Below are 130712 nucleotides of genomic sequence, written 5' to 3'. Positions count from 1 at the left end.
GAGGCAGGGGACTTTTTCTTTCATTATGATAAGCGTATCTAGGAATGGCCGTCTCAGATTTTCTCCAGTGTCCAGGCTCACCGCAGCCGGCCCTCTGTCAGTGACCACCCAGCTCTGCGAGAGGAGACTCCAGCCAGAGACCAGCGCTACTGGAACGCGAACGCCTTAATCCCCTGCAAAAGTGCCTCAGCCACTGTTTCACGGCGAAACGTTTCCACAGCCGTGTCTCAGTGCAGAGCGCGACCACCTACACGTTGCGTACATGTCTGAGTGCCACACGAAATATTCGCCACACTGAGTACGTTTACTCACACCTGATTAATAAAGGCATAAGTTATAAACAACAGTTTGCTTCTGTCCCATTACCGTAACGACGGTTCTTACACGTGGCAAGAAAGTGTGTCTGACGAAGGAATGTCCGGCTCCGGTGTGAGCAAAGCTCCAACAGATGAGGAGCGGACAGCCTGTCCAGAGACACCCGAGGCGGCAGGTGGCGGCCCAGTCACGACTACACAACACAGCCTCGCAGAAGCCATCAAAGAAGAGGCCAACTACTGGGGAGAGATACACGAAATTAAATCCCATGTAAAATCAGTAATAGTGTTCCGCAATTCGAAACCCCGTTCTACTAAATTAAGAATTTAGTCGCAGCTTGCAGTTGTAAATTTATGTCACAATATTACGAAAGTACTTCGTTCCGCTCTCTCAGTAATAAGGAAATTCTATCACAGGACGAAACGTCTGTCTTACGTCACCCTACTGTGTGCTGATCACAAAAATTATTTCGATAACAACCTCTGTTACAATTAGTCCACTAAATTATTTTATCCAGCGTGGCAGGTTCGGTGTAATACTCTTGCTGCAAATCTCAGCGTCAGCAATAGGAGCATTAATAGGCTTTCAGGCTCTTGTTAACACCGACCCAGGAAACAACTGCTGGACGGTTGTGCTCTCAAGGGACAGCTTTAAAGTAAAATATGTCCAAGAAAGCGCATTTCTTGCTGCACTTTTTTTTATGTCCTCCAGACATGTTTTGCTTTTTTCCACTTTAAGGCATCTTCAGTGGGATATAGAGTGATACAGTTTTGTTTTAATAAGTCTTAATTGTTGATTATAAAAGCAAAACGCGTCTGGTAGAAATAAAATACAATGCAGCAAGAAAGGATGTTTTTTATTTTCCATACAAATATTCCGCTGTCCGGAACTGGCGTTACACATGCACGATCGGACTTTCTTAATCAGGATGTTCCAAGTCCTGCGGCATGTGTTAATTGTAACCTAATATTGGGTACGGATTTTCATTGCGTGCTAGATGCCGCAGACGAAATTACAACACATAATAAAATGTGCAGAACATCAACAGAAATGAATTGTTTTCACTTAAATGATGTAAACCGCATTCTTCATGAAGATCAAAATGATTTCACACATTTTTATCCGAGTGTGGCCAGCAGAACATACCTAGTTTATGTTTCGCGTAGTCTAACCGATCATTTGGTTTACGTTGAAATTTTTCCTGCTTATTTTACGGAGTATTTTGGTTTCTAATACGGTCTAAAATTAACGAATATCTTCACGAATAGACCTCTGTTCTCCTAACAAATTGAGTACTTGCTACCGTCCTTTTCAAGACCTTCGTTCCAAAATCATTGACAGCCGGAAAGTGTGTCAACACAAACTCGTACACTAAGCCTACTATACGAAAGGCCCTTATCCGCGACTGTCCTAAGGCAGTTTTTTGAAAAAAAAAATTAAGTCCAAGTTCACAATCAGTGTCTCAAAACCGCATTCGGTCTTTCCGCGAGTCATAATGGGAACTCACGCTTTCAGCTAAAACAGATCAAATTAATGCGCACTAAAGAACAGCAGGAAGGAAGGTCAGTCATTCGGGGAAGGCCTGGAGGGAATTTTTCATATGAAAACCTCTGACTGAACAGCTTTCAACATGAAAAAACATAGCCCGCAGAAGAAATTTCTTTCATTTATTCAGCAGAAGAAAGGCCATCGTTCAACAACACAAACCGTCATAACTGCACGTGGCCACTCATTCTGCGTCGATCTTTTCTATCACAGGCCGACTGGCCGTTCTGAACGTCGTCTCTGCTACGGCAGGTTCAGAGCTCACTCACCTCGGTACACAGAGAGGCCCCAAAAGTCCCACCCGACAGCGATGGCGTCAGACAAACTTCCAAACAATGGCCCAAAAATAAATCGCGAACCACGACGGCAGCCCCCATCGCATTTTACCTGACGTATTGGAGTTTTATTGGAACCACTTCTCCAGAGACTCAGAATGAAGTTACGCCTTCCACCGAAATCGCTGCAAAATTTCTCAAACGGATGATTATACTCCTACCAAAACACACTTGTAAGCACTGAGTAAGAGATATTTTCGCAGTAACTCAGCTATACACACGTTGCAAAATGCGTAGCATCAAAATTAAAACCTGCTACGTGTAAATGAATTAGTCATCACGGTAGATGCGGAACTCGACAAAGGACTATTTTTCATGTCGTTGTGCGACTTCCATAAGGCATTTGATTGCCTTTGCCACGAATACCTATGGCAACTTATACACAATCTGGGTTTGGCGTACATTTTACAAACTCACTGCGAAAGCTGTTAAGCAGTACATATTCTTTGACATCTATGAATGACTCAAAAAGAGATCCTGTGACAATGTGTGGGTCTCTCAGGCAACGCTCTCCGCTTTCAGTGCGCCTGTATGAGCTAGCCCCGCATCCTTATCTTAGGATGGTCCACAGAACAGGAAGCGGAACCTCAACAGAAACAGCAAAAGTCCCTCGTCCTAAAGAGTCGGATCTGTCCTAATCTAGTAGGCCCTTTAGCGTCCCTACTAAACCGGGACAGGAAGTTCCTACCGCCCACTGGGTCCTGTACTCCGTACCGCCAGTGGGCTCGGTGCTGCCCGCCAACATATTTAGTGCTCGGTGTGCAGACAACATCTCGCCCCCAAGAAGACAGCAGTGTTAGGTTGCGTAAAATATTCCATAGTGTCAGGACTCTAATGTAGAGACACGAAAAACGCAAGCCGAGCCTCATCACGAAAAGCCGTGCTAGTCGCCACGTTTCTGCTGTCAAAGACCCGGTACGTGGCCCAGGTTACCAACGTTCCAGAACCAATAGACAGGGCGATTAACCAGGCTCTTAACTGGCTTTTGTGGCGGGTAGATATTCGGTGCTATTCTCCAAGTTATTTCAATCGGTTCACATCCACCTCCACCTCCCCCCCCCCCCCCTCTCCCTCCAAAGAGCTGCACAAGAGCCGCTGCGCGACTTTCTTACAATGTCGTAAGACGCAGAAAGTGATCCACCATTTTAATACCAGAAATCCTACCAGCCGCACGTGTATTTAAAACAAAGGTTTACTTCGCTAACGTCCCTAATGATACTAAACACAAAATTTTTACAAATCAACACTGCCACTTAAATAAATATGTTCAAATTTTGCACATAGTCATTTGTAATAAAATAAAGTGCTAAGAAAATCATCATATGTGGAGGACCTTTCTGGTGCGACACCTTTACATAATAAAATACTTAAAACGACTCACTATACGGGAACTGGAGAATGTACTGTGATTTTACATATCGCCTTAACAACTACAGTGCTGCGCTGTTATCCAAAGCATATGGTCCACCATTCCACCGTGATTGTCTATATTGCTTTTAAATGTTTGTTGGAAAGTTATTAGTTTTGAGGTAGTTTCCATTTTCTCCATTTTTATTGTTACATTTGTGGTCGGCATTTTATTAGATGCATGGAAATTCGGTCACGCACTCTAGAGGAAGCGATTCGTTGGAGGCCTCCAGCTGTTCCAGGACAATTCGTCTCCAGAACTGTGTCTCAATGCAGTGCTGCACGACTAACATACAACATGAGGAAAGGATTACAAAATATTATGACCCCTGAGTGTGTTTACTTACAGCTACACATTACAGCTGATATAAAAATATTTTCTCTCCCATTGCCAGTTACAGAACTGTTCTTATAGGTGGCGAAAATGTCTTAGAGACAACAGAACTATCTGGTGAAGGAAAGTTCAACCGTAACGTCAAAAAATAGTAACGTAATTGAAATGACGCAACAGGTATCTAATTGTACAAAAAATGTCTGAGAGGTGAAGTGCCAAAGTAATCGGTGTCGAGCGCACTGCTTTCGAAAAAATGAAAAAATCTACACATTAACAACGCTAAAGGACTCTGCGATTACTCCAGACCTTTGTTTTAGGCCTCTCTCCTTTGTCAGAGTTAAAATACGATGTTGTGTGCGTCTCTGTTTTGACCACTGCAGCTGAATGTAGCGCCGTCAAACGGTTGTTGTCCAGTAACTAAACTGCGGAAAATCTTTTCTCAGCGCTTCTATAATTATCTGTTTTGTGCTGCTAAATCCAGATATTGTGTTTGCTGCCGTTTAGGAGGTCGGCATTGGAACGCAAGACCCACAAATCCTCAAAATTTTTGCACTTTTCTAAGATGTAACTACAGCATCATCCGCGAAAAGCCGCACGGAACTTCAGGCACTATCTACTAGGTCATTTACATATATTGTGAAAAGCAATGGTCCCATAACACTCCCCTGTGGCACGCCAGAGGTTACTTTAACGCCTGTAGACGTCTCTCCATTGAGAACAACATGCTGTGTTCTGTTTGCTAAAGACTCGTCAATCCAGACACACAGCTGGTCTGATATTCCGTAGGCTCTTACTTTGTTTATCAGGCGATAGTGCGGAACTGTATTGAACGCCTTCAGGAAGTCAAGGAAAATAGCATCTACTTGGGAGCCTGTATCTAATATTTTCTGGGTCTCATGAAGAAATAAAGCGAATTGGGTCTCACACGATCGCTGTTTCCGGAATCCGTCTTAATTCCTACAGAGTAAATTCTGGGTTTCCAGAAACGACATGATACGCGAGCAAAAAACATGTTCTAAAATTCTACAACAGATCGACGTCAGAGATATAGGTCTATAGTTTTGCGCATTTGCTCGACGGCCCTTCGTGAATACTGGGACTATCTGTGCTCTTTTCCAATCATTTGGAACCTTCTGTTCCTCTAGAGAATTGCGGTACACAGCTGTTAGAAGGAGGGCAAGTTCTTTCGCGTACTCTCTGTAGAATCGAATTGGTATCCCGTCAGGTCCAGTGGACTTGCCTCTGTTGAGTGATTGCAGTTGCTTTTCTATTCCTTGGACACTGATTTCGATGTCAGCCATTTTTTCGTATGAGCGAAGATTTAGAGAAGGAACTGCAGTGCAGTCTTCCTCTGTGAAACAGCTTTGGAAAAAGGTGTTTAGTATTTCAGCTTTACGCGTGTCATCCTCTATTTCAATGCCATCATCATCCCAGAGTGTCTGGATATGCTGTTTCGAGCCACTTACTGATTTAATGTAAGACCAGAACTACCTAATATTTTTGTCAAGTCGGTACTTAGAATTTTACTTTCGAATTCACTGAACGCTTCACCCATGATGACCAGCAAAACAGAAGTGGGATTACGCGTGACAAAGCTAGATGAGTTGTTACAGTGGGTTGTGTTTAAAATTACATTAACATGCATAAATATAGAGATGAAGCACACCAGTATCATATCAAATTGTTGGAAATACCATATCAATAACTAAAAAAAAAAGTTAACTGTCTCCTTGGGCTAACCATCCAAGTGTAATAACATTCATCTTTTGAGAAGACGTTTCTCGTAACTCAATATATTTTCTGAACACCATAAAGTGAGAATGACAAAGAAAATTGACACCAGTTTGGTGCAGGTGGGACATAGATTGTGTCGTAGGATGTCAACGCTGTTGCTAACGAAAGGAGAGATACAACACTCGACGAGAATCTAGAGATTTCCACAGTGAACACAGAAAGCGTAAGGAATTGAATTAGAAAAGACTAAGTTGGGCATAATTTCTGAAGGACTTTTCCTTTAAGTAGATATAGTGCACGGCGCATCGTTGACACGACGGTGTCGCCTACTTAACTGTGTAAATGACAATTCTGCGACTCCAAGATAGTTCCTACTTACTTCTTCCTCAAACTCTACATCTCTTACATAAAAAAAAAAACTTTACTGTGCTACAAAATTCACCGTCTTCATCCTCTCAACATCTTGCGACTAACTTTACTTTGCGACCAAATTCGCCGTCTTTATCCTCTCAACATCTTGCGACTATACTCGCCGTCTCTATAACTCCATGGTGCTGGCCTCCTCGGGCCCAGCTGGTTGCTTAAAACTCTGTCTATCCTTGGTTATATCGCAGTGTCCTGGGACACGTCATACAGTTAAATGGTACTACTTCAATAGTCGGTATTGGGGAGCCAATTTTGTCCGTGATTGAAGCGAGCTGGAAACCTGAGTGAAATGATCCGCATGTCGAAATGCTTGTGTAAAAACTCCAATAGTCCAGACCTCAATCCATGTGACTCTTTTCTTTGGGGGTTCCTAAAGGAAAAAATTTCCCCGAAACGTCCACAAGATTTAATGGAGCTCAGAAGACTTATTCTTCAAGCTTGCAGTGAAATTACGGACTACATGTGCCGTAGGGTAATCACTAACTTCAGTATTCGTTTGAAGGAAGGTCGGAAACGAAATGGTGGCCATATTGAGTATGCACTGAGTTGGAACAAATCTCCATGGGCGGCTCTTCATTGTAGTACATGTTCCTGTCAGATCGTATTGACAGTAAAGTTCATATTCAAAAACAAGATGGTAACACATTTCGTGCGCCACCCTGTATGTTGCCAGTGAACATGGGCATTCGTTTTAGTAGATTAAAGAATTCCCTATGATCACAATCAGTCACATCCCCCATGCTCCTGTTCTAGCCTCCTGGCAACCAGCCTTTCCCGCTCACTCTTTCCTGTTCTCCTTCTATCCCACTTAACCTGTTTCCTGCCCCTCCAAGTGCCGCCAGGTTTGAGGCGCCGTGTCACGGATTGCGCGGCCCCACCCACCGGAGGTTCGAGTCCCCCCACGGGCATGCGTGTGTGTGTGTTGTTCTTAGCATAAGTTAGTTTACATTAGTTTAAGTAGTGTTTAAGTCTAGAGACTGATGACCTTAGTAGTTTGGTCTCTTACGAATCACACACACACACACACACACACGCCTCTTCAAATTTCGCCGTAACTTCAACAGCGATATCGTCCTTGATTTTGATTGCTAAGTTCTGAGCTCAGTGATTCTACTGTAGTCGTTAAGGTGCCATATTCGGCAACTAAATCTCAGTTCAGCTGCTCCTTTGACGCCAGCAAGTCTGCAGTCTGCCTTTAGCTCTTCGCTGTGTGCTCATTCTTTTTACCAGCGTGGCCAAATTGGCCAATCATGTTCTGCTCAGAGCTACATGCACTGCTGCCCTCTGTTCACGTCTCGTTGCTTCAGCCTCGCCCGCACTCACACTTAGTAAATTGTGCACTCGACCCGAAACACTGCTAGCTGTGAGTGGAACAGGCTGTGCATGTCCTAAATCTAAGCATCTCCGCTGCACCACTGAAGTCTGGCTCACTCATTTGTCTCGCATCGGAGGAACCTACTGTTTCATTTTGCACATTTTCGTGGCTAAAAGTGGGGAGAATCTATCTCCTACACGTCTCTGTACCTTCGAAGTCTCTTTTTTGGGCATTTCGTCTACTGACTCCTCACCTCGTACTGCTTTTGGAGCGACTACACGTAAACTATTTTCGAATAACGCAAATGAAAATCTTATACAGAAAAAACACTAACTGAAACACACTTAAATAAAATGCTAAATTTTTATTAAGTTCATCACACTGGCTAAACAAGAGTATTCATCACAAGCAACCTAATAGAACGAAAATGAGCTTCACACGCAATTCCCGACGCAAAATCATTGTCACACGAGGATTAATTACATTTAAACTCCCCAATCCAAAGGGTTACAACGAAAAGCTCCCAAAGTACCATAAACACACTTCACACAAAATTCAAAACAGACAACAAAGACGACACTTTCATAAAGCAAGCAACAACGCTGATCAACCGCAATGAAGAAATTGTGTGAGATCTGTAGAAAATAAAATTTACATGTTAGTATACCCTAACAATGTCACAGCATCAACATAAGATCCCTGGGGTGACCGAAATCCAGTGCAAAAGGATCTCGCCATTATGAAGGCAACCTGTTCTCCGCAAAATTCAGATTTAATGGCAAAGTCGGTGTTCCGAATGAAACATGTTCCTGACTTCAAATACCAACAGCCACCAGGCAAATAGAGGTTATTTTCGTTTTCGTTTCATTGAGCACGCACCAGACACACAAACTTAGATTGTGGCTGAAATTCGTTCAAGTACTGGAAAAATAGCCGAGAAAACCACCACCTGTCAGCCGGCCGAAGTGGCCGTGCGGTTAAAGGCGCTGCAGTCTGGAACCGCAAGGCCGCTACGGTCGCTGGTTCGAATCCTGCCTCGGGCATGGATGTTTGTGATGTCCTTAGGTTAGTTCGGTTTAACTAGTTCTAAGTTCTAGGGGACTAATGACCTCAGCAGTTGCGTCCCATAGTGCTCAAAGCCATTTGAACCATTTGAACCACCACCTGTCAGGCTGTTGTATGAGCTAAGGAATGAAATATCCTCGTACTGGATACACAAGACAACATATTACAATTTTGTTGATTGATCGCTATTAAGGGAAGATAAGAACTGAATGATTTGAGGGAGCTTGACTAGGAAGCAGAGTGGCTCTATGAGGTGGTATGTAAAGAGCCACTCGAAATTTATGTCTGAATTAAAACACACGAAAATATTAAATGGTGCTTAAACTTCGACATATGGTACGTCTCTGTCGAATGCAGCCTCCAAATGCGGAACCCAATCTGCTAAATATGGGGTAGGATTTACTTGATGCAGACACTGACCATCCATACATTATATAGTTTTGAGGAATGCTTGCTTATTCTGCTTTTAAGTACACTGGGACAGAGAGCAAAATACTTTCGACAGTCAAGTTCTGAGGACAAAGGCCCGTAGCAAGAATTCACTATAAATCCAATAATTAGACAGTACAGTTACCGAATAAGAGCACCTCTACTCTGTAGTTGTCAAAGAATTTTATTTTCGGTTTTGGCCTCTAATATGAGGCACACAACACCTGTGGGGAATGAAGTGGTTCTAGCACTACACATTCCACCCTCCAAAGGGACTTCACAGTTGAAAATATTCTTTCCACAACAATATTTGTGTATAGTACAGCAGGAGCATAACTCACAAGCGTATCTATATTTTTACATGAAGTACCTGTACTTTTAAGTGTGTGGAATATATCACACAGTCTCTTAACTGTTTCCAAATTAGCTTTTTCCTATTCCTCAAGTTTCTGGGATACAATGTTGTTCACGCATCCTATCTCGTCTGAAATGTTGCACATGAGTCTACTGCCTTAAGAATTATCAGAAAATTTAAAAGTTCAGCCCAAGAAACAGTATTTTTTTTTTGTGTTCTTCAATGAAATGATATCAGAGGTTGAAGTGGAGAACTCTACTTTTAAAATACAAACAAGTCACAAAAGTGTGGAAGTGTCTTAGAATTGGTAAAAGGCTCGTATTTTGACAGAGTGAAAGTACCTTCCTTTTCAAAGTTAATTAAAATGGTATTGATTATTTCTTAAAGCAAGCTGAAACCGTGGTTATTTCCAACTTTTGGATTGAATTTAAAAACATTTTCAATGGGCATTGTGTGAAATGAAGCCAAAGAAGTGACTGTTGGTTTTCGAAAATTTGTTTCAGCAACGTGGGACACCTATTCTGAGATAGAAAACAAGATTTCAAAGGTTCAGTAACTTTCGTAACTCCTGGCAATAATGAGAACCATCTAGTTTTAATACTACCTAGAAATTTCCCGTATCCAGTATCAACGAAATCACAGAATGATTTCAGTTGGTCCACACGTTGAGGGTAAATGTGTGTCGTGCTCAGTGTAACTTATTTTAAGTTAGAGTAAGTAGTACATGAGCCCAGGCACCGATGATCTCAGCATTGATATCCCTGTAACCTTCTTTAACAAAAACTTGTCACACTCGTCCGTCATTTCTGGAGTAGCAAATGATCGATACGAATCGCGAAGCTCGCGCATAAGTCACTGGCACTCAGCACGATGGCGGAAGATGTTGTGTTCACACCTCTCCTCATCCCGTGACCAAAATACAGCGTCTTTGTTCCATCTTTGCGTTGACCAAAAGCGGTGCTGGGAAATCGGTTGACGAAATCCGGTTTTTGGGGCGCCAGGCGAAGGGGGTGTGTGTTGCCAGCTGTATAGCGGGGTTCGAGGTAACTGACTGTGGCGTGGATGGGACGCAGGCGGTCCGGCAGTGCCGACACCGACGTAGACGCCCTGCTGCAGCAGTTCCCTCGCCTGCCGCGCGAGCTGGCAACGCCGCCCGGTGACGTCAGCGCTGGGTGGGGCAGCCGGCTGTCTGTGCGGCCCAGTTGTGACGCAGCAGCCTAGAGGAAAGCCAGACAGAGTTTGTGTATCTTCTGTCTACACGGGAATACCTCAGAAAGGTAAGGCAGGAATTTATGGGAGCGGCGGATGTTCTGCACGCTTTTGTGTGGTTTTTGTCGCGTAACTCACTTACTGCTCTTGTCTAATACTTTGTCTTACTTTGAAAAATTACGACCGTTACGAACAAAGGGGGTGGCTAACAGTGTGTTAAATTACCGTTTTGAGTGTTCAGTGATTTATTGGTCGTTACTTATGGCCTTGCTCCAGTCCATGAAAACTTGAGCGAGAATAACGTGGAACGAATGGAAAATAACGCTACATTCAGTCGGCTAGTGTTCCGGTCTGCCACTGTCGATTTCCCCAGAATTCACGTAGCATAGGTATTTAAAATGGAAAACCTCGCGTTCTCAAGTTCGTAGGACGCAATTTTACGAAAACCGTCAAACGCAGAACTTTGGAGTAAGCGAGTTTTAGTGCGACAAGGCGTGTAGCGGCTTGCAGGCGTGGCAGAAATTTATTTTTTAATGTTTCGCGTAATGTGGCCGAATTCAGACATCTAAAATGTTGTCGTGATGTACTCATTCAGAAGTATAATCTCAAATTACGGCTTTCACACAGTAAGAGAAGTACCGAAGTTGGAAACATTGCGCGTCGCGAGGTAACGTGACTAACGGCGCTGAAATACGCGGACGTTATTCAGACAGTATTTCAGAATGAGGGCAGTTACCGACTTCCAAGAAACTGCACGCAAGACTACGAGAACTGGAGAGATTTTTCCGCTACCCCCCTACTCCGGCCACGTTGTCGCTCTTCATGGAGTCAACTTAGGCATCAGACGTATCGTTGTAGTTTATCAGTAGCTAGCTATTCGCGACGCAGTTTGCAGACAGTATCCCCACACCCCGTAGGGTGTCCGCCCCAGTAGCTGAGTGGTCAGCGTGACGGATTGCCGTCCTCCGGGCCTGGGTTCGATTCCCGGCTGGGTCGGAGATTTTCTCCGCTCAGGGACTGGGTGTTGTGTTGTGTTCATCATCATTTCATCCCCATCCGGCGTGCAGGTCGCCCAATGTGGCGCCGAATGTAATAAGACCTGCGCCAAGGCGGCCGGACCTGCCCCGCGAGGGGCCTCCCGGCCAATGACGCCAAACGCTCATTTCCATTTCCACCCCGTAGGGTATCTGCAAAAATTACATCGTCGTACGGCCCACACATCAGTAGACATGACGTGTCAAAAATTTAGACGCGCGATAAACGGGATTTTCTTTAAAAAGCAGCGCAAATTAAGCAGACTGTGTTTACCCAGTATTTCAGAATGAGCACTTGCTTTCGAACACACATTAAGAACAATTTCAAACCGTTTGTAAACTTTATCTCGCTTACATGCTTAACTTCAGATGTTACACACGTACTCGTCTGCAAAGTAATGAGACATCGGAAACTGTTTCGTGCGTGGGCGTTGCGGATTCTGAAATCCATTCGCGAATCACAACTCGTGGCGTCACGCCGACACGCTTGTGGCGATGAGACGCAGCACTCGCGTTCATTTGCGTATTTTCACAATTTTCTGGAATTAAGGTGTAAGTAGGCTGTTTGTTTTCTTATTGGCAACGTTACGTACCGCTCTGTATGAAAATCACTGGCTGTGCTGTGTGCAGTCTGTGGCGCTCGCTGTATTGCAGTAGTTCGAGTAATGAAGATTTTTGTGAGGTAAGTGATTTGTGAAAGGTATAGGTTAATGTTAGTCAGAGCCATTCTTTTGTAGGGATTTTTGAAAGTCAGATTGCGTTGCGCTAAAAATATTGTCAGTTTAAGCACAGTCGTATATAATAGTTCCAAGGGGACGTTTCAAAGGTTATGGTGAACGAGCAATCTGTAGCTTTCCCCAACACCCTCATTACAAACAGGCGACCATTTGCGTAGTAGTTGGCGAATTCTTGAGAATTTATCGTGATGTTCGTGCTTCACGAAATAAACATTTCGTATTTTTTATCGCTCTGTCACGTCTCCTCGTTTGTGATTTGCTGATGCAATTTTTTTTTTAGCACTCTACAACGCTGCATCGCATTGTTTGGCTGTTCTCGTGTTACTATTTGTCTGATTATGATGAGAGAGCCCGGTGTGTCGACAAAGCAACGCGTCAGCGATCTTTGAGACGCGCCGTGTTCTGTGCGGCCTGCGCTTCAGTCGTATATTATGTGAGGGAGGAATGAATGTCGGTGATTCTGACGTCGTCACTTACCAGCTTCTTCATTTCACGTTCAAATTACACTATTAAAGTGCAGTGTAGATTTCTATGTGCAGCCTGTAACGGCGGCAGAATCTAGATTTAATTTGTGCCATTTCCAGTGCAACAATTGCGAGAATCGAGGTAGATTTGTTGTTAGTTTCCGTCAGAGGTCTGAATCACGTCAAAATTATGACATTTGTGGGGGCATTTGCTAATTATGTTTGACAGAAAACTACAGTAAACATTATTTCGTTTAGCCAGATACTGTTACAGAAGCCTTACCCGTTATTGATGGTAAGTCACAGTTTCGGAATAGTGGGTGGCCACTGACGTCGCATTTACAGACACTTTGGCATGACAAAGTACTGAAGACGACCCGTCTTGAAGAGTTCAAAAATGCCATGTGTCAGTTAGACTGCACATCGTCGTAAAAAGCAAATTTGAATACCAAAACCATAAAATTGACAAATTTATCTTCGGTAACAGGTAGATCAACACGACGACTGTTCAGTGTGATCCCCTTATCCAATGGCAGCACAGAACGCGTGACGTCACGGAAAAGTGACTGTCGTCACACGTGAGGGACCGGATGATTTGATAGAAGTTGCGCGAATTTTATGTATAAAAAGAACCCGGAATCAGTGCTATAAATGCCCTTCACTTCTGTGACATGGAACTATGTGTGGTGTTTTTCGTATTTATACTCGCCTATCACAAAATGTACAACGCAATTGATGCACGCCGTATTAAAAACCTGTTCAAAACGTGTCGTGTGTAGCGAGATAAGATTTGCTGATTTGTAGAAAACTGTGGCGTTCACGGATGAACAGTAGCGGCAGCCAAAACAGTTTCCTGAGAAGGCCGCCATTTAATAGCGATTGTGTGGAATCAGCTCTTTAGGTCACACACAGATATCCAGTAATAAGGGAGTAAGGTCTCTCGTGACTTGGGAATGTGTACAGTGTTTCCGGGTGCTTTCAATTCATTAGGTGTTCTGTCCACCAGTAAAATGTTATAGTTGCATAAAATTTGACACTGTGGTGTCTCTCATGATACTTGGGTTGGCAGTAAACGTGACTGAACGTGGAGACGGTGGCGAGGTATCGCCCTGACACGTGGCTGAGGGTGACCTGCGTGTGGGAGGAACCGTGCCCTACCACTGGGTGCTTGCAGTCTCAAGTTGAGCCACTCACAGAGCTCCATCGTGGGCTGTGACTGCTGTATGGCAGCGGAACTTGGTATGCTAATGCGCCCTTGCGGAACCGATTTACACTGGAAAGAAATGTTCCCATATCTAATGCATTGGCAACGGAATGTGGACAGGAAGGGACAAACAAGTGAGAAAGGCAGAATGTGGATATTGTTAACCGCCACTTGCAGAACTTGTTCAGTATGAGCACCGGAGACTCCCGCGAGGTGTTGCACAGTGACAGATTCGCACCTGGTAACCAACATTGGAATTGATTTCCTCCGGCGCCAACTGGTTTCGCGTTAGCATGTCTACAGTGTTTCGCTGCCTTACCATAGTCACAGACCACAGTGGAGTTCGGTCAGTAGCTGCATTTTACTTATGAGCACCCGGTACTTCAGTGTCTCAGATGAAGAAAAAAAAGACGGTTCGTGAAAATTTCGCTGTCGCCTTGGTGGTCCATTTGGTGATACAGCATTCAGTAGTTAATCAGTTAAAAAAATCTGCAGTTTTCTCAGACTTCCGTCGTGTGTTTCACTTTTCTCAAAGCATCAAGGCTCTGCAAGTACCCGTATTTCCAGTACAGGCGGCTGCCTAAACTGGAGCAGCTCGCAGCTGCTGATAGCGGCCGTCGGCATTGACCCGTGGCGTAATGGTGTGCTGCGTGACGTCACACACACACTCACGGATACAACAGAACGCGTGGCTGCTATATTATTTTCTGTAAAGTGTTGTGGTGGGAAAGTGATCCGTAGCTTAGCCAGAGTTCTGGTACAGGTTGTCAGGTTACAGTATGGTTGTCATTCAGCGGAGCTATAGAAATGGAATGTTACAGTAACAATTTTTGTGTGGCACGTATTTCACGCATGTTAGCTTTGGAAGAGCGTCGTATGTCCGTTTTGGTGACGCACAGTTGGAATCAGCGGGTTCAGTGCTGGGCGCCGCTTGTCCCTGGTGTGGAGGCAGGTCAGGCCCACACCTGTGCAGCCGCGCACGCCCCTTGACACGTGAGCACGGCGGCCCGCGGCAGCCCCCGCTCTCCGGACGAGCGCAGACCGCGCTCTCCCGTCCGCGGTTTTTTTTGTCTGTTTTTTGTACTGCGTCTCACTGTTGCGTTCCTGTGTTTCGCGCCCTTTCAAATTTTCGCAAGCCCATTGGCCGAGTGGTCTAAACAGAAACAAAATGGCTCTGAAGATCATACCTGTGACGCGAGTTCTCGGTAACATCCATTATGGCCTCTATTTTGTGTAGTCAGTGATCGAGTGGCCTTCTGCTAATATTTCAAGTTCATTTGAGTCAGCCACAGTGCAATGAAACCCTATTTTAATCGCTAGATTTTCGAAAATAAACATTAAGAGAAACAGGGCTGTAGTAGAATTATAAACATTATGACTTGAATATAGCAGACAACCGCAATTACGACACACACAGCTTAATTACACAAACCCGTGACCAGTTTCAGATTTTCAAACATCCATTGTTACGTGCTTTTGCAAGCTGATCAGTACTTGCGTTAACCGCCTACGGCCAATCCAGCGATGCGAAATTTCGTCGTTTAGGTAGCAACAAACATCGATGCTCCCTCGAGGGTAGGCTTGTATTGCTGGAAGATGAAATTTCTGGAATCCGGAATGAGTAGTCCAAACAACTACAACTCCAACATATCGAGATAAGATGTATCCGCCACAGTTGTCTCACAGTATTAAAACGGCATTTTGGCAAGTCGCTGAATTCGTAACGGCATGCAATCATATTCGTCCACTTAATACTTCGGAAAAATTCGAATTCTGCAAACTAGTGAATCGTTGACGGTAGCCCTCTGTTCCACCTTTTACCCGTCGTCTTTAGTTTCTGCACCAGTACGGTACTGAGCAGCCCAACTCATGATCTCGATCCCCTTGCTCATGTACACAAGGCCAAGAAGTCTTTAAATTCTAATTCAGTCTGGTTGACAATATTGCATTTACGAATTATTTCAATAACGTACATAATATCTGTACACATAATGTGCTTCCAGGAACACCCGCGAAATGTTAACCATCAAAGTACTTCTGTGTCCTTACAATTAATCACTGCTGCGGCTAATATTTAATTCACAGAATCTGGTACTTTCTGAACACGCTTGGTTACACTTCACGTGCTGACTTTAATCCCAGTACATACACTCTGTACCTTAGTGTCGGGAATCTTTCCGTAAGCAATGAAAGATAATGTACGTAAGTGATCAGTATACGCCTACTTCTATTGAACCCATATTACTCCTCTGTGGTACACAAGTTAATTATGTACGTACATGTAACCGATGCAGTTTCGCGTGTAACTGACGTATACAAAGACGCAGGTATCGTTAATAGGTCGAGTGTAAGTGTTTGAATTCTAAAATTGGATGTAGAAGTTCGTTATGTGGAGAGCCAAGTACGAAAAACCACTGCATCAATGGCTTTATTCTTCTTTCAAAATAATGCTGAGAAATTTATACACGAGTGCTTTCTAACGCGTAAATACCTAGTGTATGGTGAGCTGTCAGTGTTGCTGTTCATTAACTTGTAATTCACGCCCTACCCACCCTTAGTTCACTTACAGTATCACTGAAGCGTCGTTCCTTTCCGTACGTAAAATTGCGATTACAAGTTACGAAATGGCACAGTAGGTGAAGTAACGTCCTCTATAAAGCACTGCAGAACCTTTGCTTGTCTCAGAGTTGCACAGCAGATCAAATGAATTTTCGTTACCACTCACGAATAATTCCGTCTCTCGTTTATTTACGATTAAAATGCTTAATACTTGGGCAAAGCTGCTCATAGCAAATATCGTTCTCCTTACTGTTTATCTAAATATGTCCCCGACGTTCCATGCCTTCTTTCTTTTGTCGTGTAAATTTTGCCAACTCCAAGGAAACAAGACGACCGGCAAGTCAGGAATTTTTGTCTCCTTATCTATGAATTTCAAACAGCTGTTTCTCTTTCTTTTTCTCTTACAGAAATTAATATTGCGTATTTCTTTATACTTACCGCGGGTACGAATTATTTCCTCTTTTTTACTTATTTACTTAAAAATATGCGAATAATCGTTACCACCTAGATGGACATAAAACATGAAAATTATATCTATGGACGGTTAGTCTCTAAATTGGCTAAAAGAGAATTACTACCATCTTTGTAGCCTCTTTTATGTAGATGCTTTAAAAATATATTCATTACATGATGAACGGTGCTGTTTTTTATAAACTCACGCAAAGATTTATTAACGTGACTTCTCTCGACCGAAATATTTCAGACAGGACTAAAGAAAACGATGGCGTCAACTCTTGACAGTTTTTGTGTGGTGATCCACAGTGCGGACCTTACTGTAGTTAGTTTCTTACTGTGCTTAGTTTGAAGCGTCAGAAATTAAACTTGGTATTTGAATCTAAAGTAAGTGCAGCTTGCGGGGATGACGTCATACAGCGATATTCTGCGCGGTTATATTGTAAGAATTCGTACCTGTAGCTACGAGATTTAGAGGGATTTTTTCCTTGCTCTTTGTTCAATACAAAGCCACAAATTGTGGCACCAGTGCTCCGGTAGTATAAAACCGAATACGGCGACCGGTCAAGTCTCTCCTGCATCAACGAATCAGAGCGCAGACAACAGCCACTTACTGGGAACCGCTGAAAGTGACCAGCCCTAATATATAAGGGTTACTGCAGAAAAACAGCCGCCACAAAATAAGTTCCGGCCATCGCATCGTACTCGGCGCAGCACGAGGGAACAGACAGGAAAAATTTAGGTTCCTCTTCCGCCCACGAATGGCGCGTGGGTAGGGTGATCCTCCGTAAGGCGTCTTCATTGGCCGCAGTTTCTCGATTGTTGTCGTCGTAATTTCGCTGCAAACCTGGAAGCTTCGAGGAGACGCGCTGGCTCTGCGGAACAGCGGCTTGTGGGCGGGAAGCGGGCGTCCGCGCAGTGCAGATAACTGCGAGCGCCAGTCCAGGGTCATCGCGTGACGTCACGCGGCGAGGCTGGTGGAAACCGGCTGCTGCGAGCACACTGCTGGGGGGGGGGGGGAGGGGGGCGACGGCGGCAGCAGCAACACTGACGTCACGGCGCAGCGAAGAACGGCTTCGGTGAACAAAGTACCCACCACCACATTCCGCAAAGTCGTCTCAGGTTTGGATCTGTAGGTGGTTACTTAGTTTTACTGCAAGCCCCATCACGATATTAATTTTGTGGTGCTTTAGGTTTAGATTTGATTGATACACGAGAAGTGTGTTGAAAAGGAGCTCTATAACGTATTCCGATAATACACATGACAGTATACAGTTACATTCATGACGGTGCATTTTGTGTGCTTCATATCGTTTGATAGGGATGTTTCACGCTGAGCCGGAAAACATTGGCGCGTAAAAAATGTGTACGCCACAGGAAGTTTTCAGGCAGAAGAACGTTTCCGTCAACTTGGCCGATCTGCTCGGCGGTGGAGATGACCCGAAGTTACGGGGGCGGCGCAAACACCCAGACCCCGAGAGAAGGTAATTAGCGACTCGGCCGGGAATCGAACCTGGGACGCTAACCACGGACTGCGGACACTGTTGCACGGACCGTGAACACGAGTGGGTCTGGGATACGCTGTGTGGGGCTCACCACATCTCTTTCCTGCTAGAAGTAGTCAGTGTTTCGAAATTCTTCCGTTCATTACCGCCTTAGCAACGTCGCGTTTTATCTCTGTGTGTGGGGTGGGGGCGGGGGCGCCAAGGGGGGGATGTGAAGATTTTCTACAAAACAAAAACTACTCGCATTTTGACCTAGAACATGCGAATTTCTTCTCAGATGGGTCTCTGATAAGAGCCGTGCTGTCCGTTCAACGGAAAGAAAGATTGTTTTTTGCGGCATGGAATATCCGCTGACAAACTTCTGGGTCACGTTATTCTGTTTACACTTGTTAATAAATGAAATGGCCATGATAGTACTTGCAATTATGTAGGAAAATTATATTACAAATCACCTATTTTCAAAAAGAAATTCTTAGCTCATATCCTCAATAACAGAATTGTGGTTGTGGAATTGCATACAAAGAAAGATTAATTAAACGAGAAAGCTTATTTGTTGTATCTTGAAATATTGATGCACTATTCGAAGTCTTCCAATTATCAAATAGATGATTTTTGGGCACAGGCCACTGATGTCATCGCCAAACAGAAAGAAGAAATCGCTGCAAGGCATGCGAAAAAACTGTCAAATTTGTCCAAGGGTGTTATCAGAGGTAACCAACAAGGATGTTCCAATAACACAGTTCTAAACCCACGTTCTGTGAACGTGTTACTAATAAAACTTCTATAATGTTTTCAACAGCTAAGACGCAGTTACTGTCCAAAGCGCTGAAATTCAATATCGCACCTGTGATTAAAGAACCACACGTGGTAGACAATTTCATAGCAGGCCTTAAATTAGGTTTGGAGTGTACCAAAACGCCAAAGAATGTTCAAACGCGGTTTGGCTAATAATCCTGTAAAATCTTAGAAAATGAATGATCCGTCGCTCAATCAAAGCATTACGTTATAGAACCGTGAAAAGTGTTAATCGTAAACTGGAGAATAATGGCGCCCTAATTACGAAAGCCGATAACGGGAACTCGTTAATTATAGCTTCCAAAGCGGAATACATAGAAGAAACAGGCATTTTTCGATCAAAATGGCATTACTTTCATCGAATCAGATCCTACTCAAGCGTTACATAAAGAGATAAAACAGGTTTGCAGAACACTAATAAATTAATAGGAGTGTTTCAAAAGTAATGGCTCCTGAATATCAAACCTAAGCCGCCCATACTAACGAGTCAGTTCAAAGTTCACAAAAACTTCCATCCGATACGTCCTATCGTGGACAGTACAAATAGTACGTACCACAAGCTGGCTGTCTGTTTACATTACAAAATTAAGGACAACTTCGCTTTCCAGAAAAATTACTTTCAGAAACTCTGTCGAATGGTAAATAAACTGAATAATGTAATCTGCCATGCCACATCCGAGCTGGCCCCCTTTGATGTTTCCAGCCTCCGTACCAACCTACCTGTAGATCGAATTTAACACTTCCGTAAGAAATTGTCAGATATTGAAATTGATGTGCTCATGAATTTCCTGCGCATTGTTTTGAAATAGTTATTTTTGTTTTAATGACAAAATTTACTCACAACCGTACGGGTTAGCATTGGGTAGCCCTCTAGCAGGGATTCTTTCAGATATATTCATGGATACGATAGAATCTCAATTTTTTGTTAGTAGTATATAGATGGCGGAGAAAATAAAGTTGTATGCCGAGATACGTGGATGATATTCTCTTGGTGATTGACTCGTCCCAAGAAGACGTAGATCAGATACTTGTACTGTTTAACGATCTCCACGAGAAAATTATTTTTAGTCTTGAAAACGAGTCACCCAGTAGGACGTTGAACTACTTATATCTTAGGTTATCTATAGTAGATGATCACATTGAATACGACATCTTCATCTCCAGGAAGCATAGGTTGAAAAAATGTCATATCTGCCGATTCTGCACACCCACTGGCACATAAAATGGCACTTTTTCATTCTAGTATGCATAGAGCGATATCCATTCGCCTATCCGCAGAAGCCTTGGAACACGAACTGGCAACCCTTGAAACAACAGCCCGAAATAACGGTTACGAGCTTGAAATGAAGAGACGGCTCTATGACAGGAAAGTAAGTAATTATAAAAGTAAAAGTTCCATGTTAGGTTATCGTGCTGGAAGTTAGTGCATTCATAGGTAAAGTTTCATATTAAATAGGGCGTCTTCTATAGAACCAGGGGTTCAAGACAATTTGGCCTACTAATAGTAGGCTGCAGAAGAACCTGATTCACACTTTTAAAAAGCCTAAATTGTCGTTATCTGAAGTTTACAAGATTGCATGTGGTAATTGTCCGAAATTTTACATCGGCCAAACAGGAAGAGCCTTACTAACGAGATACAAGGAGCCTATCCCTACTAAAGTTACAGATGACAAGCGTGGTTCGACATTCGCTGAACACTTGGTGCAAACGGCTCACGCACCCAACCCTCCGAATAATACTCAGCTCATGCATTGCGAAGTTCCCGTACTACATGACAAAAAATAACCTTCTTAACGACCAGCTGCAGCTGCGAAGCAAAAACTTTTTTGAAGGTGTTCAACCGTTATTCCATCCGCCATAATCGTAGGGAGTAATCAACATGTTTAGCACTCCCGTTTTGCCGAATAGCTGGGATCATCCGGTATTTCAAACCCGTAGTTATCCACCATGCGGTCAAGTTCGATGTTTAGCTCAAATATGCTAGGTTGGCTTAAAATAGTAAACGCATTGGTCCCTTCACTTTTGACGTCCAACAAATTATTACAAATGTTAAGACAGTCGCTATATCTGTGCTCCTTACAGGACAACGTGTACGTCAATTTCGTTAGCCGCACCTGGTTGTTCATAAAATTTTAAGTTCAGGAGTACTCGTTGGTACGAGTGTCAACACACGCTGTCGCGCATGCGCTCTCGAGGCTGTGGACAGTACCAGCACAACGTCCGTTGCTGACGTACAGCGGTCGCGGAGTGGGGCCGTGGCTGTTTCCCAGATAAGTTATTACAATGTGGCGACGTATTTCTGTACTATAGTTTTTAGTTTCTGACGTTGCCCAGTATGGACAAATCGTAGTTCCTTTTATTCTGAAGAAGGTTGGGTTATCCCAACTGAAACCTAGGTAAACATTGCAACTGAGGCTGTTGTTAATTAAAATTAATATTTATACAGTTGCTGACAGGGCCGCGAAATGTTGAAAATGTTATAATAACCTCATCTCCTCTTCATTACTGGTCACACATAAGCAGCTTATTTTCTGGAGTTGGGCTTTAAGAGCGTCGTTGGTGGCTGCTCCACACGCCGTGCAGGGCGGCGTGAGGCGCACACAGATTGTCCCTGCAGCTGAAAGCAGCGTCGTGCCGTATTCGCGGTGCGCACTAAAGGCTGCCGACACAGACTGCCGCATATCGGCGGCGGCCATATTTGTCTGCACGACATGCAGCCCGTCTTGTTCTCTAGAGTGCGTTAGCTTTTTTCACAAAAACATAACTGGTTTTGGTAGTTATATGCGGACATCAGTTTGAAGAGGTACGGACACAGACAAATTTCCAAATTACCGATATCGGCTGTGTTTTACACATAAGGACGACGTCGTTTTGAGATCTCGTGATACCAGAAGACAGGAATGTGCTGCAGGAAACTCTCGTGCCGACGTCACTCGCTATTGCAGTTCGCTGCTGAGCTCGGAATAGAAGTGAAAGAAAACTACAGGTTCCCTTAGAAACGTCCTTTCGTGCAAGAAATACAACTGCGTCTTTGCAAAACAAAACGGAAGCTAAACCTACCACTGATGAAGAGAGCATAATTTTAAAGTGGGCCAAGCCATAGATCCGGTCTCGTATTTACGCCGTGACAACAGTATTGTGGGAAATCGTAACCGATTAGTCTCCGTCAATGCACGATAATTCCAATTGCGTATTCCAGTGTACTCAACGAGATTCTAAATCGAAATACAGTGATACGTAGTTCTGCAATAAATTCAACCCCATGTTTGCAATGTACGCGTTAATTCCATCTCCGGATCACACTTCTGTGCCCTTGAGAGGTGCAGACACTCTCTTCTCACGATTGCAGCTGTGGTAAACATTACCAAATGGATTCGCATTCTACGAACCCGGATTGACGTGAGCTGTGGAAGTTCGTGCGGCATTCGGGTTAGAGTTCAGAACCGGCCCAAATTTTCGTGTTTCGCAAACAGCGGCGGTCAGTCCGGATTCGCGAAATTCGAATACAGTGCCCAATAAATGTAAAACTGTTTCCCATCTACACGAACCTACCGTTATATATAGGGATATGTTTGTCAAGCCCTAACAACTTGTGTATCGGAAAAAAATCAGAATAAATGGCGATTTCGTAAGTTTTTCATTACTGTATCAGATGTTACGCTTGCACATGTTCTGTATAAAGGAGATAACTTAAAGTGAATCGTTACCACTGCCTGGTTGCTTATACTATTGCGAAACTTGCTGACACTTTAGTTTTGTGAAGCACGATGGATGAAGCTTGCGTATCTAGTAGACATGTTGAAATTTGTCATAAGGCGTGGGCGGATACCGCAGCTGGCAAGAGTGAAGCTTCCACGTTGGCAACCTCATGTGGGGCGTAAACGTCTCGACAGCCAGAATACGCGGGTGTGGTTGACGCTTTGCTGATAGGCGCGGAGGCAAATACTCTGCCTGCGAGGCTGAAACACTGAGGAGACACACAGCCACTGAGAGAGAGAGAGAGAGAGAGAGAGAGAGAGAGAGAGAGAGCGGCCTGCCACCGGGGAGCGGCCAGCCCAGGCTCCACAGAGGCCGGGACTTCCCCGGGCAGCTGGCGCAGTGCGGCCACACCCGCGGGAAAAAAGTACCTGTTGCTGTGGGGGAGAGGAGTGTGCGGCAGCGAGGCTGACGCGGCGACGGAGCGCAGAATGGCCTTCCTGCCCCAAGTACCCTCCGCCACACACCGTAGAGTGGCCGGAAGTAGCTGTTCTTTTTAGTTTTGGATCGCACTCCAGCCCAGGACTCATTTTGTACTGCTAGATGTAGAATGTCGTATCAGAATCAAAGTTCCTCGACGAAGCATGTTCGTCATAAACGATAGTGAAATTTGGATATAGCTGTGTCATTGCTTAAAAGAGCTATTTTTGTTTCAATTAAATCTTAACGTAGCTTTAGTAGCTTGCTAACTGTTGACTTTGCTTTAAAGTGACTTCACATTTTTTCAGTAATTACAAAAATGGTTCAAATGGCTCTGAGCACCATGTGACTTAGCTTCTGAGGTCATCAGTCCCCTAGAACTTAGAACTACTTAAACCTTACCAACCTAAGGACATCACACACATCCATGCCCGGGGCAGGATTCGAACTTGCGCGGTTCCAGACTGTAGCGCCTAGAACCCCTCCACCACTCCGGCCGGCTTCAGTAATTACAGTTTTTAGGTAATTACAATAATTACGTAACCCAAAACCTGAAAGACGGTAGCCATTGTGCTGCACATTACTTTCTATCCATCTGGTCATTTTACACTTTGCCCATAATTCCTTCACGCCCATCATATCGAAAATAAATGATGCACATTGCCTTAAGATACTAACACCTGCTTAGCTACTCTTTACATCGTAAATATTCTCCTAGACTTGGTGAAGGATGTATTGGCTTCAGTAACCATCGCGTTGATATCGTGATCATTAATCCCTGTGTCTGTAGTCTAGTCAATTCCCATTCTGTGTGGGTTCTCGAATTAGCGGTTCGAGACAGTTGTCGGAAAATGCGCAGTAGCGTTCTCTCCTGTGTGATTCCAGTTGCTTTTCTATCACATGGTCGCATCTTTCGATATCCGCCATTCTGATATTCCTCCGATGGTTAAAGCGGAACTAGGGCTAACACCGTCAGTGAAACAGTTTTCGGAGAAGACGTTGGGGCCTCTCTCTGTAATCGCCGTTTTTATGCCATTATGCTAGAGTGTAATAACTGAGATTCCAAACAAAGTAGGTGCTGACAGGTGTGAATATTACCAAAATGGTATCAGTTTAATAAGTCATGGTGGCAAAATACTGATACGTAATATCTGCAGAAGCTTGGAAAAACTGGAAGTCGTTGACCTCGGAAAAGATGAGTTTGTGCTGCAGAAAATTGTAGGGACGTGACAGTAGTGACCCTATGACTGCTCTTAGAAGATAAAATTAAGCAAAGACAAACCTGTTTTTATAACGTTTTTAGACTTAAGAACACTTGGCAATGACTGGAATATTCTTCGTGAAGGCGATTTCACTATCTCGCGCCCACGGGAATGAAATATTTAGAACGTGCCTCATATCTCTTAAACCGCTACAGACATGGAAACGAAGTATTGGCGAATTATGGCACACAAGGAGGAGATTACTTTACCTTTACCGGTTTGTAAACACATCGAACTTTCTTATCTGTGGCGATTTATCTGAAGTTGTGCTTTCTATTTTAGTTTATAGATTCCAACGACTGTAAATCTGTAAGAGTTATCGCAGCTAGCGAAACAAGACTTTCCTAGTATGAAAATAAACAGGAAATTTCTCCTCTTATGCTAAAAAAAGTGCGCGTCATTTACGATGGCGGCCGAGTTTAGGTTCGATCTGCGCATCTGACGTCATAAAACAGTCAGCCAATGAACAGAGAACGACGTTGCCAGAGCTCGACTGCAGTTCAGAGTACGGACGAGTGTCTTCAGTCTTAGAAACGTTCACTCATAAATAAAGTAATTGAACAAAAGCAATGTCTTGATAGCAGACTTTCTTTTATAGAAAGTTTGGAAAAAGAATTCTTTATACCAATTGCTTGATATTCTATTAATTAAACCAAGCAGTAAGCCTCCTAATTCAGGCAATAGCAAGGAAATTCTCACTAACCGCTTTTCGCAATAAAGAACAGCGATAATTGTTTATTACCTATTGTTCAAAATGGTTCAAATGGCTCTGAGCACTATGGGTCTTAACTTCTGAGGCCATCAGTCCCCTAGAACTTAGAACTACTTAAACCTAACTAACCTAAGGACATCACACACATCCATGCCTGAGGCAGGATTCGAACCTGCGACCGTAGCGGTCGCGCGGTTCCAGGCTGTAGTGCCTATAACCGCTCGGCAACCAGGGCCGGCTATTTCCTATTGTACTTCGACGAAAGGTGAATAATTCATAGTCATACCAACAGTGTTTGTCGCTATTTTACGTGATACTTTAAAGTCCTCCAGGAATTATGTCGAATGACGAGCTGCGTTAGCGTAATGGTGAAGGTCCTTGGCTGCTAAGCAACAGGTTCTGAGTTCAAACCTTGTGCGGTGTCTAATGTTTTCTTTATTTAAAAACAATATCGAAGTGTCCTCATGAATTTCATTCGTTTGAATGTAATTATCTGAAATTTCTAGTGGCAACTAAAATCGACCATATGGAAAGTATACGCTATGGACTTTTATCTCTGCAAACTCTTCAAAATTTCGTGCAATGGTTTACTACACTTAATGCTGTACAATAACTGCGTTGAACATCGAAACAAAATTAAGTCATTTATGGGGGGAAATTATCAGTGAATATGGGTTAAAATCAAATTTTTGGGCCAGATAGTTTATGTGAAATCGAATAAGTGTGTCAAAGCAGTCGGAACAACATGTATCTGCACAGGCGAGCAGTGCAGTGATGACAAAATCGCGCACAGCACGGAATGCGGGGAGCACGCCTCTGTAGCAGCCTTGGTGGCTTTACTTCGTGAACTGCGCGCTCCCCCCTAAACGTAAGTTTGCGAACTATACTATAATATGGCGCTGCTTCTCTTGGTGCGTGCAACTGGCAACGCAGCACTCCGCCGCGTCTGGGCAGGCGTGCACGAGCCGCCAAGATAAATGAATTGAACTACACCACAAATCGACAAAATGAGGTTCTTCGTAAGCTATTGAGCTCTCTGGTCGCCAATTACTTGTTTAATGAGACACTCTGTTTCAGAATTCTGTCACATTAGCTGTTCCAGAAATGAATGTTAGAATTATAGTGTGTTTTGGCAAGAAGTACAATTAAACCGGTCAACAAGAGAAATGTGGCCGTTACTCACAAATAGTGACGCTTCATCGAATGACAAAAGGTTAACAATTCACACAAAAATAAAGCGCCAATGCTGTTGGAATTGTGATTGGATCCCATGACCCATCGTATTTTTAACACTGAGCGACTGGAATGGAAACTTAACAAAGGCTTTTATTCCTTTTCTTCATCTGAGGAGTACTAAAACAGTGACGAGCGTAGCCGTCGGGCAATGCGAGACGCACACGCCATATACTGGTTACTGACTTACGGCTTGCAAACTGACAAAATTTGATTCGCGAATACAACGGTTGTTACTGAGAAAAGTAAACAGTTGACAGGTGACACAACACATTGCTCAGTGAGCTGAGAATAACGCGCGACAGGAATACGGCAGCTGGCCGTGTGTGCCTTGTGAGAGGAAGAGATCACGTCGTTCGAAAGACATCGCCATGTAATTAGATCTGCCTTCATTGGCAATACAGTTCAACAAGTTAAATACATCAAATCACCACAGACTTTCACGATACTCTTACTTTCGAAATAATATCGACCACTACTTCATTTGTGTAGACTGTTGTATAATTAGTTTATTAATGCTGAGAGAGAGAGAGAGAGAGAGAGAGAGAGAGAGAGAGAGAGAGAGAGAGAGAGAGATTGCAGAAGCTATCGTAAGCTATCGTTAAAAGAAATATGTCGTATGTCATAGTCCCGCTTTCCTGTTTTACGATGACAATTACCTTTTGTTTTTCTTAGTTCTTACGCTTGGAATTGTCGTAATGCATGCGATCTAATGCGTAGGATTTGGGTCTAAGAATTTAGTCGCTGTCATGTTGACGCCAGGTACACTCAGCTGTGTAATGTCCCTGAGCTGTCGAAGTTATTCCTAAAGCTGAAGACAGCGTCGTGTTTTATTTCGAGGCTCGTCTAAATGCGCTCGGACCTGCAGGCACAGAACATCGCGTATCCAGTGACACACGTACTGTTCTGTGAAGTGAGTGAGCTTTATTTTGCACTTGTTGCCGGTAGTAATACCTTGAATTCAGTATAAAGAGCGGCAAAGTAGAGACTACTATTGCAATTAAATAGCCGCCCAGAACAAGGTTGTAACAGACAAAACTAATTTCCTTTTTCAGGAAGAAGGAAACATTCTGTTGCACACAGGTTTATACTGCGAAAGACAAAGTTACAATGAAACAAGTGTACTGACCTCGTTATTTGACTAACAAGCACTTGTAAGGGTCACATGTAGATTAAAAAACAGGTACTTGAAAAATAACCTTGCTCTTCATACCTCATCTGGTGATTTTGCCACTATTAACACCCCTTCTTGGATATCTCTGTACACTACTGGCCATTAAAATTGCTACACCACGAAGATGACGTGCTACAGACGCGAAATTTAACAGACAGGAAGAAGATGCTGTAATATGCAAATGATAAGCTTTCCAGAGCATTCACACAAGGTTGGCGCCGGTGGCGACACCTACAACGTGCTGACATGAGGAAAGTTTCCAACCGATTTCTCATACACAAACAGCAGTAGACTGGCGTTGCCTTGTGAAATGTTGTTGTGATGCCTCATGTAACGAGGAGAAATGCGTACCATCACGTTTCCGACTTTGATAAAGGTCGGATTGTAGCCTATCACGATTGCGGTTTATCGTATCGCGACATTGCTGCTCGCTTTCGTCGAGATCCAATGACTGTTAGCAGAATATGGAATCGGTGGGTTCAGGAGGGTAATACGGAACGCCGTGCTGGATCTCAACGGCCTCGTATCACTAGCAGTCGAGATGACAGGCATCTTATCCGCATGGCTGTAACGGGTCGTGCAGCCACGTCTCGATCCCTGAGTCAACAGATGGGGACGTTTGCAAGACAACAATCTGCACGAACAGTTCGACGACGTTTGCAGCAGCACGAACTATCAGCTCGAAGACCATGGCTGCGGTTACCCTTGACGCTGCATCACAGACAGGAGCGCCGGCGATGGTGTACTCGAGCACGAACCTGGATGGACGAATGGCAAAACGTCATTTTTTCGGATGAATCCAGGTTCTGTTTACAGCATCACGATGGTCGCATCCATGTTTGGCGACATCGCGGTAAACGCACATTGGAAGCGTGTATTGGTCACCGCCGTACTGTCGTATCACCCGGCGTGATGGTATGGGGTGCCATTTGTCACACGTCTCGGTCACCTCTTGTTCGCATTGACGGCACTTTGAACAGTGGACGTCACATTTCAGATGTGTTACGACCTGTGGCTCTTCCCTTCATTCGATCCATGTGAAACCCTACATTTCAGCAGGATACTGCACGACCCCATGTTCCAGGTCCTGTCCGGGCCTTTCTAGATACATAAAATGTTCACTGCTGCTATGGCCAGCACATTCTCCAGATCTGTCACCAATTGAAAACGTCTGGTCATTGGTGGCCGAGCAACCGGCCTGTTACAATACGCCAGTCACTACTCTCGATGAACTGTGGTATCGTGTTGAAGCTGCATGGGCAGCTGTACCTGTACACGCCATCCAAGCTCTGTTTGACTCAATGCGCAAGCGTATCAAGGCCCTTATTACGGCCACAGGTGGTTGTTCTGGGTACTGATTCCTCAGGATCTATGCACTCAAATTGCGTGAAAACATAATCTCATGTCAGTTCTAGTACAATATATTTGTCCAATGAATACCCGTTTATCATCTGCATTTCTTCTTTGTGTAGCAATTTTAATGGCCAGTAGTGTATTGTTTTCCAGCAGCCGTGAGTCGTTTACGCTTCACGTAACGCCACCCACTCACACGTTGTTTACACAGTTTACCTCTGTTCGTGTGTTCCTGACAGTGATCTTTGTAATTTCTCGATGTTGAACTTTCTGCTGTTAGATTGTGCCAGCCGTAAGTGCTCGTATTTCGTTTCTTGCCAAACTGCAACATGACTGCTAGGAAATGTCACTAGAACACGAAAAGAAAATACTTCCGGAGCCGGCTTCCTCATCAGGCTATTACATCACATGTTGACATCAAGTTCAAAACAAGAAATGGGTCTGCAATTCTTTATCACGTACGGACCGATGGAAATATGTTTGCCAAACTACAACATGGCGGACGATGCAAAGCACATGAATCGGCAGACACGCTACAGTTCCATACTCAAGAGACCAGACCACTACAGTCATGTTGTATAGAGGTGACCGGTTTTTGAGCACTGACTGTAAGAAGTGTACCGGTACTTATTGTGTCCGCAATCTTGCGTGTGGATACACCCTCGTTCTGTGCAACGCAAACTTGGCAATCTGACGCCAACAAAAGAATTGGTAGACAGTTGCAGTATCCCTACCTTGCGCCAATTATTGTTAACAACCTTTTTCCATGTAAAACCCAACTTCTGTAAAAATGAGGGTTGCAACCTTGTTCTGGGCGACTATTCTATGTGCTCAGTTTAATCTCAGAACGAACGATTTTTCTCGTTTTGGTGATACCACAAGGCAGTGACATGCAGCTTTGACCTTTATACAGGTCATGTAGGTAGGATAGATTCAGCTTGCTATTAAGTGGCAGAACAGAAACGAGAGAGAATTACGGGTTCCCTCAGAAATGGTTTTTTACGAAACAGATGTTATTGTACGTTAAGAAGTCGAACTATGACAGTGTTGACGATGAAATAGGTAACATAGTTTGGAGTACGTGCTGACTGAGTAAAATACCCTCGTATTTCTGGTCCTGCCCTAGAATGCAGCCGATGTAATACTGCAATAATTACCAACGGAGAGGGGACCCTGTCGGTTTCGGATAGTATCACAGCGGGCATTAGTGCCAACTAAAATACTGATCTCGACAAGATTTCTCTTGATATTATCTTTTCAGTCCTGTTGCGCTCGCGAGTGGCGCGTGGGTAGGATGATCCTCGGTAAGGCGTCTTTATTGGCCGCAGTTTCTCGATTTTTCTCGTCGTAATTTCGCTGCAAGCCTGGAAGCTTCGAGGAGACGCGCTGGCGCTGCGGAACAGCGGTTTGTGGGCAGGAAGCGGGCGTCCGCGCGGTGCAGGTAACTGAGTCAAGGGTCAGCGGGTGACGTCACGCGGCGAGGCTGGTGGACACCGGCTGCAGTGAGAAGCACGTTGGTAGGAGGTGGGCGGGGGGGGGGCAGCAGCGAGACTGACGTCACGGCGCAGCGAAGAACGGCTTCGGTGAACAAAGTACCCACCACCACATTCCGCAAAGTCGTCTCAGGTTTGGATCTGTAGGTGGTTACTTAGTTTCACTACATGCCCCATCACGATATTAATTTTGTGGTGCTTTAGGTTTAGATTTGATTGATACACACGAGAAGTGTGTTGGAAAAGAGCACCGCAACGTATTACGGTTATGCACATGACTGTATACAGTTACATTCATGACGCTGCATTTTGTGTGCTTCATATCGTTTGAAAGCGATGTTTCACACTGAGCCGGAAAACATTGGGGGCGTAAAAAATGTGTACACCACAGGACGTTTTCAGGCAGAAGAACGTTTCCTTCAGCCTGTTAAAATGATACAGATGTTTACATGTTGGCGTAATTTGACAACAGTAATTGTACAAATTTTGCGTTCCGGTATAGATATCGTAAAAGTTGATTGTCGATTGGCGCGGACACACACACACACACACACACATATTAGAGTGGTCCTACAAGGGTTTAGTTTTTACCGACTGAGCTGCAGAACCATGGAAACAGACTGAGGTGGCGATGTTGGCCGGGAGATTTGCACCCGGGGTTGCTCTGTCGGTAGGAGAAAGCCGTCCCGTTTCACGCGACTCGGCCTTAGGTTAGTTAGGTTTAAGTAGTTCTAAGCTCTAGGGGACTGATGACCTCAGATGTTAACTCCCATAGTGCTCAGAGCCATTTGAACCACTTTTTTCTTAACATAGGACCAGAATCTCTATGGATTTTTCGCCACATTTCTAGAGTTTCGTTGTGGAAACTATTAAATGAATCTCGCATTGAAATCCACACCAAATTTCGAGCCACAGTAAAAATTCGCCAATCTTGGAGATTTTGCGCTCGTCTGAATTATACGTGCGTTTTCGGTGCTCCTGCAGCAGCTTTTCCGTGTTTTTTGTACCTTGGAGGATCAGTTCCGTCTGTCATTATTTTATTTGTTATGAATCTCGTGAGTGCTGTTGATACTATTTCTTTGAACTCAAGCCACATATGGTCTACACTTTCCTAGTTTGGAAGGATTGGAGACTGTCTCTTAGAAAGACGTCAACCGAATTTTTAGTTGATTTTATAAATATATGTGTTTCGTGTTTAGTTCTGGTGAATTTCTTTGTTACGGAATTGGGCCTCGCTACGACTGTGTGTTCACTAATTCCTGTATCCGTCGTGATGCTCAGGATTATTTATGGCTAAGAGGTCAAGTGTGTTTTAGTAACCATTAACAATTTGAATGGCCTCGTAAACTAACTGCTGAAAATAATTTTATAAAAAGCATTTAGAACAATTATGGAAGTTGTTTTCTATCTACAGAAGGGTCTGAAAATATATTTTTGTCAACATACGGGAAGTAGATTGAAGTCACTGCCAACTATAATTGTATGATTAGGGTATCTATTTGCGATGATACTCCAGTTTTGTTTGAAATGTTCAGCAACTGTTTCATCTGAGACCGTGGGATGGTGAAATGAGCCAGTTATTAATGTATTCCGGTTGGCGAATATAACCTCTGCCCATACTAAGTCACAGGAACTATCTGCTTCAATGTCGCTTGTGAGCTGGAACACACATTACATTTTTCCTTAAGTTGTGCTTCTTGTTTCTGTAGTAGTGGAGATCATTACAATTACTGCTTCTTCCTCCAAAACCTAAGATGCTTTCTCTTTAACCCTGTAAATACCAGAGCTAAGCAATGTAGGACAACATACGTTACAAGCATAGCATTCTGTATTACTAAATTTCCTTATTTCTAACACTTTAAAATTGTACGTAAACTTTAGATGACGTGTCAATCACAAACTTTCTTATCTCTGTTTCTCAACATTGAACATTGTCCCGCTACACTTTATTAACTAATAGTTCGCCGCAAGGGATATCGGATTTTAGAGAGTAAATTAATATGGAGTATGTCGTTCTTCTTTTCAAAGATTCACATACCCATTCCTTCTTTCCTTATTGTCTTTTGGGCATCCAGCTGTAGTAATTAAAGTAGGCACAAATGCAGCGATCAAAAAGAAATGATTAGCGTACATTCACATTCTCTTTACATCGTTCCTTTCTTGTTGCTCCCATGCCGATGGACTGTTTCTATCGCGATCAGTAAGCGTGAAAAGGAAGCTACCGTACAGACAGAGGGATCTGTATTTATACTAGGCACAACTAATTACATACTGACATAATCGCCGGAATTGCTTTCGTTTCCCAAAAGATATAAATATTTCGATTTCGGAAAAGAAGCTCTGTATTTGGCCAAGATGTCGAAGGAGGAGGTCCCTTATGTACTGGTTGAATCGAGTAAGATGTGGAGACGGCGGTTTGAAAGCGGACAGAAGTAGTACGAGGAAGGGCGTCCCTTACCTGAGGGACCGCTACCTAGCGAAGGGGCAAGTGTGGCAAATGTCCGGCATTCCAGTCGTTTTTCCCTCGTGCTATCCGCGAGTGGAACAGAGGACTCATCTGGTCTAGTTATTGCTTAACTCATTCCCTCCGTTTATTCCTATTTACAGGGTGGCCCATTTTAATCCATAATGTGGAAAAACTCGGGATGTTGTTGTAGTCTTCAGTCCTGAGACTGGTTTGATGCAGCTCTCCACGCTACTCTATTCTGTGCAAGCTTCTTCATTTCCCAGTACCTACTGCAGCCTACATCTTTCTGAATCTGCTTAGTGTATTCATTTCTTGGTCTCCCTCACCGATTTTTACCCTCCACGCTGCCCTCCAGTACTAAACTGGTGATCCCTTGATGCCTCAGAACATGTCCTACCAACCGATCCCTTCTTCTAGTCAAGTTGTGCCATAAACTCTTCTTCTCCACAATTCGATTCAATACCTCCTGATTAGTTACGTGATCTACCCATCTGGCCGAGCGGTTAAAGGCGCTACAGTCTGGAACCCCGCACGACCGCTACGGTCGCAGGTTCGAATCCTGCCTCGGGCATGGATGTGTGTGATGTCCTTAGGTTAGTTAGGTTTAAGTAGTTCTAAGTTCTAGGGCACTTATGACCACAGCAGTTGAGTCCCATAGTACTCAGAGCCATTTGAACCATTTGAATCTACCCATCTAATCTTCAGCATTCTTCTGTAGCACCACATTTCGACAGCTTCTATTCTCTTCTTGTTTAAACTAGTTATCGTCCATGTTTCACTTCCATCTAAATTTCACACGGAGGAACATTTCATACGCACCAAACATGAAATTATAGCGAGCCCCATTTTTCATTGCAAACTTTTCGATTTTTGCGTAGCGTCTTACGAAAACGTGCTCCAGTGTCCTTTATTATTGGTAATGGTAATGGTAATGAGAGGCCAGACAAACGTGCGGTTCCTCAAGAGGGGCAGCAGCCTTTTCAGTAGTTGCAAGGGCAACAGTCTGGATGATTGACTGATCTGGCCTTGTAACAATAACCAAAACGGCATTGCTGTGCTGGTACTGCGAAAGGCTGAAAGCAAGGGGAAACTACGGCCGTAATTTTTCCCGAGGGCATGCAGCTTTACTGTATGATTAAATGATGGCGTTCTCTTGGGTAAAGTATTCCGGAGGTAAAATAGTCCCCCATTCGGATCTCGGGGCGGGGACTACTCAAGAGGATGTCGTTATCAGGAGAAAGAAAACTGGCGTCCTACGGATCGGAGCGTGGAATGTCAGATCCCTTAATCGGGCAGGTAGGTTAGAAAATTTAAAAAGGGAAATGGATAAGTTAAAGTTAGATATAGTGGGAATTAGTGAAGTTCAGTGGCAGGAGGAACAAGACTTTTGGTCAGGCGAATACAGGGTTATAAATACAAAGTCAAACAGGGGTAATGCAGGAGTAGGTTTAATAATGAATAGGAAAATAGGAATGCGGGTAAGCTACTACAAACAGCATAGTGAACGCATTATTGTGGCCAAGATAGACACGAAGCCAACGCCTACTACAGTAGTACAAGTTTATATGCCAACTAGCTCTGCAGATGACGAAGAAATTGAAGAAATGTCTGATGATATAAAAGAAATTATTCAGATAGTGAAGGGAGACGAAAATTTAATAGTCTTGGGTGACTGGAAGTCGAGTGTAGGAAAAGGGAGAGAAGGAAACGTAGTAGGTGAATATGGATTGGGGCTAAGAAATGAAAGAGGAAGCCGCCTGGTAGAATTTTGCACAGAGCACAACTTAATTATAGTTATCACTTGGTTTAAGAATCATGATAGAAGGTTGTATACATGGAAGAATTCTGGGGATACTAAAAGGTATCAGATAGATTATATAATGGTAAGACAGAGATTTAGGAACCAGTTTTAAATTGTAGGAAATTTCTAGTGGCAGATGTGGACTCTGACCACAATCTATTGGTTATGAACTGTAGATTAAAACTGAAGAAACTGCAAAAAGGTGGGAATTTAAGGAGTAGGGACCTGGATAAACTGAAAGAACCAGAGGTTGAACAGAGTTTTAGGGAGAGCGTAAGGGAACAATTGACAGGAATGGGGGAAAGAAATACAGTAGTAGAAGAAAGGGTAGCTTTGAGGGATGAAGTAGTGAATGCAGCAGAGGATCAAGTAGGTAAAAAGACCAGGGCTCTTGGAAATCCTTGGGTAACAGAAGAAATATTGAATTTAATTGACGAAAGGAGAAAATATAAAATGCAGTTAATGAAGCAGGCAAAAAGGAATACAAACGCCTCAAAAATGAGATCGACAGGAAGTGCAAAATGGCTAAGCAAGGATTGATAGAGGAAAAATGTAAGATGTAGAGGCTTATTTCACTAGGGGTAAGATAGATACTGCCTACAGGAAAATTAGAGAGACCTTTGGAGATAAGAGAACCACTTGTATAAACATCAAGAGCTCAGATGGAAACCCAGTTCTAAGCAAAGAAGGGAAAGCAGAAAGGTGGAAGGAGTATATAGAGGGTCTATACAAGGGCGATGTACTTGAGGACAATATTATGGAAATGGAAGAGGATGTAGATGAAGATGAAATGGGAGATACGATACTGCGTGAAGAGTTTGACAGAGCACTGAAAGACCTGAGTCGAAACAAGGCCCCCGGAGTAGACAACATTCCATTGGAACTACTGACGACCTTGGGAGAGCCAGTCCTGACAAAACTCTACCATCTGGTGAGCAAGATGTATGAAACAGGCGAAATACCCTCAGACTTCAAGAAGAATATAATAATTCCAATCCCAAAGAAAGAAGGTGTTGACAGATCTGAAAATTACCGAACAATCAATTTAATAAGCCACAGCTGCAAAATACTAACACGAATTCTTTACAGACGAATGGAGAAACTAGTAGAAGCCGACCTCGGGGAAGATCAGTTTGGATTCCGTAGAAACACTGGAACACGTGAGGCAATACTGACCTTACGACTTACCTTAGAAGCTAGATTAAGGAAAGGCAAACCTACGTTTCTAGCATTTGTAGACTTAGAGAAAGCTTTTGACAATGTTGACTGGAATACTCTCTTTCAAATTCTAAAGGTGGCAGGGGTAAAATACAGGGAGCGAAAGGCTGTTTACAATTTGTACAGAAACCAGATGGCAGTTATAAGAGTCGAGGGACATGAAAGGGAAGCAGTGGTTGGGAAGGGAGTAAGACAGGGTTGTAGCCTCTCCCCGATGTTATTCAATCTGTATATTGAGCAAGCAGTAAAGGAAACAAAAGAAAAATTCGGAGTAGGTGTTAAAATCCATGGAGAAGAAATAAAAACGTTGAGGTTCATCGATGACATTGTAATTCTGTCAGAGACAGCAAAGGACCTGGAAGAGGAGTAGAACGGAATGGACAGTGTCTTGAAAGGAGGATATAAGATGAACATCAACAAAAGCAAAACGAGGATAATGGAATGTAGTCGAATTAAGTCGGGTGATGCTGAGGGTATTAGATTAGGAAATGAGACACTTAAAGAAGGAAAGTTTTGCTATTTGGGGAGCAAAATAACTGATGATGGTCGAAGTAGAGATGATATAAAATGTAGACTGTCAATGGCAAGGAAAGCGTTTCTGAAGAAGAGAAATTTCTTAACATCGAGTATAGATTTAAGTGTCAGGAAGTCATTTCTGAAAGTATTTGTATGGAGTGTAGCCATGTATGGAAGTGAAACATGGACGGTAAATAGTTTGGACAAGAAGAGAATAGAAGCTTTCGAAATGTGGTGCTACAGAAGAATGCTGAAGATTAGATGGGTAGATCACATAACTAATGAGGAAGTATTGAATAGGATTGGGGAGAAGAGAAGTTTGTGGCACAACTTGACCAGAAGAAGGGATCGGTTGGTAGGACATGTTCTGAGGCATCAAGGGATCACCAATTTAGTATTGGAGGGCAGCGTGGAGGGTAAAAATCGTAGGGGGAGACCAAGAGATGAATACACTAAGCAGATTCAGAAGGATGTAGGTTGCAGTAGGTACTGGGAGATGAAGAAGCTTGCACAGGATAGAGTAGCATGGAGAGCTGCATGAAACCAGTCTCAGGACTGAAGACAACAACAACAACAACAACAACAACGATACGTGATCCTTTATGCGCCTTCCAGTTTGTATATAACATTGAATTTTGCTGCATCTTCCGTATTGTGAATTAATCCATACTAGAACGAAAAACATGATTATTTTATCTTCATTGAACCTAGCCACGACCTTGAATTATGTGCCATTTTATTCCTGGAATTTGCTGCTCCTTTAAATTTTGAATGAAAAACTTGGTTTCCCATTCTAAACATCACTTTGACCTCCAAATCACCTTGAAAATCACGTTTAAGGTTGTGTCAATTAGTAGCAATGATAGACCCGTTTTGGCACTTACAACTTTCATCTAAAACACCTTGCTATATCTCATCTCTATCCCGATCCGTTCCCCATAATGAATTAAACATGGATCTGCACAAGGTGAGCACGGAAAGATGTTTTATCGATGCTTCAGCAGTAGTGGTGCTCCTCTTCGCGAGTATCGAAGCATTAACGGAATAAGGAGACGTCTTCTCTCCGCACCGTTGTTGGCCAAAGTGGTTCGAGTAATGGCGACTTGGGAACTGCCCCTGAGAAAGGCAGACAGCCGATTGCCCTCCAGACTGTTGAAGAAGTTGCTGCTGCCGTGGCTGAGAATGCTGGCCGCGATGTGCGACTCGCACGCAGTGCGCGAGCTGTGTCGCGGCAGCCCGACATCCCACGGCCCGCCGTTCGCGAAGCGCCGTGAACAGCCGTGGAATGGTACCTCTAGGGCGGTTCCAGGCTGTCGTGGATGCAGGTGGTCTTCACACTGACGGAAGTTCGTAACGTCGAATGTAAACACTGAACGCAATTACCCTCTCATGTGGAAATTAAAATGCGATTTTTAATGGTTTGTTTACTGTTACTCTTCCCCATCTCCTCACAACCTCACAAATGTTTCAACATTGTTTCATTGCCCTACCATGACTCACTTTTCATGGGAGCCCTCTCGTGCAGTGAGTGTAACTACAAAGACCCTGACAAACACACACACACACACACACACACACACACACACACACACACACACCAAAAGTTTGGCATCAGCCTGGTTCCCAGAACTCCTAAAGATAGACGATGACTGTCGATATTCTATCACAGACACAGACCCTTTGACTGTTCAGAGATCAAGAAACCCACCCAAAAATGTTAACCAACGATGGGCAGCCACTATTAGACAGAGTGGGTCCGACAGCCAATCAGTTCCAGCCATTCCACCTGGAAGGGGGTACATGGCTCGTGTTCTATGTAGTTCAGCCATGCCTAGACGGTAAATACCGCGATTCGATCGCGTCCGCATTGTCCCTTTGTGCCAGGAGGGGCTCTCAACAAGGGAAGTGTCCAGGCATCTCGGAGTGAACCAAAGCGATGTTGTTCGGACATAGACGAGATGCAGAGAGACAGGAACTGTCGATGACGTGCCTCGCTCAGGCCGCAGTGGGTGACCGCTGCCTACGGATTATGCGTCGCAATAGCTCGGACAGCAACGCCACTATGTTGAACAATGCAATTTCGTGCAGCCACAGAACGTCGTGTTAAGACTCACTGTGCGCAATAGACTGCATGATGCGCAACTTCACTCCCGACGTCCATCTTCGCAACCACGACACCGTGCAGCGCGGAACAGATGGGCCCAACAACATGCCGAATGGACCGCTCAGTATTGGCATCACGTTCTCTTCACTGTGAGTGTCGCATATGCCTTTAACCAGACTATTGCCCGAGACGTGTTTGGAGACAACCCGGTCAGTCTGAACGACGTACGCCGCTGGTGGTCACGGAAGGCGCCGTAACTGCTGTAAGATACGTGAATGCCATCCTCCGACCGATAGTGCAACCATATCGGTAGCATATTGGCGAGGCATTCGTCTTGATGGACGACAATTCGCGCCCCCATCGTGCAGATATTGTGAATGATTTCCATCAGGATAATGACATTGCTCGACTAGTGGCGAACACATTCTCCCGACATGAACCCTACAAAACATGCCTGGGACAGACTGAAAAGGGCTCTTTACGGACGACATAACCCACCAACCACTCTGACGGATCTACGCCGAATCGCCATTGAGGGGTGGGACAATCTGGACCAACAGTGCCTTGATCAACTTGTGGATAGTATGCCACGACGAATACAGGCATGCATCAATGCAAGAGGACGTGCTACTGGGTATTAGAGGTATTACAATCTGGACAACCACCTCTGAAGGTCTCGCTGTGTGGTGGTACATCATGCAATGTGTGGCTTTCGTGAGCAATAAAAAGGGCGGAAATGATGTTCATGTTGCTGTCTACTCCATTTTTCTGTACAGATTCCGGAACTCGCGGAACCCAGGTGAGGAAAGACTACTTTTGATTCTTAGTTTGTGAGATTAACAATTCTTCAGTTCGACTTTTATTGAAGTTAGAATTTTGCCTTGTGTAGGTTTTTCAGATGGATTTATTATACAAGCTTACGACCAAGAACTCAGTGGCAAAAAAAGTCAGTAGAAAGGGAAACAAGTCGGAGTAGATAATTTTTACTTTTCATTCATTCGATGACTAATTTCGGGCCGAGACCCATTTTCAAATCATCATAAGTCAAAAACAGCATCCGATTATGTTATGACGTTTTCAAAATGGGTCTCGGCTCGAAACTGGTCATCGATTGAATAAGAAGTAAAAATTTGCAACTTGGGCTGTTTTTTTATGTACTGATGAATAGTAGTTGTTGCCCTAAGGTACTGCAGCATGCTGGAAGTTCGCAAAAGAAAATGTGTTTGTAAGGTGCAGTAGCTGCTGTTAATTTTTTCCAGAGGAAATCTGTTTCTCACATGTATAACACTCCAGAATGATTGCAGCTTGCCATACTTCAGACATTTGGTAGGTGATTTGATAAATATAATCGATACCTCTTGACTAGCTTTTTCCACTCAACTGATTAGTCATTCGACGGCTCTTCACTGATAAGGGATATGACTTTGAGCCACGAACAGGTTTTAAGCAGTCCTTTAAGGACTGCATGGTTTTCGGAGGTTGGTGGTTAGAGTGGGGAAGCAGAGCCACTTTGCCGGAGGACAGGAGAATCTCGCGTGTGTCTTTTTCAGCAGGAAGGGCGTCCTGGTTTTTAGCCGGGTGAAGTGTCTCATATGTTACTTACAATGCAATAGTGTTGCACAATCGCAGTTCCCCGACTAAGTGCATAAAGAAACTCATCGTATGTGTCAGTATGGGCACTGACTCTGTTGTGAGTAAGTCTGCCCATTGATCACTTCACGATGTCTGCATGCAGCGAAAAAAAAACCGATTGACAGCCGACCATTTATGTAGCCTCACAGTTGCATTTGTGTGCGCTGATGACGTGATGACGTTCAGAGGGAGCACATGGTCGTAATAAGGACTGAAAAAGCCACACACTATGGGTTTCTTTCAGTAACGACCGTTAAGTTCTAAATGTTCCTTTCAGCTCTGCAGGAAGTTTCAGTACAGTAATGCAAAGTCTATAGTTACCGCAGATGGATGATGTATTGCTCATTATTACGGACTCGTTATGTATTACCCGAGTTGTCTACGTGTGAGAGCAGCAAGGCCCTTACATTTACTGGAGGAACCAATCAGTTACAGTCCCTTAAAAGATAGTGTGATTCTTCCTCCTCCCAAACTGAGTCTCACTTATCTACACCCTTGTAACGACTGTGAAGTGCATGGCAGTGGGTACATCCATCGTATCACTTACTAAGAGTTACTCATGGTCCATTCACGTTCAGGGGTGTGTAAAGAATCATTAAAGTGCCTCTGTGTGTGCAGTAATCAGTCTAAACTTGTCTTCGTGATCTGTGCGAGAGCCATACGAATGTAGTTGTGATGTATTCGCAGAGTCAGGATTTGACGTTGGCTCTACAGACTTTTTAAATGTGGTTTTATGGAATATTGTCTCCTCCAGAAATCACCTGCACTCAGTGCAGTCCTTAGCTCCTCGAAAAGCATGCAGAATGGCAAAATTCTGGGCTGATTTAACAATTGCGGCATTCCAATAAAATTTGAAAACAAAAGTCAGTGAAATCACTCACCCAGACTCAGTATAGAAACATTACTATAATGCATATAATGTCTCGTAATCAGCACGAAACACGCCGCGCAGTGTTTGTGTACGAAATAAAATGTTCATATTCGAATATCTCCTAAAATAAATCACTCACAAATCTCAAGCTCTCACAAAATATTCAGTACTGTAGTCGCTCTTTGTCAACGGTAAAAGAAGCAATAAAACGCACAAATTTCGTTATTTTGGAATAAATTTGATCAGCGCGATTTAACATAGGCGTTTACCAGAAGATGGCTCCCGAACGACTTCATCAGCTCCTAGATCGGAGGCACAAAGCCATACTGATACGCACGGGATATGCTTCATTCCTATTGGCTAATATATTAAACAGCCAATCAGATCATTTCGAGCACTTGTATACTGAAGGTATTTTTAATGACAATCAGATTACTGCAGGTAATTTAGACTGGAAATCACGTAATTCCAAAACTAAATAAAATTTAATGAAGACAAAATTAGATTCCATTCCGCAACATAAATTACTTACAGATTTAATACTCAACGACCCTTCTGGCTGCCTTTTGCAAAACCAAAGTAAGTCGGGCATACGTCACAAATTCCACTATTGTACAAGAAACGTTCTCACACATAGATTTACTTAATTTCCATATAATTTCAACGTATGTCCTCAGACCCAGCAAAACACTTACATAACCATAACACAATGAAATAATAATTTTCCAAAGTACTTTCTATTTAGTCAGAAATCTGTGGTAATGAAAAGAAAGAAAATTCCAGACAATTAGATTTTATGGACCTGTACTTCTGGTTGTAGTTTCAATTGATACTATAGATGAATCCATCACAGTCGTCCTTTAGGTAAAAATTTATATCTCCGAAAGTACTGAAGTTATTCACTTGAAATCAGCTGTGCCAGCGTGAGAACCAAAATTCTGCTCTCCTCCCAGCTCCGTGGTAAGCTACGCTTTCGATGTAAGATGACAATTCGTAATAATTAGCTACATTGCAAACCCAGAGAGTGGTTGAAAAAGTGTTCATATAGCTGACATGGCCAGTTTCATCTGGTTGTTTCATAAACTGATAAAACTGACAGAGTGAATAAACAGTTGATTAGCCACTCACGTCTTGCGGCATCAGTGACCTGCCCATCATCCGTGTACTGCTTGCCGTGGAGTACATCCTTCGTTGGACCAAACAGACGGAAGTCGGAAGGTGCGAGATGCGGGTTGTTCAGCTCTGAGTGATCCACCGGTCACCTTGAAGGAGAGCACGTGCCCACATCGCAGAAGTCACAGCCGTCTTGCAGCTGACCGACACGCGGGGGTCGGCCAGATATGCACAACCTTGCTGCGACGATGGCGCTGCTAGGCCAGGCGTTGATCACCAGTAAGCTCTTCTGACGCTGACAGACACCTCGCACTACGACTCGCAGTGCTTCTGTTCACTGCCAAATCTCCTCAGACATTCTGCAAGCGGGTATGAACATCTTCGACGCTCTGGTTTTCATCCTAAAGAAACTCAGTGACAGCTCTCTGCTTGGGTCGCACCTCCTTTACGGACGCCACTTTGGAGGCTACATACGGTGCTGTCAGCTGTTGGGCTGAAGGGGCTGAAGTGGAATATTCCACGATGTCTCACAAATTCCGCATTTTCCCTACAGAAATTGGCCGAGAAAAAAGTGTAGCGTTGCAGATCGAATGCCCCCGTTGGACGATGATTATGCTTATGTATTTTAATCTGGGTCCTCGATCTTGGTGTGGCTAGATTCTTCACAATGCCTGTCTTCGTCTCAGCATCTGGTAGCAAGAAATGCGTGTGTTTGAGAATAACTCCTCCCTAGATTTCTCCCTGACGTCACTGGAAATTTGTTTAATATCGTTCTCGGCCGAAAACACTAACATCTTATTGATGTCTGAGCTGGACAGAGAAGTCGTTACCACAGCCAGGACAGACACACAGCCAAACCAGTTGCAGAAGTACTGGCTTGCACGCGAACTGGTTCCGAAAATGACGAAGAGATTAAGGAAATGCTTTTTGAGAGAGAAGAAATTGGTCAGATCGTTAAGCGAGATGAAAACTTGTGATGGCGCACTCGAAATCGATAGGCAGAATACGAAGCGGAAAAAAAGTTGGAGGAGAAAAGAAGTGAAGTAAGGGAATGAAAGGGGAAGCTGCCTGGCAAAATTTCGCACAGAGCACAATTTAACCACTAACAGTTGGTTTGAATCATGAAAGACAATTGTGTACATGGTAGGAGTCAGAATGCACCTCACTATTTGAGACATAGTACATAGTCCAAATATTTACTATTACTTAACAAATAAAAATGTGCTCGGATGGAACCCTGCTTCTCTCATAATGACTCTAGAAATTGCTAATGTCCATTCCAATCAGCTGGGAATTTATTTCCTGAACCAGAGATTACGAGTTGCAATTTTAATTTTAATCAACGACGGGAAAGAAGTCCCCTCTTAATGAAACGAAGAAAGACATTGTTATCTAACAATCTATTCAGAGTACGATATATTGTCTTAGAAATATTGGATCATGGTTGGCTGTCTATTCAGAAAATACTGTCTGAAAAACTAGTTTCGTCGATTATTTGACTATTTCTGGACCAGTTGGTTGATAAAGACCAGATGCCATCAGACATGTGGAATTACAGTGGAAGGCCCCATCACATCGAAAACGCCTCTGAGGGGTGGAAGAAAGTGATCTATTAATATCAAAAGCTCTGCCAAATGTTTACTCATTAATAAAAAACCTTAGAGGGCGTAGAGTGCTTTTGCTGATTAATTTCGAATTTGGATGGAAAAAGAATAAAGAAGTTTGCAATTCATACTGATGAGACGACTGTAATGATTCCAAATTGATGGCACCGTGAAATCGTTTCTGACTTGTGTGACCCACACACGGAAATTGCACTGCAGAAGAAAACATCACCACCATTGGAAATTATATAAATATTGAAAAGTAGTTTAATGCACGTCGTACTCATTGAAAAGCTTGTAAACAACTTTAATGATGGACGAAATGAGACCACTTCCTCATGGTTTTCCTGGGAAATGAGACACAGACAGCTAAATACCTGTTGCAATTTGTGGAACATTCGGTAATGAAGACCGGTAGGGCTACCTTAAAGGTCATGCCTCTCCTAGGGCACCATCACGGCACTCCTATTGAGAGACACTCTATGAAGAAAAACCTGTGTGGGAGGGCAGCAAACAGAAAACCGGTCCAGAAGACACAAATGACAAGCAGCCACATCCATTCATTCGCCCTTCGTCTGCAGACCACTGCACGGTGTGTGGTCGAACCACTGTCCTCCCGAATGAGAGCCCAGAGTGTCTCACCGCCACGCCCTGCATATCCAGGCCACTACTTGCATTTCACACACGTTTCTCTGCCGGTTACACGGCGCAGACACGCACGAAGATAGTGTCTCCAAAATATGCTGAAGGTGATCGGGACCATGGCTCTCTGTCTACTAATAATTCAGACACGATCCCGCTCAGTATCTTGGCAAATTTGTGATTACCTAAAAAACCGTTTGAGTGAAAGAATCTGCGAAAGCTCAGTGTAAACTACAGTCGCATTGTGAGTGTCACAATAAAGTAGAATACTACACCACTGATCTCAGGATACGTTAAACATTTATAAGACAATGACGTCTGATTCTTAGACGAGGAACATATCGATGCTCGAAGACTGTATGGAAATGTAAACGGCTTTACAGCTTTTACCGCTTCGTTTATTTACATGCAGCACCACTTGGATGTAGGAAAATACGGTAACAATACCTGTAAACAACAGTAAAAAGTCGTTCACTATGCGATTACAACGCCAGTGTCCAAAGTTTTGAGCCTATAACATTGAGTGCATACTTGGAATGGGGAGGCGAAAAAACCACAAAGCGATGTAAAACGGAAGCAAATGTACAACTAACGAGGGATGGGAAAGGAAGACTCGGGTTGGTCGGGTGGCTTCCAGAAGTCTGCAGTGCATGTGTTGGCCTGCGACCCTGAGGTGACCTCCGGCGCTACACTCCGTACAGCACTGCCTCGGCGCCTCGATCCACGTCGAGTGGGCGCGACAGAAGCCTTGGGACGAATTCTTAGGCGCACTGCTGGCACCGTAACGGTCCGGCAGACGTCTTACGCTGGTGGAATGGAGATAAGTCGGCACGTTTCGAAAAAAGTGGACGCCGTGCTCGCGAAACCCACTTGTCTCAATTTCGGAAACCAGTTTACACTGTAGGGTGTGGAACTATTTCACTGACTCCGTCGTTTGCCCCCAAATACGACCAGGAGAGTCAAGAGTGATGTCGGAGCTGTGATAGAGCTTACTTTGGTTTAGCCATGACGTATCTGTCATCTAATAAGTATCCGAACGTTCTGTGGGGCAAAGATGCTATACAAACACGTCCACGCCAAAAGGAGGTACAAATAAATATTTGTGCGAATGTTCCACAACACACGTTCTGGAAATGGAGGCAACGAGTTTAATTCCTAAACTGCTCAACCTAGAAATACCTGGGTACACCATAGCTTGCAACATTCGGATAAAATGGCGACATGATTTATGATTGTATTATGCAGCATTGTTTACGATGGAGGTGGGCGCTGAATCTTTTTCTTAAGAAAGAAGACACAGATATCAGTCTGTTAAAAGGAGAGTTAAACATACTAATGAATTTAGACTCTTACAGTGGTTCAGAACGGTTCAAATGGCTCTGAGCACTATGGGACTTAACATCGGAGGTCATCAGTCCAATAGAACCTAGAACTACGAAAACCTAACTAACCTAAGGACATCACACACATCCATACCCGAGGCAGGATTCGAACCTGCGACCGTAGCAGGCGCGCGGTTCCGGATTGAAGCGCCTAGAACCGCTCGGTCAAGGGGGCCGGTAAAGTTTAATCGTGCCTACCCTGAGACATTCACCGAGGAAAATGATTTCTGCATTACATGTACATTGCTTCTGATGTGTGACTGATATGTGGAACCTGAGATAAGGAGGAAGAAAATTTTTCTCAGAGGTGCCACGAGCTTGGATTTAAATATAAGTCCTGTAACTTTAGTGCTGAAAGAAGTTTGTTGCTTTGCCATTTTTTTGCTATGTCATATATAAACCATCTTTTGACTGAGAACGATAACATTTTTAGAAGGTGAAAGCAGTTTATCATAGTACGACGCTGGTAGTTACAAACCTTAGGTGATCACGAAGCAGTACGGACCCTTGTCATTTGAAGGAAACTGGTGACGTTGCAATTGATTTAGGGTGGACAACACTCACCAGCTGTTGTTTCATTTCATACAGGTCTGCATGCGCCTCGTACAAGTGTCGAGGGTGCAGTGTGAGGGCTGCTCAGTGGCACTGTGTTTCAGGACCACCCACCATGTCGGCAGTTACGGAGGTTCAGAACACCACAACCGAGGCCCTGGCCGCCCTGCTAGACGGGGGTGAAGGCGCCCTGGTGACGCTGGTGGCGGGCGAGACGAGGGTGGCGGCTCACAGGGCCGTGTTGGCAGCCGCGAGCCCCGTGTTCGAAGCGATGTTCGCGCACGACATGCTGGAGGCCAGCTGCGGCCAGGTGAGCATCGACGACGTGGAGGGCCCGGTGCTGAGGCTCCTGGTGGCCTACGCGTATACCCTGCGGGCCCCCCAGCTGCCCGACACGGCCCCCCAGCTGTTGGCGGCGGCCGACAAGTACGGCTTGTCGGCCCTGAAGGCTGCCTGCGAGCGGCAGCTGATCTCGCAGTTGGCCGTCGAGACCGCAGCGGCGACGGCCGTCACGGCAGTGAGGCACTCGTGCCCGGACGCCACCAGGGCTGCCGTCGCCTTCATAAAGGACCACCTGCAGGTGATGGCCACGCAGGGCTGGGCGGACGCTGTGCTCGAGCACCCGCAAGAAGTCATTGAAGTCAGCAGAATGCTCGGTGAGCCACCAGCAGAAGCCAGGTAAGCACGATTCCCTTTTTCCCAGTGCTAGCGTGAATTTGACGTCGCCCTTGCTTTGTTCGTCATCTACTTACTGATCGTCAGTCACGATGCTAAGTCTCTCGCTGTTTTCACTTCTTCTGCTTCTTATCAATTTCGCCTTTCTCTGATTTACTCCGATTCCATATTCTGTACGTATTAGACTGTTCATTCCATTCAGCAAACCCTGTAATTCTTCTTCACTGTCACCGAGAGAATCAGTCATCAGCAAAACTTATGATATCATTTCACCCTGAATTTTAATTCCACTCTTCAATCTTTCCATTATTTCCGTCATCGCTTCTTCGGTATATAGATTGAACAGTAGAGCGAAAGATTACATCTCTGTCTGACACCCTTCCTAACCCGAGTGCTTCGGTCTGGTCTTCCACTCTTATTTTACCTTCTTGCCTCTCGTACATATTGCAAATTACACGACTTCTCCTATGGGTTACCCGTATTTTCTCAGAATTTCAAACATCTTGCAACATTTGATATTGCCGAACGCTTTCTCCAGGACCACAAATCCTATGAACGTCATGGAACTTCAATTTTCTTTTCCATTTTCCTGTGTATTATCCTTGTCAGAAACGTGGATGCGTCAGCTGTTAACCTGATTGTGCGATAATTCTCACACTTCTCTGCTCTTGCAGTCTTCCAAATCGTGATGATTGAGAGAAATATAGTCAGATTGTATATTGCCAGACTCATACATTCTACACACCAGTGAGAATAGACCTTTTGCCACCTCCCCCAATGATTTTAGAACTTCTGATTGAATGTTGTCTATACCTTATGCCTTCTTTGATTTTAAATTTTTCAAAGCGGTTTTAAATTCTGATTCTAATCACCAATATTTTCCGTACCGACTCCTGTCTGTTCTTCTGTCACGCCATCGGACAAGTTGTTCCAATCAGAGAGGCCTTCAGTGTACTCTTTCCAACTATCCGATCTCGCCTCTGTATTTAACACTGGAATTCCCATTGTGCTCTCAATGTTACCACGCTTGCTTTTAATTCCGTGGAAGATTGCTTTGACTTTCCTATATGCTGCATCAGTCGTCCCAAGAATCATTTCTTCTTTGATTTCTTCACATTTTTCGTGCAGCCATTTCACCTTAGCTTCTCTGCACTTCCTATTCATTTCATCCTTAAGTGACATATTTTTCTATTACTGAATTTTCCTGAATATTTTTGAACTTCTTTCTTTGATTGATCAACTGAAGGATTTCTTATATTTTCCATGGTTTCTTCGCAGTTAGCTTCTTTGTACCTACGTTTTTCTTTCCAACTTCTGCTACTGTCGTTGTTAGATACCCATTCCTCTTCGACTGAACTACCTATTGAGCTGCTTATTATCGCAGTATCTGTAGCCTCAGAGAACATAAATCTGATCTCTTGTTTCCTTAGCACTACTGCATTCCACTTCTTTGTACATCGATTGCTCCTGACGAGTCTCGTAAAATTCAGCCTACTCTTCATCACTGCTAAATTGTTATGAGTCTATATGTACTCCTGGGTATGCTTTACAGTCCAGTATCTGATTTCAAAATGTTTGCCTGACAATAATATAGTGTGACTTTAAACCTCCCATATTTCGGTCCTTTTCCAAGTATACCCATTGTCTCAAGATTCTTGACTAGACTATACCAGCTATTACTAGGATAAATTTACTGTAGAACTTAACTAGCCTTTCTTCTCTCCTATTCCTATTATCAAGTACATATTTTCGTGTAACCCTCTCTTCTACTCCTTCCCGTACGGTTGCGTTTCAATACCTCCATGACTATTACATATGTACCGAATTACCTGTTCAATATCCTCATACTTTCTCTCTCTCTCTCCACCTTCAACTTGTGACGTCATCATGTATACCTGAACTATGGATGTTGTTGGTTTGCTGTCGATTCTCACGAGAACATCTATACTCATCCGGTCACAGTATCTCACTTTCTGCCCTGCCTTTCTATTGATACTGAATCCTACTCCTGTTATCTGCTGCTATTGCTACTACCGTATTCTCATGTGGCCAGAAATCTTTTCCCCTTTCCCATTTCCACATCACTATAGCAACATATGTCCTCAGAATTTCCCGTTTCTTATTTTCTGGCTTCTCAACCACATTCGAACTCCTCACTTTCCAGCTCCCGAATCATACAATGTTGGTTACTCAACCTTTTTCTCGTGGTCACCTCCCCCTTGGGCCTCCTCGCCTGGAGGTTTGAATGTGGGACTAGTCTTTTGCCAATGGAGAGACCGTTATGGCTCTTATTGAATCACATGACACATGTCATGTTGATGCACGTTACGTATCTTTATGCAGTGGTTTACTTGACCTTCTGTATGCTCATGTTGTTGGTCATTGCCAATTTGTCCTCATTTAGGAGCAGTTTCCAGCCTCAAGGGAAAGAGTGCCCTGAACCTCTGTGGGCCCCTCCGCCCTCTTTGGAAAGGCTGTTGGCCGTAAGAGGGTGACACCTTATGCTGCAAGTCTTCAGACACCAATGCTGATTATTCTTATTCAAAATTTAAGCGACTGAGAGGTTCGAACCCGGGACTGAGGACTTTCCTGATTACTAAAAAAGACGCTACCCCTGGGTGACTAGCCCCAAAGAGCAGGGTATGACTCCCTGAGATATCCAGTAAAGCAGGAGCTATGAGCACTGGGGCTAGTCATGCACACTGGAGGCAAACAAGAAGAGAATACTCCAGCGAGCACAATAACATCGTCACACTCAATGCTGTGCCTTACAATCACATTTCCTTCTCGTCTCTGTTCAGCTATCGCCCTGAATATTTTCTGTGCATTCCCTTTCACTAAACAAACAAACAATCTCTGCCCTCCTGCCTTGTTTGAAGTTCTCCGTGGCGTTACCAGAGGTCGTCCAGGGATGCCTATCAGATTTCCTGCTACTGGAATACAGCAGGTGTACGACATATCACCCACAACGTCAGTATTGATGTGACGTTTTCATCCAGCTATCATTTGGTGCCTCTGTCTCTTGGATACATTTACTCCATACAAGTCTATTTCGTTTCCTTTTCAACTTTTTTAAAATCCATATTCAATAGACTACAGGTTACTTCACAAGTTGGAACCATTGTCCATCAGATAAAATTGCATACACGGCCTAACCCATTTTTTTTCTTTTAATGGTGGTCTGTACTGCAAACTGCTCACCAAGAAAATTGTTTAAGAAACACATCACCACTGCTGTCTTTTCCAGGAATCGAATTATGAATACGTTGGACATTTAGTCCTATTTGCTTTATTGAAATGCAAATTTTGAATATACTCTCCATAAATTTTATAGCATAGCTCTTGTAATTCTTGTCCATCTTCTTCATTCCCTCAGGCTCCACATCAAACAACCCCTGCATATCCATGACCATATAGTTTCAACAGTAAGTTGATAACCCCAACTTATCAGTTTGTTTCCCTATCACTGGCTCTCTCTCTCTCTCTCTCTCTCTCTCTCTCTCTCTCTCTCTCTCTCTTCCTCCAGTGATATAATTCAGCATCCATATATCAGTTTTCAGATTACCTCACAACCAAAAGTAGCAGCCAGTTGACTTTAACTGCTTCTAAATTCTCTCTGATAGTTGTTCTGTCAGGGCAGCAATATTGTGGCCCTGCCCTTATGTTTGGGATTTGGTTTATGCTTCATTGTGAACAATTTGTTGTTTTGCATCTTAAGCTACGCCAGTGGGGAATATAGCAGAAGTAGTGCAGAAAAAGACCAGTCAGTTGGTGGTAAAGTCACGTTAAGTGACGGGCTGGTGTTGTTGGCACTGAGTGTTCTGTTGCCCCGGTGGACAATCCCTCAGCTGTACCGCCTGCAGTGAACATCCCCCTGGCCCCTGTGTGAACACGCCCACCCACACAGTGTTTCTCTGTGCAGCTCGGCGACCGCCACAGGGGGCGGGTCCACCCCCAACTCTGACCGTCAACCCCGCAGCGGCCACAGCCGGACTCCTGCTGCAGCTGCGCCTCCCACGTCTGCCCGACACACCCCTCCACCTGATGACGCAGCCGCCTCGTGCTTCCGGTGAGTTGTGTTGCCACACGTGCCCAAGTCTTACCCTCACAGTACTGCTTATTTTGGCATTAACCAGCCGATATAGTAAATAAAATAAGATACAAATTCCTTCAGTTTTTGGCTAGAGGTTACAGTTGCCATTAAACATTACTCCTTATTATGTTTTTATGGCTATGATATTTTGAAGATTGAGCACATATGCTGAAGATTTGTTGTTTTCTGTATCTGCCGTGAGAATTACGTTCAATTCAGTCACTCAACTGTAGTTACGTAGGAAGTGTCGCATACAAATCATACCCGTTCCCAAAGACTCTTTATATATTGTGTTAAATCTAGATTTTGTTTTTAGTGATGATTGTGTATCTTACAAATTGATTCTGAATGAAATAGGTGTGGAAATGGGACTTTTCAGACAATTCCCCTCAACAAAATCTATGTGAATATTTGGAGGTATAAGTTACTGAAGACACTGAGGAAGAAATGGCGAAAATAAGGTAAACAGAAATAGAAGTAATAATGACAAAAAGTTAATATTTAGTACAGTAATGAAGCTACAGCTTGTTTTGCATATGTCTTAAAATGTAATTCGAATATTCCTTAAATGGTTCTCTGGTCAGTTACATCTGTAGTGACTATTGGAAATCTGTGCCGCACTGTAACAGGAACCCAGATTTGCTGCTTATTGCAGGCAGTCTCCTTGAACAGTAGGCTGCCTGAGCACACCGCCACTTCTGACTCAGTGTCTCATCGACACTTCTACTAGAGTTTATCCCGGGGGACATGTGGGAAGAGCAGCAAAAGGGAAATCGAATGGGTGGATGTTATCCTACTGCAGAGGATGTACATGAGAATCTCTGGTGGTAGTGTTTGCAAACCATGGGTAATAAACATCATCCACAATGGAAATTCCAGTTAAGCCAGCAAATGCACTCAGCTGGTCTAATGGTTGAGGTACCTGCTCTGGAGAAGTGGGAAATCCAGTGGATGTGGCTGAGTGGAGATGCGTACAGCACTGTATGGATCGTCAGTTGTAAACAAATTCCTGCAACTGATGGATGATGGAGGTCACCAGGTGTGATGAGTAGTGGTTTTAGTTCACCGAGGAGAAGTTTTGCATAATTCCATGGCATAGTGAACTTTTATTTTTAGAAATGAGCAACCGACGTGGGCAAAGATAGTTGGTCCTACTGAAAAAAAAAAAATAAAAAAATATATATATATATATATATATATATATATATATATATATATATATATATATATATATATATAACCAACAGCAGAGTTTCCACAGTGATTATGGTGCCACTAAACCGGAGTTACTAAATACAGCTGTCCTTAATTCCTTCACGAAAAAAGATGAGGTAACTATTCAAGAATTCGAAACCAGAACAGGGGTTAGCATGAGTGACATAAAACTATATATCTGAGGTGTTGTGAAACAACTCAAATCACTTAAGAAAGGCAAGTCTTCTGGTCCAGATGGAATACGAATCAGTTTCCTTTCAGAGTATGCAGACACTATAGTGCATTTCTTAGCAGTCATATACAACTGTTCACTTGGCGAAAGGTCTGTTCCTAAAGAATGGAAAGTAGCACAGGTCACACCAATACTCAAGAAAGGAAATAGGAGTAATCTATTGAATTACAGATGCATATTACTGACATCAATTTGCAGTAGGATTTTGGAGAATATACTGTACTCTAACATGACTCACCTTGAAGAATGACTTATCGATACATAACCAACACGGATTCAGAAAATATCGTTCTTGAGCAACACAGCTAGCTATTTATTCGTATGAAGCAATAAGTGCTGTCGACAAGGGATCTAAGATCGATTCCATATTCTTAGTTTTCCAGAAGGGTTTTGATACCATTCCTCACAAGAAACTATTTCATCGTGTATACGGCCCGGAAGATCCGAGAAAGACCCAGCAATTTTTCATCCGCGAGAAAACCGAGAAAAACGGGATTTTTCTAGAATCCCGGGAGTTTTTCATTGATTTAGTTTTCAGTTAATTTTTTGTCATTTTGACTGGTAATAACAGATATTCTAACAAAGTACATTACTGTATCCCGCTACTGCAGAATAATACTGCAGCAACAAAATATCAAAATATGAACGAGAGAATGAAATGTAAATTGCAAAGGAAATATATATATATATATATATATATATATAGGGAAACATTCCATGTGGGAAAAATATATCTAAAAACAAAGATGATGTGACTTACCGAACGAAAGTGCTGGCAGGTCGACAGACACACAAACATACACACGAAATTCATGCTTTTGCAACAAACTGTTGCTTCATCGGGGAAGAGGAAAGGAGAGGGAAAGACGAAAGGATGTGGGTTTTAATGGAGAGGGTAAGGAGTCATTCCCCTTACCCTCTCCCTTAAAACCCACATCCTTTCGTCTTTCCCTCTCCTTTCCTCTTCCCCGATGAAGCAACAGTTTGTTGCGAAAGCTTGAATTTCGTGTTTATGTTTGTGTTTGTGTGTCTGTCGACCTGCCAGCACTTTCGTTCGGTAAGTCACATCATCTTTGTTTTATATACACTCCTGGAAATGGAAAAAAGAACACATTGACACCGGTGTGTCAGACCCACCATACTTGCTCCGGACACTACGAGAGGGCTGTACAAGCAATGATCACACGCACGGCACAGCGGACACACCAGGAACCGCGGTGTTGGCCGTCGAATGGCGCTAGCTGCGCAGCATTTGTGCACCGCCGCCGTCAGTGTCAGCCAGTTTGCCGTGGCATACGGAGCTCCATCGCAGTCTTTAACACTGGTAGCATGCCGCGACACCGTGGACGTGAACCGTATGTGCAGTTGACGGACTTTGAGCGAGGGCGTATAGTGGGCATGGGGAGGCCGGGTGGACGTACCGCCGAATTGCTCAACACGTGGGGCGTGAGGTCTCCACAGTACATCGATGTTGTCGCCAGTGGTCGGCGGAAGGTGCACGTGCCCGTCGACCTGGGACCGGACCGCAGCGATGCACGGATGCACGCCAAGACCGTAGGATCCTACGCAGTGCCGTAGGGGACCGCACCGCCACTTCCCAGCAAATTAGGGACACTGTTGCTCCTGGGGTATCGGCGAGGACCATTCGCAACCGTCTCCATGAAGCTGGGCTACGGTCCCGCACACCGTTAGGCCGTCTTCCGCTCACGCCCCAACATCGTGCAGCCCGCCTCCAGTGGTGTCGCGACAGGCGTGAATGGAGGGACGAATGGAGACATGTCGTCTTCAGCGATGAGAGTCGCTTCTGCCTTGGTGCCAATGATGGTCGTTTGCGTGTTTGGCGCCGTGCAGGTGAGCGCCACAATCAGGACTGCATACGTCCGAGGCACACAGGGCCAACACCCGGCATCATGGTGTGGGGAGCGATCTCCTACACTGGCCGTACACCACTGGTGATCGTCGAGGGGACACTGAATAGTGCACGGTACATCCAAACCGTCATCGAACCCATCGTTCTACCATTCCTAGACCGGCAGGGGAACTTGCTGTTCCAACAGGACAATGCATGTCCGCATGTATCCCGTGCCACCCAACGTGGTCTAGAAGGTGTAAGTCAACTACCCTGGCCAGCAAGATCTCTGGATCTGTCCCCCATTGAGCATGTTTGGGACTGGATGAAGCGTCGTCTCACGCGGTCTGCACGTCCAGCACCAACGCTGGTCCAACTGAGGCGCCAGGTGGAAATGGCATGGCAAGCCGTTCCACAGGACTACATCCAGCATCTCTACGATCGTCTCCCTGGGAGAATAGCAGCCTGCATTGCTGCGAAAGGTGGATATACACTGTACTAGTGCCGACGTTGTGCGTGCTCTGTTGCCTGTGTCTATGTGCCTGTGGTTCTGTCAGTGTGATCGTGTGATGTATCTGACCCCAGGAATGTGTCAATAAAGTTTCCCCTTCCTGGGACAATGAATTCACGGTGTTCTTATTTCAATTTCCAGGAGTATATATATATATATATATATATATATATATATATATATATATATATATATATATATATATATAAAAAATAAGTGCTCATACAAGCGTCTGCCAACAGCAAAATGTGTGAAAGGCTTTAGGAAGACTATGAAATGCTTCGTAACAACAAATTACCTCCGATGAGCGTGATGTCACAACTGTTTACATTAGATTCATTTAAGCAGTTACGAGCGGAATCACGCGCATGCGCAGTTGAGTCGCGTCTGAGTAGTACCTTCTTCCACTTCTGGAAACAGAAATGTCGCTGTTGGTTGTGTACACAGCAAACCGGAGTATGTCAACCGGGCGGCAATTTCGGTGGCGAGGGGGCAAATTTGTATTCTTGAGGGAAAAGAACGTTGTTTCACAAAGCACCTAGCATCTAGAGCATGTTGGTCTATCGATTATTCAAATGATTTTGAAGCTAATCCCTGTTGCATTTTGAACATTTTTGATCACATTTTAAGTTGATTTCTAAATGAATCATAATTTGATTTTTGAATGCGTGTATAGTGTACGTGATGTCCTTGCCAGGGGAAGCCTCGTCGCATCTAGAAATAAACTTTCCTGCAGACAATAGGACACGGGGTTACATGAGCTGAGCGGAGTAAAGCCACCATGTAACCGTCTAGTATTGCCCTGGTATGAAATATCATAGATCCGGGGCTGATGTGCAGAGCAGTTTGACTTATAGTGGTTTGGGGGGAGGGGGGCAGCTCCACGTGATATGTATTTACATTTAGTGATTTTGCTGTTTCCTCTTCGTTTACTGTTCTCACGCCAATGGAAAGAAAAGGATTTCTGTCGTTGGGAACTATCAAGTGAATTAAAATACATTCACATAATTACGGAAGGCTAAAATATGTTACTAGTTCCAGATTTTAATATAATATTCACCTTTCTGACAGTCAAGCATTAATCGCCTTGCAGAACAACGAAGTTATTTTTGTCGCTTTGCTAAAGAAATTCGGCTTTTATTTACGATGAATTTCTTAGATCGCACAGCGTTTGACGCTAATTGAAAGACCAACTCTTTGATGACAAGCCATTTAGAAAAATTTTCGAACCCAGAAGATCAGAGATTGATGTTAGCGTTAAACGTTTTACTGACACATTGTGTGATGTATCTTAAAAGTGCAAACACGCAAGAAAGATGAACATTATATGTGAAAGCTCAGCTTCTCTTGTAGCTTATTAATCTTCGCAGCAAATATTATATATGAAAGCTTTGCTTTTCCTGTACCAACACTATGCAATTAGTTTAAACCATTAAGTTTTCCTGTTTGTGTTTTTGCCCTAATTGAGTGATGTTGCTATTCACTGACTATATCATGTGTCCTATGGTCTGAACACCCGCTGTCAACGGCGGGCGAGATCATGTGACATGAGCTGTGACTGGCTTACAGCAGCGCATCGCAATGTCCATTTCAATGCATCGGAAAGTAACATACGATGTTTGGTGACATTCGGATTTGTACTTTCGTAATACTAAAATATGTAGCGTATATGTTGCTGCACATCAAAGAACTTTCCAAAACGTGTTTGCTTTCCCTGAGTTTCCTTTTCTAAAGTGCCGGGAAATTCTAAGCCGCTGTATGAAACCGTAACCATTGAAATGACATCAATTTTACAGTTCCTAGGGAAAGTATACTGCCACTTAACATGGAAAAAATGTATTTTCGCCCGGGGGAGAGTGTCTTTTTAACCGGGAGATCCGAGAAAAATCAGGAATTTTTTTCCTTGTCCATGTATATACCCTGTATTAATGAAATTGCGTGGGTATGAAGTATCATCTCAGTTGTGTGACAGGATTCGTGATTTCCTCTGAGACGTCACAGTTCGTAGTGATATACGGCAAAACATCGACTAAAACTGAAGTGATATCAGGCGTTCCACCAGGTAGTGTCAAAGGCCCTCTGCTGTTGCTGATTTAAATAAATGATCTAAGAGATACTCTGAGCAGCCCTCTTAGATTGTTTGCAGATGACACTGTAATTTACCATCTACTAAAATTATCGGATGATCAATTCCAATTAAAAAATGATCTAGAGAGATTTCTGTGTGGTGTGACAAGTGGCAATTGGCACTAAGCAAAGTAAAGTGCAGGGTCATCCACATGGGTACTAAAAGAAATCAGATACATTTTGGGTATACGATGAATCGCACAAATCTGAGGGCTGTCAATTCGACTAAATACCTAGGAATTACAATTACGAGCAACTTAAATAGGAATGACCACACAGATACTGTGGCGAAGGTGAAACAGACTGCACTTTGTTGGCAGAGCTCTTAGAAAATGCCACAACGGCATTTTATTAAATTTCAATACATTGGAAACTACATTTTAAAAATATGAACAGTCGTAAACAAGTTCCATCATTCCGCAATCGAAGTCTGTTAATTTCCGTCGTGCCGCTATCAAGACGTCAGAAACCCTTTGCCAGGAGTCACCTCAGAACAGGTGACAGCGGCGCCAACACGCTGCCCTTTTATACCTTGCGTACACGATACTGCTGCCATCTGTATGTGTAGATATCGGTATCTCATGACCTGTCAGCTCAGCCTGTCTCTGCCTGGAAGCATCCGGGTGGTTCTACAACGCAAAAGACCTGCTGTCAGTTAGAAATTAGAAACTACTCGAAATTGTACGTAGATGGAGTAGATTTTAAATAAGCTAAACATTTATTCAAAACTAGCTGACCCGACAGACTTCGTCCTGTCAAAAAGATTTGTAATATGGCAGTTTTTTTGCCTACATATTTAAAAAAATTCTCCTGAACAGAACCGTCGCCCTGGTGATAGGGCGTTGTGAATAAAAAATAATTAAATAAAACATATATAAGGATTTAAAAGTAAGTAATCGCTTTATTGTTAATCATGTGAATCATAATTATTATTATTATCATTGTAGTGCTTTGTGGTATACGATGTTTTTTGTTTGATTACCTGGCGCATAGATAAACAAATCTGATGGTTTTCCAACACGGGAACAGGCAACATACAATTGACCATGTGAGAAACATGGGTTTTCTAGATTAATACCACAAACACTTAATGATTGCCCCTGGGACTTGTTTATAGTCATAGCAAAAGCAAGCCGCACTGGAAACTGTAGTCGTTTAAACTCAAATGGCACATCAGTCGGAATCATTGGGATGCGCGGTATGAGAACATCTTCTCCTTTATACTTTCCTTTGAGTATAGTTGCTTCTATCACATTGTTTAGTAATTTTTTTATCGCTAACCGTGTACCGTTGCAAAGACGCGGTTGGTTGATATTTCGCAACATTATAACCACCGATCCAACCTTTAATTGAAGATTGTGAGGTGGCAATCCTGGCAAATCCAGCGAGTTTAAAAATTCCGGTGGATACTTGACTACATCATCTTGATTAGTAGCCGAATCAACTGATTTATATATCCTCAATTCGCCTGTAATTTGTTCTTGAATTTTGAAATTTAATTCATTTACATCTATGTTTTTTGCAGCCAGTATAGCTCGTTCGCTCAACCAATCATGGTTTCTGTAATTTTGAGAAGCATCTGGAAACACCTTCTGAATAAGTTCATCTTTTGATCGAGTTAACTGACAAAAACTTTGAGGAAAGTTAATGCAGCCAGTCAACATGTCTATAGGAAATTTGCCATTACCAATGTCAATGAGTTGTTTAGAGAATATGTTTCCAGATTGGTCATTTTGCAACTCGACACGCATATTCTTGCTTAAATGAAGTACTTTGACATGTTTCCACAAATTGGAGGACTTTACACATGCATTGAGTTCATCAGCTGGCGTTGATCGTGGAATCACTGGCAATGTTTGACGAAAATCTCCTGCTAATAAAATCATTGCACCACCAAATCGGTTATTATTGCTCCGTAGATCTTTTAAGGTTCTGTCTAAAGCCTCCAAAGATCTTTTATGTGCCATCGTGCATTCATCCCAAACAATCAATTTACATTGCTGCAAAACCTTTGCCATTGCAGAGTTCTTCGAAACGTTGCAGGTTGGAGTTTCATTGCTTTGCATATTTAATGGCAATTTTAGTGCTGAATGGGCTGTTCGACCACCTTCAAGCAAAGTTGCTGCGATTCCCGACGAAGCGAGTGCAAGTGCAATTTTATTTTGTGAGCGAATTGTTGCTAATATTAATGAAATCAAAAAAGTTTTTCCTGTACCACCAGGTGCATCTAAGAAGTAAATCCCTCCAGTTTCATCATTTGTTACTTTCATAAGAGTTTCAAATACATACTTCTGTTGTTCATTTAACAGTGGAAGATTTGTTTGAATTAATTCTTTCAAAGCGTTGAGATCATACAGTTTTTCTCGATGCAGCTCTTGGTTAAAAGCGTCATGCATTGGACGATTGGGCGCGGTCAGGCCTAATTGAATTAATAGTTTGTTTGACATTATCAAGCACATGTCCTCAATTGAAATCAATGCTTCATTGTAAATTTCTTCACTGATTTGTATATTTGGATTTCCCATTCTATTCCGTATTTGATACAAAATATCATCACACATATAATCTTTGTACTTGATCCACAAATCAATTGGGTTTGATGGGAAGCATGTAGATATGATTATAGAAAACAATGTTCGTATTTGATGAGCGTGTGATGATATTACAGCATCATTGAGAGTTTGCTCCCAATGAGCATCATTTTCAAGCAATTGCAAACGTTGACAGGCTTCTCTGTAGGATCCACACAATTCACCATGAACAGTTCGTAACTGTTGGAATGATGTTGGGCCACGTACATTGACTAATAGCAGTCGTAAATAAAAACATTCATCATTGCTTGGATGTACTGAATAAATCCGGCCAATCGCATCGGTGGAATATACATCTGTATATCCTGGAACTAGTTTTCCTTGTTTCCGTCGTATAAATCTCCTTGAGGATTGATTCCAGGTATAATATTTTGGCATTTCAGAATATAGCAATGTTTGTGCGAAATGATCGTTTTGGCATGTCTCAAAAAAACTGGTTAATGTAGTAGATGGTGGCTGAGCAGCTCTTTGTACTGCGTTCTGTGCTGTAAAATACACTCTTTGTCCATTTTCTAAATGCACAGCTAAGTGAACAACAGAAGGGTGTCTCTCATGAATAGGAAAAGAAAATATTCGCCAAACTGCTTCATTACTACTGACATAGCGGCCCATTTGGTATTGGGTAACTTCATCATTGGAATTCTCTGCACCAATTCCAATCACAGCCATATCACTCCCTTTGGTTACATATTTGCAAATGTATTTAATAGATTTCACTGAATGGCAAGATTCAGCGTTGATGTGTGCTTTGAATGTCTTTGATAAAATGGGTGAATATGGAACAATCCAACGATTATCTATTTCAATATCTTGTTGATTTAATTTGACAATTGTTGATTTTCCATTGTCTGCTGTCGATCTGCGACGATACAATGGATAACCGTCATTACCAGTAATTGTTTCCGATATTAATGTCCGTGGATATCGTTTTGAACATTTACCATCCATCATACACGGTGAATTTTGATTAAGAGTTCCACAGGGACCATGTATCATGTTTTTGATAACTACCTCATGCAATCCAGGATCTACTTGTACATTAGGGATTTCAGCTGATATCACTGCATCAACTTCATTTGGCCTTATCTTTTCAACCAACCAAATCAAAATGTGTGCATGTGGCAATCCTCGTTTCTGCCACTCCACAGAATACATCCAGCAGCGTGTCTCACCAAACACATTATGTTTTACGATGAAATCCATTAAAGATTTCAACTTTTGTCTAAAGACTCTGGCTGTAATATCATGACGATCAATGGGTGATTGCCCAGGGAATAACTCCTGCTTGATTTCTATCCATTGCGGATTGCATGTAAATGTGATGAACAAATCTGCTGTACCATAATGACGAACATACGACATGGCATCTTGAGCATATTCGTGCATATGCCGAGGGCTTCCGATGTATGTTGCTGGAAGAATAGTCATCCGACCGACATTCTGTGCATTTCCATCAGTATTAATCGCATCTCGAAGGTGAATATACTCTTCAGATCGGAGTTTGGTTTGATTCAACCTGATGAATGTTAATCTCTCCGTTTCAATTTTTACATACATGTCAACAACATATTTGTGATATAATCGCCGACATTTCAATATGTGATTTTCTTCATTTCCCCGAATCATTAGGCGGTATGAATAATAGTTCATTGAACTGACTTTTTTGTTGGTTTCAGAACCTGTAAATAGATTTTCTTTTAATAACATTCAAATATAAAATTAAAATACATAATATAATGACTGAGATATTATCGCCATAGCTAAATTAATATTTTAGTTACCTGTAATGGGATTTATCATTTTTATTGAGAAATCGTAGCCATCTTCACCTTGCCAAAATATAATGGGATATTGCAGTGCATCATATGAGCGGTGTGTTTCCTTTATACGTTGTAATTGATCATTCCGACGATGTAAAACAATACCACGGGATTCCAAGTTTTCTCCAACTACAACGATAGCAACTTCATCAATAGTTGGTGCATTAAAACGTCTTGTATGTTGACCTGCAGGTGTTTTATCAGCTCTGATTACAATTTTGTGATTATCGGATGGCATCAGATCCAGGGCAGTTTTAAACAATATAATCAATTGATTGTGTTGATGAAATAAAGTTTGTAATTGTTCTACAATAGACCTCTTTACTAAATTGTTATGTGCACAACGCAGATCAATTTCTTGTGGTGAATTGCCCATAAAATAAATTTGCAGGAATTTGTTGTCGCTATCTGACACTGGTAACAGTGAACCTGCTCTGTGATATATTTGCCCTTGTATCTGTAAATAAAATAAAATATTATGGTGTGGTATAAATTAATGGATTGTAAGTGATCAAACTTAAATAATATTTGATCTTAAAAAGTATATATTTAGTTTGAACTAATATCTATCAAATATAAAATATAATAAAAGTGTCACTGAAACTGAATCACCATATAATATGATGACTAAGTGATATATAAGTGATTAAGAAATTGAAGATTAGTGACACATCTTAACTTTTGTGACAGAAAATTTTGTTCGCTAAAATAATTATGAGTAACTGCTATAATACATACCTTGAAAGTTGGCATAAAATTTTCCCGAACTACATTTGTTGCCCCAAATGAAGTCATTTGAAAGCAATTGTTATATTGTTGGATATGTGTCAAAAAGTGTATAGAATCTGTTCCTATTCCTGAAACCAATGAGTACAATGGTTCTGGTGGTGGGTCCAATGGTATCAATTTCACTTTACCATTTGCGCAACACAATCCATTGGCTTCGTTTTTGTATTTTAATGCCTTACAGTGTGAGCAAACCGAGTTCATAGAACCAATAACAACACATTGGTAGTTACTGTAGTCAATTGACACATCGTAACTGAAAGCAGCTCGATTCAAACTTGCGCGATTATTAGTTGAATGTCGCGCTCGCGCTTCACGCGTTTGTGATATCCGAATTCTTTCACGTTCATTTCCGTCGTCACGTTCTTGTGCCGTACGATTAGATCGGTAATTAGCTTGGTTTGTAGCATTTCTGGTTCTTCTACCTAAATTGCTTCGTCTTATAGGAGGCATATCAAATATAAATTAGTTTTTCACTAATCACGAACTAAACAAACACTAACTAAGTAAACACTCTGCACAAAACACGAATTTGTTTCGTGTATCAGTTGACAAAAGCAAACTCAGTAGATTAGGTCACAGACAACTTTTTTTTTTTTTAAATTTTATATGACTTGAAGTCAAATCCTTTTAAGCCGTACGAATTGTAATTTGGATATTATAAAAATAATAAAACACTGTTGGTAACGCGATTTTTGTTTGACTGATGTAATGACGTGGAAACTGATGCATTTTATCTCGCGTGCCGAAACTAATACAAAAGAAACGCGAGTTTCGGAACGCGACATTAAACTTCTCCAACTATGTATTCTGTGCTCCAACGCACACACGCACATTGTTTTGATAGATATGATCTTTGACGTTAGGAACACACCTACATTGCTTAGACAACAGTGAGTGCTTGTAATTTAATATGAACTTTATACCATAGCAATAAAGCTCAAATTGACTACGTTTTAGTTACAAATCATTTGTATAGGAAAAAGAAAAGGGCTATTTTTAGGGTTTTTCCAGCAATAATTCTAATTTTTCTCGCCGTAAAAACCATCCTTGAACTTCAACGAACATTTTAAAAAAAGATTTGGCCAAATTGGTCGAGGCGTTGTTGAGTTATGCGCTTACCAACACATTTTGCGATTCATTTTTATATTATAGATAACTGATGCCTTGTCATCCACAAACTAAATACTTTCCTTAGTGAAGTGTGTTCTCACATTTTAATGAACAATATGGTCAAATTGCACACCATCGACTGCTAGACACATTTGGAATGGCTGTTTGAGAGAGAGAGAGAGAGAGAGAGAGAGATATGAACTGGACAAGCTACATTGGATGATACGTCGTTGTGTGGTCTGGCGCGCATCATCTGACACACCTGGGGTTCATGTCAGACTGCATCTTTCAGTGCTCCCCGTAGAAAGAAATCCATTTGAGTCAGATCAGGGTACCTGGCTGGCCTTGGTACTGCAGCAATCCGTCCCATACAACGGCCGGGAAACTTTCCATTCATTGGTCGCATTGGAGCAGGGGAGGGTCTGGACAGCGGCCGTGTTCGATCCACATACACTGTCGCTTGCCCACGGAACTACGAGAACAGGCTGAATGTTAGTAAGAATATGTGCATATGTATTTCCATTTAATCACCCCGTGGATGAAGTGAGGTCCCACAGTGTAATTTCGTATCGTGCCAATTGATGCATTCATAATAAGAGCCTGGTACTTATGATGATTTTTCAGTATCGTCTGCCTGCTCTGCAGCGCAGAAAGACAATATTTTAAGCCACGTTCGGAATCACGTCCTCAAGAGTTCCCTGTGGAGTGTCAGATGGTAAGGGTGGCATTAATGTAAATGCGAGGTGGGAGTGACTCTGGTCTGCTGACCCCTCATTCCTCGGCTGCACGTCTGTTGCCACTGTGCCAACTGATAGGCGTCGCAGCCAGAGCAGCTTCCTCAAGTGCCCTGTCGGCTGCAGCCTTCTCCCTCGTCCTCTGTGAGACGTCGAAGCTGCCTCTTCGCACTACTGACCTAATAAAGCATGCAAGGGTCCGGCGCGATGAACAACGGGAAGGACAGACATTCCAGTTTCGACAGAATTTGACATTCGCCATATAAAAGTAGTAGTCTAACTTCGCCTCATTAGTGTACACGTCTGCATGCAACGTAAATTGTACCAGAAATGACCTGCATATAGACGACACGGTTGCTTGGTAGTTCTGCAGTGCAGACAAGTAAACAGTGGAGGGGTCTGGTACAGTGGCGTAGCCTAGCCTGGCCGTGTTTTGTTTACAGCGGAGTACCGTGTGTCTGAAATCTCGTGAGCGAGCGAGCTAGAGAGTGCCCACCCTTCCTACCCAGCTACGTCACGAGCTGCTTCTACGCGATATTCCAGAACAGGGGGAGGGGGGGGGTCACGGGAGGCACTCAAGCGAAAACGCTTGCTATTGGGTGGAGCGCCGTGACGTCACGATGAGGACCCTGGCGCGGCGCAGCCGTGTGCTTACACGGCAAATGCGCCGCACCACAGACTCGGTGCCATGTTACTCGTTCACTTTACTTTTGCTTTCGTTCGATACGCATCTATACAAGTCAAAACAAGGGGCACGACAGGTTTTGTACACATTAAGAGCAAATATATGATAATTAAGTTGAAAAATAACTCTCGTTTGATGAAGAAGTAGATATGAATGTAGTCTGTTTCTACTGCCGTTTATCAGACAACGATGCAATCCATAACTGCTTCGTCTTCGCGGCACATTTCTTCATTGCTTCCAACTTTGCTTCTTGATTGAGATGCCTAATCCTGACAAATATTCTCGTTTTTATGTAATGAGTAATAAGTGCTTCATGAACTTCAGGGAACTTTTGTTTTGTAATAGACCACAGAGACTTCACGACATTTTTTTGTTTACACAGTCCATTTCCGTGAAAAGCAGCAAATTCTTCTTCAAACTGCAACACACTTGTTTTCCATGCTGGCGTTGGAGTGTAAAGACAACCACGAGATGTAATTGATATCCAGTCTGCAGCATGATCTCCTTCACTTTTCGCTGCTGGAAAGCCTAGTGATTTATCAATGTTGTGGCACTTAAATGCAATATAGCCTTCAATGTATTTTACCGCATCTGGAAGAACATTTGAGGTTACAGAGTCGTCCCCCATTGTTACTACATGTCACTAAATTTTCTTCCACATTCACAGTTTCTGGGATTTCTCATAGTGGCGCTTCGTCAACATTTACACAGAGCTCACTGCTAATGAAACTTAGGGATGCAGGATCCGGGTCGATGTCACACTGGGAAGACTCTGTGTTTAATTCTTTAGTAACTGGCGTGTTCCCAGAGAGAGAGAGAGATATATCACTTGCATTACCTGTCAGTATAAGGAGACTTACCCTGTTCCTTACTTAAATAGCTGTAGGATTGTTAAAAAATATACCTAATTCTCGTGTTCTAGAGAAAAAGTTTTCCAGGCAATCTTGATTCAGTCTACAAGTTAATATATAGCTAACTTACACACTTTTCATACTTTCGAAAAGACCAAAGAGAGAGATTTCATTGAAGTTATAAAACCTTTTTGGAAAGGCAATATTCTTTCTTTGTCACCAACGCGCATTGCTGGACAGATGTCTAAGAATCTGTTCAAAGTATTTTCTCAAATTGAGAGATTGATTCCAAACCCACTACGCAGGGATGAGCATTCCTATTTTGGAACTCTAGAGTTCAAGACATCAAAGACGTCGTTAACGAGTTCAATAAAATTACTTTCAACGTCTTTATGGAGAATATACTTCAAAGCCTGAGCTGTTTGTCGTGAAAATAGTCGCGCTGCCGTCTGTACATTCTGCCTTGCTTGTCGAGTTACGTTTAAGAGCGCTTCAGTAATGTGGTGTGTTATCGTTAAGTCACTCTTCTGATGCTTTAAAAGTTCCTGTAGAGCTGCCCGAGATATTTTGGACCCATCAGGTAGCGTAATGCCTGTATCCAAGAAACGGTTCCGTAATAACTTTAACTGATGTGGTACATCGAAGAAAACCTATACACTCGTGGTGTCGTCTGCTTGATTTACGAAATAAGTTCTGTGTATCGACTCAGTTCCTTCCAAACTTTTATATTTTTTCCGCCCATGTCACACGTCACAGCAACAACACCGATTCCTGATTCCTCAACTGCCTTAATGATGCTCTGAAGCAAATTACTGGTCATCACAGTGTCAAAATCATAGTAAACTGGTTGTTTCCACTGCTTACACAAGCCACGTATCGTGCAAACTTGTACATTGGAATGTGGTCCGACTACTACGTCTTCAGACGAATCGTAACATATGCGGCCATCAACATTGATTCCGTGAAATGTCAGAACAGCTAGTCTCTCTCGAGTAGTAAAAGTGTGTGACTTGGCTTTCAATAAACACAGGATATCTTCAAGAATACCAAGTCTGCATTTAAATTCCTTTGTCCATTTCTGAAGGGTTGCCCTGCACGGCAAACGAATTTTTCGCTTTCGCAAATAAGTGTATGCTTTAGGTGACAGAGCTCTTAAAATTAATGCATGGGCAATGTCCTCTGAATTCCACTTTACCCTTTTATTTTCGTTTAATATGCATCTTATTTGCGCCGGTGTAAAACAATTTGACAATACACTTTTTACACTTTTGTGCAATTTGACTTTTTCTTTCACGTCAGATGACTTTTCTGCCCGCTTCAACGAAAGAACACGTCGGAGATCTTTTGTTTTACTTCGTAAGGCTGCATCACATTTTTTAGTGCCGCTTCTTTCTGTGCATTCAGTTTTTTTAAAAGTTCAATCTCGGCCCTTAGTTCCTTAATTTCAAAATCATTATTCACTACTTCAGTGGGTTCATGAACGCAGTCTGTACATGTGGTTCCGTCAACTATCTTTTATTTCGGTGACACAGTTTCTAAAGGCGTCAAAGCTCGCTTTTGCAAACATGTTGCTCCAGAGCGTTGTGCACGACTTCCGGATCTCTAAGGAATGAATTTAATTTTAGTTTTATTATTCCTAAAATTATTTACCGAGTATGCCTACTACTCGTAAAATTTTTTCCTAAGTACTACTCAACTGCATTAATTTCTCACTAAAAATCAGATCAATTGACAAAAGCGATGAAATATCAGTGGCATAAGCGGCTACAATAGCTTAGTTTGATAAAATATAAAAATAAAAATGTAATAGAAAATACAAGTATATGAACGCTTAACCTCCAAGATGGGAGTCAGAAACCATATCACTACGCTACGAAGTCATCTGATCAGCGTCAGCTATCCTTACAGAAGTAAATCTAAACAAATTACGGGAAATACGCTGATTATTTATTGCCTGTACAACCTAACGAGTCATTCACTCCGGTAAAGCAATATAGTAATGCGTCAAAAAGCGTTGCATTTATGTGAATTCGTTTTTATTATGGTAATTTTTCAGTTTCAATTATTGTAAGTGTTATGTATGTGAAGACGTTTTACCCTTTCGTTTGCATCACCGCTTTCCACAATTTCTTGTCCACGCCAGTTCGGAATGTTTATGCAGAGGATTGCTGCTGGTAATGACGTCTTTCTTGAAGGTAACCCTAGAAGCTCATTTCTCAAATCCCGTTCATAATCTTCTGGCCGGTAATGAGCTGACCACACACGTGCAGGTTTCACATTCACTGTGTCCTTGCGTTTGCATCGAACTGTCCACTCACGTCGCTAGTGCTCATCCTTGGGAAAAACGTGATACGTAACGTCCGTCGTCGTTCGAGCACTATTGATGCAATGTTGCCACGGCGCAGTTACAGCGAGCCTTGCTCGTGGCTGTCTCGAAACTGAATGCTCGGCGCTGCAGCCTCCTCTCCGTGACGTCAAGGCGCGCGAGGGCGTCTGCGAGTTTTTTTACCCGCTTGGGGCCGGAATGGCCTGCCTGCTTTTCCTATGCGCCTCGGTTCCGAAATGCCGTGCCGGCGTTTCCGCGGCGCGCGCCTTGAATCGGTGGCGACGCACTGTGCAGGCCCATCCGGGCAGCGTTCATTTTTGGGTAAAAGAGTTGGCACCACTGCGAGACAGCAGACGATAGCCATCTCCCGAAGCACAACATTGTGGAGTAAATTACATCAACACAGGAACAGAAATCAAAAGCCAGGATTGCTACATCTATTACAAATATATGTCAGAACCGAATGCCTGTTCATCTAAATGCATCTTCGTCTACAATTTCCTCCAAAATGGATGGATATATTCCGAAGCGATTATAAACGAAATGTGGTGTAATTATACTGGAAAATTGAAGACTTGCTCTTCCATTGTGTTTGCTCTAAGAGGTCAAAGTTCCCCTTGATTGGGTGGATTGAAACGCAACCATTCTTGTGATACGGGAAACTTGTCATTTCACGCGTTTTATTACTCAGATTCCTACTTCCTTTTTGTCATTGTGTGTACAACGTTATGCGTATCGGTTATTTAGTGTGTTGTCAGGTGTTAGAAAGGTTACTGGTATTTTAAGAGTATCAGCGATTATTTGTTTACTGTAAAAACGGATTAGCGCATTTGTATTAAAATTTGCTATGAGAACGGATTAAAATGCATCGTGGTTTTTGAAATATTATATACTGCTTTTGGTGAGTATACTAAGAGTGAAATAGGTGTTTACGACTGGTATAAACCTTTCGAAGAAGATGAGAATGACGAGACGGTCATAATAGAATACGAGCTGAGAGTTAAACCAAACGATGCGTAAACCAACACTCGATCGTCTCGGTGACAGATGGCCAAGACCACTGAAATGTGAATGTTACGTTTCTGACAGTAATCTTCGGTTTTAACAGTACAGTGCACCACGACTCCATGTCCCAAGATGAAACAGCCAGCATGCAGTACTTCTCACCAGCTCAACCCCGATGGTATGAAGCAACGCGGAAAGAAGTCCGGCTTTGTGGCGGAACAGTTCACTGTTTCTGCACTGCGATAACGCACCTGCTCACAGTTCGTTGCGTGCTTGTGCATGTTTGGCTAGAAACAATACTGTAGTGATGTCCTTGGCCCCACGTTCGCTCCATGTGTGACATTTTGTTCTCAAAAATAAAGACAAACCTTAAAGAGCTGTCTTTCACATAAGAGATGAGATTCAAACTGCACCTCTGACAGAACTAAATGCTACTGTAAGGATTGTTCCAGAATAGTTTTAAGCATTGGAAGAAGCACTGGAATAAATGTATAATATGTAATGGGAAATATCTTGGTGAAGACGACATTGATGTAGACCAATAAATAAACCAAGTATTGGATTCAACATTCACCGCTGTTGCTTGCACTATCATATTGTCCATTTTGGTGCCAACGTCACGACCCTGTCATCGTCTTCTAAGAGGAATGTCGTTGGTTCACCACCCAAGTTTCGTCGACATAAAAGAGTTCTGTTAATTTCCTGACTTGTATCAAGTATTTGCATCGCCAGTCAGTAATGACTTCTCTCTAGAGACCTTTTCTTTACTTAGAGGTCTGTTGCAAGTAAATCGCATTTCATGCAGTGTCTTACACTAAACAGCTTTCTTCGAAGGAAAATAATTTTTTCTGTTTTTACGGCAACAACTAATTTGTGTAATGTCAGCCATACAAAAGTCCCTATGGTTGATCAAATTACCTATTTTGAGAAGCTGCTTGCAATGATGGATTTATTCCCCAAATTTCTTAGTGCACTTTCTGGGCGATTCTGGCAAACCGTGTGGTTTATTTTCGGGTGCCTTTCTGATGCGTCCAATAGCGTCAAGGCTGTCTTTTGTGTAAACTACAATCCTTTTATTGTGATAGGCAACATTAGAACCCAGTTCTTTCTCTTCCGACTGTTTAATACAATCCGTGATTGCAATAGAGGTGACTGAGCAATTTTTACCCCAAAGATCGCAATTCTTTGCATTGTGCAGATTTTCCTGTGATGTGGTGCGCTAATCGATCACCTCTGAATAACATATTCGTACATGTCCACAGAACAGGATATAGAAACATGTGGAATAGGTTCCCATGTATGTGAGTGGACCTCAGCTCTTACGTGACAGAACCCAGTATGTTGTCCTCAGTGGCGAGCGTTCGCGAGAGGCAGGAGTTCTCCAGAAAAAGGTGGTGGGGCCGCTGTTACTGTCCGTATACATAAATGGTCTTGTGGACAGGTATCTGCAGCTGTTTGCTGATTGTCCCCTAGTGTGCAGTAAGATGTCGTCGTTGAGTGAGCGTAGGTCACAAGGCGAGTTGGACAAAATTTCTAGTTGGTGTGACGAATGGCAGCCATCTGTAAATGTAGAGAATCGTAAGTTGATGCAGGTGAGTAGGAAAAACAGACACGTAATGTTGAAGTACAGCAGTAGAGGTGTTCCGCTAGACACAGAGGCGTCGCTTAAATGTCTGAGCGAAAGTTCGCAAAGCGATATGAAATGAAATGGAACAAGCGTGAGAGGAATGTGGTAGGGAAGGCGGGAGGTCGACTTTAGTTTGTTGGGAGAATTTTAGGAAAGTGTGGTTGGCCTGTAGATGAGGCTGCACATAGGCCGCTGGTGCCACCTATTCTCGAGTACTGCTCGAGTGTTTTGTATCGGCAACAGGTAGAATTAACGGAAGACAGCTAAAGGACTGACAGCTGGGCTGCTAGATTTGCTGCCGGTAGTTTCGAGTGGCGCAGAGGTATTGTGCAGAAGCTTCAGGAACTCAAATCGGAATCACTGGAGGGGGAGGCGACGTTCTTTTTGAGGAACTCTGTTGAGAAAATTTAGAGAACTGTTTTTTGAGGCTGACGGCAGAACAGTTCTAGTTCTGGCAAATGTACACTTGACACAATGGACGCGAACATAGGGTGAGAGGCATTGTCGCTCGTACAGAGGCACACAGGCAGTCGTTTCTTCCTCGCTCTGTTTGGGAGCGGAACGGAAAAAGCAGATGACTGCAGTCAGTCGAGAACTTTTTATATGTACCAGTTATTACTTTTGTTTCATACGGTTGCTGCTCCACCTACATTGATTATTTTGTACTAAATGCACCAGTTTTATTACCTCTGTAGTTTCTAGTTAGTATTTCGATTGTCTTTGAAGCTTCTTACTGGCCCTCTCGCTTGGGATTAGCCTTTAACTTGCATCAGCTGTGGGGAGAGGTTCTCGCGACATTGGTTGCAAGTGCAGCAATGCCAGATCTGTACAAGTATTTTGATATTTGTAAGTGAACATGCGATAATGAATCAACACTGTCTGTTTCTATTTCTTACAGACACCTGATTTCTTTCTGGCATGATCTAATTTATGCATAGCATTAGATACAGGAAATATAGTACTTTTTTGAGACTGGTCTAAAGTTACGGTTTAAGTGTTCCTACTACTACTGAAACAGAAATTTTATTCAAGAGCAACATAGTTGGTATACGTTTTCAGTTCCGAAGACCTTTTTAACTATACTGCCTGACGCGGTGTGTAACTTAGTTTCTGTGCAGAATTTTCAAAAATTGCAAAAAGTTACACAAAGTTAACATTACTGAGTATAGTAGTTGTGCAGGATACCCTCTGCCACAGACCATATGGTGGCTTGCAAAGTGTGTAAGTAGATGGAAATGAATGTTCCAGTGGATGTATCTCTTGTTGCATGCATGATTATATGAGCACATGTGACGATTATTATGCAGCGGGTAGTGTGTGTGTGTGTGTGTGTGTGTGTGTGTGTGTGTGTGTGTGTGTGTGTTTGTGTGTGTGTCAGGGAAAGTCGACCTGGTGCCCTTGTTGTATTTCAAATATGTCGACCAACTTATTGTGTACGAAGCAGTGACTTTTATATTTTTTGTCGGTATGCCAGAAAATTTCCATGTTACTGGTCTGAATCACTTAGCAGTCTGGTGAGGAAGTATTATTTCAGTACTTACAGATGTGTATGGTTTCTAGTGTTTTCTTCCTAAGTGACAGAAGGAATTGGTACCCAGAGAAGGTAGTTTTAGGGGTGTGTTTGAATGTAGATGAAGGATTGGGTAGCAACTGCATGCCGAGGTGAAAGGAGGCGGATCTGTGGAGTGAATTATGAGGAAATGTGCCAAATGAATTTGTTAGGAGATGGAATGCACCTATTTTTAATGGCAGATGGCTGAAGTTTTTGATTATGGGCTAGTGCTGTGGATCTGTCTGTAATACGCTGGTTAACCCGTACCGCGGAAGCGAGATTTCTAGATTTGTGGAAGTGTATTCAGAATTGTTGGCAGTTTTGCGGCCGTGACAGTTTCTTTCATTTGGTGTGTGTGTGTCTCGATAGTAGACAGTAAGTGTGTCGATGTTTTGTGCAGGAGCCCTTCTGAGGAGGAGCGAGGCAGGAGGCTGATAAAGGCGGCTAAGGTGGGGGCGGTGGAGGAGGTGCGGCTGTTGCTCGCGGCTGGGGCGGACGTGGCGGCGAGGGACGAGGTGTTCGGGTTCACCGCCCTGCACTTCGCTGCAGAGAGGGGCGACGCGGCTGTGGTGCGGCTGCTGCTCTCTGCGGCGTCCGACCCCAGCGCCAGGGATCGGTGGGGGTGGACGCCGCTGCACTGGGCGGCACAGAATGGCCACGCAGAAGCGGCGGCTGCGTTGCTGCAGGCCGGAGCCGACGGGGGGGCGAGGGCTGAAGATGGGGAGACCCCCCTGGACATGGCCAGGCAGCGCAACCATCAGCAGCTCGTCGAGATGCTAACACAGCGTTAATACGTGCCAGTAGAGGAAATGTCATCATGTACTTCATTCTACATAATATTAAAATAAAAAACTGAAAAAAGTTCGCTTTCTCTATTCATTTCTACCTTTTGCAGTCCACACAATTACTCCAGTAACACCACAACTACTGCAACAACAGGAGATATCTGTAAACCAACGTGACAAACCTTCCTTTTCAGAATTCACTCTGTAGAAAATTTCACAAGCAATTTCTGAAAAAGCTCAGGAACAATTGACAAATACTCCATCATTCATAAACTCCACTTCTCTCTCCCTCTCTGTCTTGTGTTTCTCGTCCCACATACAATATTCAAACAGCTTACCAGAATACAGCCGACGTCTCTCACAACCGCCTGTATTTCGAAATGTAAACACCTAATCTCTTCCAAGAGACAAATGCGAGAATACCGGTTGTTGTGCATTAATGTTAGTTCTTTGCACCAGTCTCTTACATTACATAATTACTGCAAACTATTTGCTAAGAGTGTCTATGGTGCTACATTACATCCCCGGAAACTGCACCTTACTCAAATTACTGCCATATAAGCTGTTCAGTTAGAATGTATCTTCACTTCAGATTTCACACTGAATTCACTTCCGTGCGTGCACCGCACAAGCAATTTTCATGTTTAACTGTAATGTCACATTTTTAGCAGTGCTCACACCACATCATGCTCACACCATCTGCAGCAGTCTTCCCAGCTCACCTTCAAATAAAGAGAATTGGAGAACCACCTAAAATCATTCCTCTCCCACACACCTCACTTGCTGCTCTTACAGAACAAACTACCATCTCTCAGGGAATTATACTCAATCACGTGGGACATGCAGCCATCACTGGAATTATACAGCACTTCCCCAAATTACACTTTTGCGTCTCTGTAGACGCTTTCGAAGCAGACCACATTTGGAACATTCATTCCCCTGTCTGCTGTGATACAATTAAGACTTGGCATCCCCGTGTGTGCATGTGTCACCAAAGTGGCAGACTGCATTCTGAACAAGAGCTTCTGTGGCCCTCATGTGGCGGCGTTACACACGGAAGCTCCTTAACATTCTCTATGAGGAAGCAGCGGCGCCAGGAGACAGTATTGACTTGCTGAGTGACCTCCACGGCATTGATGAATATTTCAGGCTCTGCCAGTTGATCCTCAACATAAATAAATGTAATATACTCTGCATACACAGGGAAAGAAATCCACTACTGTACAATTACACTGCTGATCACAAATTGGTGGAAACCGTAAGTTACCTACCGTAAAATACCTAGGAATAACTATCCAGAGCCACCCTGCGTGCAATGACCAAAAATACCAATTGGTAACAAACTGCGATGGAGCTTTTCTCAGCGATTCCAGAATCATACGTTTTGGGCTCCTAAATCCAAATTTCGTCCTTCCTGCCCTGTAGTATGTCGGCTTCACAACGAAAGCCTCAAAATTTTCCGACTTTTCTCAGATTTTCATTTATTTCACAAAGACTACGTGTTTCTCAAAGTTGAAAACCCAACACAAAATTAAATTGGACAAACTCTTCTACAACATGCAGCAATCAGCAGTGATTTTCTGACGGCGAGTGGTGACCGCGCTAGAGGCTCCTAAAAAAACGGTGACTCCCCAAAATTCGGATCGCGCCTAACGCCATTCACCTGTTGCACTCTGCTATTACGGCACTTTGGAACGGTGTGGCACGCGTCAGCAGACGGAAATCAGCCCAGAACTCCACCTGTGTTCTTCGCATCGTCAAACACAATAGCACTCACGGCAGACATCCGCTGTCGAAACGGACGTCATATATTTTGAAACGTGTTCGCATTTATTTAAACTAGTGCTTCTAAGTGTGTGGTTGGTATCTGAGAAATGGCTAAAATTTATTTTGATATCGAAATACGTAAATCTCAGTCCAGTGCGACAGAAAAGTCTAAAAATTAAATTTTGTACCAAAGTATGCGAAGCACACGCTACACGATGCAAAATCCAGGCTAGCCGGTACATCAAACAATTCGCCTGCGAGAGAGGAGGTCGTTTTCAATGTAATTTATATATACCATTTATCTGCAAAACAGATAACTCAATTTAAAATATTGGTCCTGAATATTGTAAATCTTTATCTTCAGACTTGTAAACAATAACTGCACTAGATCTGCTATCGTATCTGTAGTGCAAACAAAGATAAAATGTAACGCATCCCGCATTGTGTCAAAACTGCTCCAAAATTCACAAGATAACACCTTTCTGAAATAATTTAGGGATTTGGAAAGTCTGAAATGATAATTTCACAGATACATGCTGGTATGTGGCGGAGGACAGTTTGAGTACCACAGCTGTTCCGGCCTTTTCCTGTTGTAGTCGCGATGCTAGAAATATCTTTGAACTATTCGTCTATGAAGAACTCTGAATAGAAAGTAAGGAACCCGGAGAACATCTGGCGTGCATTTCCTCGCCATGTTATAGTTTTAGGTGGAACCTTTAACCTGCCACCTCTACAGTGGGAGACATAGGTGACTGAGACTGAAGGCAGGGCCAGGGAATCGTGAGAAACTGATCCAAGTGCTTTACTCAAAAACTACCTCGGGCCATTAATCTGAGAAATGGGTCGTGAAGACAGCATCTTAGGCTTGCAAGTGACAAATAGACCCAAACTTTTCGAATCTGGGGATTCAGCTATGACAAGAGCGTTACAGTGTCACTGAATACGACCGTAAACATAAATAGAAAATAAGTAGGGAATATTATTGTGCTTAGCAAGAGCGACGAGAAACAGGCTTCAGCTTTCCTTTCCTCTGCAGCACCAACAGCGTGGGTATCGGTGGAAGCAGTGGAAGAGCATTGTGAAATATGCTTCAGGCAGGTGTGTACTGACCAAATGCGTTTCAAGCCCAGTTTCACAGCCATGAGTTTACGGCACTTGTTTTCATTTGAGTGCGCGTCTCCGCACGCCAGATCACGAGATAAAAAAGAAATTTCCGAGATCCGAATTTCATCTATAAAAATGATGCCAAAGAAACAGTTATTTCCGGAAAGAGCAACATACCTGTAACATGTTGCATTACTCTCTACGTAATGAAAGCCTGTGTAAACATTGTCTTGTCTCTTAGGCAAAAACGTTTGTAACACTTTTCAAGTGCAAACAGCAACAGGTGGCTTCAGACAGCCCGCGCAAACGGCCGGCGCAGTCGCCGAGGGGAAACTCGCAGGTGGAGGCGCGACACAGAATGCGGGCAGCGAATCCGGCAGAGGGCCGCGCATGCGCAGAAGCAGCGGGGGGGCTGGAGCAGGCGGTAGGGGCGTTCCGACCACGGCGGCGGAGAAAAGACCGGCCACACGACAGGGGGGCCGAAACTAAATCGGAACCATCTCTTTGCGCATAAAATGTGTAATACTGTTTAGCGTTTACTGCTCCAGTTGTACTCAACAATTTCATTGCAGACACCGGTGTCCGGCTGCTATTTAATGTCGCAGTATTACAAAGATATTTTCTCTCGCCCTCCCAGCAGTTTCGCAGTTACGTCACAGCACGCTACATCTGTCTAATGGCAGTCCACTATGTACTAACACTAAACATTATTTCGATAACAACCTCTGTTAAAATTAGTGCTCTGGATGATTTAATACATGTAATGTATTATTTTTTCAGCAAGTCTCAATGGCAGGTATAGGAACATCCGCTGACTTTCAAGCTGTCATTACTATCGATCCAGAAATCAACAGAGCAACGGCAGTTCTTTTAAGGGATGGGTTTTCACCTGAAAACGTCCAACTTTATCCCAGCAGACGTGCAATTGCATGTTCTGTCTCTGAGACATTCCGCTTAAATATTTACGCGCCATGCGGGACTGACGTTACACATGCACGATCGGTCTATTTTTTAATCAGGATGTCGCACGTCTTTTGGTAAATGTGTGTATGCGAAGCACACGCTACACGATGCGAATTAGAGGCTTGTCAGTACGACGAACAATTCGCCTGCGAGAGAGCTGGCCGATTTCAATCTAATTTGTATATATCATTTGTCTCCAAAACAAATAACTCTGATTAAAATGTTGGCCCTGAATAGTGTTCATCTTCATGTTTAGACTTCATTTACCTGTGTGAAACATCTAAAATGATATGTTTTCACAGATACATTGTGACACTCAGTGTACCTTGCGGTGGACATGAACATCGATTGTAATTAAATTTGTTGGCCTAGCTATCCGAACAGAACGCTCCTCTGGTCTGGAACCAGTTAGTATTAAGATAGTGACGGAACTGTCAAAAACGTATGGTACAGGTCCAGCGCGACAGTCGTCTGGAGGCAGAAAGGGTGCCAGCATGAAAGAGTCAGCAAAGGGATTCGATACACCCGCGCATGCGCAGAAGTACCCGTTCTGCTTCTCGCTCGGGTGGCCACCGGCCAAGTGCAGAGTTTCGTAATGGAGATTTTGCGCTTTTTGCGGTGAGTAACTCTTCACGAACGCAGTAACTAAATGATGTAGAAAAAGAGCCGGGAGGACGAATTGTGACAGGCGTTGCGAATGTGGTCACCTCTCTAAACTTCTGCACTCCCTCCGCATCAAACAAGAGAGCTCCAAGGGAAAGATTTTTCAGCGGTCGACTCAGAAGGCGTGACACCCTTCTGTGGCGTCCTGCAAAATCTGACTGCAGGTCTGGACACGAGAGCCGTAGCTGAGCGGCGCGCCGCCACACGCACTCCCTGCACGCACGCCTCGCCGGTGTCAGCGTCGCGGCCTGGCAGACTCCACACCACAGCGGGCTGTGAGTAACTGTGCAGGATTACGACGCAGCCCCTGTCAGCTTTTCCGACCGTGACACTGTAATTGTGAAAGCAAAAGGTCTACCTCGTCCCAAAATAACTCGCAGAGGATAACTGAAATTAAATTGTAACCTCCTCCACATAACATCGGTGAATATACATTTCATTGCTCGGTACAAATCGTGGATTAACCGCAAACGTTTCTTCCGTAACGCGAGTGAGTGGCGGCTGAATCTTGCAAAATCCGGTGTTCGGAAATTATTTACAAATGTAGCCTACGGGATTGAAGTAAAGCATGAATTACATGTCCGCCGCTCGTGGTCTCGCGGTAGCGTTCTCGCTTCCCGAGCACAGGGTCCCGGGTTCGATTCCCGGCGGGGTCAGGGATTTTCACCTGCCTCGAGATGACTGGGTGTTTGTGTTGTCCTCATCATTTCATCATCATCCAGGAAAGTGGCGAAATTGGACTGAGCAAAGATTGGATAATTGTACGGGCGCTGATAACCACGCAGTTGAGCGCCCCACAAACCAAACATCATCATCATGAATTACATTTTGAGTTATTTGAAAGTTGTAAGAATAATTAGTAATTGCCACTACATCACTCAAAAAAATAATTCGTTCACGTGACATATCAGACTGTAAATAATACAAAACATGTTGGCAAGTCCTACATCTACAGAATTTTCATTTGGGGAATAGTAAACAGTTAGGTATAAAATGCTACACAGGCAACCATGTCCTCCAGATAAACTCGTGTGTTAACTAGAGAAACACTAGCCACGGTGGCTGGAAAGGAACAAGTATGGGCGGACCCTTCGACTGCAGGCGACAGACTAACTGGGCGACATTTTGGAAGAAAATTTCCTCCAACTGACAGCAAAGCGAGGACGTTGAGATGGTGTAAAGTGTCTGGTAGCAAAGCTAAAAAAGAAAATGGAGTGTGGGAAAGGAAAGAAACAACATACTTTTGTCCAGTGTGTGATGTTGCGCTGTGCATGCCAGAATGCTTTGAACCATTTCACACGAAAGCCAATTACGTCATCATCATCATCATCATCATCATTTAAGACTGATTATGCCTTTCAGCGTTGTCTGGAGCATAGCCCCCCTTATACAGTTCCTCCATGATCCCCTATTCAGTGCTAACATTGGTGCCTCTTCTGATGTTAAACCTATTACTTCAAAATAATTCTTAACCGAATCCAGGTACCTTCTCCTCGGTCTACCCCGACTCCTCCTACCCTCTACTGCTGAACCCATGAGTCTCTTGGGTAACCTTGCTTCTCCCATGCGTGTAACATGACCCCACCATCTAAGACTGTTCGCCCTGACTGCTACATCTATAGAGTTCATTCCCAGTTTTTCTTTGATTTCCTCATTGTGGACACCCTCCTGCCATTGTTCCCATCTACTAGTACCTGCAATGATCCTAGCTACTTTCATATCCGTAACCGCAACCTTACTGATAAGGTAACCTGAATCCACCCAGCTTTCGCTCCCATACAACAAAGTTGGTCGAAAGATTGAACGGTGCACAGATAACTTAGTCTTGGTACTGACTTCCTTCTTGCAGAAGACAGTAGATCATACCTGAGCGCTCACTGCATTAGCTTTGCTACACCGCACTTCCCGTTCTTTCACTATGTTGCCATCCTGTGAGAATATGCATCCTAAGTACTTGAAATCGTCCACCTGTTCTAACATTGTTCCTCCTATTTGGCACTCAATCCGTTTATATTTCTTTCCCACTGACATTACTTTCGTTTTGGAGATGCTAATCTTCATACCATAGTCCTTACATTTCTGATCTAGCTCTGAAATATTACTCTGCAAACTTTCAATCGAATCTGCCATCACAACTAAGTCATCCGCATATGCAAGACTGCTTATTTTGAGTTCACATATCTTAATCTCACCCAGCCAGTCTATTGTTTTCAGCATATGATCCACAAATAATATGAACAATAGTGGAGACAGGTTGCAGCCTTGTCTTACCCCTGAAACTACTGTGAACCATGAACTCAATTTACCGTCAACTCTAACTGCTGCCTGTCTATCCATGTAAAGACCTTTAATTGCTTGCAAAAGTTTGCCTCCTATTCCATAATCTTGTAGAACAGAAAATAACTTCCTCCTAAGAACCCGGTCATATGCCTTTTCTAGATCTATAAAGCATAGATACAATTCCCTGTTCCACTCATAACACTTCTCCATTATTTGCCGTAAGCTAAAGATCTGGTCCTGACAACCTCTAAGAGGCCTAAACCCACACTGATTTTAATCCAATTGGTCCTCAACTAATACTCGCACTTTCCGTTCAACAATACCTGAGAAGATTTTACCCACAACGCTGATTAAAGAGATACCTCTGTAGTTGTTACAATCTTTTCTGTTTCCATGTTTAAAGATTGGTGTGATTACTGCTTTTGTCCAGTCTGATGGAACCTGTCCCGACTCCCAGGCCATTTCAATTATCCTGTGTAGCCATTTAAGACCTGACATTCCACTGTATTTGATGAGTTCCGACTTAATTTCATGCACCCCAGCCGCTTTATTGCACTGCAATCTATTGACCATTTTTTCCACTTCCTCAAATGTGATCCTATTTCCATCATCATTCCTATCCCATTCTACCTCGAAATCTGAAACATTACTGATCGCTTTTTCACCTACATTGAGCAACTCTTCAAAATATTCCCTCCATCTGCCCAAGGCATCCACAGGATTCACCAGCAGTTTTCCTGACCTGTCCAAAATACTTGTCATTTCCTTCTTACCTCCCTTTCGAAGACTGCTAATTACACTCCAAAATGGTTTTCCAGCAGCTTGACCCATAGTCTCCAACCTTTTTCCAAAGTCTTCCCACGATTTCTTCTTGGATGCTGCAATTACGTATACAAATTATTTGTAAAAAAATTGTAATTTAATTTAGTTGTGTATTAAGATATTTTTTAGCAAATGCCTTTCAGTTTGTTTGTTTCCAGACTTCAAAGTGTTGACTTGTTGTTCCGGTGAGAGGCAACAAGGCCAGGCTCACTCGATTACGAGGCCAGCGTGTGTGGGCGGTGGTGTTGTGACGTCACCACAGTGTGAGAGCAAGAGGCGCATGCCGTGGTCTTCAGTTAACGATAGAGTATCGCAAAGAAACAGCAGAGACACTCACCAAGGTCTTGATAATACGACATTAGATAACAACCTTTTTCTTTTCCGTTATCATCACGAAATTTTAACACTTTTAATGTAGTAAAAATTGTGGTATCGATAGCTACGCTGCCACGGCGTAGGTGCAAGTTCCCAAGGTGGCGGCACGCCGGGCAGCGGCCTCTAGCCGGCCGGCGCTGTGCGGCTCTGCTCTGCGAGCTCCGTTTGATCAGGGGCAGACGGGCGACAGTGCAGATGAGTAATCGAAGACAAGGTTGGCAGCTTTGAAGCACCAACAGACGGTCCAAACAACACACTGAATGGGACAGATTTCCCAGCACACCGTTAATACACTTCCTACTGATTCAACTTTGCTCTCGCCACATTTAGTTTTGAAGAATAAAAATCCGCCGGTCAAAATAAAACAACTTGTTTCTTTCCCCAAGTCACAGCGTCTACGTCATCGTGAACTGATTGACATTGCAATGGCTAATACAAAAGAGGCAGCTGAGAAGAGGAAATGCTACAAAAGAAGGTAAATCACACTGGAATATCTCAAGTTCGACAAACAGTTTTAGTTCGAGCACATCCATTATCTGATAAAGCAAAGAACGGGTGTCAGAAATTTGTATTACTTTATAACGGACAATTTCGGACTCGACGAATCCCACTTCCGAACGTAGGACATCTTGAAACACTCACAACGAAAGCTTCGAGAGGTCTTCATCACATCACCACTATAAAACCGTTCACTAAATAATTGGTTGACTTCCTACTCCTTAATGATGACAGCACCATACCGACATATAACAATTACGTTCTGACAACACGTATTTCATTTTCTTATAACGTCAACCGTTTGTACACAGTAGTCAAGCCGTTTCTATGGGTTTTCTTTCATTCGCACGTAAATGACGAAAATAATATTTTTCTTGATACAGTACTATAAGTACAAGCCATTTCGTACGTCTATTTTCACTGCCTTTTGACTTTTATGTAACAGATACAATGATCGTTAGAGAGCATATACCACGTCATGTTCTAACATAACTGACCCAGATCTTTAGAATACATAATTTTACAAGCAAAGGTTACGTAAAAGAAGACAGCAATGAGTTTTTCGAAGAAGAAAGGGCTTCATAGAAGATAAAAGCAACATGAGAAACAATAACATCGAATTTTGCTCGTCGTAATACACTTTCTCGCACAGGATAACGTACAGAAGTATGCAGTAACGGATTCCAGATAGTACTGAGAAAACAGGTAGAGTACACTTATTTGCACAGGCATAACACGTACTCTCAACAGTCGGAGGAGATATTTAATTTCAGCGTCTTCCACTGAGATACTCTAACACGGAGGTACAGTCAGGGTTTCTTCACTGACTGTAAGAGATTTACTACAGATGTCGTATGTGAAGTGAAGACAAGGATTAATTATAGATGAAGTATGTGTAGCAATGAATTATGCAATTTTATATTGAAGATGTGATGAAATAATAGGAAGTGAGGATAGCGAACTTTTTATGACTATTATAAAGGCGTTTATCATTTATGATATGAAGTGTGCTAGGAGTTGTTACGGATTACGTGATGTTTTCAGCCTTGGTGCGTGAGTTGTTGATTGTGTTTTGCTGTGTATCTGTGACGAGTGCTATTTCTGACGGCCTGTGACAAGGTGTTGCAAAACGATAATACGAGGCTATGAAGTTACGGGAAGATAAACACTTTCATTCAGCAGAATGCATCTTTTTGTGAACGGCAACGTGAAGGATTGGAGACCCTTATTGCCATGCCATGTACTTGCTTTGATCGATTTGTGACTTTGCTTGAGCTAATCGGTTTTCTTCTCATTCACAGGATAATATCATTTGTCATTGTTTTCCGCCTATAGTTAGTCGACTTCATCGGAAAGAGATAATTTCCTATTTATTGTCATTCTGCACGTTGACTTTGCTTGTTCACAGACATTAAGTACTCGTCTTGATACTGCTTAAATTTTGCATTTGGGGTAATTATAAGTAACTGGCGTGTGCATAAGTTAAAGTTTTCGGAATACATTTTCATTTGCTTTGTTTTATGACTGACAGATGACAGACAAATGTGATAATTTCTTTTTTCCTCTACAGCAGTAAAATATTGTTCACATTTCTTTCCTGTCCTTCCCTTTAGGCTGCATCCTTCCACGAGTGTACTCAAGTATATAAAAACATACACTGTGGAGAAATAACTATTGTACTCTTGCATAACAACACGAGTGGTCGACTCATGCACGTGTACAATGTAAGAAGACTGATAACAATGTTTGCCTATCGATATTTTCAGAATGCATTGTACATGTAATTATTACTATATTTTAATGTTCCTTTTCTCTCACACAGTATAAACGTCTTAGCTTTATTTTCTTTCACTGTATTGTAACAGAATATACGTACTTTGTGAAAGTGGCACATTCGTGGACTCGAGTATAGTTATTCTTTGGACTGTGAGAAAGTTGAACGTATTATTAACGTTTTCTTTACCACGGCATGCCGCATCGATTATCGTGATTTTGGGTGACTTCACAGACATTTTGTTAAAGTGACATAGAGGTACCTTCTGTGAGCGGTCTGGCTCCGAGTTGCCACTGGATTTGTCGCTGACACGTACGGAGTGCACCAAGTCTGCTCTCAGCCGCCCCCCACACAGTCACGATACGACGCTTTCACCTGGTGAGGTGTTACAACGTCACGAGTGCTGGAAGACACTCCAGCATGTGCTGCATAGCGTGCTGTGTACTGTCAGGCCAACAGCTGCGTGTGTGAAAACCACGAAAAGACATTGCTTCGATACATATTTGCTACGACTAAAAGACGACGTAATCACAACTAGTCTCACGAGATTTTGAGCAGAATAACGATCAAAAATGCCTGAATAAATTTTTTCCCTCATTTGATAACTTAGTAGCCAGTGCACAATAATGGAGGAGACAATTTTCTCAACTTGCGCACACTTCTTTCAAACGAAATGTAACGTATTCTGAGTACACCTGAGCACATATGTAAACAACATTTGTAACTTGACATAGCGTTCACCTGAGCACGAAATCGACGAAGCTTACTGCAAAATAATTTATGAGCGAGTAGGCGCCTCCACTTACCAAACAATTACATTACGCGGTAAGATATTTTCATTTCAGGATCTGTTTGCTACGAAAATTATTAACGGACAGGGACCATTTCACGAACAGTAGTATTTCCGGAGCATTAAGGCACGGGGACCACTTTGTTTTTATTAAAGAGATTAATAATAAACAGGATTTAATCAGTTTGCACATTTTTACAATATGAACACACTAACAGAACGTATTATCACACTGGAAGATATAATAGACACGTTATTGCAGGGAAAAGAACAGCCACAAAAGAATGTGTATCGTGCGATTATCAACATATCAATTGACTCACGTAATTTCACCGCGGTAACTGACTATGGATCTCCAGTTACATTGATTAGTGACGCAGCATGTAATAAACGCATTCCGAATAATTCTTGCCCTACAGTCGTATTAGAAAAGACTAAAGCTAGAGGAGCAGTTTCAGGAAAAGGAGTAGATGTAACCCTAAAGACACACACCTATAATTTGCTGTTCAAGTCGACATATTTTACGCACAAGTGTTGCAACACGACGTGGTATGGACTCGCCTAATGTCTGAAGTAGTGCTGGAGGGAACTGACACCATGAATCCTGCAGGGCCGCCCATAAATCCGTAAGAGTACCAGGGGGTGCAGATCTCCTCTGAACAGTATGCTGCAAGTTTGACAGCCGGCGGAAGTGTTTAAAATCAGAAGAGTGTTCCTGGAGCCACTCTGTAGCATCTCTGGACGAGCGGGATGTCGCATTGTCCTGCTGGAATTGCCCAAGTCCGTCGTTGTGCACAACGGACGTGAATGGACGCAGGTGATCAGACAGGATGGTTACGTACTTGTCACCTGTCAGGGTCGTATCTAGACGTGTGACGGGTCCCGTATCACTCCAGCTACACCATTACAGCGCCTCCACCAGCTTGAACAGTCCCCTGCTGAAATGCAGGGTCCATAGATTCATGAGGTTGTACCCACATCCGTACACGTCCATCCACTCGATACAATGTGGAAGGAGATTCGTCCGACCAGGCAACGCGTTTCCAATCATCAACAGTCCAGTGATGGTGTTGACGGGCGTAAAGCTTTGTGTCGTGCAGTCATCAAGGGTAGACGAGTGGGCCTTCGGATCCGAAACCCCTTTTCGATGATTTTTCGATGAGTGGTTGACACGCCGACACTTGTCGATGGCCCAGCATTGCAATCTGCAGAAATTTGCGGAAGCGTTGCACTTCTGTCACGTTGAACGGTTCTCTCCAGTCGTCGATGGTCCTGTTCTTGCAGGATGTTTCTTAGACCGCAGCGATGTCGGAGATTTGATGTTTTCCTGTATCCTGATATTGTAGGTACACCATTGAAATGGTCGTCCCGGAAAATCCCCACTTCATCGCTACCTCGGAGTAGCTGTGTCCCATCGCTGGTGCGCCGACTATAACACCGCGTTAAGACTCACTTAAATCTTGATAAGCTGCCATCGTAGCAGCAGTAATCCATCTGTGTAGATGAACTACATGCCGTACAGGAATTTGTAGATATCATTTTTATCAAATTAAAGAAATAAAGACACATCCCTACATCTCAAAGGCAGCTTTCGAGCAGGGCATGTTCTGTTTGCAGATGAAAGGCAGCCGACTGCAGAGTTAATGGTGGCAGGCAGGCGGTACTCGTTATGCTGCAGATGAAGAGCAGGAGAATAAGCGTATTACTACATGGCGTGTATGTATCTGTAATGAGTGTGTGAGATAATGGCATTTAATTTCTAAAAAATTAGCCGGATGTAATTACCTACCAAGTAACAGAAAGTGGTTTTCAGTTATCCACATGTTAAAGACAACGTAGGTGTAGTTTATCTTCTCTTCGCAGAATAGTAGTAGCGAGGTCTCTAGAGTTGTGGTACACGTTGTGGATGTCCAGTAATGTAAGTCGGTGGGTGAACACACGCCGTGGGTTCTCGACCACCTGAGTGCAGACCTAAGTGAAGGAGACACGATGAGTGTGGAATTACTTGCAGAAGCACAGGCTGCTCCTGCAGGGGGACCGGAGGTAGAAATTAAATTTTGACCTTCCGCTTGTAAGGAAAAATTCGAAAGAAAATGTTCGATACAAAATGAGAGGAAGTGCTCATGACGTTCGGTCGTATTACCGTATATCGAATCACTCCCCTGAATATGGTCCAAAGTAGCGCAGTGAACTTCCATAAAAACACAGAGTTGTTTTAAAAGCTTCACGTTTTTATGGCCATTGCCATTCAGCTGCACCCGCAGTACAACTGATTGAGGAGAAACTGTGTCTGACTCTAAATTAGATGATTTATAGGTCGCTGCTCTGTTGCACTAGGGCAAGAACCTTTTCTCTAGCATTATAGAAGCAGTAAATATTTTGAGTACTATTCCACGGAAACGGTGACTGTGGAACGATCCTCCAATACTCTACGAACAGCAAAGCCTTAGAACCGAATCAAGACAGAGAAGGGAGACTGGCTGCGTTGTTCCTGCTGAGCGAACACCGAAACTACGTGAACGAATACGGCGAAGTTTAAGAAAAGGAAGTATCAGAAACATCTGAGTCCAATCCAAGAACTTAAATTATTGTATTGTTACGCGAATGCATTCTTATGTTTAAAATGTTTATTGAAAGCAGTTTGTCGCCAGTTTTCTGTTTTCTCTATCGAGAAATGATGCCTGGTTTGCCTACTCCCAATTCTTTGCGAATAGTATGACCTGCCCCCTCCCGCCACAATTCCTCTAGTTTATGTCGTGGGTACTCCCTTCGATTTCGCATTCATGGGGAGAAATCGTGAGGATAAGGAGTCATATGCATGAAAAGATATCATTAACCAGAGAAGATTCTCGGGGCAAAAGAATATTTTCTCAGAAAGTTCTCAGTTTCGTATGAATCAAAAATTGGAAGCGTATCCTCCGACGAGAGGGTTTCCTTCCCACTGCCTCCCAACCTCCCTGATAAGTTTCTCTGTGTGTGTCGTCTGCCGTGTCACGCACAGAACGCACGCGTAACGCCAGACTTCATTCAGCTCGCTCAAACAGGCGAACCGTTCAGTGTACAAAGATGGAACTGGGATCATTGTGTTCTGTAAAGAGTTGCAGTACGTTTAGATTTCGCTTTTATGTGCGGCAACAAATTGTTAAGACGATTAAAGACAATTTAGAAAAATGCATTTTCTGCGATCGTACTGAATTTACGACATGTGGGAACCTTTTCTGTTACTGAAGTTAGGTCAACATATTATGTGAATGAAATCTTAAAATTACACGATTTTTCATCTACTCCAAACCGTAACTGTGGCAGAGTTTTCTAAGACGAGATAATTTTGTTTAAATACGAATGGTGTGCTCGCGTGTCAAGGACGCAAGCGATCGCCCGTGGGGTTCGTTACGAGAAGCAGATCGCTAGCTTTGTAATCAGCCAGCTGTTAATTTTTCTGGTTGGCCTATATTTCTAACTTAACTAAGTGTAAGATTTACGGTGTGAGAAGACATGAATATCCGGAAACGTCAGCGGCACAGGTGTTGTGTGTATACCAAAGTCTTCTCGTACATTTGTGTGAAAACTTGAGTCTACTAAATAGCAACAAAAACATTTTAATTTTCACTTCTTTTGAAAGGTCGCTCATCTCATCTTTCATGATTTTTTGGAAGGAAATTCGCCATGCAAATAATGTTTTTATTGTAAAACTCGTAGAAGTTTCTACGGTTCCTCTCTTCTGTATTTCCTCGGGTACGTATACCTTCTTGCCTTCCAGGAAATATAAACTCTGCCTTTACTACCAAAAAGTCTGTAAAAGCTAGCGTCAACAGGACTTACTCAGCTCGATGTTATGCTACAGAGCACACTTCAAAAAACGGAGAATGTTCTCGGTTCGTGATTCGCCCCTCTAGTTTTATTCATACGAAATGGGAGCATGTTCTTTGTTTTTAGCGGCTTCTTTCACTTATTTACTCAAGCTGAGAAATTTCTCCGGTGAAGTATATTTTCCGGCTCGCTTTATTCGCTCGAACCTGGGAATGTTCTCCACAATTTCGAGTATAAAGTACATTCTCCGTTTTATTCATACAACCGAAGGTCGCGATTCTGAAAGTTGCACCAAACCATGATGACGCACACTTAGAGAGGTAATTCGGCTCAGAAAGTTTTCACTCTGGTAGGCGGCAAGTACTGGGTGTCCAGCAGGTTGTTTCAGAAACTGTTACATTATTCGATCTGAAGCTGCAAATCGAAATGTACAATTCTGTCCCAAACACAGCAATACTACTTGTGACGAACGTTTACCGCACAGGAGGCAATGTACTGTTTTTCTCCACGTTAATACCACATACCTGTCAATTTCTGCGGGTTTTCGGCAGAATCGGGTCGGGCCAAACTGGGTTGCCAATCGCCAGAAACGTTGTATTAGATAGTGTTTCCGCGTTTATTTCTGTTTCCTTTCTCTTTAATCTTCTCTCCTCCCACTTTGGGATTCCGAGATGAACCCCTTTTCCTCTTCCACTTTCCTCATCAGCGACGTCCCTGCAACAGTGCCGCTCTCACTCCAGCCTAGCGACTGGAGAACTGAAGTCGGCGTCTGAGGGACATCTCTGTCGCTGCTGCAGTTTAGCGTGGAATACGACTGAGTAAGTGCTGGCAAGCTTAGCCCGAATCATGCACAACTTTTCTCCTGTTTTTTTTTTAATTTACGATTTCCCAATACCATTTGAAATTTAATTTTCAAGGTTACTGCGAACCCATGTGGTGATTAAAGTACTTTAAAGAGAAAGCGTGTAATCCATTTGGAGTTGTGGATGATAACAAATCGAACACCACATTGCATTCCAGCATTGCTGATGGGGGGCGCCACGAACTTGTAAGTCATTTTCAGCCAGGTATCGCGATACTTTTGACTACATAGTGTATGTGAAGGCATCGTCAAGATCTAAAATGGATGTTCCAGCATCAAGAAAGTGCTTAATGGTCTAAGTCAACGACAGACAGGTAGCAAATATGGTTTCGAGTCATTAAACAATCGAGCCACACAATGAACATCAGTAGAGTAGTTACATGTGTAATGAATCTGATCTGAAATTATACTATGGAAGATACTGGTTGACATGGCCAAAGGTGAATAACATGTCTATGTTGGACAATCCATGTTCACAGGAAGATCATAGACACATAAAATCAAACATCTTTGGAAGAACTATGTTATCTGTGAATACATTTATAAATAAATACATGCTTGGAAGAAGAGTGTTATCTGTGACCACATGGTGTACACATTATGGTTATAGCACAAAAATATGACATCATGGCGAAGGAAATACCCACATCATATACTGGTTTAAATGAGAGAAATGTCCATGTGTCATACATAAGCACGGTACAGAAAATTGCGAAAGTTTGCCATTAAAATACTTTGCGTTGTAACCGATATGTGGCAGATCACTACAGTGTAATGCCTATGGCCTGAATGCCGAAGTTGACAGCGACATGAGTCAACGTACTGGCAGCACAAATTCGCGCAGTGTCTATAATTCAGCTCTAGGGAGATGAGGAGCCAAGACAACGTGGCAGTACTGCACTGGTGTTAAGGATGCGAATTACATTGGCACAAGGATGATAAGGACGCCTCATTTAATGATAAATAAACAGAAAAAAAACAATGAACATATTCTAGTGCTCGATTTCACCCTCCGCTTTGACCATAGAGTGAGGATTCACATGCACAGAATTTATTTTCTGTTGTCGACACACATTGCCACATTGGTTGTGTATTCTTGGGGTGGCATAGGTTTGTGCGTAAAACGACCTATAAATTTTGAATGTGGCCAAATCGTTAGTTCAGATAGATTCCAATCGTATGTGCTGTGTATTAGGGACAGGCGTTTTGCAGACACCGTAACAACTTGCATTTGATACCTGGAATAAATTGATCTCACAGTTTTTATCAGCAAAATGAGCAGACATCACGTCGCAGCACCGTCACGTCAGCGTGTATTCACACTGTCTGTCACATCATGTAACGTCAATTCGCTTAGTCCGTGTCAGAGTACAGTATTTCAATTGAGGAACTAAGGTTATTAATGGCCAAAGCAAACCTCATAACCTGTGTTCTTGATCAGTCTTGTTTGCTGAAGTGCTGAGGCGTGAAACAACACCTCAAAACATCGACATTTCTGTGCTTTGGGAAAGTGGGCGTCTCTTCTGTTATTGCGAAAACTAAATAATTTTTCGCTTTCAGATATCTCACATTGCTTGTGTGAGAACATCCAGTGCAAAAAACCTCCAAGTCGGCATCGAACATTTACAATTTGCCACGAAATCAAAGCACAATAAGAAAATGAAGAGTAAAAAATTACAAAAGCACAATATCCACTACTATACAACGAGTTAACTTACGCTGATAGCAGATGATGATACCGTCGACACTTCATTCCCTGGAAACCTTGACCTGACGTGACGTGACGTGACGTGACGTGGCGGTCTGTTGACGACTTGTCTGAATGCCGCCATTTGAAATGCATTGTGGAATGTTTTCACATGACGAGACTTGACGGCATCCCGAGATCATGCGACAATTTCAGCTTAATGTTGACAACATGCACACCACGCAATGCTCACACCAGAGATTTTTCTACTCTATGGCTTTGATCGACGTCATATCTGACTCACAGATGCTACTTAGAGGCGACATATGAAGGCAATGAGGTTCTATCCTAAACCAAAGAATGTATCACAAAAAAGACAGATAATATACATACATACAATAAAATTCGATTGGAGCTCATGCGATTAATTACATAGTTATAAGCTATATTTCAAATAAATTGAGCTAACAAAAAAGAAAGTAACAACATAAAAAACCATACATGCATGAAACAAATTATCATACTTCACGCGTGCAAGTGAAAGCACCATGCATGTCCTTTAAAGTCCACTAAAATATCACTCGTAGTAGACTCATAATTTACATCTACATGGACAGTTTGCAAATCAAACTTACGTGCTTGGCAAAGTGTTCATCGAACCATTTTTCACAATAATCCTCTATTATTCCAGTCTGAAACAGAATGCGGAAGAAACGAACAGATGTATCTTTCCGAGCGAGACCTGATTTCCTTATTTTATGATGATGATCGTTTCTCCCTGTGGATGTCGGCGAAAAAAAAAATGCTTTCGCATTCGGAGGAGAAAGTTAGTGATCGAAATTTCGTGGTAAGGTTCTGCCGCAACGAAACATGCCTTTGATTTAAATATGGCCGCCCAAAATTCTATATCATGTCAGTGACACTCCGTCCCCTATTTCTCGATAATACAAAATGTGCTGCTTTTCCCTGAACATTCTCGATGAAGTCCGTTAATTCTACCTGGTAATGATCCCACACTGCACAGCAGTATTCTAGAAGAGGACAGACAACCGTAGTGTAGGCAGTCTCTCTAGTAGATCTGTTGCATCTTCAGCCAATAAAGCGCAGTCTTTGGTTCTCCTTCCCCACAATATTTCCTATGCGTTCTTTCCAATTTATGTTGTTTGTAACGGTGATTCCTAGGTATTTAGTTCAATTTCCGGCCTTTAGATTTGACTGATTTATCGTCTAACCGATTCCGTTTAGCACTCATGTGGATGACCTCATACTTTTCATTATTTAGGATCAATTGCCAATTAATACGAATTGTGAACTCTGTGACAGGAAATCACGAATCAAGTCACTGGCCAGCCTGTGATGATATTCCATAACCACGCAATTTGACTACAAGCCGCTTGTGAGATACAGTGTCAGATGTCTTCTGGAACTCTAGAAAGACGAAATCAATCGGAAATCCCTTGTCAATACCACTCAATACTTCATGTGAATAAAAGCTAGTTGTGTTGACGGTGTGTTAATAGACCGTTCTCTTCGAGATAATTCATAATGTTCCAAAATCCTGCTGCAAATAGATGTTGGTAATATCGCCCTGTAAACTGATGGTTTACTGCTACTGCGTTTCTTAAGTCTTGGTGTGACCTGTGCAAGTTTCCAGTCTTTGGGTTATGAATCTTTCGTCAGGGAGTTTCAACACTCAGATTCGCTACGACAATCCTGTGTTCACTGATCTCAGTATATGTTTTGGTGCTCGTTATTATGGGAAAGTGGGTGTTTCGAGCAGGGACAATTTAAAATCAAACACAAAAATGGCAAAATGACATAATTAGGAACATATGGGAAACGGATAGATACAGACTTCAGACAGAACAACGCAAAGAATTCTAAAAACTTTTAAAAGGAGAAATAACAGGGTACAAGCAGTTGTACTTCAAAGATTCAAAAGGCAAAATGACTACCAACAACAAACACAACTCTGTATTACTAGCAAAATGCTTCAACAACCTTCTAAAGTGCGATGAACCAACACAAAGACAATCTTCCAGACAGCCTCTAAAGGAAATCCCGCCTTGAGAGCCATATAACTGCATTAGACTCAACAATACAGTGGCCAGCCGAAAAACAACAGGGCGCCAGGAGAAGACGGCGTATTGGCTGAGATGTGAAAACTAGGAGGGAGCGGGCAGCTGAAACCTTTTACGAGGTTATGAAATGTTGCTGGGAGAAATGAGTAGTACGGGACGACTGGAAGGAAGCCACAATCCATCCGCCACGTAAGAAGGGAGACAGGACGGGCATACACATGTATCCAACTTCATTGTAGGACCTCCATTGGGTAAGACAGAAGACCAATCAGAACGCACAACTGGGGTGTACCAAGCGGGATTGAGGAAAAATAGTTTTTGCCCAGAGGAAATTTCTAACTTGAAAAGAATTATCAGGATCAAAACAATATAGAACCACAACACAGTCGTTACATTCACTGATTTAAAAAAATAGCCTACGGTTCTGTAAACGGTCAGACAGTGTCCTTAACAGAGGACAATTAGTCAAACAGGCACTTACAGACGCAAGTTCAAAAGTTGAATTCGTAGGAGAAGTTTTTGAAGCCTTCACAACTGACACAGGGTTGGGCAGCGCGATGGGCTCTCACCGATTCTCTTCAGTCTGACCTCAGACAAGGACATGACAGGGAGGGACAGAGAACTACAAGAGGAAAACGTCGAAGGAATCCATCTAGAACAAGAAAGAGCACGATCTGACTTGAAATATCTGACAATATTTCTATGATTTCTAAGGACAAAACAGATGAAAAGATAATGATAGAAACACTGTACCAAATTGCAGCTACAACCTGATTACAAATGTCGGAAGCGAAAACGGAATACGTTGAAGATATACACAATAGAGGAAAATAGATACAAACACAAAATGGAAACGTCAAAAGAGTTGATAAGCTTATGTGGGAGAATGGATACAATCAAATGGTTAGACAACATCACAAGTAAAGAAAGATCGAAAGAAATTGAATTAGCAAACAAACTCGCCCAAAACCGTTATAATAAAAAATCAGTATCATTCCAGGCAAAAATTTAACACCACGCAACATTAATTACACCGAATGCACCATGCAGATCTAAATGCCTAACACCGAGTACAAGAGGTGAAGGAGAAGAACTGGAAATGCAGGAAGACTTCAGGTCCACAAAAGAACTAAACTAATAGCTTGACGAAGAGGAGAAATGAAGAGCTATAGGGAAATATAGGAACAGTCGCAGACACAGTAAGAAAGAGGAGATGAAAGTTTTACGGTCATTGTACGAATGACTACAGGCTATTGGAGAAAATTTTAATCTCGTATTTCCAAATTAAAAAACATCACGAGGTGGCTGGAACATCCAAGAAAGGATATGACGAAGCCGAACGTCACAGAAGACACCAGACAAGACAGGGAAAATTTCAGGCTACAGATCAGTAGTGCAAAATTTCTTGTCCGACAACAAAACTCACAACCTAGGAGGCTGATGTCAAATGAACAGAGCTAGACCGCCAGCCAATGCATAAAGAGATTCTGGGAAGAAGAGAAACGACGTACCATTGTCTTAGGTTCCAAGCTATCTATAGTTGATCAAATTCAATTATAAAAAGAGGTCATAAGCAGAAAATAAGGAGAAATAAACACAGAATTCCAAAAAGAAACACTGCAGAGGTCAGGAAAATTCACAAAAAGTGACAAATGTTAGAACCGGTCACGAGAATTGAGCTACATATTTCAGTTCAACATATCGAGTCCAAGTTTCATTATTTTCAGCGTTTTTGGAATTGGTTAGTGCTGTTCTGTGCCACTGTATTTCTGTTGCTACTGTCGCATTCTGTAGTACTCCGACAAATAAGTAATTCTGGAATCCATAACTAAACTTGGTCTAGACAACTCAAGTACAAAAACGAAAAAAACAAAAAAAATGCTAAAATGTGAAAACAGTAGATACCTAATGAAATGTCAGCAAAAATAACGCACCGTGCAGCAGAGACCTACAATTTACCTGTATAGGCCTGGCTGTCCTCTTAGTCTCCTGCCTAACCTCATCCTTATAAATCGTGCAGTTTGCGGATAAATACAGTCAAATATTCGTGGGAATCAAGATTATAAATATGCGTGCTAACCGTTCCATTCGCACCAATTATGCTGTTCTTTGGATTCCTGCCCGAACTCACTTTCGGAAATCATGTCTTATTGGGAAAGAAGTAGCTAAATATTTTATAGGAACCAAGATTAAAAATAGGATTGCTGCTTGATTCACTGGCATCAGTTTAAGGTGCGCGCTTAGGTTGCGGTGCTGCCTAACCATACCCTCGGAAATCGCGACATATTTACAACAATCGGCAGAGTTTACTTCAGGCACTGAGACAACCGCAGATAACATTTAATGACGGGACACTATCATCTTTCGCATCGTAGACCGCTGATGTCACGACGTCGCTAGTCAAAGTTGACGGGTGGGATAGGACACTAGAATTGAACCAAAGTAGTACTTAATGCTCGAAATTCATATCTAGGCTGGTGGAAAATCTTGTAAAAATAAATTATGCCTTACGATAGGTCCATGGAGAACGCGTGTTTCAAGAAACCATGGCGGTGTGCTAACGTTGTCGAACATTATCCAAAAGATCGAATGAAGAAAGCACTTGGCATGGTAGCTTTGTAGGAATATTTATAATCTGCAGACGCCCGATCTTCCTGTAATTAAAAGATACATAAAATTAATCTTTCTCCTACAGAGACTGCCTTACATAGATTCGTACGAATAATCCGCTCGACTGATTTGTAAAATTATATTATTCTTAATATAAGTGCTGTGTCTAACATCTCCATGTTTGTTAGACATGCAGGAGTCGAGAATTACTTACGCATGCGCAGGAAGGTGCAGTCACTTCGGTGGCCGTGCTTTGGCAGACATCAGACGCTGGTCGGTGACTCGGCGCAGACCGCTGCCGCTGCTCCGTGCTGTTGCCGCATTTCTCTGTTTCTTGAGAGACTGCTGGCGACGGGGACAGCAACAGCCGCCTTGCTCGCCTTTCGGATCAAAACCGTTGCTGGGATACGGCGTGGGCCGATGAGGAGAGCCATGTATTGTTGACAACTGCGTCACGTCTTCATTTGTCTCGTTTACTGTAATGGGGTACAGTTGATTGAACAATCATTTTTGAAAGGGCCTTAGTCCAAATTTTGACAAAATGAGTTAAGCACGATCACAGATCCTATATACACAGATAGATATTTTTGTATGAAAATGGCTTTATTGCCGATACCTCAAATGTGTTACTGCGACTCAGTTACAATGGCTTCATTTATGAAAGGGCTTCACTCCTGGAATAGTGCCCTTTCAATGGTGATTGTATTAGCATGCCATCTACCGAATACTTAAAGGACTATATGTTACCTTTCTCTTTCTGTGGTTGAACCGTTGCTATTTCTGAAGAAGTGTTGTGAAATGTAAAATGACTCCAAGTATTGTGTTGGAACGTAGTGGGAGTACCAAGAAAAGAAATAAAGATAGAAAGACGTATTGTTGGAAAACATGAGCAGAACGCTATAAGAACAGCCACAGTAATTTGTCATGAGTACAGTAACCATTTCAGCCATGTTCCTTTATACATTTTGAACACAGTAGTTACGATCAGATGTGGCTTCTAAACACACAGATTAAGGTCCGATTCCAAAGTTGAGGAATTTTTGAAGCCTGTCGGCCTGTTTCCTGTATCTTTCTGTTTTTCGTGTTCTGTGCTGTACTCTACGTCAATTCATCATCACTTGGGCACGAATCAGGGTTGCACAGTCTCCTCAGACATGTAGATAGCGGTTGCACAGAATGTATTGTTACAGTAGAGCAATGCATAGCCGATGGGAATCGACTACTTAAGTCGCATACGTGGCGGCGCAGCAATAAATGCGCCGTGAGTGGCAGCGTTAGGCAAAGTGAGACGCGTGCAGCGCGTGTCACGTGACACGACACTACAGCGCGACACGCACTACAGCGCATACTGCGACGCGTACACTGGCGGCGCTCTGCGCTGACAGAACCGAAGCGCGCGCAACCTGTTATCTTCCTCAAACGATTTTACAGAAACTATTCACTGAAAATATTTGATTTTTGCCTTCCTTGTATCGTTATGTGTCAGCTTCGTGGCGAAGTGCCCATCATCTCGCTAATGACCATTCTTATTGAGATGTACACAATTTTAGTAAGACACTACGCAAAACTCAAAAAGTTAGCAACGAAAATTAGGGGTCGCTGTGATTTTGCGTTTGGTACGTATTACACCATATGTTGCTGCGTATGAAATTTAGCTAACACGCTGAATTTTTGTTTAGACTTGGGAGGAGATCTCTATCTGCCTCCGATCTCATCCCATGTAGCGTGCTCACTTCCGATCTCACGCCCGCGAGAATGGAAATAATCGCAACATCTCTCGTATCTCCTAAACAGCTCGAGACATCGAAACGAAAGTTTGGCGAATGATAGCACACAAGGAGAAGAGTGTTTTGCCAACTCTTAAACACACAGAAGTTTCTCATCTATGGCGATATATCAGTACTTATACTTCCCTTTCTATTTATTTCACTCCAGTGACTGTAATTTTTTAAGAGTTATCGACAGCTAGCGAAACAAGTTCTTCCTAGTATGAAAATAAACATGAAATTTCTTCTTGTATGTTATTGTAAACCGATACTACGAGGTTTTTTGTAAGGTATTGCTGCTCTGTGATTGCCAGTTACTTGTTTAATGAGGCACTCCGTTTCGGAATTCTGTCTCAATAGCTGCTGTGAGATGAGTTTGGCAAATTACACTCTGACAAAGGAAGTACAATTAAACAAGTGACCAAGAGAAATGTGGCCTTTACTCATAAATGGTGATGCTTCTTCGAATGAGAAAAGGTTAACAATTAACACAAAAATAGATTGCCAATTCTGTTGGAATTTTGGTGGAACCCCCTTACCCATCCTATTTTTAACACTGAGCCACTGGAATGGAAACTTACCAAAGGATTTTATTCCTTCTCTTGATCTGAGCAGTATTAAAATAATGACTAGCGTTCCTTCAGGCGGAATGATAGGCACATGCCAGATACTGTTTACTCACCTACGGCTTGCCAAACTGACAATGCGTGATCGCGAATAAAATAGTTGTTATTGAGAAAAATAAGCAATTGATCTGTCGCACAATGCAGTTGTCAGTGTATTGACAGCAGCGAAGGATAATGCGCGTAACAGGAATGCACAAGCTAGCCATGAGTGCCTTGTCAGTTGAAAAACATTGTCATAAAAGTAGATCTGCATTTGTCAGTAGTACATTTCAACAAATTAAATATATCTAATCATAACACTCTTTTAGGATATTCCTACTTTCGTAATAATAGCGACCATTTTCTTCATTTGTGTAGGCTGTTGTTGTATAATTAGTTTATTTATGCTGATAATGTCCATGCAACAATTGAAATGCTTTTTCTCATCACGGGGAACCAATTAAAACATTGTTATTTGTGACTGCTTTTCGACTGTTTCTAGCTTGCAGTGGAAATATGTTGTTCACATGCATGTACTACAGTGTGTCGTATTTCATTGTTACATCCATATGAGAGTAATCACAGTGAAACTTCTATACTTCAGATCTTGGACTCCTTTTAGCACAAGCACAAAGGGATCACACCTGTGGAGATTATCCCTTTCTAAATTTTTGTAACAGTTCGTAGATACAGCAACATACTAGGCAGCGAGAAGGTTACCTTCTTTTACTTTCCTGCCTTGCTTCTTAATCACATGATTTTGTAATATTCCTCGCTTCCTTATTCACTACACTCTGTGCCTTCTTGCGACCTGAAATCATCGCGGAGGCATATGATACAATTCCAGCGGCCAGTGGCTCATTAGTTACTGAAGTATGCATTTTTCTTGACAGAAGAAAAACAAAACAAAACTATGCAGATATAAATAACAGAAAAGTATAATGTACTAACGAAGAGAGCTGGATCGTTTAAATGGCGAAAAACGAAAGACTACCCAATGGCAATAAAATTTAGTACACAGTAAGGCAAAATTTATCGTATGGGCAGTACTACCACTGCTCATATGAGCCTCTTCGATGTGAGCACACGGCCGGCCTACTTTTCCGCTCCCCGCCTCGAATTTCCCACGGTGCTAGCGAGGCACGCGCGAGAAACTGTGCCTCAACCACAACGCCGCGCGACCCGGCGCAGGCGCACGTCGCGTCCCAGTCGCGTCGCGTCGCAGTTTGCGCCAAGCCTAAACTAAATCAGGATGACCACTTTCCATACAAAATTTGTAATACTGTTTAGCGATTCGAGTTCCAGTTCTACTCAACAGTTTAAAATTTACTCGTGATCAAAGACATCAGCACCCAGCTGTCAATTAACGTCCCGTTCTCCCAGCAATTTCGCTGTTATGTCACAGGACTTTACATCTGTGTACTGTCACTCCACCGTGTGCTAGCACTATCTACTAATCCGAAAACAACCTCTCTTACAATTGGTGCGCTAGATGATTAAATACAACATGTCACGTTTGACGTCATATTTCTGCAGCAAGTCTCAACGACAGGAATAGGAACATTAGCTGACTTGGAAGCTATCATTAATATCGAACCAGTAATCAACTGAGGTACGGCTATTCTTTTAAAGGATAATTTTACTGTTAAAAATTTCCAACTCTAGCCCAGCGGAGACGCAGTTGCATGTTCTGTCGGTGAGGCATTCATTATAAATATTGACGCGCCATCGGGGCTAACTTTACACGTGCACGGTCGGATGTTTTTATTCAGCATATCTCAACTCTCCTCGCAAATTAAAATACTAGCATAATATGACGTAGGGATTTCAATTATTTGCTGACGAAATTATAACAATAAATATGCAGAACTACAGCAACTAATTGGTTGCTTTCTCTTAACTGACGTATGGCGCATTCTCCATTAAGATCAAAATGATTTTGCACATTTTTGAAAGTGTGGCGAATAGAATAGATGGAAAGTACGTTTCACGAAGTTGTGAGTAGGCTGTTTATGTTTTCTTATTGGCAACGTTACGTAGCGCTCTATACGAAAATCACTGGCTGTGCTGTGTGCAGTCTGTGGCTAGTTTGCATTGTTGTCTGCCATTGTAGTGTTGGGCAGCGGCAGCTGGATGTGAACAGCGCATAGCGTTGCGCAGTTGTAGGTGAGCCGCCAGCAGTGGTGGATGTGGGGAGAGAAATGGCGGAATTTTGACATTTGTAAGAATGGATGTTATGAACTGCTATATATATTATGACTATTAAGGTAAATACAATGTTTGTTCTCTATTAAAATCTTTCATTTGCTAACTATGCCTATCAGTAGTTAGTGCCTTCAGTAGTTTGAATCTTCTATTTAGCTGGCAGTAGTGGCGCTCGCTGTATTGCAGTAGTTCGAGTAACGAAGATTTTTGGTGAGGTAAGTGATTTGTGAAAGGTACAGGTTAATGTTAGTCAGGGCCATTCCTTTGTAGGGATTTCTGAAAGTCAGATTGCGTTGCGCTAAAAAAATATTGTATGTCAGTTTAAACACAGTTCTGTATAAATTTTTCTAAGGGGACGTTTCATATGTCGACCCTTAGCCGAGGATACCTCACTGGAATCTTCTGATTTCTTCTTGTAGTTTGTGCAATTAGTGCAGCCTTTGTTTATTGCTAGCACGTAATTGTAGAGAGAATTTCCTTTGTAGTTGTAGTTTTTCATTGTTGTACAGTAAAACAGTTGTGGCATGCATGTAGATTTGCACCAAGTATTTCGCAGCTGCGCTTGCAATTAACTTGATATTATTTTCAGTGCTATGTTAATGTGTTCTCTTATGTTTGCTCTTCAAATTGTGTTTTTCTGTGTTGTCGTGTGAAATATTGTGACAATAATGGCGTGTGAAAAACGTAACACTAGGCTCCAAAGTAAACTGAAAAATAATAATGACAACGAGCGTAGCTTACCAACACCACTGTGTAGTGAATTAACAGACATTCGAAGTAGTAATTTGGTAATTGTGCATAGGGAAATGGAGCGGGCGGCAAATAATTGTGTAGACAGTGAAACAAGTAGTGAACAGGGAAGCATTGTCGATCGATCGCTTGGCAACAGCTCGCCTCAGGAATCCGAAATGACAGGACACAATTTTGAAAATACTGTAGATTCAGGTTTTGCGTCCTCACCGTTTTCTCAAATAAGTCAAGACACATTTTCTGCTTGTCAAAATGTGAATGTTGCCGGTGCAAATGCACTGTCGAAAAGCGTAGAGGAACAGATTCCAGACACCAATGCATTGTTATTACAGCTAATGCAACAAATGGAACAAAATCAGAGACAAACACAGCAAAGGCTTCAAAAGTTAGCCACAATGGAACAACACCAGAGACAAACACAGCAACAATTAGACACAATGGAACAAAATCTTCAAAAGTTAGACACAATGGAACAAATGCTTCAAAAGTTAGACTGAGTGGAACATAAGCTTGAACAAACACGTGAAGATTTAACTACTGAGCTACATAACATTGAATCGAAATGTCAAAACGTCTGTAATGATGTAAAAACACAATTTTCAACCTATTTTTTCGCGGCATGAAAATGCATTACAGAATCATGAAGCAGCCATAAAAGAACTCCAAACTATTGTTCATGAAAATCACGACACCTTGCAAGCTAAAATTGACTCAGTTGCATCTGCTGATTTGGTTACGCAACTTGCAAAAATTCAAGAAAACTTAAAGTACACAGTAGATACGATTTCAACACAAATGGACACTCTGAAACTTGGTTCAGAACAACACACTGAGGAAGTAAGTACACTATCGGAGAAAGTAGCCGAACTTTCGGATCAGTTCACTAACTTATCTGCAAAGGTAGATGATGATCTGAATGACACAAGACCTGCAGCCATCACTGACACAGAAGAGTGCGAACAAATTAGGAAATTCAAACAAAATCAGAATCAAATTAATACGCAGCACCAAGGAGAAATCCGGGAAGTACAAGATCAGCTGACACAGGTAATACAAGAATTACGTATTTCAGAGGACACTCGCACTCCAATACGGGAAGAGGGACATAGGGATACGGAACAGCCACAAAATAATAACTCAATGCACTTCGGAAATTATGAAAGAAATTGGCAAGGTATACCGAATTTTGAGATGGAACCGCCGACACAACGTAACAATGACCGACATGCTACTCGCCGACACGATGATTTTGACTATAAGCTGTTCATTACTACACGTAAATTCAAAATGTTTAAGAATTCTCCCAACGGCATTCATCCACAAGCGTGGCTCCATCAATTCTCTCATTGTTTTCCTCCCAACTGGTCATTGGAGCACAGGTTAGAATTTATGTGTGGCTACTTGGAGAATGAACCAGCTGTAAGAATGCGATCGGTCATTCACGATTGTCACAGTGAAGGAGAATTTTACCATGCGTTCCTCTCAGCATATTGGTCTCAAGCTACACAAGACCGAGTAAAACATAGCATCATAATGATGAAACATTTCGAACAATCTGAATTTTCCAGTCTTGTGAAATATTTTGAAGACATGTTGCACAAGAATCAGTACCTGTCAAACCCATACAGCCCCTCAGAACTCATCCGCATTTGCTTAATCAAACTGCCTGAACATTTACGACATATTATTTTAGTAGGACGTTGCAAAGACGACATTGAAGCTTTTCAGGGACTGTTACAAGAACTGGAAATTGACACTGACAATCGCGGAATGCGAAAACAGGAGCACAACAATTACAGATTACATCCGTCACAATTCCGCGATGACAGAAATAATATACGACAAGGCTATTCTTTCAATGTAAATCGTGACCGAAACAGACACCACCCGTATCACAACCGTTGGCAGAGTAGTAATAATTATAGGGAAAGATCACCTCTCTGCGGTAATGACTATGACAGAAACAATCAGAGAAACAGACAATATGGGAACCAAAATAATTATTATCAAGGAAGACAGAATAACTTTAGACGCAATGGTCCAGCGCGCAGTTATGACTCAGGGAGAAATTCTCCACCACGTGACCGACAAGAAAGAAACTATGGAATCTACCGACATGACGACAGACGATATGATCGTAACGACAGACCCGAACTGCATCAGAACTGGCGGGATTTAAACAGGGCAGGGCCCTCTCGTCACGGTGAATTTGTAGAAGTTAAGTCTCCAAATCCCAATAACGATGCGCGCCAACAAAGAGACAATAGGCAATGACTCACACCGCTGGCTGCCACAAAACGTACTTCTGAAACTGACGACGCAGCTGCCGTAGTTAGTAATTACGTAAAAATGGAAGACATTAGGGACATCTTACTCCAGGAACATGACGTAAAACTTAACAACATTGCATATCCTGTGATTCACATTAAAGTAAATGATGTAAAATTTACGGCAGTACTTGACTCTGGCAGTCCCATTTCAGTAATTAGTGAAACAGCTTTTAGCAAGTGCAACAAATCGAACGATTGCCCCACACTTCCGTTACATAAGATTAAATTACAAGGTGCAATCTTTGGAAAAAGTGTAGATGTACGCCAACAAACCAACTTAGAATTCTTTTGTCAAAGCCACAGCTTCTCTATGAACTTTCTTATTGTTCCATTATTGTCGACGGAAATTATATCGGGAGTAGACTTTTTGAATGAATACAAAGAAATCTTAAACTTTCACTATGCTGAAATAAGTTTAGAGAAGGAAGGTATGTCACTAGCTTTGAAATTTGAAGATTGGCTCTCAAACCATGATGAGGAAATTAATCGGCTTTACCTTCTGTTAGACAATAGTTCAGAATTTTCTACGGAACTAGACACTAACAATCACTCTGCAAGTACTGACAGGGATGATATCGACGGCATATTTGAAATTAATGAGTTAATTCAGAATAAAATTCAAACAATTGAGAATTGTAATGACACTGATAGGCAGGACCTTTTTGAGATTTTACAAGCACATTCCACAGTTTTTACTCACAAAACAGGAACAATCAAGGGATTTCAATAGGAATTTCGTGTTCGTGAGCATACTAAATTTTGTGTTAGTCCATACGTAATTCCAGCACATTATAGGGACCGTGTTAGAACAGAAATACAATCTATGCTTCACGAGGGCATTATTGAGCCTGCAGTAAGCTCATACAACAACCCGTTACATGTTGTTGAGTAGAAAAATGGATCGATCAGGCTTGTCTTAGATTCGAGACAAATCAATACTATCATTATTCCTGAAACAGACAGGCCGCAGACGATGGAAGAACTTCTTCAAAATTTTAATGGTGTAAAAGTGTTGTCTTCCATTGATCTCAGATCCAGCTTTTATCAGATCGAACTTCATCCAGAATGTAGAAAATACACAGCTTTCCTTTGTTTCGGCGTTTGTTATCAGTTTCGGAAACTTCCTTTTGGTTTGAACATTTCTTTGGCAGCATTCATTCGCGGGCTAAATTCCATATTACCTGAGTTCTTAAAACGTCACATCACCTTATATGTGGACGATATTCTAATATCAGAAGCTTCATGGGAACAACATAACCGCATCCTCAACAATTTGTTACGTATTTTTGCAGAATCTGGAATTACAGTTAACTTCGAAAAGTCTGAATTCGGTAGGTCAAAGGTGAGGTTTTTGGGACATATTATTTCTTCTGAAGGCATTCAGCCGGATCCTGAAAAGTTAGAAGCAATCAGAGCCATTCCAGTTCCATCCACAAAAAAACAAGTCCGCAGTTTTCTTGGTCTCGTAAATTTTTACTGTCGTTTTCTGAATATGCAAATTCTTGTTACACCAAAACTTTGTTCTCTCACTGGAAAAAATACTATTTGGAACTGGGACGAACAATCACAGTTGGAATTCAATTCTTTGAAAGAAGCGTTACTTCACACGCCAATACTAGCTCATCCAGATCTGTCGCAAGATTTCTGCCTTAGCACGGATTCTTCTAAAGTCGGTCTTGGTGCCCACTTATTTCAAGAAGCCATAGAAAATGACACTACTGTTCAGAAAACCATTGCTTTTGCTAGCCGAGTGCTAACAAAATCTGAAAAAAATTGTTCCGTTACTGAATTAGAAGCTTTAGGTATCGTTTGGGCATTTAACAAATTCCGTTTCTTTCTTTCTGGTAAGCACGTAAAAGTATACAGTGATCATCGTGCATTACAATTTCTTATGTCTTCAAAATTAAATCATGACAGGTTAAAACGTCGGGCATTATTTCTGCAAGAATTCTGCTTCACAATAGTCTACATTCCCGGCAAGGAGAACATTGTTGCGGACGTGCTGTCACGCGCACCGGCTGGGCATGAGAAAAGTAACACAGAAGGCAACCTTGAGAAAAATTTTAGTATTCTTTACATTCAGAAAGTCGCCTTTGAAAACTTCATCACCACATCTTTAAAGGACATTGCTCATGATCAAGATAAAGATCCGATTTGGAAAGACATCAAAAGTAAATGGCATGAAAAGACACACACTCAGATTCGGCATTATTACCTGGTTAGAAACAACATACTCTTCAAACGCTGCACTGTTGATGACAAGCTATGGGTACTTTGCATTCCAGACGATTTTGTTAATAAGCTCATTTGGTACATTCATTTCAGCTACGCACATTTTGGCCCACGAAAATGTTATCATATTCTTCGAACGACTTGTTATTTTAACAATATGGAAAAGCGAATTCGAAGAGTCTTGTCTATTTGTAAACTTTGTCAAAAGGCGAAACCATCTACTATCTCACATCGTGCCCCGTTGTTTCCTATTATTCCTTCTAAATTAAAGGAATTTGCTGCTGTTGATCTCTTGGGACCCCTTGTCAGAACATCGAATGGATTTTCATACGTTCTAGTCACTGTTGAACTTACTTCAAAATTTGTTTCTTTCACTCTGTTACGTAAAGCCACTGGACGGTCTGTATCCAACGCCTTTGTTAAAAATTTCTTACGTGAAGTTGGCCACGTTGCTAAAGTCATTTCAGATAACGGACCGCAATTCAGATCTACTGTTTGGTCACGCATGCTTCGGAATCATAAAATCAAACCTGTTTTTATTTCATTGTACTCACCACATTGTAACCTGTCTGAACGGATTATGAAAGAAATCAATAAGCTTTGCAGACTTTATTGTCACAGAAATCATCAGCATTGGGACAGATATTTACACTTATTTCAAACTGTGCTGAATGAAATGCCTCATGATCCCACTGCTTTACCACCTACTCTTGTACTAAAGAATGAAGAACCACCGAGCAGAATCAGAGAGCTTGTACCTTTCCTGTATACACGTAAACTTCGACACAAAGACATAATTGATTTGGCTCTTAAAAATATAAAATCTGCAGCAGACAAAAGGAGAAAACTACACGGTAAAGCAAATGCAAAGAAATTATATATTGGTCAGAAAGTTCTCATTAAAGCTCGTTCATTGTCACATAAGAAGAAACACTTGAGTCACAAATTCTTTCTAGTTTACAATGGACCTTACAGAATCCGACGTATACCACATGATAATTGCATTGAAGTTGAAACTCTGCGTACTTGGAAGAGTAAAGGTTTACACCACATTTCACATGTAAAACCATTTATTGACAGATAATCTGCTTTTTAACTTAGTCTTTGTAACTTTGCGTAATAACTAAGATATCTATACGCAAAGCATTTCACTTTTGTTTATCATGAGGTAAGTACATGGACTTCTGCAGAACTTAGCTTTCGGAGGACAATAACTACGACACTTCCACAGAGATTATCTTACAGCAAGACGCACATTTAGCGCTACAGGACACGTATTTGAGTGATGAATTTTGTACTTAAAACATTTATTTTTAAAGATTTTTGAATTATGAAGAAAGTTTTCTGTGATACATTTCATTCCATTGCTGTAATCTGTAACACCTGAGGGTATAATTACAATAATCCTCAGGGGGGTACACGCCTACTTTGTGTACCATGTGTTTGGCAAGCACAAGGAGCCCTAGCTAATATGGTATTTGCTTATACAACTTTACACATCGGTACCATATTTCTCCAACACAGAATTACACAGCAACCTGATTATTTAACAGAGAAACAAATATTTTTTTTACTACATCAGTGACACATGTTTACGCAATTACACAGTTGGGTAACTTCACACTTACGAAATTGTATTTTGTCTGTACTTTGTGAACTGTTCATATTTTTTCGGACCCATTGCGATATTATGAGAGCTTTGAATGATATATTTGGTATGGGATCACGATTTTTAAAGTATGTTTGAGGCAGATGACACTTTTTGACATGAGCAGAGAATTTTTTTTTAATTATTGGAGGAAGCTACGAAGATTGTGAGAGTTGACTGAGGTGTTACGATGTTATTATTACGATGACTATGTGTATTATGCTGTTGCGGTATGTTTATGATCAATAAGCTGATGCTATATGAGTTATTTGATTAAGCTATGTATCTGTTATGATGAAATATTGAAGAAGTGTCGACGAATAAGGTAAGGAATAATGAGTAGTGTTTAGGGACTCTGACTTGTGAAAAAGGTTGTTGGAAACCAAGAATCGTACTTTAAGAGTTATGAAATGTGTGTAAATGCGTGAATGTATCACAATGCCGGCGAAAATTTTTTGGACACTGTTATATTTATAGGATTTTGTTTCTACACATTTGCAACGCAAATTTTCGACCTGTGAAATTTTATATGAGACTGTCACTCTAGCGGAAACTGCTGTTGTAAATATTTCCATAAGAAAGTTAAGTGACCACCTGCACGTAACGCGTCGTGGGCACCCATCTGTGTCAGATGGCTGGAGAAAAAGCCATTAGTGTGTCCTTTTCAGAGGCACAGGTAGAAACAAAAAAGGGGGAGGCCATTAACCTCGCTATTGACATTCCTTTATAGAAAGCACCGCAAATACGACACGCTCGTTACTTGGAAACATTCTTACATCTGCACATCTGATTATGACAAGTATCTTTCTATGAGAGTTGAGAGATTTTTTTACTACCTTATGAAATGCCATATGGCTAATGAATGATATTTCATGCCTTCCTTTGTACATATTTGTTCATTTTCTTTAATATCTAGTTCCTAGCTGCACTGCAGCATTGGTTAAAATAAAATTTTATAGATGTACTAATATAAATATTTTATGCCTACAGACCCAGTAAAGAATAACTTTGATGTACTTCAAAAAAAAAAAAAAAGAAAAAACGAAGGAGCACAAAAAGACATTTCCCTTCACAGGACTTGCATACATAATTTTCTTTTCAACTACTTGCTAATATTTTTCGTAGAATAAGTTGTGGTGCACCACTTTAATTACATAGACATTAAGATGTGAATATACATTTCCCTTATCTGCATTGTTGTTTTTACTGTAATATTTTTTCTCCTTGAGCTATGTCATGTTTAGGTATAAGTTACTGCTGTTTGCCAGGCATAGTGTTACTGAATTTGACTTTGTGTTACTCTGCTAAGCCAGTTTATTACTGATTTATTTTTCTTGTTTGCTGCTCATTGCAAATTAGTTGTAATATTGTTGCTTACTTTGCCAATTTGAATTTTTTGTCATTGCTGTTTGTGTTAATTGTTTCGTGCTGCTGCATTGCCTCGTCCCTTAGTTTAGCATCTGAGCTCAGTAGATTTAAGTTAGCTTAAGAGTGGGTGGCCTATAAGAGAATGAGTTGCGATGAATTGGAAGAAATGCATTGAGAAGTTATACGAAAAAAGTACAGAAAGCAGGTATAGGTAGGATTTTCTTGGAAATAAATAATGAGGTAAGAAATATGTGAAATAAATATAGAAAGCATGCTTAGATAGAATTTTTTTGGTGGAAACAAAGGATGAAATAAGACGAAAGATCTATGGAATGAAGTTTTGGGTTGGACTGCAGTACCAAATGTTACACTGAAAACGAACCCTGTCCTTTCCTTTTGTGTTATCCCACTATGTGTTTGTATACCCTTGTGTATTTGTTTTCTTCCTGTCTCTGTTTAGTTTCATAGAATTTTTTCTTCTTTTAATATTAAGCTACATTCACTATGATGTGGAATACTGTTCTCCTCAAATATAATTGGCATTAATAATATGTTATTTACTTTGTAAATATGCTTAGACATTATTTATTCTGTTTTGTTTTAATGCTCATGTGTGAAGTTGATGTTTCAATAATTATTCTGATCTTTTATGTATATACTCATGTCATAATTCCTGTAACACTGATGTATATGTTTATTTCTATTCTGTTGTAAAGCTTGTACTACAAATGTTATCTGTATTGTTATGTTCTTTAATGATGTATTTTATACCTCTGTAATTGTATTCTTATGTTATAAAATTGTAATTGATACCAGTTCATCATATTATTAATTTGTTAGTTACATTTCACTGCACACTTTTCTGTTGGTGATAGTATATGGACAATATTTGAGAAGTAGGGACTGTTAGTGTTTGCACGTGTGTTGATAATTCAGCAAGGGACTGGATAACAGCAATGCTGGTTCAAAGGACATTCCAAAAACTTTGTGAGTGCACAAGTGGTGGTTATGGACTTGCTATATTAACTGCAAGACTCTTCAATGGTGATTGTGCACCCGCACAGTCACAACAGATGGCTGCTGGCCATCTCTACAAGGACTACAGTGGGTCTGCATCTCTGATGACCCACCAATACCATTATTTCTACAAGGACTACAGTGGGTCTGCACCTCTGGTGGCCCACCAATACCACAATCTCTACCAGGACTACAGTGGGCCTGTCCACAATTTCTACAAGGACTGCAGTGGGTCTGCACCTCTGGTGGCCCACCAATACCATACTCTCTACCAGGACTACAGTGGGTCTGCTCTGTGATGACCTACCTACCAATCTTCTTCAAATCGTCGAATGACTCTGCTGTGAGTTTGCTCTGTTGTGGCCCATTACCTGTCAGCACGTCAAGAGTCAGCACTGTCTTTCAGTTGGAAGGACAACACTACTTCTTCAAGACTGCATGGAAATCCACTACTTCCGTGTGCATTGTCTTTTACTGCTCAGACTTTGAAAAAAAAACCAAAGCTGAAATTTTGCCTGCTGAGTTTACGGACGATTGTGGCTTCGAAATGCGCCTAAAATTAAGATTACCTTCACAAACAGACCTGCTTCTCTTTAGAAATTCAGTACCAGCTATCTTCCTCCTCGGGACCTCTGTTCCGAAATCGCTGATACCATGAAAATTTGTCAACACAAACGGCAAAATTTAAACCCAGTCACAGTGCAGAGACGAGTTACGCCAGGCCTGCTGTACGAAAGGCCCTCACCGGCTGCTGTTGTGATGCAGCTTTGTGATGAGAAACTGCAGCCGAACTTAACAAACACTGCTTCAGGTGTCACTAGGCCTTCTGCTGCTGCTGATAGCGACCCACACTGTCAACGTAAACAGATCAAGCCAGAATTAATGCGCTTCAAAACAACACAAGAGAGGGTGAGTTGCTAGGCAAGGTCTGCAGGGAAATTTCCAGATGAAAATATCGCACTGAAGCACTTTCAAAACGAAACACGCTAAATGCACAACAGCTTGCTTCCGTGTGTTGAGCTCGAGAATGGCGATCGTTTCACAACGGAAACCGCTGTAAGTAAACACGTCGAGTCGTCTTCCGCATTTCTTTTCGCTCACAGCCCGACTGACCCTTCCGCAGTGTCTTCCCCGTCACTGCAGGTTCAAACCTCACTGAGCTCGAAACAGATCGAATGCCCGTAGATCCGAGTTGACAGTGATGACTTCAGAAAATTTATAAAACAATATCCAAAAATTAATCAGCAGGTCTATTGGCATACAGTCAACATGGATTTAGATATCATCATTCTTGTGAAACACAACTATCTGTTTACTCACACGTAGAGTTGAGTTCTATTGTCACGTGATTTCAAATTGATTCTGTATTTCTGGATTTACAAAAGTCTTTTGACGCTTTACCTCACAAGCGACTTGAAATCAATTTGCGTGATTATGGAATATCGTCTCAGATATGCGACTGTATTTTCTTATTTCCGGTCAGATAGGTCACAGTTCGTACTAATTGACGGAAAGTCATCGAGTAAAACCGAACGTATTGGTGGCGATCCGCAGAGTAGTGTCACAGACCCCCTGTTGTTGCTTATCTATACCAACGAGTTAGGAGACAGGTGGAGCAGCTGTCTTGGGTTGTTTGCAGGTGATGCTGTCGTTTATCGTCTAGTAAAGACATCAGAAGATGAAAACGATTTAGAAATGACATGTGTATGGTGCTGAAATTGGCAATTGAGGCGAAATAATTAAAAGTGTGATATCATCCACATGAGCGGTAAAAGAATTCCCTTACACTTCGATTACACGATAAATCAATCAAATCTGAAGGCAGTAAACCCAATTAAATACCAAGGAGTTGCAATTACGAACAACGTAAATTGGAAACAAGGCAGAGAAAGTACTATGACGAAAGCGAACAAACTGCGATTTATTGGCGGAAAACTTGGAAGACACAACACATGTACGAAAGAGATTGCCTGCATTAAGGCTGCCCGCCCTCTTTTGGAAGTACGGCTCGCGGTGTGGGATCCTTACCAGGTAGGATTAATGGAGTACATCGAAAAAGCTCAAAGAAGGGCATCACGTTTTGTCTTATCGACAAATACAGCAGACAGTGTCACTGACATGGTACAGGGTTTGTGGTGGACATCACTGAAACAAAGGAGTTTCTCGTTGCGGCAGGATCTTTTCACGACATTTCAGTGGGAAACTTTTTCCTCCGATTATGGAAATACTTTGTTCTCCTACAGAGGGAGAAATGATAACCGTAATAAAATATGGGACATCAGGATTCGCACGGAAAGGTATAGGTGTTTGTTTTCTCTGCTCTGTTTTCGAGATGGAATAATAGAGAACTATTCTGAAGGTGGTTCGATGAACCCTCTGCCAAGCACTGAAGTGTGATTTGCAGAGTATCCATGTAGATGTGGATGTAGGCGTGTGCCCAAATCAATTTTATCAAACGTATTTGGACGTTATTGGAACCTGTTTTACAGGGAATATGAATGGAGTTATTGCTGCCACCGAAATTCAGAATTTCTTGGAGAAAATGATTATTTTCCTACCAAAGCGAACACGTAGTCATAGAGTGGGAGATCTTCGCCCAATAACTCTCCTACATGCCGATTACAAACTCGTTGTAAAAATCCTAGTATAGAAATTAAAACTTGCGATTCGTGAATCTATTAGCCATCACCGTCAATGCGGACCTGCACGCGGGAGCAGCCCCCAAGCCGTCTGTGCGTACACACGCGTGATGCCACGCACAGCAGCAGCACGTGACCCAGCCGCGGTTCTTCCGCTCCACTTCCACATGTGTTCTGATAGTGTCAGATACAAACAGCTACGTCAACTCGTACACAAACTGGGATTTGGCGATCGATTTGCTGAGCAGTGCAAGTACTACAAAAATACATATCAACTGTTGAAAAACAGGTGCTGTGGCAACTCGTAGGTCTGTCAGGCAAGGCTGTCTGCCTTCAGTGCTCGTGTATGTCTCAGCCTCGTTCGTCTTCTTCATATTGGTTGAAAAAACAATAAATGGAATTTCAGTAGAAACAAGAAAAGTAACATGCACAGCATACGCTGATGATGTGGGCCTCTTTCTAAAAGACGAATCTGATCTTCATCTAGTAAAAAATTTATTCTCTATTTCGAGAGGTAACAGGCACAACGATAAACTGGAGCAACAAGTTTCCACTGCCCACTGTGTCCTGTACTCCGTTCCGCCAGTAGTCTTGGAGCTGCGCCGCCAACACATTCAAAGTGCTGCGTGTGCAGATGTCATATACAATAACATTAAGCTGGCTTCAAATACTGATTACTGTCAGGGCTGTAACGAACAGCAAGCTGAACCTAATTCAGAAATCAGAGCTACTTAATGTATTTCTGCTGTCAAGGGCCTGCCTGGTGTGTCGCCCACACGTTGAATGTGTCGAAACAAATGGGCAGGGCGATTAGCCAGGCTGTAGTCTGAGTTCTGTGGGGGCTGAATTTCGATGCTGTTGGCCGGGTTCTTTCATTCGACTGACAGCCCCAAGAACTGTGCAAGAGCCACACCAGTTTCTTACAATGCCATAAAATGTACAAAACAGACCACCATTTTTAGTATTAGAATACTGCCAAGTAGTGATGTACGTACATGAAACAAAAGCTTACTTCCTAATGTTTCTTAGGATACTAAACACGATATTCTTCAGACTGCCGGCCGGTGTGGCCGAGCGGTTCTAGGCGCTTCAGTCTGGAACCGCGCGACCGCTACGGTCGCAGGTTCGAATCTTGCCTAGGGCATGGATGTGTGTGATGTCCTTAGGTTAGTTAGGTTTAAGTAGTTCTAAGTTCTAGGGGACTGATGACCACAGATGTTAAGTCCCATGGTGCTCAGGGTCATTTGAACCATGTTTTCTTTTTTTTTTTTTTTCTTTTGACAGATATTACACAACCTGTAGTGACTAATAGCTTCCTCATGGAGTTTGTAAAACGTTCACTAAAAATTTATGCGAGAGTTGTGCCATATGTCTTCATGGCTGACACAATCGTAAGCCTTAAGGAAGAGCTGGTGACGTCACACGTGTTCCTTACTGCGTGAGCTGCCACACCCCTGTACGCACAAACGACTTGGCAAATGTTGTTTTGTGCACCTCCGCAATTCCGGTAAAAACTAATGCATTTATCATTTTTAGTTCTGACACGAAGCGTTTCATAAAGAGTTTGTAGTGTGCATTTAGTTGAGAGCTTCGCTCAATATCTCCCACCGTGTGAACACAAGTTTTGTTTGGTAGGAGTGTAATGATCTCTTCAAGAACATGACAGGAATTAGGAAGGCAGCGGTAACTTCATTCACAATCTCTGTAAAAGTGGGTCCAGTTATGTCCAGACATGTGTGAAAAAACCCGATGAGCATGTCATCGAGACCCGTTGATTGACTTTTGGCACACCGAAAATTAGTCTCAGGTCCTCACTGTCAACTGTGTCCTGTGCTCCGAGGTCAGTGAGGTCTGGACCTGCAGTAACAGGGAAGACGTCACAGACGTCCTGTGTGTGGGAAGATGACCGGAATATGAGTGCACCTGTTTAGTTATGACCGTTTCATTTGTTAAAGGATCGCCCTTCTCACGTTGACTATAAGCAAGGGACAGCTACTGGTGCCTGTGCTCCTCGTGTTGAAAGTGGTACGATGCGAGTTTTTCATCTGCAAAATTCCCTGCTGGCCTTTCCCGAATAACGGGACCTCTCACTTACTGTTCTTCCGTGAACATTAATTCTGGTTTGATCTGTTTTAGCTGAAAGTGTGAGTTCCCACTGTGACTGGAAGAAGGACTGAATGCGTCACTGAAACACTGAGTGTGAAATTCGAGTTCCCAGAGAGCCGCCTCGGGACAGTAGCGGATGGGGCCCTGTCTTCCGCATGCCGGGCCCTGTGTGACTCGCCCACCCGTCAACAACTGAAGTGAAACGTTGCCGTTTGTGCTGACACATTTCCCAGGTTTCAGTGATCTGGGAACGGGGGTGCTGAACACGAAGATAACTTGTACTGAATTACCAGAAGAGACGGATGCCTGTCTGTGGTGATATTCGGTAGTTTGTTGTCCATTGGAAGCCGCGAGCCGCTCGGAGTGGACTCGCCGCTAGAGGAGCCATGTCGTGGGCTGCGCGGCCCCTCCCGCCCCAGGCTCGACTCCTCCCTCGGGCGTGGGTATGAGTGTTGTTCTCAGCAGAAGTTAGTTTAAGTATTGTGTGAGTCTAAGGAATGGTGACCTCAGCAGTTTGGTCCCTTAGGAATTTGGACATTTGAACACTGGAAGCTGCAGTGCTCGGTAAAATAAAGAGGCGAATATTTGTTTTGTAAATAAAAAATTGCATTCCCTTGCTCCAGACGCGTTTCGCCCTTTTTTTTTGATTAAGGCATCATCAGGATCACTAATGATGCCGTTATGCTACACTTCTGATTTGATATGTATCATTCTTAAACAACAAAATTAAAAGTAAAAGAAAAGCAGAAAGCACGAAACCAATGACAACATCACAATAGAACCAAACAGAATCACTACACTCAGTACCATAACAACTACACAGAATAATCGGGAAAGTACACGAGAAAACACAAGTTGGCGCACAGTGATATACAAACAGAAACTCGCACATAAAATCATAAAATCACCAACATTTTGAAAAGTCAGAAAATTAACGTGGCAAACATAACAGATAATTCTGCCAAAAATACACCTCAAAGCTGACAAAAAACAGACATATATATACCAGAAAGCAGGTATGTATCAATTACAGTGTAACACTTTTGCTGGCAGATACATAGGATAAACAATCAGAACAGCTGATGTCAGGTACAAAGAAGACATGAGAGCTGCGAAGCATGGGACAAATCACTCCACACCTCCAGAATACCTGAGAGAACACAATCTCAAAACAACCACTAGAGAAGAAGACATGAAAATAATACGAATCAACAATAGAAGCAGACATCCTAACCCTGGAAGAAAATTACCACACACAGAAAATGAAAGCAGAAAAGAAAGTCCTGTTGATTGATCAAGTGCATATGCGAAACAACTCATTGTTTACATTAACAGATAAAATAATATAGTAAAACTGCAATAGAGGACTGTAATAGCAATAATAATTATAACAATACAATGCATTGACCCAAAACTCAGCTCAACTGAACACAAAAACCTTAAACTATTCTTTGACAGCTATTACATTCATATTCAAAATCCTACAGAAGAAAATCATTGCATGTATACTCTCTCTCTCTCTCTCTCTCTCTCTCTCTCTCTCTCTCACACACACACACACACACACACACACACACACACACACAGACATATAGACAATAGTTTTCGGTATACACTTCGTTACGTCGGCCACACGCATGTAAAAAAACCAGACTCCGGGATACACAGTGGACTCAAAGTAGTTACGTCTTGAAGTCGCAGTTTGCCATCAGATATCTATATTACTGACAGAAGACTGACACTACATCACAACAACAAGGGCAAACAAAATGAAAAGTTTGAAGAAAAGTGTTCGAAACATAAAAACGTGCCCATGTTTCGTGAATAGAGCGGCAGTGCGGCCTCCAGCATGCGACCAGATGAGGGGAGACGCAGATGCCAACCAAAAACACGCAGAACTGCAATTATATAAAACCAGAAATAAATCTGTTTTGTAATATACGAATAGTACAGAGCAAAACAAACATGTATGATAACTGCATCATTACAGATCCTAATGATGATGCCTTACAGTGAAAAACAGGGAAACGCGTCTGGGAGAATAAAAGGCAGTGCCGCAAGAGAAGTCTGTTTTACTTACAAATGAAATATATCTGTGCTTGCTGTGAAGGATGGCCTTGCAAACAAACTCGTAGAACAGGCAATATTTTGACATGAATTTTTGCAAATTAATTTATAAGCGACTTAGCACCACTACTTTTTATCACTTGTTTACAGTGACTATGTGCACGTGACATATATATTTTGTATATTCCATAATCTTTTTTATGTTTCTTTACAAAATACAATACTACTTCGAGGCTTACTACTATTTTCGTATAATATGACACAAGCGAATGTTTCAGTACAATCTTTGCCATATGTAAAAATCCTCCTGCAAAATTCTGGCCGGAGAGGCTGTGGAATAGTGAAAGAGTTCTACTGGGAGTTTGTTATTGGCATTTCAGAAATGTATACGTACTATGTAAGTCTCAGACGCTAAACGACAATCTTGGATCGCTTACCATTCGCGCGCAGCCTGTGGTCAGAGCAGCCGAGTCACTGGGAGATGTGTCTGTCCTGCCGTGGCTGGCTGGCAGCGAGGAGCGGGGGAGTTGTGACGTCAGAGGAGTAGCGAGGCGGGCGCCGAGCAGGGGACTCGTGGCAGAGCAGCCGTGGAGGTGGCTACGTCTGTGTTCAAGGGAAAAGGTCTGTGTCTGAATGTTGTGAAACAGAGGAGAAAGAATTGATCAGTGTTTAGAACGGAAAGAGATGTAATGAGATTAGAAAATAGTATGAAGAGGAATGAAAGCAGCATTTCTTATTTAGTGACACCGCAGTCGCACGTAATTAGATTCACTGTTGAATGAGACACTCATATAAGAGAACTTTAGATTTTTCATTGAAGATCGTGCAATTTTAACTGTGATGTGTTTTTGATGTCTGTTAATTATTTGTCTAACGTTTGCAAGAGTAACAGCTTGGTATCGGTGTCGTCCTTTGTCAGTGTTAATAAATGTTGTAACATGAACTGCATACAAGTAATAATATATCAGATAATTTTGAAAAAAGGTGGTTAAAGGGATTTTCACCTATGGGCATTGTCCACAACCTCGATCCAAATGATTTTCATTTAAAAGTACCTCACTCAGTGATGTGTGTAAAATAGTTTACTTGCTGTCTGGAGCATTGCATTGGGCTCTCAGCGACTGTAGTCAGAAATTTGCAACTGACGAGCACAGAGCAGCAAGCACCGCGTTTCCAAGCAATTACATTACGAGGTGAGGTATTTTCATTTCAGGAGCCGTTCGCTATGAAAGTTATCAACGGAGACTGACCATTTCACGAACAACATTATTTACAGGCCATTAACGCACGGGGACCACTTTCTTCCATAAAAGATGTTAATAATAACGTTCACATTTTTTTAGAATGTTTATACAACAGGGCCAGAATCATGTCGCGTTCTGGCAGACAGTTATATTACGTTACTTTCGCAGTAGAACAGATCACCCGAAGCTAAACAACAGCAAACTAGTACGAAATCTCAAATCAAATGAAAGGAATCATTTTAATACTACATTTCATATAGCAATCTGTAAATAGCATTTGACGTAGCAGAATGTAATATTAAAAATGTTATCCGGATGTAATTACTTAACAAGCGAAAGAAGGAACTACTCTTTTTCTACATTTGAAAGCCAGGTATCGAGTAGGGCTTCTTATAAATAAAATAATAAGAAAAATGCTGTCGATTGCATAGTAAGTAAATGTTGGCAATCAAAAGAAGCCCGTTAACCTGCCGATAAAGAACAGGAGAACAACCCTATTACTGCGTTTCATATAGGAATATGTTGATTGCATTAATGCAATTTTGTAAATGTTAACCAGACGTAATTAGTTACCAAACGAATCAGGGAAGTACTCATTTCCCTACGTCTCAAAGCTATCTTTTGAGTAGGGCATGTTCACTTTCCAAATAAAACGCACTCGGTCGTACAGTTCTTTTCGAGAAACACTATTGGGAAAATTTAGAAAACAGGCAATTGATGCTGACAGCCGAACGATTCTACTGCCACCAACATATGTTGTGTGTAAGATTCACGAAGAGAAGATACGAGAAGTTAGCACTCAAACAGAGGCATATGGAGAGTCGTTTTTGTCTCGCTCTGTTTGCGAGTGGAACAGAAAGGGAAACAACAAGTAGTGGAACAGAGTACCCTCGGCCACGCACCGAACTGTGGCTTACGGACTCTCTGTGTACATGTAAATATAGATGTACTACATTTCATATAGGAATCTATAGATAGCACGTGAGGTAGCAGAATGTAATATTAATAATGTTCACCAAATGTAATTACTTATCAAACGAATGAAAGAAGTGCTAGTTTCCCTACAAATGAAAGCCAGCTTTCTCGTAGGACGTCATCCGTTTGCAAATAAAATTCAGTCGACGGCAGAGTTAATGGTGGCACGCAGGTGGTACTCGTTATGCTGCTGATGAAGAACAGGAGAATAAGCGTATTACTACATGGCGTGTATGAATCTGTAATAAGTGAGTGAGATGTCGGAAATTAATTTGTAAAAAGTTAATGAGTTATAATTACTTACAAAGTAACAAAACGTGGTACTCCGTCATCCACCTTTCAAAGGGAACGTTGGTGTAGTTTATCTTTTCTTTGCAGAATTGTAGTAGCGAGGTCTCTAGAGTTGTGGTACCCGTTGTTCATGTCCTGCAATGTAAGTCGGTGGGTGAACACACGGCATGGCTTCTAGAACTTCTGAGTGCAGACCTAAGTGAAGGAGACACGATGAGTGAGGAATTACTTGTAGAAGCACAGGCTGCTCCTGCAGGGGGACCGGAGGTGGAAATTAAATTTTGACTTTTGGTTTGTAAATAGAAATTCGAAAGAAAATGTTTGACATAAAGTGAGAGGAAGTGCTGATGACGTTCGGTCGTATTACCATACATCGAATCACTCCCGTCTCCATTAAGAATTCAATTTTCCCTGAAAGTATTCCGGCGTTTGCTCTGAACAACGTACATCAGCTCAATATGGGCAGAAGTAGTACAGCGCACTTCCATAAAAACGCAGAGTTGTTTTAAGAGTTTCACGGTTTTAATGTCACTGCCGTTGAACTGCACCTGCAGTACAACTGATGGAGGAGAAAATGTATCTCTGGCTCCAAATTAGGTGATTTATAGATTGCTGCTCTGTTCAACTAGCGCAAGAATCTTTTCTCTACCATTATAAAAGCACTAAATATTTTGAGTACTATTCCATGGCAACGGTGACTATGGAACGATCCTTCAATACCCTACGAACAATAAAGACTTGGCTTAGAACCGAATCGCTACAGGGAAGGGAGACTAGTTGCTTTGAACGAACACCTAAACTACGTGAAAGAATACGGCGAGGTGTTAAAAAAGAAAGTATCAGAATAATCTGAGTCCGATCCACGAATTTAAACTGTTGTACTGTTATGTGACTCCATGTTTAAAGTATTTATTAAAAGCAGTTTGTCACCAGTTTCCTGTTTTACTTATCAAGAAATGGTGCTTGTTTTGCCTACTCCCTATTCTTTGAGAATAGTATGACCTGAACCTACTTTGACACTGACGATACTTTTGATTTGTCGTGAGTAGTTCTTTCCCAGGGAAATTTTGAGAAAAATTAACTGACAACCATGTCATACACCATGAAATATGCTATAAAGACATATAAGCTCCAATGGCGTAATCCTGAGCCCTTGTTAGGAATGCCGAAACTGCCTCTGTCCCCCACCACTCACTCCAAAAATTAGGAGAGGGTAAAAGGTTGGCAACAGGAAGGAGCATTCCGCGACCCTAAACCACTGACAGATTAACGTACTGACGCCGAGGTAATGAAAAAAGGAAAAGAGCAGACAGTTTAAATCTCAACACCATTTTAGTTGATATGTTACAGTGTCCAGTCGGTAACATCCCAAAACAACTGCAATGCATTTCAACTCTTGTTTTTCTGCGAGTATTAACCGACATACGAAATTTTGTTAATCACTGCAGATAATTTTTGATAGCAGGTGTTCCATACGTAGTGACGTTCGAATTACTGATTAAAATTGCTGTATAAATCGCTGCCGTGTTTTGTGACCAATTTCTAGCGACATTGCTAGTGATATATCGCTCGCGTGTGTGCTCCTAGATGAACTCGTCGTCGGCGAATCTGTCACATCATGGGATGCACAACTGTGCAAATGACGGTCACTGCTATAAGTTATGTATCACCAAAATGAAACCCAGCATTACACAATGACGAGCATAGCTTTTGAATGATATTTCCACCTTACGACTGTATAAAACTTCCTTATTCTATATTAACATCATGATCTTATATTGAGCAAGCAGTAAAAGAAACAAAAGAAAAATCGGAGTAGGTATTAAAATCCATGGAGAAGAAATAAAAGCTTTGAGGTTCGCCGATGACATTGTAATACTGTCAGAGGCAGCAAAGGACTTGGAAGAGCAGTTGAACGGAATGGATGGTGTCTTGAAGGGAGGATATAAGATGAACATCAACAAAAGCAAAACGAGGATAATGGAATGTAGTCGAATTAAGTCGGGTGATGTTGAGGGTATTAGATTAGGAAATGATACACTTAAAGTAGTAAAGGAGTTTTGCTATTTGGGGAGCAAAATAACTGATGATGGTAGAAGTAGAGAGGATGTAAAATGTAGACTAGCAATGGCAAGGAAAGCGTTTCTGAAGAAGAGAAATTTGTTAACATCGAGTATAGATTTAAGTGTCAGGAAGTCGTTTCTGAAAGTATTTGTGTGGAGTGTAGCCATGTATGGAAGTGAAACATGGACGGTAAATAGTTTGGACAAGAAGAGAATAGAAGCTTTCGAAAAGTGGTGCTACAGAAGAATGCTGAGGATTAGATGGGTAGATCACATAACTAATGAGGAAGTAGTGAATAGGATTGGGGAGAAGAGAAGTTTGTGGCACAACTTGACCAGAAGAAGGGATCGGTTGGTAGGATATGTTCTGAGGCATCAAGGGATCTCCAATTTAGTATTGGAGGGCAGTGTGGAGGGTAAAAATCGTAGGGGGAGACCAAGAGATGAATACACTAAGCAGATTCAAAAGGATGTAGGTTGCAGTAGGTACTGGGAGATGAAGAAGCTTGCACAGGATAGAGTAGCATGGAGAGCTGCGTCAAACCAGTCTCAGGACTGAAGGCCCCAACAACAACAACATCACGATTTTGGCCTTAAGTCAACAATGTTAGGTAAAATTAGATATTGTTAAGTGATGTCATTGTCAAGATCTATTGAAATGGATGTCCCTGCGTGCAGAAAGTGCAGAATCGTATAAATCTATGGCAGACTGGTAGCAAATATGTTTTGCAGTCATTAAACAATCGAGCCACAGAATGAACATCAGTACAGCAGTTACATATGTAGTGAGTTTGATCTGAAAATATACTATGGAAAATGATGGTTGACATGGCCAAATATGAATAGCATAGGTTGTAAGTCCATGATGGACAATCCATGTTCACAGGAATATCATAGGTACATAAAATCATCTGTTAATAGTGACCACAAGGTGTAAATAGCATGTTCATAGCACAAAAATATGACAGCATGCCGAAAGAAATACCCACATCATATACCGGTTTAAATGATAAAAATATCCATGTGCCATATATAACCATGGTACAGACAATGGCGAAAGTTTGCCATTACAATATTTGTAAGCAATTTGTTGCAGACCACTATAGCGTCAGATCTATGGCCTGAATGGCAAACCTGACAGCGAAATGAACCAACATATCAGCAGCTCGAATTGGCGCAGTCTCTACTGATTCAATTCTAGGGAGGTGAGAGGCCAAGATCATGCGACAGTACTGCACTGGTGTTAAGGATACGAACTACACTGGCACGAGGACGATAAAGACGCCTCATTTAATGATACACAAACAGAAAGAAACAATGAACAAATTCTAGTGTCCGATTTCACCGTCGGCTTTAATCACAGAGTGCGCATTCAGATGCACAGAACTGATTTTCTGTTGTCGACACACATTGCCACCGTGGGCACGTGATCTGGGGACGGCGTAGGTTTGCCCATAAAACGCCCCATAAATTTTGAATGCCGCCATATCGTCAATGCAGATAGATTCCCTTCATATGTGCTGTGTATTTGGGACAAGCGTTTTGTAGACACCATAACAATTTGCATTTGATACCTAGAATAAATTGTTCTCTTAGCTTTGATGAGCGAAATTAGCGGGCATCACGTCATGGCACCGTCACGTCATTCCGCTTAGTCCGCGTCAGAGTACAGTACTGCAGTTGAGGAACTAAGGTGATTAATGGGTAAAGCAAACCTCATTACTTGCGTTCTTGATCAGTTTTGTTTGTTGAAGTACTGAGATGTGACACAACATTTCAAAACATCGACATATCTGCGCTTTGGGAAAGTGGGCATTTGTTCCGTTATCGTGAAACGTAAATAATATTTCGCCTTCAGATATCTCACGTTGCTTGTGTAACAATATCCAATGCAATAAACATCCAAGTCGTCATGGTACATCTACAATTTGCCACGAAAACACAACACAATAACTAAATATAGATTAAGAAGTTACAAAAGCACTCAATCCACTACTATACCACGAGTGAGCGCGGCAAAATAGGTTAACTTACGATGTTAGCAGACGATGATGCCGTCGATACTTCCTTCCCGAGAAACCTTGAGCTGCCGTGACGTGACGTGACGGTCTGTCGACGACTTGTCTGAATGCCGCCGTTTGGAGTGCATTGTGGAATGTTTGGATTTGACGTGACGGAACCTGATGCCCAAGGTGAACTGGTCTTAAAAAGAGTCATCCCGAGATCACGTCACAATTTCAGCTTAATGTTGACAACGCGCGCAGCACGCAATGCTTACTCCAGAGATTTTTCTACTCTATGGCTTTGACCGACGTCATATCTGAGTCACAGATGCTACTTAGAAACAATATTTAAAGGCAGTGGGGTTTATTCCGAAACCAAAGAATGTATCACAGAAAAGAAAGATAATACACATACATATAATAAAATTCCATTGCCGCTCACGTGTTTAATTACATAGGCAAAAGTTATATCGCAAAAAAATTGGGGTAACAAAAAAGAAAGTAACAACATAAAAAAACATACATGCATTAAATGAATTATTACCACAGTTTATGCGAGCAAGTAAAAGAACAATAAACGGCTTGTTAGGTCCACTACAATATCACTCGCAGTAAACTAGTAATCTACATCTATGTCTACATGGATGCTTTACAAATCACACTTATGTACTTGGCAAAGGGTTCATCGATCCACTTTCACAATAATCCTCTATTATTCCAATCTGAAACAGCGCGCGAAAAAAAACGAACACCTACATCTTCCCAAGCGAGTTTTGATTTCCTTATTTTATTATGATGATCATTTCTCCCTATGGAGGTCGGCGTCAACAAAATATTTTCGCATTCGGATGAGAAAGTTGGTGATCGAATTTTTGTGAGAAGTTTCTGCCGCAACGAAAAACGGCTTTGTTCTAATTATGTCCACGCAAATTCTGTATCACGTCAGAGACACTCTCTCCCCTATTTCTCGATAATACAAAATGTGCTGCCCTTCTTTGAACATTCTAGATGTACTCTGTTAATTCTATGTGGTAGGGATCCCACACCGAGCAGAAATGCTCCAAAACAGGACGGACAAGCGCAGTGTAGGCAGTCTCTCTAGCAGATCTGTTGCATCTCCAGCCAATAAGACGCTCTCTTTGGTTCGCCTTCCCCACAACATTTCCTATATTTTCTTACCATTTTATGTTGTTCATAATTGTGATTACTAGGTATTTAGTTCAATTTACTGCGTTGACTGATCTAACCAAAGTTTAACAGATTCCTTATAGCACTCATGTGGATGAACTCACACTTTTCATTATTTAGGTTCAACTGCCAACATTTGCACCATACAGGTATCTTTTCTAAATTCTTTTGCAATTTGTTTTGATATTCTGATTACTTTACTAGACGGTAAATGACAGCATCATCTGCAGACAACCTCAGACGGTTCCTCCATTCTCTCCGAAATCGTTTATATAGATAAGGAACAGCATTACTTGGGAAACGCTGGAAATCACTTCTATTTCCTTCGATGATTCTCCGTCTATTACTACGAACTGTCAACAATGTGACAGGAATCTTTGTAATAGCTTCACATCTATTGACAAATAGTCCATTGTTAAGAAACACAACTTCTCTCTCTGTCGAGCTTGTGTTTCTCATGGAAACTCCATTAGCGTTTGTTGTTTGAACCAGTCCCCTACATTACCTGATTACTGGAACCTATTTGCTGGCAGCATGTACGGTCCTACCTTAGATTAGTGTAAACTGCACCATACTCAAATTACTGCCATATAAGCTGTGCCGGGGCTAGCACCGTGTTTAGCACTAAATTCAGCTAAATTCGCATATGGAAATGATGCTCAAAGATCCCGTTTCCTAACTCCGACTTTTTCTGTCACACATGGATTAATAAAAGAAATGCAAACTTATTGTTATCGACCCTGCAAGCGGAGTAGATAGGAATTTAATTGGAGAAAAATTAATTTGTCAGTGGAAAGTTTAATTAATGTCATGACAGATGGAAGGATTGCTCTACCTAACTATAGAATGAAAGTTCTGTTCAAGATAACAATTGGATTTATTCTGACAAAATTCAAAATGAAAAACGCATGAAACATTTACAATACACCAATTCGATAGACAGATAATCGCTGTGAAGGTGAAGTTGTCCATAAACTAGCTTGTGACATTTATGACCAAGTGGTATGTGGAGCCAATAACGTGCAACTCAAATCTTAAGAAAAACACGCAGTAAGCAGAACATTAATAGCGCAACAACAGTAGTGAGAACTCATACAATGAAAACCCAAGACAGAACCAAGATAGGAAGAACGCAAACAGGTGTGCTCCACTGAGCTCTGATTATCACGTAGCAAAACTCCCTAATCTGCCGCGCTGCAGACGTACATCACCAGGCTGTTTTCTTTACTGCAAGAACATGATCTGGCGTACCAGAGGCGATGGCTGGTTGCTTCGACGTCCCGTCATGGTGGTGATAATGTCGCGAGTATAGCCCAATACTAATTCTCGTGGCCTGGTTGTTCTAGACTTAAGATTTCCTAGCAGTTTCAATGCACCTCTGAGGGAGACAAAGAAGGCTCGCCACACAATCACTGACGGCAGAGTGACTGAGTTTAACAAGCGAAGTCACACCGTAACTCCGATACAATCAACTTTAGTCAAAACTGCTCAAGACCGACCACATAGGCCGCTTGTGCGCAGAATGCTCAATTGCCAACTGTACTCGGAAAGTTGCATTGAAGTCTAAACTTCAGTAACTTCGTCAAACAGGTACAATTAAATGAAAGTATGTTAGACAGGCGACGGGAGGCAGGTTGTCCAGAGCAGTGAGAGCTCAGTCTTGTAACCTACTCACACCGAAAGGCGAGGCTCTGCACTGCTAAGAGCACCCGTACAAGTCGAACACAGGCCCCCGTCACAGTGGCCGTGGTTAAACGTGCCAATCAGCAACTCGAAAACCGGTGGAAAATTCCACTCTATTGCCGAAGCACTGCTATTCCACCAATGGAGAATCTTGGCGCCAATTTCTGCGCCGATTTTGCTACGTTACGGAGCTATCCCCTGATCAGGCCAATCGCAGTTATGATTTTGCAGAAAAGGCGGGAATTTGCCCGCCAAGACTGCCTGGGAACACGAGTCATTCCCACACCTTGCTCGTAGCCCTTCAGACAGCGTTTTCACAAAGTTTCTGCGAAGTAATGGAATCCCTGACCCCAGCCACTCCTTCAGGCCCCTGTGGGCGTGTCGCCGCCGCTCTTATGACAATGTCGGTGTCTGGACAGCACCACTCTGCTCCCTCACACCCGTCGGCATAACCCTGTCGAGATCAGCAGAACCCGCCTGTCACCGGACCACCCGGGTGACGAGAGAGGATAAAATGTCTGGCCATGGAGAGTAAATTTTAAGTGTCCTCTAACTTTAGTCTTTTGTACTGGGATCGTAGAGCAAGAATTATTGGCATTGCGTTTATTACATGCTGCATCACAAAACAGTGTGACTGGAGAGCCGTAGTCAGTTGCTGCGGTGAAATTATGTGAGTCAGTTTGTACGTTTATAGCCGGATGGTATACATTCATTTGTTGCTGTTTCTTTGTCCTGCAATAGCGTGTATCTTATGTCTTCCAACGAGATGATACGTTCTGTTACTTTGTTCATATTGTAAAAATGTGCAAACTGATTAACTCCTGAACTTTACTGTTAATCTCTTGAATTAAACAAAGTTGTCCCTGTGCTTCAATGCTCTGCCAAATAATGTTGTACATGAAATGGTCCCTGCGCGCTGATCATTTTCGTAGCAAACAGATCGTGAAATGAAAATGTCTCACCTCATAGTGTAGTTGCTTGGAAACGCAGTGCTTGCTGCTGTGCGCGCCAGTTGCGAATTTCTTACTTCAGTTGCTGAGAGCTTACTGCCGATGCTCCAGACAGCAAGTAAACTGTGTTGTACACACCACTGAGTGAGAGACTCCTTTAAACAAAAATGACTTGGACCGAGGATGTGCACAATGCTCTTAGGTGAAATATGCCTGTAACAAACTGTTTTTACATTATCTGATATATTATTAATTGTATGACATTTATGTTACAACATGCACTAACATTGAAAAACGACAATATTTATGTCAAATGCTTACTCTCACAATTGTTAGAAAAATAATTGACAGACATGAAAAAACCCTTACAGTGAAAATTAAACGATCTTTAATGAAAAATCTCAATTTCCTTCACATGGCTGTCTGATTCAACAATGAATCTAACTACGCGCGACTGCAGTGTCACAAAATAAAAAAAATGTTTCCTTCATTCCAGCACCGATGACAAAAACGAGCACACCTTCCAGCGACACAGTTGCTCTGAGCGAAGACTGCGAGCGAATAATGATAAGCGATTCAGAAGTGTCTCTTAGCGCCTGAGTCACACGTAGTGCGTACAAAATCCAGAACTGCAAATAACAGCGATTACGTCTTATTAACGATTTTAATATTACATCCTGCAACGTCGAATGCTGTCTACCGATTCCTGTATGAAATGTAGCAATGGGTTTGTTCGCCTTCTTTTTATCAGCAGGTTAATGAGCATCTTATGGGTGCCGCCACTTACTCTGCCATCGACTGCGTTTTATTTGCAAAGAAAGGGAAGACGCGCTGCTGCAAAGCTGGCTTTCAAATGTAGAGAAATGATTACGTCCTTCTTTACTCTGGTAAGTAATTACATCTGGCTACATTTTTAACATTACATTCTGCTATCTCCAATGCTGTCTACAGATTCCCTTATGAACTGCACTAATAGCATTGTTCTCCTGTTGTTTTTCAGCACATTCATGAATTTATTCTGGCTGCCACTATTTTTTCTGTCAACAACTGTGTTTTATTTCAAAATGAAGACGCTCTGCCCGAAAGAACGCTTTTAAACACACAGAAATCAGTACCTCCTTCTTTCATTCGGTAAGTAATTACATCTGGTTAACATTTTTACTATTACGTTCTATATATTAAAAGCATCACCTCGGTTCCGAGAGTTCTGGAAACTGTACATTTCCGCCCTTTCTATGGCTCACGAAAACCAGATATATGCATGTTGTGCCACCATACCGCGAGACCTTCAGAGGCAGTGGTCCAGATTGCTGTACACACCGCTACCTCTGATATCCAGCAGCACGTCCTCTTGCATTGATGCCTGCCTGTATTCGTCGTGGCATACTTTCCACAAGTTCATCAAGGCACTGTCGGTCCAGATTGTAGCGCTCCTAAACGGCGATTCGGCGTAGACCCTCAGAGTGGTTGGTGGGTCACGTCGTCCATAAACAACCTTTTCAATCTATGCCAGGTATGTCCGACAGGGTTCATGTCTGGAGAACACGCTGGCCACTCCAGTCGAGTGATGTCGTTATGCTGAAGGAAGCCATTCACAAGATGTGCACGATGGGGGCGCGAATTGTCGTCCATGAAGACGAATGCCTCGCCAATATGCCGCCGATATTGTTGCACTGTCGGTCGGAGGACGGCATTCACGTTTCGTACATCCGTTACAGCGTCTTCCGTGACCACCAGTGGCGTACGTGGGCCCCACATAATGCCACCCCAAAACAGCAGGGAACCTCCACCTTGCTGCGCTCGCTGGACAGTGTGTCTAAGGCGTTCAGCGTGACCGGGTTGCCTCCAAACACCTCTCAGACGATTGTCTGGTTGAAGGCATATGCGACACTCATCGGTGAAGACAACGTGACGCCAGTACTGAGCGGTCCATTCGGCATGTTGTTGGGCCCATCTGTACCGCGCTGCATGGTGTCGTGGTTGCAAAGATGGACATCGCCAGGGATGTCTGGAATGATGTTGCGCATCATGGAGCCTATTGCGCACAGTTTGAGTCGTAACACAACATCCTGTGGCTGCACGAAAAGCACTATTCAACATGGTGGCGTTGCTGCCACGTTCCCTCCGAGCCACAATCCGTAGGTAGCGGTAATCCACTGCAGTAGTAGCCCTTGCGCGGCCTGAGCGAGGCATGTCATCGACAGTTCCTGTCTCTCTCTGTATCTCCTCCATGTCCGAACAACTTCGCTTTGGTTCACTCTGAGACGCCTCGTTGAGAGCCCTTCCTGGCACAAAGTAACAATGCGGACGCGATCGAACCGCAATATTGACCGTCTAGGCGTGGTTGAACTACAGACAACACGAGCCGTGTACCTCCTTCCTGGTGGAACGACTGGAACTTGTAAGCTGTCGGACCCGCTTCATCTAATTGGCGCTGCTCATGCATGGTTGTTTACATGTTTGGGATGGTTTAGTGACGTCTCTGAACAATCAAAGGGACCGTGTCTGTGATACAATATCCACAGCCAACGTCTGTCTTCAGGAAATCTGTGAAGCAGGGTGATGCAAAACTTTATTTGATGTGTGTATTTGAAACAAAACATTCACTTAAAATCTACTGACCAAATTTGCCTGCTTAGTCAGCTTCATACCTGTTATCGCCAATAGTGCGGAACGAAAGACTTCGTTTCAAATAAACTAACTGCCTCAACGGTAAAAATTAATAGACGCAAATTTCTCCCCAGAACTGACAGAAATAGCTTCATTAAGACATTAATGGTTGATTGCTAATAAGGTGGAAATAATACAAAATCAGAAAATTGAAACTACTGACTTATTTTAGTCTTTCATTATCATGAGAATGTATATTAATTCACCTGATGGCTCCCAGACACAGAAATCCGTTTTGTTTTCATTTGACGTGGGAGCTGTAAAGGAAGAGAGACCGGCAATGTCACGAAACATACACACGGGACACGTGAAGAATGACCCCCCACTGTAGCTCAGCTTGCTCTGCGCATGCGCGAATCTGGCAGCTTGCGCGCGACAGAAAAGTTTTTCAGGGTAGCATCTGGCTACTCGCTGCTACTGCTCGTACGCGAATTCAGCTCTGCGCATGCGCACGAACGCGCTGGCAACTGCTCACAGGAACCTCGGCCTTCCTACGCAGTCGCCGCCGCGCGTGCGCAGTGACTCCTGTTTCCTGGCGCTCTCTGGTAGCTGGCTCAGACGGACGTAAGCAGCCGTAGCAAGACGATAGGCCACAAAAAATTGTCGCCAGAAATAGAAAATACTTTTTTCGTTACAGATATGACACAGGCTGAACTTAATTTAATTGTTATCAGCGTATGACGCGGATTGTACAAAGTAGCTGTTTAGTGGAAGAGTGGAACTGTTTTCTGGCAACACTTCGATGGTTAATTCTGGTTGGGAAAGACGGTAGCTTTTTAGTCTCATTTTGCTCAGCTAAACACAAATCTACAAAGAAGAGGGATTTGCTTCCTGAAAGCGGAAGAAATGCGTGACGCATTACAACTGTAACAACACTCATGTTACCATTTTTCCAGATATCGATGAGTCTATCACTACTTTGTGTGTGGGTGACGTTGACCTTTCCACAAGTCCTGCACTTTCCAGCCGATTGACACAGCTAACAATGGACATTGAGCCATCCAGAGTGATAATGCGTATTACCCTGTATAGAAATGTGGGTGCAGATACTGACTCAAAATCCGCCTCTTCACGCCTCTCAATGAAAGCGTCCTTTTAGCGGAAATTCAGAAACTGATTTCATTGTTCACGGTAGACTCACTGTGAACAGCGATCGTAGTACCAACACCGAAATTTGAATTATACAGTTTTAAGACCTTCTTCTCGCTACCTTCTTTATTATCTTTCTAGACGTGATTTTCTGCGATGTTTTCGAAGCGGGTAGTCCAACTTGGTGAAGCTACAAATTCTTTCGCTCCTTATATTATTAGCAATATCAGAAACCATGTCACTGATTGACTTTTCTGTTGCTTCATAGGAATAGGTCCAAAGTGTGTATATTAAACGTCGCGATTATTAACGACCGGATTTCACGTTATTCTGCATCTTTCTATTCATCGGATTGCTTTCCATCAGGGCTACCAGTGTGTAAGCATTCCTTACGACACACTTCTCAGCACGTTCTTTCATCCCATCATCCCATACACCAACGCTTTCCGTACTTGCGGCATGGAAATTTTAACTCTTAAATTTATTTCGGAAACATTTGCTGGTCATCTACGTCACTATCGTTGGCCGTTTCTTTACGAGAGTAACTGCCTACGATTTCTTCACTTCGGATAACCAGCAGTCGGTTTTATCGACCATTTCAGTCCCAATGAACCACATGCTGCACTATTTAAACG

At 42.4% G+C, this 130712-nt stretch overlaps 1 protein-coding gene across 1 annotated transcript; it reads left to right on the top strand.

The window, feature by feature from the left end:
* Positions 1 to 10494: 10494 nt before the first annotated feature.
* LOC126108308 (ankyrin-1-like) lies at positions 10495 to 73108 on the top strand. The gene is made up of 4 exons (XM_049913529.1): positions 10495 to 10537; positions 46630 to 47203; positions 51123 to 51269; positions 72718 to 73108. Exons 2-4 carry the CDS (start codon positions 46641 to 46643, stop codon positions 73106 to 73108), a joined length of 1101 nt encoding a protein of 366 aa, XP_049769486.1. The 5' UTR covers positions 10495 to 10537; positions 46630 to 46640.
* Positions 73109 to 130712: the final 57604 nt, after the last annotated feature.

The sequence above is a fragment of the Schistocerca cancellata genome, chromosome 11, assembly GCF_023864275.1.
Source record: "Schistocerca cancellata isolate TAMUIC-IGC-003103 chromosome 11, iqSchCanc2.1, whole genome shotgun sequence".
Lineage (NCBI taxonomy): Eukaryota > Metazoa > Arthropoda > Insecta > Orthoptera > Acrididae > Schistocerca > Schistocerca cancellata.
This window is presented reverse-complemented; position numbering and strand designations above follow the sequence as displayed.

Coding starts and splice junctions, on each gene's coding strand:
- LOC126108308 (XM_049913529.1), top strand. CDS start 46,641: ATGTCGGCAGTTACGGAGGTTCAGAACACCACAACCGAGGCCCTGGCC. Junction 47,204..51,122: donor GAGCCACCAGCAGAAGCCAG/GTAAGCACGATT, acceptor TTCTCTGTGCAG/CTCGGCGACCGCCACAGGGG. Junction 51,270..72,717: donor GCAGCCGCCTCGTGCTTCCG/GTGAGTTGTGTT, acceptor TGTTTTGTGCAG/GAGCCCTTCTGAGGAGGAGC.